At 34.2% G+C, this 144,179-nt stretch overlaps 7 protein-coding genes across 13 annotated transcripts; 3 read left to right on the top strand and 4 right to left on the bottom strand.

Annotated features, from left to right (window-relative positions):
- The first annotated feature begins 8,822 nt into the window (after positions 1-8,822).
- Positions 8,823-10,846, top strand: LOC115713922 (F-box protein At1g67340). The gene is made up of 3 exons (XM_030642401.2): positions 8,823-9,287; positions 9,410-9,572; positions 9,692-10,846. The coding sequence occupies exons 1-3, from the start codon at positions 8,998-9,000 to the stop codon at positions 10,463-10,465; spliced, it is 1,227 nt and encodes a 408-aa protein (XP_030498261.2). The 5' UTR covers positions 8,823-8,997; the 3' UTR covers positions 10,466-10,846.
- A 2,976-nt stretch (positions 10,847-13,822) lies between these two features.
- Positions 13,823-19,893, top strand: LOC115714236 (uncharacterized). Of its 2 annotated transcripts, none has more exons than XM_030642861.2 (3): positions 13,823-13,981; positions 14,250-14,558; positions 19,633-19,893. In XM_030642861.2, exon 2 carries the CDS (start codon positions 14,273-14,275, stop codon positions 14,555-14,557), a length of 285 nt encoding a protein of 94 aa, XP_030498721.1. In that variant the 5' UTR covers positions 13,823-13,981; positions 14,250-14,272; the 3' UTR covers position 14,558; positions 19,633-19,893. The 2 variants fall into 2 exon arrangements, with proteins under 2 accessions (XP_030498721.1, XP_030498722.1); XM_030642862.2 differs by having other exon boundaries at positions 13,918-14,080.
- A 1,168-nt stretch (positions 19,894-21,061) lies between these two features.
- LOC115712781 (REF/SRPP-like protein At1g67360) lies at positions 21,062-22,567 on the bottom strand. Its single transcript, XM_030641141.2, has 3 exons — positions 22,337-22,567; positions 22,025-22,243; positions 21,062-21,658 (listed from the first exon to the last, which is right to left on the bottom strand). The coding sequence occupies exons 1-3, from the start codon at positions 22,352-22,354 to the stop codon at positions 21,203-21,205; spliced, it is 693 nt and encodes a 230-aa protein (XP_030497001.2). The 5' UTR covers positions 22,355-22,567; the 3' UTR covers positions 21,062-21,202.
- A 26,496-nt stretch (positions 22,568-49,063) lies between these two features.
- LOC115712153 (meiosis-specific protein ASY1) lies at positions 49,064-54,663 on the bottom strand. 3 transcript variants are annotated; one of them, XM_061114821.1, is made up of 22 exons: positions 54,438-54,663; positions 54,276-54,332; positions 53,635-53,731; positions 53,475-53,543; positions 53,291-53,383; positions 52,898-53,024; positions 52,734-52,803; positions 52,574-52,615; positions 52,240-52,368; positions 52,017-52,133; positions 51,826-51,865; positions 51,694-51,732; positions 51,461-51,585; positions 51,357-51,369; positions 51,176-51,252; positions 50,983-51,075; positions 50,342-50,486; positions 50,169-50,245; positions 49,980-50,079; positions 49,739-49,900; positions 49,516-49,646; positions 49,064-49,417 (listed from the first exon to the last, which is right to left on the bottom strand). In XM_061114821.1, the coding sequence occupies exons 1-22, from the start codon at positions 54,438-54,440 to the stop codon at positions 49,364-49,366; spliced, it is 1,860 nt and encodes a 619-aa protein (XP_060970804.1). In that variant the 5' UTR covers positions 54,441-54,663; the 3' UTR covers positions 49,064-49,363. The 3 variants fall into 3 exon arrangements, with proteins under 3 accessions (XP_060970804.1, XP_060970805.1, XP_030496256.2); XM_061114822.1 differs by having other exon boundaries at positions 49,980-50,040; XM_030640396.2 differs by having other exon boundaries at positions 49,516-49,650; positions 49,743-49,900; positions 49,980-50,040.
- A 591-nt stretch (positions 54,664-55,254) lies between these two features.
- Positions 55,255-59,097, bottom strand: LOC115714121 (uncharacterized). Of its 4 annotated transcripts, XM_030642672.2 has the most exons (9): positions 58,924-59,079; positions 58,703-58,788; positions 58,241-58,291; positions 57,938-58,155; positions 57,506-57,636; positions 57,296-57,389; positions 56,848-57,123; positions 56,111-56,448; positions 55,255-55,817 (listed from the first exon to the last, which is right to left on the bottom strand). In XM_030642672.2, exons 4-9 carry the CDS (start codon positions 58,089-58,091, stop codon positions 55,602-55,604), a joined length of 1,209 nt encoding a protein of 402 aa, XP_030498532.1. In that variant the 5' UTR covers positions 58,092-58,155; positions 58,241-58,291; positions 58,703-58,788; positions 58,924-59,079; the 3' UTR covers positions 55,255-55,601. The 4 variants fall into 4 exon arrangements, with proteins under 4 accessions (XP_030498532.1, XP_030498533.1, XP_030498535.1 ...); XM_030642673.2 differs by lacking the exon at positions 58,241-58,291 and having other exon boundaries at positions 58,924-59,097; XM_030642675.2 differs by lacking the exon at positions 58,703-58,788.
- Positions 59,098-64,540: 5,443 nt separating this feature from the next.
- On the top strand, positions 64,541-65,701 carry LOC133036778 (uncharacterized mitochondrial protein AtMg00810-like). Its single transcript, XM_061113511.1, has 2 exons — positions 64,541-64,632; positions 65,101-65,701. Exons 1-2 carry the CDS (start codon positions 64,541-64,543, stop codon positions 65,699-65,701), a joined length of 693 nt encoding a protein of 230 aa, XP_060969494.1.
- Positions 65,702-96,307: 30,606 nt separating this feature from the next.
- Positions 96,308-99,340, bottom strand: LOC115712101 (cytochrome P450 78A5). Its single transcript, XM_030640332.2, has 2 exons — positions 98,126-99,340; positions 96,308-97,290 (listed from the first exon to the last, which is right to left on the bottom strand). Exons 1-2 carry the CDS (start codon positions 99,098-99,100, stop codon positions 96,679-96,681), a joined length of 1,587 nt encoding a protein of 528 aa, XP_030496192.2. The 5' UTR covers positions 99,101-99,340; the 3' UTR covers positions 96,308-96,678.
- Positions 99,341-144,179: the final 44,839 nt, after the last annotated feature.

The raw sequence follows: 144,179 nt of genomic DNA, 5'->3' as shown, positions 1-144,179 counted from the left end.
AAATCCTATTAAAGTGAGTAGCAACAATTACAATCAAATTTTCAAGCGTGAGGAACAATTTTTTTAAAATTTTAATTTTGTTTACTTTCACTAAAGTAAATGACTAATTAGATTTATTTTATAAAATATTTTGACAGGAACTTCACAACTATACTAGTGAATGTCTTAACATCATCTCCAATGAGAGATGTGAAAATTATGATATATTTGAATCAATTTTTAATATTGTACTTTAATTTTACAATTATAAAATTTAATACAAAATTTAATATTTAATTAGTAATTTTATTAAAAATATATTAAAAAAATATTAATATAACTAAATATTTTACCTTACACATTTATATCACTTTTTTTATTTATATTTTTATCTATACTATTTAAATAATATATTTATAATAAAAAATAATAAAATATTATATATTATATAATATTTATTTATTTTTATACTTATAAATAAACAAAATATATTATTAAAATAAAAAAAATGTAACTAATTAAAGCCAATCAATTTCTCAACTACATTTAACTAAGTACTATTTATAGGGTAAGTTTTTAAGCTATTTTTTGGCTCATTTATTGAATGTGTTTTTTTGACCATTTTATTTTCTAATTTTTTAATTACAAAATGAAAGTAAAATTTTTATTTTTAAAAATTTTGTTTTTGAAAAACAAAAATAAATTTTATAACCACTTTTGTTTTTTAATTTTAAAAACAGAAAATAAAAATGTGTTCTGTAAAATTTATTTTTATTTTATTTTTTGATTTTATTTAAGTCTGGTCTATATATAAGGTCGAATTCGAGTTCGGGGTCAGAGGTCGGGTTCAGCGCCAGGGCCGTGGGGAGGGATTTGGGTCGAGTCTGGTCGGAATCTAAAATATTAATTAAAAAAAATATATTTAAAAAAATATTGAAAGTGATTTTGTTTTGTTTTTAAAATTTTGAATTTGTATTAAAAAATTAAAAAGTAAAAATATTTTTATAGAACATGTTTTTGAAAAATATTTTCACATTTTTAATTTCAAAAACTATTAAACTGATTAGAAAACTAGTGTTACCAAACGCCACTATGTGAGTGCTCTAATTTGTATCTCCATTAATTTTTTCTTTTAGGGCTCGTTTGGAACCCCGTATTAGGTCGTATTGTATTGCATTGTATTATATTGAATTGGATTATATATCATATGTTTATACAATACTATATTAAACTTTAATTTATACTAAAATATTATATATTAATTAGGTGTCCTTAAAAGTTAATACCACATATAGTTTTATATAAAGATATTGCTTAAAATACAATTCAATATAATACAATACAATACAATACGACCTAATACGGCGTTCCAAACAAGCCCTTAATCATTATAATAGTGTATTTAATCAAAAATAGTTGTAAAGATAAAGTTTTTTGATTAAGAAGATGAAGTAAAGTTGGTTTGAAAGTAATACGATTGTAAGTACGAGCAGAATCACGTTTTTAATTTTCAAACTGTTACAATTCACTTTTTTAATGCCAAAACAGTTCTACACTGAATTTTTTTTATTAGTTAATAATATCAACAAAACATTTATTAGCATAGTTCATTAATAAGAATGGGTGGAATTTATTTATAAATGCATTAATAAAATTCGTTCATTTACAGTATTTTTTTTTAAAAAAAAAATATACAATTTTATTAATAACAATCCTCTAAAATAATAGTCAAACTTAAGGACATTTTTCCCCTTAGAAATACAACCATGATTAGAATAAGAAAAACGAGTCAACTAATCGGCTGCCTAAGTCCCGAATCGTTTGACAAAATAAACTCAGATAAAGTTAGATGAAAAAGATTGCAGCATCAGAGTTTACCTTAAGAACACCTATATTTAGTTTCCTTCACTACTCAGAAGACTCAACCGTAAATTTATCGCAGCAGGTTCATTCAATTCTTTAGCTTGAATACTCAACTATTGTGCAAGATACGTAACTGCACTAGTACTAGCCACAAATAACTTATTGTTCACAACCACATAACAACAATTTGACGGCGATGCACTGAATAACAAAGAAGACGAACCAATAATAAAATAAAATTATATCATAGAGACCAGACTAATAGCAGTAAGTTAAATGAAAGACACTCAAAACTATGTTACAGAAAAAATTAATTACATTAACAAAATCACATATCCGAGCCAAACCACGCTTAAGCCTAAGGAGAACCACTCGTCTGGTCAGAGGAAAAGACAACTGACTAGGAATTTAAGAAGAAAAAACCTAAGAGACAATATAAAATATTTGTTAAATAATTCAACTGTTCGGTAAAAAAAACATTTGTTAATATTTAAAATTTGACTAAAAAAAAATTAAAATTTGCAATCTTCTAATAAATTAAATTAAATAACCTGTTATAAGCTCAAAAACTTATAAACATTTAAATTTATAATCATATAAGGATTCTTAACAGCATGGTTTTATAATATATAATAAAACTAACTAAGATCTGCCAACCCAAATAAAAAGCAGCAAATAACTAATTAAGTAAGCAGTTATTATTATTATTATTATTATTATTATTTGATAGAAAAAGTAAGAAGTTATTATATTTAATATTTTTTGTTTGACAATGGTAACAGTTAACTATTTTTTATTTTCTAAGGAGTTACAATCAACTATTAAAATAAGAGCGACTTAGAGCATTGGGTGAAAACGGTTATGAAAAAGATTAAGGTTAATGTCGATGGTGCAATCTTGGTAAGTAATAGTCGATTTGGAGCGGCAGGGGTGGCCCGGGATCATCAGGGTCGATTCATTGAAGGCTTCACAGTTTATCAGGGTCGATTCATTGAAGGCTTCACAGTTTTGCGAGAGGGGTGTGTGGATTCGGCTATGGCCGAATTGGTAGGGGTTAAGAAGGCTTTGAGTTGGATAAAGAGGAAACAATGGGGATCGGTTGTGGTTGAAACCGATTCTTTGGTTGTTGTTCAGGCAATCCAAAGTGGCGGCTTGTCGTTCTCTTATGGCCGATTTGCCGTTAGTCACAATTAATTTTGTTAAACATTCTGTAAACAAAGCTGCACATTGTCTTGCTCGTAGCTCTTGTTTGTATTCAGATCGTATATTTAGCGAGAATAATAGTCTCGCTGATTTTCTTTCTATTGTAATGGTTGAATCTTCTTATTAATAAAATTACCATTTTTCCTCAAAAACTATTAAAATAAGAGCAGTTTTACCTTTTTTTTTAATATGGTATTTAGAAAGATAATGTATCATTATTATTGCTACTGATACTATGTCCTAATTTGTTGACTCTAAGTTTCGGATTATGGAATTAATATCCAAAAAAATAAATTATATTAATGATTTGTTATATTTCCAACAAGAAGTAAATGTCATAATAATGAATATTGAATTTCTCTCTTTCACCGTAATTTTCATTGATGAATTAAACCAGTCTTCTACTTTTCAAAAAAATAAAATAATAAATAAATAAATAAACCTGCCTTCTATACTTAATTCCATTTTTTTTTCAATGAATACTTAATTCGAACTTGATTTTCTAAAATTTCATTTATTTTTTGGTTGAATTAAGATTTTTTTTAGATTGAGAATAAATTTAATTGGTCGAATTTTCTTGTGTAAGTTTGGGCAAGAATGTTGGTGCAAAGTCAGCAAAGCAATTCAAATCCTTGATAGTATTTTCAGTTTTGGTAAGAACTAATATAATTCCTTATCTAACCCTCTTTTGTACGTGCCATCATAATTTTTTCTTTTTGAACAACACATCATTGACAATCACGATTGTATTTTTTTTTTTTTTTTTGAAGAAAATACTTTATTATATAAATTAATGTAATAAGTCATTTACAATAACAGAATAAATAAATAGTAGAACAATCTCGAACTAATAGCAAGCTCCATCCAATCTTAAAGTATATCTAGTCAAACCATGAGCAATCATATTAGTTGTACGTTTGACATGTACGACATGCACACTAAAGAGAAAGAAAAGAAGACACAAAATATCAACAATCAGATCATTAAAAGTGGAAGTTGCAGTAAAATGACCATATAAGGTATTAGTAACCATAAAGGCATCTGTTTCGACCTGTAAAATTTGTAGTTGCATATGAAGCACCTAATTCAAGCTGTGGAAAATTGCCTTATTCCATATCATGAGAAACAAAATTTCCAACAAGAGGCTTCGAGAGGGGCAGCTACCACCTGACCAATGTTATCACGAATCACAACACCAACTCCTATTATATTTCTCTGAGCATCCAAAGCCACATCAACATTTAGTTTCAGATTCCCCAAATCAGGTTGCTTCCACAAAACAGAGATAGCATGAGAGTTTAGAGGCTCTAGGGCAAAATAAACTGGTGGGTGATACTTGGCTTGAGCAGATCTGTAGTTAGACAAATAATTTTCCGCGAAAGAGGCAAGTTGGCTGGCAATTAGTTCGGTAATTTGTCCATGGACCACACGATTTCGTTCAGTCCACATGTACCAAAGTGTATAAAAAATCAGCTCCATCTCAGCTTTCGAATGCATTGTCGATAGGTAAACAAGATAATCTCCCCTGTTCATAGAAGAAGAAGCATTTCCGTCAAAACATAGTTAAGATAAACGCCACATAGCCCAGACGTATTTACAACCAAAAAGTGCATGTCCATATGTCTTAGAGCAACTTAAAACATATGTTGTCTCTATTATCTCAACTACGTTGTTTCTATTATCTCAACTTAAAACATTGGAGCACATGTCCAAGCCTGTTGACAAATTGAGCAATTGAAATCAGTAATAACCTTTCTTCGAACAAGAGATGTGGCAATTGGAAGAGTATCATGAAGGACTCGCAACGTAAAAATTTTAATTTTTGTTTACCACGAAAAATCTCTACAAAGTTGGCCTGATAATGTCTTGTCAACAAGTTTATGTAGACACTCGCTTTTTTGATGACTCTTGGACGATGCCTCTCGAAGAAGATGGTCAGAGTGCAACTGTCATCTTGTCTAGGACAGTGTCAGAAGATGAGAGTTCTGTTCAAAATGACTCAAAATATTCAGGGAGAATATCTTTGTTTTTAGACCGGGATGATAAAGAAGTTACTTCTACTCAATCTATTCCAGAAAGAGTTAGGGAATCAATAATTTGCCGATGCTTCACGTTCGGTAGTTATACCTTGTTATCTTGCTTTTCTTCTGTTGTACTAACCACTTGCCATTTCTTTTCTATAGATAACATGAGTTTCCTCGCTGCCATGGACACCTGTTTGAAGAGAAAAGTTACTCTACCAAAGGAGATTGAACCTCCAGACAGGGAGGTTGTTTAGGGTATTCTAGCTGTTTCTTCTACTCTTGTGAAGAACAAACTTTAGAAGAGAAGTAAAATTGATAAAGTTGTTCCCCCTGCCCAAGACCCTAACAAGAAGAAGTATAGAGTTGTTGGAGCTAATGAGGGATCTCCCATTGAGATCTCTCCAGATGAAGTTGATAATGGTGTTCCAAACTCTGGTTCAGACCTGGTGGAGCATGGTTCGTGCGTATTGTAGTTTCTTTTCAATGGTGATGCCTTGATTGGATCTAAGGCTAAGAACATTCCATTACAGAAGTTGGTTAGCTCCAAACCTACACATGTATTTGCTCAAAGATGCTTCACTGATCTTCGGGGTAATAATTTTTCTTGTCTTCTCTTGAACTAGCTTTCTTTTATTTATCATCTCACCTAACTTTGTCTTCCTATTTTCAGGCTTGTGTTGGTTATGTTTACACTATGGATAACGAACACAAGATGGTAGTTGAGCTTGTTGAAAAGCTCTCAGCTGTAGAGGAGTGTGCCATTGTTGCAGAAGATTAGGTGGCTGACTTGAACGAAAACATTGGTGCTTTCGAGAAGAGTATGGCTAGCCTTCAAGAGGTAGCTAATTATGTCAAAGCTCGAGAGATTAGCCTTCATAAGGCATGATTTAGTATATGTCAAAGTTCAGGGGACATGATTTAATACATGTCAAAGTTCAGGAAGGCCAAAATCCTAATTAGTCTTATTTAATTGATCAATATTTTTATTTAAATTGTTAATTATGTTTATGAAAATGAATAATGAATGAATTAGAAAATAATTATAAATAATAATTTAAAATATAAATCAAAATATTTAATTAAGTAATTAAATAGATATTACCAAAATTTATATATATTTTATTAATATTATAAAAAAAAATCATGTGAAATAATCATAAAAAATTACAAAATTTTAAAAATAAAATCTAAAAATATTATTAAAATTATTTTTCTAATCTCATAAAGCTTTTACCGGCGTGTTTATAACTTTTATTCGCATGTTTATGCGTTGGCAAAAGTCCAAAAAATATATTTCTCAAGTTTTACAAGCGCATTATATTATTGTCCTGACAAAAAAACTTTCCTGGGGCATTTTTGCACCGGTAAAAAGTACCAAGAAAAATGTGTTTACACTGAACGAAATGCTGACGCAAACGAGAGTTGCACTTGAAAAAACTATTTTTGTTGGTATAGTTTTGTGCTGGAAAAACTATGACATTTTTAACTAGTACAGTTCGTGAAATGCACTAGTGAAACGCCAGTGAAAGGTACTTATATCGGCGTGTTAGCAAATTACTTAGAAAATAAGAATCTAGTTTCTTCCAGTGCCAGAATGCATAAAAATTATTACCAAATATCAATTTTACATCCAAAACAACATATTAATTATATATAAAAGAATTAGACAGTTTTGTTTGGTTTGAATCACCAATGATAATTTTAAAACTATGATTTGAACTAGAGAATCATAAACAGTTTGAATTCACCAAACTATTGACACCATTATTCACTAGTTCTCGTCTCAAATAATTTGATCAAAATTGGTTAAAATTTAAAATCACATATGGCAAACTGTATGAATAACCCTAATTCTCAAGAGGATATAAGAGAAACAAAATAGTCACTTGATTAACTAATTAATAATGAATTATGCATTGTTATTACGCATAGTAGTGCCTATTATGAAATGATGCTAGTGGTAGCTATCATGAGATAATGCTTTGCAAATAACTAGTAAATTTTTATAATAATTATTAAATATAACATATATAGACCCAAAAATTAATTACAGCAAGGGATCGAGTTTTATTTCCCTTTCAAAATTTATAAAGGCACCTAATTTTTTAATAATTTTTATTTGATATAAACATATATTTTTAGTTTATACTATTATTTTGTTTTTTTTTCTTTTCATATTTTTAAAAAATATACTTATCAAATTAAAAACTATTATGACAAAAAAATGATATAAAATTTATAAAAGAAAAATATTATACATCATTTAGAAAATAATTATGAAAACATGATTAAAATAGGTAATAAAGTTAACACGAAATAATGTGAAAAAAAATTAAAAATATATTCAGAGTATTCTTTAAAAATTATTTTAAGTTATTTTTTTTAAATTAAGGTGAACTTATAACTTTATAATGTACAAATAAAACTCTTCTTAAGTCAATAACAACTTGTTAATTATAAAAGGTATTGAGCAATGAAAATGTCTTTAAATTAAGTGGTATTTGGTTAGAAGTAATAAAATAAAAATGAAATCATTCTAATAGAATAATTTTTCTATCATTTTGATAAATTGACTATTATATTTTAAAGTAAAATAAAAAATCATTCAAATATAAGGATCAGAAAAAAATTAATAACTTTTTTTTTTTTCATACATTTAAATTTAATTTAATTTCATTCTCATTTTTATCTCTATTTGGACATTTTCATTTTTTTAAGCAAATCCCGACTAATACTTAATAGTAGTAAGTGAAATGAGAACTCAACTTTAATTTAGAAATTACATATTACAAATCTAATATAACTATAGAATGCCATTACTAAGGTCAGGAATTCAAACCTAACAAAGTAATAACTTCTTAATTTATTTTATCTATTTGTATATAATATATTTTACAAACTTTTCTTTTTCTCTTTTTGATATAAATATTGTCCATACAATTTATGCAAGACATTTTATTTCTTTTTGATATAGTCATACATACTAAAAGCATGTTAACACTAACTGAGCTCAAAGAACTATTTTTACAAATTCAATAATTAAATATTAATTACGCAAAAAAGAAATATTTCATAATAAACACAAGAAAAAAAAAACCGTATAATAGGCAAGTAAAACAAACAAAAGATAACTGAAACAAGTGCTGATTCATATGTTTGACCCAAGTATGGGTTGGTCATGTCTAGAGAGCTCAAAATCCGCTACCTGAGAAGGTTTGTTAGAAGAAAGAGAATTAACCAAATTACTATTTTGCCACTCAAAAATTTTCAAACACGTTCCCTAAATAAGAATTTATTTCTAATTATATTTTTAGGTGAAAAATTCAAATACCGTATTTAAATATTTTGTCTTTTTTTTACTATTTTCTAAATTAATTTTAACCTGGTCATCAGGTACGGTAAATTCCAGTAAAAGTGAAGGAAAATAACGGAAGTTGGTTGTTTTACTTGTAACAAAATTAACCGCTTTTGAAACAAACCCCATGAGAGAGAGTGAAGCTACCCCACCTGTTACCAACAAACATAAATTTAAAGCAAGAGAACGTACCCTCTTTTAGTGCATTGTGTTCAAAAGGATTTTTTTTTATTTACTCTTACAATAATATAAATTAAAATTCACATATATATTTTTTTTATTAAAAAAAAAAAAATCCAAATAGAAACCGTCACGAACCAACAGATCTGGTCAACCCCATTTGACCGTCAATACTATAAGTGGAGGGGTAAATTTGTAAATAACGAAGATTAGTTTCCTTTTTTTTTTATTTATTTATATATTTTAATTTTAATTAATTAATTTCGGCCTAGCTTCGTTTTCTTTTCTTCTCCTCTCTTCTATTATATATATATAAGGATTCGGGTCTCATTTTCGGCCTCTCTTTATCTCTGTGTGTAAAGAGTATTAAGAGAGAAAGAACAAGACACCAGTATGAGAACAAGGAGAGGCCTTTGTTACCCAAGAGTTGGTGGTTGTGGTGGTGGTGGTGGAGGAATGTTTTTGGAGAAGGTTAAAGTAATTAGCAAGAGAAAAGATTTCGTCGGAGAAGAAGGGAATATTATTGATTGTCGGAAAAGAACAAAATTTTCGCCGGAGATTTCTTCTTCCGGTACCGGTCTTGATTTATTCGACTCATTACCTGATGACCTTGTTATATCTATTCTCGCTAAACTTAGCAACACCGCTCGTTGCCCTTCCGATTTTACCAACGTATTGATAACGTATGTATAATTAGTCTTTTGCCATCATTCTTAATTTCCCTTTTTTTTTTTTAAGACTTTTGATTGGTTTTGAATTTTGTTTTAATTTTAACGTTTATAAATGGTTTGATTGCATGGAACAGATGCAAGAGATTAAACGGTTTGGGGCTTCATTCAATGGTGTTATCTAAAGCTTCACCAAAAACTTTCTCAGTTAATGCCAAAAACTGGTCCGAATCGTCTCATCGATTCTTGAAACAGTGTGCGGAAGCTGGGAATGTTGAGGCCTGTTACACTCTGGGCATGGTTAGTTTATATATGTATATATGTATGCATAATTAGTCTTGTATTGAATGCATGAAACATTGAAGAGAATTAATTAATGGCATTAACTCAACCACTTCTTATTCTTCTTTCTCTCTCAGATTCGTTTCTACTGTTTGCAAAACCGAGGAAGCGGAGCCTCGCTCATGGCCAAGGCGGCGATTAGTTCTCACGCGCCAGCACTTTATTCTCTCGCCGTTATCCAGTTCAACGGCAGCGGTGGCTCTAAAAGCGACAAAGACTTACGAGCCGGCGTGGCCCTTTGTGCACGCGCCGCCTTCCTTGGTCACATAGACGCGCTCCGGGAGCTTGGGCACTGCCTCCAGGACGGCTACGGAGTCCGCCAAAATATCACGGAGGGGAGACGTTTTCTCATCCAAGCCAACGCGCGGGAACTCGCGTCCGTTATTTCGTCGGCGGCGGTGTCAGGTATTCCCACTCGCCAGTGGCTTACGTGGAACCCACTCTCCCACCAGCACCAGCACCCTCATCATCCGCAGTTGCGGCACTTTACCGGTTCCGGTTGTCCGTTGCTGAGCGATTTCGGTTGCAACGTTCCGGCGCCGGAGGCTCATCCCGCCAGTCGGTTCATGGCGGAGTGGTTCGCCGCACGTGGGGGCTCACCTGGGAATGGATTAAGGCTTTGTTCGCACGTGGGTTGTGGCCGCCCGGAGACGAGGAGGCACGAATTTCGTCGTTGCTCAGTGTGTGGGGCAGTGAATTATTGCTCACGCGCGTGTCAGGCGCTTGATTGGAAACTCCGCCACAAGGCCGAGTGTGCCCCCGTGGAACGTTGGGTCGACGAAGACGGCGAAATTCCTGACGGTGACGGAGCCGTTAATGGTGGCGACGACATGATGATTGCTGATAGCTAAAACAGTTTTCTTTTTTTTTCATCTCAAGAAGGTCGTGATAACTTTGACTGTAACGGATGTTATACAAGTTAACGGAAATGTTTATCCAAAAAAGTAAAAAAGTAAAAGAAAGTGAGCGTTAGAAGGACTGTTACTGCGAGGGAAACCAGGTTGGCCATTTTAGTGCAAACATATATAGATTTTAAGTTAATCATGGCCGTCGGATTAAACGGAGATTTGTTCCCCCAATTGATGTATAGAGGGGGTTTTCGGTAAAAATGATGGGGGCTATTTTTTTGTTGGGTTTTTTTTTTTCTGGTACTTTTTTTGTACTATAGAGCAACACCAATTGTCAGCCTTAATTACGGTCAAATTAAAATTCTAAATTCTTCTTAATAGAAACTAATCTTTTCCATCTTTAATACAATATTTTTCCTAAAGTTTATGTAAAATGGTCAATACTCATGAAATAATCACAAGAACCTCACAAGTTTTTTGTGGTCTCGTTTTATACACGAATTTGTATTACCTCTATAGATGAGTTTAAGGGTAACACAACACTGGGCCAGGCAAAATATTTTTTTTGATATGGATGTATAACTACGTACCAATATCCAATAAATACCAATAACCATTTATGATTTTTGAAAAGGCTTAACTTTGGGGTAAAGATAAGGCCATTTCTTGTCTTGAATTTTAATGAAGGATGTTCTCATTTCAAGCTGTAATTTAATTTATAGCATTTGATTTTTCTCTCTTTATCTTTTGGTAAAAATAAAAAATGAGATTGAAAAGCAGGAATGCAGGCCAACCTAAGGCTCCAACGGTACTATTTTTTTTGGCTGCATTATTCTGCCATCTTTGCCCAACTTTCTTTTCTGGCTTTTAGGTAGTCAAAAAGAGTCAGAAACATTTAGGTGATTGACCAACAAGTAAAGGAAAAATAAATAAAAGGAAAAGGAAAATGGAGTGAGTAGTGGAATTGAGGGACATACATTTTTGCAGATTGGTGGGATATGGTCGTTTGAGAAATAATTTTTTTTTTTTTAAAAAAAAAATAAAGAAATATACATATTTATTCATAAAGTTTTGTGGGTAGCATAAAGGACCAATTGAGTGGGAAGAAAATAATAGCAAAAATATATCTATGTAGCCTTGAATGCATTTTGTTTTTCAATAAAGAAAGCATTTTTAGTATATATTTATTTATATATATATCAATGTGGGAGTGCACTTATTCTATCTTTTATCATGGTTTTTTCTTTATTTTTTTAGTCTTTAATTTAATTATTTTGGGCTAAAAATAGCTCCAATATTATTTTACTTGGTGCTGGTAGTCATATTATGTGTTAATGAAATTTTAATTTATTGTGATGGTGGTTCAAAGTTGAGACATTGGTAAATCCAACTGTTAATATGGCAAATATGCTCGCTTTTGATTTTTTGTCAATTAATTCAGAGATTTGGCAGATGCTTGCAGAGGCTTATTTTTGACATGTATAATAGACCATAAATTTAAAATAAATTAAAATTTGTAGCTTAGTTGGGATGATGTATTTTATGCATGTTGTCTAAATATGTATAGTGTTTGGGGACCAAAGTTGCTATTATAGATTAGTTATTGAGAGAGTGATAGCCTAATAGGGTTAGGTTAAGAAACGGCATCTACTCTCCTACTTTGCATGTAATTTATAATTAGGCATATTATAGATTTAAGTTCAAAAAATATTAAACTCAACATTTAAGTTTTAATTATTTTTCTTTTTCTTTTGGAAAGGGCTTATTAACATTAATTATAATTTGAAATTAAGAAGTAAAAGATTGTTTTTTATTTTGTTTCAGTTGGAGAGTAGTAATCAAGTAGTGTCTTTTTCTTGGTTTTGTTAATAATAATTGTGTGTGCCGTCCTATAATTCTTAATTTTATACAAAATATATAGAAGTAGAGATTCATGACATAATAAGTTCATTGAGTGGAGACCATTGTTGTTGTAGCCACTCTATTCTCATAGTGATCCTTCTAATTTGGCTACAGTACTAAAAGCTGTTTATTAAGTCTCCAGCTAGAGTAGCAGTCTATGATTTTGTTAATTTCTGAGCTGTTTTTTTTTTTTCCATTGAAAAATAAAAAGTTATAATAAAAAGCTTTTTATTAGAGAAGCTAGTTTTATGAATTCAAATTCACTGTTTAAAAACTTGCATTGCTGACAAACTAATTAGATGGTTAAAGGCCTAAAAAAAAATAGATTGTATAACTATTTAGACTATGTAGTTATTAAAATAATTAATATTTAACAAAATATGATTAATAACTTCTCCTTTACTATGTAATTTAAATATTATATTTTTAAAATATTTATTTATATAAAATATATAATTTATATTATAAAATAATTCTATAATACACTTCAAGGATCATTCCAGTACATTCTCTATCTATTCTAAAATTTATAATGTATCACAATAAATTATTTTTCCTAATTGCAACTGTTTTTATTCGAAGCATAATTATAAATGCTTTTTATTCACATATCTGACTTTAAATCATTTGAATTTAGTTGTATCATTAGTTCATGGGATAATTAATTAATTACATCAATAAATTGGTTTTTTCATCAAGAAATCAATTTTTTCATCAAGAAATCAGATTTTTGGTTATTTTTTTAGCGACAATATTAATTCTGACGACTTTTTCGGCGTCGGTAGCAATTTTGACATCTTTTCCGGCACCGACAGCTACTCTGACGATTTTTTGACGCTAACAACAAACTCTAGTGACGTTTTCGGCATCAGTGACGAAATAAAATTGCCTAAACAAATAAAAACATGAGGGAAATTAAATTCTATACCCTTTTTATATTGTCATCTTTTATTTTTACTCTCTTTTTTAGAGTCTATCATTTTTACTTTTTTTTTTTAAATATTGTACCAATTTTGCCCATGTCACTTCCAAATACTCTCCATGTGACTCTCTTATGTCAGCGTATTTTGGGTACAATACATATAAAAAGAGGTATGTTTCAATTAAATATAAAATTAGAGGTAAATTTGATCAATTGATTAATAAAAGTGGTATTTTTCAACTTACCCCTAAAAACATTAAATATGGGCTTTTAAAAAAATTTAATTGGGATTATTTTACAAATATACAAAAATAACAAAAAAAAATTACAAAAATATGGTTTCATGGAATTTTAAATATCCTTACAATTTTTTTGATTTTATTTTCAGAAAATACAGTCTTGTACTATTGTTAATTTGTTGTTAATTTTTTGTTATATGTATGTTAAAAGTGTCATATTTAAGTAAAAACTTTCAAAATTTGAGTGAGTGTAATTTCATATCCTTTTAGTCTCTCTTTTCTTTAGTTTTCTCCACTAAAGGCCCACCTGATAGAAATTGGGCCTAGAAATGATTTAGAATTTGTAGGGTTGGGCCTATAGTGCTGAAGAGAAACTTCTGGTCTGCTAATCCCCAAATTCCATCTTCCAAAAGGGTTGAAGCTTCTTTCAGAGTTTGCGACCTTAGAGCAAAGAAGGTGGTTCTTCCAGTCACATTCTGTATTCCTATCTAATTCAATTCTAGATTTTTACTTTGACACAAGTGTTGCTGCGGTTGTTTTCTCAATCAGTATAATGTATATAATTTCTTAAATTTTAGTTTTTTCCATCTTTCATACGTGATCTAGGGTTTTTCCTGTTGTGATTCCTTAATGATCTATATGTTTTGGTTATTATACCGAAGATTTTGAGATTGTGTGCATAAATTTGAGTTTTAATTAATAATTGATCAAAATGTTGGCTCAGATTGTTCAATAAGGAGGTGAGGAATGGGGTTCATAATGGAATTTGCTGAGAATTTGGTACTGAAGTTGATGGAGGACCCAAAAGAAAGGGATCGGAAATTCAGGGAACATGTATATGCGGTCAAGGACCGGTGCGGTAAGACCAAGGAGATGTGGAGCTACCCTCTTCGTCCGTACGGGTTTTGGACCTTCGAACGTCACAACGCTCAGCTCCGTTGGGATGCTCAGATTAGCCAGGTTCCTGGTCGTAGGGACCCCTATGATGACGTCCTTCAACAGAGCTACAAAATCGACACCAGGTCCAAATGAGGTCAGTCAGTAGTTCTTTTCTTTATTTACTTTCGTTATTTTATTTTGAGGGTTGGATTTAATTTTTCTTGTTTTGTGATTGTCCTGAAAAGCTTAATAAAATTTTATATATGTCATCTGTAGTTATATTATAGAGTTAGAGTTAGTAATACATATGACTGAATTTTGTTATGGAATTGACAGAGATGTTCTGAGTTTGTTTGCTGGTAACTTGTCCATTAGTTCAGTGATAAAATTGTCTTGTCTTTTGCAAATTGCTATGAATGATAGCTTTACTTTGATGGTAGTCTTTTAGATTGTAATGCACAAATGGTTTTTCAGATTCATTTCTTGCAAAGCATAGAAAACATTGCTTATGTGTCTTTGGGATAATTCTCGTGCTCTACTTATGAATCATCTTTTGGAGATAATTTGGAAATAAAGGAAAGGAGAAGATTAAGTATAATGAATTAGGTAAAGGATTTAAAATACTTTGAAGGAAACTTTGGATATTGTTTCTTGGCAAACAATGTGCAAGGAACATATACTTGAAGTTGATCTTAAACCCTATGAAAGTGTTGTTTAAGTTAATCTGTCCATTTTTGAACCTGCAACCCACTTATGTTATGCTTGCTAGAACTCCCTTATGAATCATGAATCTGAAGTTTGTTTAGGTCTTTTATGAAGAATAGTTAACTAGTTATAGCGTCTATCAAATTGTATATACATTTCTATCTTTTCGCCTCCCATTGTTTGTACATTATTTCAGAGCATCTGTAATGGAGTGCTAAAAGTGTAGTCACTGTGGTGTATATGCATATATTTTAGTCCATCTTCATAGAAATAAATTTTAATGGTGATGTATAAAATGATCCAAACTTAACACATGCTAAAAGTTGTGCTAAATATAATTTAGACTAAATTTTACACTACAATAAAAATTACTTTTTTATTTAGTCTTTTGCCACTTATTAATATAATTAATAACTTTTTACATTTTATTCATATATTTAATAAGGTTTTTATATACTTTCAATAAAAATATAATATTTTTGTTGATTTTTAAAAAAGTAAATTTTGCATTAGAGTTTTTTAGTAAATTTGAATAACATTAACTATGGTAAAACGCCCAATTGGCTTTGGATGTGTCCCTCGGTTAGGTGGATGAAAATGGGTATCAACGGGCAAAATTGTACAGCAGACACAATTTGATTTGAAATATTCTATAAGAGAGTTTTGTTTGCCGTTTGCACTCCAAAAATTTATAAATGCATCCCAAATCAATAAAATAAAGGCTAATTAGTAATTTTTCCCCCGACCTTTGACATGTACCAAAATCATGCCCCGTGAACTTTTTTGGCTGTTAAAATGTTGTGGACATTGTCCCACATAGAATAAATGGTAGAGAATTGAGCCATATATAAGAACATGGGCTACTCCACTCATTGCCAATTGGTTTTGAGATGGAACCCCATGATTCTTAACATGGTATCAGAGCCATATCCCTTGCGGGCAAGCTATCCGATCCGTACCTACACAGATAGTGACCATGTCCACTCTGATACGGTTCAAGATTGATAAGCAAAAAAATAGCCATCATCTTGAGGGGGAATGTTGTGGACATTGTCCCACATAGAATAAATGGTAGAGAATTGTTCTATATATAAGAACATGGGCTACTCCACTCATTGCCAATTGGTTTTGAGATGGAACCCCATGATTCTTAACATAAAAATCTCCTGAACTATTGAGATTGTTAGATTTAAGGATTTTTGTCTAATTTTAGTAAAAAAATTCAAACATAGATGAAAGTTCAGGGGACATGATTTAGTACATATCAAAGTTTGAGGGGCATGATTTGGTAGATATCAAAGTTTAGGGAGCATAGTTTAGTACATAAACAATCACTGAAATAGTAAAATTGAATGAAATTAGACAAAAGTCCTTAAATTTAACAATCTCAATAGTTTTGGGAAATTTTAACGACCAAAAAAGTGCAGGGGCACAATTTGGTACATATCTAAGTTCAGGGGAAAAATTACTAATTAGCCTAAAATAAAATATGTATCTTTAATCATATTACTTTTTTTATTTTCTTTCTTCTAAAAAATATATCTATTAAATAAAAATAAATTATATTTTAAATATTATAACAAAAAAATTAAAATAAAAAATTATGTGAAACTTTATTAGAAAAAATAAAAAAAAAAATTATGATAATAAAATTAAAATAAGTATTGAAATTAACATAAAATATTGGGAAAAAAACAAAAAAATACAAAAAAGGAAAAAAAATTACAAAAATACTTTGGGCCGGCCCATTAAACATTTATACAGTCCACATACAAATATTTACAAAAATACCACATGCACTAAGCCTTCAGCTGTACAGAGCGAACCATGAAGATGAAAATACGCGCTCGTTTCAAAACCGCAAAGCAACCAAAATGAAACCAAAACGAGAAAAATACAACTATTAATTCTGGCAAAATCAACTGGAAAAGAATACCTGCAATGATCTAAACTGAAAATGACGAAAAAAAAAATCAGAAAAACTGTGAAGAAATTGAAATTACACATTTGTTTTCTGTTTTATTCGATCAAAACAACTCCCCCTAATATCGAAATCCAGATTCATGAAATGTAGATCTGTAACAAACAGATCTGGACCTCCCACCAAATTCAAAACAATGTATGATGTGAAATTTTTTTAAAAAACCTCATGAATAATACATCTACGTTATATACAGTTACATTTTGATTTATTTTTTGTTTTGGTTGCCTTATAGTTGCATTATCGTTTTATGATAGTTTGTATATTATGTAAGAATTTAATTTGATGGGGACTAAGAAATAGTAGTTATACATAGTAAGTTTTGTGCAAATAGTTGCATATTAATTTTATAGTGAAATAACATATGCAAGTAGCAAAACTATAATAAAACTACAAAATAACTGTATGCAAGTGCAAATAGTTGCCTTATAGTTGCATTATCGTTTTATGATAGTTTATATATTATGCAAGAATTTAATTTGATGGGGACTAAGAAATAGTAGTTATACATAGTAAGTTTTGTGCAAATAGTTGCATATTAATTTTATAGTGAAATAACATATGCAAGTAGCAAAACTATAATAAAACTACAAAACAACTGTATACAAACTAAAATACAGGAAAAACTCTTTGAACATCAACATCCATGATAAATCTCATTGTTACCCATTGATGATATAAAAATGGACAGGAAACAACTAGATAAAAAACATATTAAAAAAATACATATAGAAGGTGTAAAATTTCAAATATGGGAGAAAACCAAAAAGAAACCGAAAACAAACCTCGGTTCGAACATCAGCACCAACATTATCTTTTTTCCCAGAAACGTTGACAATGAAATCTCTGCACACTATTCTCTAATATTGTTGCACGTGAATGTTGTATATCATCAGTTTTTTCAATAGCAATGCTATATATGTTCATCACTCTTTCAATAGTGATTTTTATTGACTTAATTAGACACACTAACATGCGCGTTTTTAATTTGTACAAATAATATTAGACTGATTTTGAGATATTTCAAAAATAAAATCTTAGAATCGTGGTGCTGTTGGTATTGGTATACCTAATTTCCTAATATCTACTATATATGTTGACAATAATATCATTGTGTACGTCTCAAAAATCTTCACTACGTGTGCATATCATATATGTATATATATAGTTCTCCCTTGATTGATAGAAGTCAATCCTAGACCTAAGCAACAATATATAAGAAACTAGCTTTACAATTAAAAATTAAAAATAAAAAGAAAAGAAGAATTGTTATGGGAAAAAAATTAAAAATTAAAAACTGAAAATAAAATTAAAAATAAAAAATTAAAAACTGAAATAAAATTAAAAATAAAAAAATAAAAACTGAAATAAAATTAAAAATAAAAAGAAAAGAAGAATTGTTATGGAAAAAAAATTAAAAATTAAAAACTGAAAATAAAATTAAAAAAAAAATAAAAACTGAAATAAAATTAAAAATAAAAAATTAAAAACTGAAATAAAATTAAAAATAAAAAGAAAAGAATAAAAAAAGAGAGTGAAATGATGGATTGATTGATAGAAAATGAAAAAAGAGATGGAAGAGAGTAGGATTTGATTGATGATGGATGGAATGATGACTAAGTGGTATTTGTGTAATAAAACCAACTTTGTAAGTAAAAATGTAGACATAAGCGTGTATGAGTAATTGTGTAATAAATTGTGTAAAATAGATTTTTCATGTAAAAATTTCTAAAATATTTTATGAGAAAAAAAATATTAAGACCGATTATTAAGAATTATTTTAAGTTTATTTTTTTAAAAAATATAAGAGTGTAATTATCATTTTGTGAGGTGGAAATAGAATTTCCCTATTCTATATTTTATTTGTTTATATATGTGTTATATATATATATATATTAATTAAAATAAAACATTTTACATAATTAAGAACTTTTCTCTAGTTGATTATAAAGTATGTGTATTTTTTATATTTGCTTTTTATTTTTTTTTTTGATGAAATATATTTGCTTTTTATAGTGTTTGGTTTCCCTCTCTTTATTCTTTACTTTGATTGCTTGAGGTATCAATAACCATACAACAGAACTTATAATTTCACTAGTGATTAAATTTTCTTTTTCCTCTTGCTCCTTGTGAGTTAAAAGAAGATAAATTTACTGTATTTGTCATCAACGTTTACTTCCTTGCTTAGAAAATGAACAATGCATTAGTCAACTGAGTTTATCTTTGCTGGGAAGAAATTACTATTATATTGTGTTTTTAACTAAATTTGATACTTAGATCTTTTGTTTTTCTCAATTTATATATGACCCGCAACATATGTAAGATGATACCACTTTCTCCTTTTAAAAGGAGAACATTTTCCACCAACAAAAATAGTAGGGTGGACATCTCTAATTACTTTCAATGTTTATGGGTTTTTTCTTCTTTCTTTTTTTTCATGATATGTGCATAAAATGTAATAATGTACGTAAATTAGAGGCGAAAATATTTGCTTCTGTTTTTGTAATCCTATCCAATGAACATATCCATGGGATTGTTGCAGATAAATGAGATCTCTATACTGGACGATGGGAAGGGGCATATATATATGGTGTTTTTCTTTGAGGTTTTCATGTCATGTATGGAGCTGTAAGATTTTATTGATTCAATAAGCATTGTGCATTCAGTTCTCACGGAATATTTTCTTCCCGTGTAATGTAATGTTGACAAACAAGTATTTTGAGTTTGCATTCCTTTTCCAAAGTATATGATCTTTCAAAGAAACGATTTCTTGGAATGCAATTGGTTGGTTTCTGCTTTTCTACTTTCGTTTTCAAGTGATTTCTTTTGATCCCTTATCTTCATCCATATACGAGTACTTTTGTTACATAACGTTATTCTTCTCTCCTTGTGTAAAATGTTGTTATTCTTTCCAGTAGCTTAAATTTAAATGAAAGTCATGGACATACTAGTAATGTTTCGCGTTGAAGTTTATTGGAGAACATTATTCCAAAATAAATTAATTGTAAAAGTATTGAGTCATATATAACGGGCTACTCCACTTATCATCAATTAGTTTTGCAATATAAAGTTCATGAGCATGTGAAAACTATTATTTTTGCTTATTTTTTTTTTTTAAAAAAAAAATTGTGATTGGTTAGTTATCTTAAAATGTAAATGTTATAACTTTAAATTTCAATTCAGTTTTAAAACTAATAAAATTGTTTCCTTGTCTCAAAGCAATGGATACCGAATCCTTTATCTAACCCCTTCTTGTATCCCAAGTATTGTATTATCCGGACAAAACCTTTTCTATTACAACAAATTCCCAATTTTTTCGTTAACTTCGAATACTTTTAGAGTGAAATACTAAAATGTCCCATTAAATAATTCCCTACAATGATGCTAAAAATATTATTTTCTGATTTTTTTCCGACAGAAAATATTATTTGTATAAGATGATTTTTCTTGGCTTAATGTATTAGGTGATTTTTTTATCCTTTTGAAAGCGTATTAGGTGAATTATTGATACAACAGTATCCCTCTCCGCCCCTACTCTAACTTTATCTTGAGATTTACGTTCTTACACGTAAAAAAAAAAATGAAATTCTCATGCATAAGATTTCTTATAAGATTGTGAACCTGGCTGTATAATCAATAGTCACTAAGCCAATTTCATTATTTATTGAACAAAAAAAAAAAATCATATGCAACCCCACTATCCTTATTTATTTCCCACTTCATTGTGATTGCCATTAAAAATTCCAAAGCCAGAATAATTCTACTATAATCAAATGAAGATTTCCCTCATGTTTTTAATTTATTAATTAAAACAAACTGTCTATTGCTTAAGTTTATATTTTATCATATAGTTAACTTTCTGCTTTCCCATATGTTGGGGACAATAGATCTTCCGCTTTTATTTTATTTTTCAAGCATCTTTGCCATTTGGGGTCGAGTTGGAATGATTATCAGAACAATTACAAAGAAAATTGTATATCCTACTCTTAACATCCATTCATTCAGAAACAAAAGAGTTTTTAAAGTTCACTTGGCAAATCATTTACAAAAGTTGAAAGAGAAATCATCTGGCATATAATAAACTCACATATTCCTAAAATAAAACACACAGCTCAATCAGAATCAGATGACTCTGAATCTGATTTATGCTCCTTCGGTGGTTCTACTTTCTTTCCTGCCTCACCCTTTTTGAATGCCTTGGTTATCTCATCCACAGGAACCAATGGCAAATATCCAAACACAGCATAACCCTTCTGCGTCAAATCCTTTACAGTATGGTTATACTTCTCCGACCACTGAGCTGCTGTCGGTGCCGCCTTCTCAGCCACCTGGTGAATGGCCGGGTACCTGTTTACTGCCACCCAAAGATTCACTGTCCTATCCATTACAAAATGCTTGTAATCCGTGGCAGCATGGCTCACAGCCGCACGAGGGCCTTCTGTTCGTGCATCGTTCACAAATTTTTGAGTCTTCTCCGCCGCCTTAAGCGTCAAATAATGAGCTTTGTAAACGATCTGCTTAGCCAATGGTGGCGCATGCTTATCAAACTTGTGTGTAGCTTCGTCTACCTGTCATAGTGAATCCACTTCTTAATTTGAGTCACACGCAATGGAAAATAAATGACATCGTATACATATAGATTGAGCAAAGGGAAAACCTAATAAACACCCAATTCACATATATCATAACATTTTCGTTTCAAATAAGCTTAGTAATCAAGATCAAGATCAAGATCTCTCTTTATCTTCCTGTACATGAGCGCCAGAAAACTTTTCTTATTCATGTTTAGATATGCTAAGGCAGGAAACGAAGGTCGAAAAAATAGATCAGACCCAAAGAATCGTTGATAAGATTCTCGGAGCTGAGTAATATCAGATATTGAGTGAAATCATTAATAACAAAAAGTATTTTCTTTTATCGATTCATAATCATACCTTTTTGTCGAGAAAAACAAGGAGATCATCCGGAACGCCCTTGAGTTTGTCATAGACTGGAGTAACGACGGTGGTAACCACACCCTCAACAGTCCCAACCGCAGATCGCAAAGGCCCCGAGTTCTGTTTCGCGTAGTCGTACAAATTCGATACGCACACCAGCGCTTGAATCGCTGCGACCCTTACGAAACCCAGTCGCTTCAGTTCTCCACACTCAGTCTGTCCATGCAATCAAATAAAATATTTAAGATCTAAGCTCACAGAGAAACTAAAACTAAAATCAAATGAAAAATGCAAAATAAATAGACAGACCTTATCGGTGGTGGCCATGGCGTTTGAAAATTTCAGAATCGAATATGAGTTGATTTAGTTTCTGTTTTTAGCTTTTGTTTTGAGCTTGTTCTTTCTCCGAACCTAAAGTATCGAAGCAGTAGTCGGTACAGGGTTGTATTTATAAGGAAGCTGATTTAGATGCAGTGGCATTTTCTCATTGGAATTTTGAGAAGAGAGAGTGGGATGTGATCAACGGTCGATACTGGTTGTTAAATGGGCCCTAGATTACCCTAGAACTAGCATCATTTTGGGCATGGGCCTAGAAGAGTTGTCTAGGCTAAAGTAGAGGCTTCAAAGAAGACACGTGGCGATCTATCACGAATTCGTGGGGCCCATACTTCGAACCTTCTAGCCTTCTTTCTTATTCCTTTTCTCTCTCCCACTGTAAGTAAATTCATATTCATCTTTGTAATTTTCTTTAATTGCCTTTTGTCTTTTCTTTCTTTTATTTTCTTTTTGTGAAAGTAATTTTCTTCTTTATTTTCTTTTTTAATGTAAAAAATTCGGAAATTATCCCTTGAAAAAAAATGGCAATTATCAATTGTTCTTTTTTTTTTTTACTTAATTACCCTAAATTATTATGAGCACCGCACTAAGAAATATACATATTTTATGGTAACTAAGAAATAATAATTTATTATGAGGATTAAATCGACATCCCTTCAACTCTTACCTAATCCTCGGACGATCTAGCTGAGCCAATCTATGGGCGGCCGTGCTACCTATAATTTTATTTGGGAAATTTTGTGATCTTATTTAAATAAGATGAGACTACCTCAATTATTTTTATTTTAATTTCATTCTCCAACTTTCACTTTCATGTCTAAAAAATATATATCGAAATAGTTTTTTATTAACTAATTAAGATTTTGTCCACTAAATTTTAACATATATCAAATAATTTTTTTTGTTTTTTATATCTTTTAAGCCATTCAAAATTCTCCAAAACTATTGAGTTCCTTATTCAAAGATTGTTATCCAATTCTGTTCGATTTTACTAATGCAGAGATTATTCATATACTAAATCGCGCTTCCTAAATTTTAATAGGGTTGAGATGCAAAATGACCCTAAATTTAGTAACTAAGTTAGTAAATGTCCACTTTTTAAAAAAATTAAGAAAATGGTCAAATTTAATAAATTAGCTAATAAAAATTATAAAAATAGATTTATCACATATTTTTTTAAAAAAAATATATATAATAACAAAATTAAGTTACATAATTTTTTTAGTATTGCATATTATTATATTGTAACAAAATTAAATAAATATATTAGATCATTTAAATATATACAGCAGTATTGGATATATTAGTACAGAAAATTAATATACCGTAGTAATAAAATTATATACCACAAAGAAATTATAACAATACTAAATTAATACTCCAAAAATATATATATCATACTAACAAAATTATATATATCACCATTAAAATATGAATACATACCAAAAAATTTATATACAATAAAATAGAAACTAAATATCATATTAAATATAAATAATATATTATAGACAACAAAAATCATATACCATACAATAAAACATATATACCTACAATAAAAAATAAAACAAAATAATATAATATTATTAAAAAAAATTATATATATATCATATTAACAAAATTATATATCACCTTTATGTATACTAAAATAAAAACTAAACATGCATTATCTAAAATAAAATGACATACTATACAGTAAAACTTATATACCATATAACATAAAATATATACCTTACAATAAAAATATATATAATAATAACAACGAATAAAAATAAAAATATATAGGATGGTAATAAAATTATATATCATGTCAACAAAAGTACAATAGAAAATAAAACTTAAATATTATTTAAAAACATTATATACCGTATAACAAAAAATACATATACCATACACCAAAATATATATACAAATAATAATAATAAAAAAAATATAAATTACTAATACATATATATATATATGTATGTATACTATACTAACCAAATTATATACCACAATTAAAATATATATACCATGACCATTGTATATAATAAAATAAAAACTAATTAAATATTATTTAAAATAAATAATCATACAATCAAAAAATATAAAAATAATAATTAAATATATGTAGCATGGCAATAAAATTATATACATAGATTAAATTATTTTTATTATGCTAATAAAATTATATACCACTATTATACATATCATAATAAAAAATAAATATCATCTAAGAATAATAATATACCATACAACAAAATAGAAATATACCGTACAACAAAATCTATATACCAACAACCCAAAACAACTCATAAAAAATTAAAAAAATTGACATAACTTTAAAATAAAAAAGATTTTAACAGAACTAATATAGATATACCATAATGTTTAAATAATTTGCTTCTAATTCTAAAAAAAATAAAAAATAAAAAATAAAAATTGAAATAAGGACATTTACTAACATAGTCTTATGATTTAGGGCCATTTGCTATATTTTTTTGAAAAGATGACATAAACTAACATAGTCCTATAATTTGGGGTCATTTACTATAATTTTCCATTTTAATATCTACCAAACCGTGCTCTCAAAATTTGACATGTACTAAGTTTTGACTCCTAAACTTTCATACATATTGTATTTTAGTTAGTTAAGACATATATTTGTAATAAAATATGATATTTATAAACATGATATTAATTTTAGTGTAATGGTTAAGTTAAATTACATATATAATAGAGACTAAGTGTTCAAATCCCACTAAAATTGTTTTTTTTTATTCTTTTTAAGTTTATTTTTGGGAAATTTACATGGTATACTAACTATTGTCATTTTTTTTTTACAAAAATACTGTCAGGCGGTATTTTTTTTACTTTTTTACTGTATTTTTTTATAAGTTTCATACTGCAGTATACTGTGTTAAGTTTTCACTGGTGTTCTACTAGTGTTTTACTGGTGTTCTACTGTTGTTTTGAGTTGTTCTGCTTTGTGTTTTACTGGTGTTTTATAAAAACACAGTATTTTTGAAAAGATTTTCGTGTGAGAGTATTTTTGTAAAAGTTAACTTAAATTCCAGTATTTTTGTATATTTCCCTTTATTTTTTCCCTTGCCTTATAAAAAAAATTATGCCTCCCTCATTTTTAATCTTGGGCCCGTCATTGCTTGAATCCAAATATCTTAATAGTTTGTGGAGAATTATTAACAGCCTGAAAAGTTCATGGAGACATAATTTAGTACATATCAAAGTTCGCGGGGAGGGAGGGCAAAAATTTTAATTAACCTATTTTTTCATTGCGATATTCATTATAGTTACAATGTTTAACTTGTAAATTTTAAAAAATATTTGAATAGTTAACAATAGAGTTCCTCAAAGGGGCCTTCGAAGTAAGGTGAGGGGAAAGATGGGCTTTCAGAAAACTTACCAATGGCGGGCCTTGGAGAAGGGGCTCGCCAGTCGTTATGAGCATCTTAAGCTAGAACTATCACGGGCTTGAGCCTCCACGGACTATACAGTTCCTAAAAGAACTTGTATTGCAAAAGAAGCCCATGATGATATTTTTATGTGAAACGATAAAGCAAGAGTTGTGTGGTTGAGAAGACAAATTGGGTTTGAGGGTTGCTTTGTTGTTGAGGCTTAAGATAGAAGTGGTGGTATCTTATGGAAAAATAATGATGAGGTAAAAATAAATATCTTTTCTAAAAATTACATGGGGTGTGTGTTTCTCTTAATGGGTATCCTTCGTTTCGTCTTATTTGGGTATATGGCGAACCGAACCGTAGCCTTCGAAGAAAAGCATGGGACTTGCTTTGTGTTAGCCCAATATATGCTTCCAAGAGGAGTGGGGAGGGAATTGAAAATTTAAACTAATTTTAAAAATTTAAAAACCCTAAAGACAATTTATACAAATATTCAAATTTAATGCTATCACATCGATAAACACAAGTATAAACAAATAGCAAACTTGAAATGTAAAGAAGTTAGTGATAGAAATTATAAACTCTCGATTTTTACAAGGTTTGGTAGAACAAAGCCACCTACATCCTTGGTCGTTAAAGCTATGGACCTAGCTTTGAGTTCAACTATCGACCAAGTTAACAGGCTTGACTAACCCCTACAACTGGGGAATTTTTTACCAAGGTTTTCCCCAAACCTCTCACAATAGTTTTCTTCCAAGGACTATCAACCTCACCGGATTATTGAAGTATCAATCTCACCAACCAAGTCTTTTTTCCACTGGTGTCAACTTCACCTCAACTAATAGGTTTCCAAAAGACTATCAACCTATTTGAATTGTTGAAGTGTCAATTGTCTTTGCTCAAGTAAAATTAAACTAAATACATATCGTGAGTACCCATGTACCACTAAGTAAAGAAATAAAAAAAATTAAGAAGTCACAACATATAATCCAGAAGTTTATATGTTACTCAAGAAAGTGAATAGTCAATATGTGACTTCCAAATTCACATACATTTGATTATTAACTGAGAACGATCAAAATTGTTCTTTTATTTATTTTGTAAACGTTTTCATATTAATTAAATATAATTAAAGTTGTAACGGTCCTATCTGATTAGTTATGTTACTCAAAGGATCACCTACTTTTTATATAAAGAGTGTTGGGATTAAACTCACTTAACCTCTCAAGTCAGTATGTCCATCTATTTGCTAATGAGATGAATCTGAAGAAAGCTACTGCAATTATAACAGTTGGCTTTAATACCAACTTAAAGGGGACCCACCAGCAACTATATATAAGGGTTATTTCAGAGGTCTGAGTTGAGAGTTCTGATCTCTAATCTCCAAAGCTCATACTTTAGATTCAGTTGAGAGAGAGAGAGTCCAAGATCATAGTGAGTGAGTGTGGAGGGATGTAAAAGGGAGTATCACTCTTGAAGTGATTTTCCTCAATGTGAGGCATTTCTTTGTAATTACTTACTATGTTGAGTTGTAATCTTGGGCTCATTCTATGGTGTACTACTGACTATTCCTATTCAATAAAGATCCATTATTGAGTTAAGTTTTCTTTGTCTTATTTCAATTAAGTTTAAGTTTTGGTTTTGTGATTGGGTTTATTTTTGATTTATGTTTCTTGAACATTATTATTGTTGTAACAACTGTTTTGAGGGTGAGGATTCACCACAAATGGTATTAGAGCTTAGGGTTTAGAGTTGAAGAATCATATTCAACCAATCAAGATTCATCTTCATCATTTCAAGAATCAAACTCGAACTTTCAAGAACCATATTCAAGCAATCAAGAATTGGTTTAAATGGCTTCAGCAAGGTTTGAGGTAGATAAGTTCAATGGTTCGAATGATTTCAGCCTATGGAGACTCAAAATGAAGGCCTTTCTAGTTCACCAAGGGATTTATGAGGCACTTAATGATGAAGCCATGAAATTAATTGAAGACAATAAGAAGAAACTTGAGATTGAAGCTAAAGCACATAGTGCCATCCTCCTCAGTCTGAGAGAAGTTTCAGATGAAGACAAGGCCTTGGGTCTTTGGAACAAGTTGGCATCGATCTACATGAAGAAATCTCTTGCAAACAAGTTGTATCTTAAGAAGAAGTTGTACACACTTTGAATGGATGAATCAAAAGAATTGAGAAGACATCTAGATGATTATAACAGAATCATTCTTGATCTGAATAATCTTGGGGTGAAAATTGATGATGAAGACCAGGCTATAATCCTGTTAAGTTCACTTCCCAAGATGTATGAGCACTTTGTTGATACGATCTTGTATGGCAAAGAAACTCTGACTATGACAGAGGTTAAAGCTGCATTGAATTCAAAAGAAATTCAGAAGAAGGGAGATGAGAAAGATGAGATCAATGGGGAAGGATTACTCATTGTTAAGGGAAATTTCTCCAAGAGGGAATTCAAGGGAAATCAGAACTCTAATGTTTACAGAGGTAATCATTCAAGATCCTATTCTAGAAACTCCACAGGAGGGCCAAGCTCTAATGGAGCTGCAGGAAAGCATTGTTATTATTGCAAGAAGGAGGGCCACTTTAGATATGAGTGTTTGGCTTTGAAGGCTAAACTGAAGAGGGAAAATCATCACAAGTCTAGGAAGCATGGAGTTGTTGATGTAGCTTATGGCTATGGGTCGTCTGATGCACTTACAATGTCATTTGATGTTCTTGTGATGTCTAGATTAGATTCAGGTGGAGATTGGATTCTAGATTCAGGGTGTTCATTTCATATGACACCAAACAAAGGACTGTTTAGGACTCTTTCAGAGAGTCATGGGGGCTCAGTTCTTCTTGGGAACAACAAAGCGTGTGAGATCAAAGGTGTGGGAACAATCTTGTTAAAGAATCATGATGAAATCATGTTGACCTTGCAACAGGTCAAGTATGTTCCAGATCTCAAAAGAAATCTTCTCTCTATTGGTATGTTTGATAAATTGGGGTATGTTGTCAAAGTTGTGGAAGGTGTAATGAAAATTGCATAAGGCACAGAAACTGTGTTGAGAGGAAGATTGAGTAATAGATTGTATTTCTTGGATGGAAAGACAATATCAGGTTGTGCAGCACCTGTTTTGGACTCAACCAAACACAGTCAAGCAAGGCTATGTCACCTTAGATTGGGGCATTTAAGTCGAAGAGGACTTGAGGAAATGAACAGGCAAGGATTGTTCAAGGAGAAGCTAACAAAACGACTTGAATTCTGTGATGAATGTGTTTTGGGGAAGGCTTGTAGATTGAAGTTCAACAAGGCAGAACACACCACCACAGAAAGGTTAGCTTATGTCCATTCTGACCTTTGGGGGCCATCTAGGATTCTAACCAAAGGTGCGCACACTACTTTATGAGTATTATTGATGATTACAACAGGAAAGTCTGGGTTTATTTATTGAAAAGCAAAGATGAGGCTCTAGGAACCTTTGACACATGGAAGAGGCTACTAGAAAACCAGACTGAGAACAAAATTAAGGTACTAAGAACTGACAATGGTCTTGAGTACTGCTCAAATGAGTTCAAGAGATTGTGTGCCACAATGGGAATCAAGAGACATAGAACTGTGATCAAAACCCCTCAGCAAAATGGTGTTGTTGAGAGGATGAATAGAACTTTGATTGAGAAGGTTAGGTGCATGTTACTAGGAGCTGGTTTGGATAGAACCTTTTGGGGAGAAGCTCTTAAAACTGCATGTTATCTAATCAATAGATCACCATCTGTGCCAAACAACTTCAAGACCCCACAAGAGTTATGGACAAGTAAACCCCCAAATTTAGATCACTTGAAAGTGTTTGGATGTATTGCATTTGTGCATGTTAGACAAGATAAGTTGCAACCTAGAGCATTGAGTTGCATGTTTCTAGGCTACCCTGAAGGGGTTAAGGGATATAGAGTGTGGTGTTTAGAGCCTGGATTCAAGAAGTGCTTGATTAGTAGAGATGCGGTTTTCAAGGAAGATGAAATGGCCATGAAAACCAAGAGCACTTTTAAAGACAGTGAAGCTGGTTTAGATTAGAAAGTCCAGATTGAGGTGGAGCAGGTTGCTCCTACAGCACCAACTAATAATGTTCCAGATGAAACTGAGGCAACTGAAAGGGAAGACAATGAAGATCAGCAGGAACTCAGCAGCTATCAATTAGCTAGAGATAGAGAGAGAAGACAGAGAAAGCCCCTGATCGTTATGGTTATGCTGAATTCATTGTATATGCACTTATGATTGCAGAAGAGGTTGACAGTTCAGAACCCACTAGCTTTGAAGAAGCTATGAGAAGTAAAGATGTTGTAGCATGGCTACAGGCCATCCAAGAAGAGATGCAGTCTCTTAGGAAGAATAGAACCTGGATTTTTGTGAAGAAACCAGAGTTCTACAAGCTGGTAGGATGTAAATGGCTTTTCAAGCATAAAGAAGGTTCAGGGAATGAGCCTACCAGATTCAAGGCAAGGTTAGTTGCCAAAGGGTTCACTCAAAAAGAAGGCATCAATTACAATGAGATTTTCTCCCCAGTGGTGAAGCAAGCTTCAATCACAGCCATGATGGCAAAGGCAGCAAGCATGGACCTAGAGATTGAATAGATGGATATAAGAACGGCTTTCTTGCATGGTGAATTAGAAGAGGAAATCTATATGCAACAGCCCGAGGGCTTTGACAATGGGAATCCAGATGAGGTATGTTTACTTAAGAAGTCTCTTTATGGCCTCAAGCAGGCACCTAGGCAATGGAACTTAAGGTTTGACACTTATATGTTGAATATTGGATACACTAAAAGCAAGTATGACTCACGTGTGTATTTCAATAATCAAACCTATTTGCTACTCTATGTTGATGATATACTGATCTTTAGCAAAGCAAAGTCAGAGTTGTTGGAAATATTTTACCAGGATCTTAGATTTACTAACAAGTATGTTGTTTAACATCCTAAATATGAAGTTCTAAAACGATAATAAATAAACACATATAAAGTATGAGAAACCTTACAGTGGTTGCAGCGGAATATGATGTCTCCTTCCACTCAGATCTCTAACCCTTGTATCCTTTTTGTCGCAGAGTATCACCAAGATCTGAGCCCGAATGTCCTTCTGTTGAATCTGGATTCTTCACGATCTTCCACACTATGATTGAGGTACCACTTGATGTGTGTGGGCACTCACTCTATCACTCAAGGGGTTTGGTTTCAATAGTGGAAGAGAGAAGAGAGGTGGTGGCTAGGTTAATGGTAGAAGGCACTCAGGTTTTTCTCTGAAGGAATAAGATGCATCATGTTTTCTTGAAGCCATCACTACCTATTTATAGTATGCCACCTAGGGTTAGGTTAGAATTATTTGGCATTAAAATAATGAAAAAATAAATGATAAAAGCCTACAATAGTGGCCAGCCATAGCATTGGATATTGGGCCCCACTTTTGCAATTTTGCTGTTTTATCATTTCTACATCTCATTTTCTCAAATACGCCGATTTTCAAATTCAACCATTTAAATGCCAATTTCAACTATTTAATAACTAAAATTAATTATTAAATAATATTGTCATTTAATATATTTATTAATTAGACTAATCAGAGTCTCTTAATTAACAAATGTACCCTAGAAACTCTTTCTTTATAATTTTGCCCGTGCTCAGTGAAAATTCACAAACTAGACATAGTCTAATTTAGAATTATAATTGATTAATCAAAATCAATTAACTGAGTCTTACAAATAGTATTGTCTCAACTAGTATGGGGACCATGGGCCTATATATCCAAGCTTCCAATAAGCAGACCAATAACTTACCAAGTAAATTCACTGACTTATTAATTCTTTGTTGCATCCACGCATAGAACTCAGAGTTGCACTCTCAGCTATATAGAACGCTCTATATGTTCCACCATATACATACGCTATTAATTATCCATTGTTATAATCTTAATTTTATCAATGATCCTCTATAGATGATCTACATTGTATAGGGATTAAATTACTGTTACACCTTTCAATGTATTTTATCCTTAAAACACTTAGCTCCGTATAAATGATATTTTAGCGAAGTGAAATGAGTACTCAACCATTTATCTCTGTTTAGCCAAGCTCGAAGGAAATCATCATTTCACTTTCTATTTGCCAGATAGAAGCTATAGATTCCATATCTATGTTTAGCGCTCCCACTCAATTGCACTACCATGTTCCCAAAATGTATGTATCACCCTGACCCAAAAGTAGGCTTAACTAACAAATCAAAGAACATGTGTAATACTCCTGAGATTGAACCTAACCATATCAGGATTAAGATCATTTGATCTAGGATCAACTAGGTGATATTGAATTGAACAAATATTACGGTAAGTTTAATATATCTAAATCAAAGTTCAACATCGTTCCCCTCCGATGCATACTCCATGCATCCAACCCAAGCTTTACTTTGACCAATGCTCTGGAAAGAACATAGCACTTATCCAAGGTGCAAGTAAACTATGTTGTAGATTGTCATATCAGTTAAACCTTGTGTTCTGATAAATCTAAGAATATGTCTTTAATCACATAATCTTGATTACTTTCCACTGTGCTGACGACACAATAAATAAGAATATAAATGTGAAAAGGGTTTGGATGAATTTATAAATCAAATAGACAAGCAATTGATAACATGAACCAAATAACACACAAATGAGTGAAAAATACTGATGTTTCTTTATTGATATTGAATAATAGAGATTACATTGAAATGGAGTTTTATTTAGGGCATAAAACCCAACAAGAGATTGACAAGCTGAAAAGGAAACTCAGTGATGAGTTTGAGATGAAAGATCTGGGCAAAGCAAAGAGAATTCCTGGGATAGACACAAAGAGACCTGGACCTGGCATGATAGTACTTTCTCAAGCTGCCTACCTGCAGAAAGTATTGAACAAGTTTGACATGGTAAGTGCAAACCTGTTGCAACACAACTTGCTCAACACTTCAAGTTGACTGCATCTCAGTCACCAAAAAAAGATGCAGAAAGAGCCAAGATGAGCAATGTTCCTTATGCAAGTTGTGTTGGGAGTCTCATGTACTCCATGGTGTGTTCAAGACCTGACTTCAGGGCCGGCCCAAGCATTGCGCAGCTTGGGCCATTTCACAAGGCCCCCATTTTTCTGAGGCCCATTTTTTTTTTTTTGAAAAAAAAGGCCTATTTTTTTTTTTTTTGCTTTTTTTCCTATTATTTATACATAAATAATAAAAAAATTAATTGAAAATTTATGAAGCAATTTTTTTTTAAAAAAAAGCTCCTAATAGAATTGTAGTTTTAATGTACATGGTTTTTTTTTTTTTCTAAAGGGCCCAATTTTAAAATTTCGCACAAGGCCCCCAAAATGCTTGGGCCGGCCCTGCCTGACTTAGCTCATGCAATGTGTAACACCCTAAATAATTAGGCACGCTACCCAAGTAACTTATTAAGCCCTAATCCCCTAAACGGGATTACTAATAAAAATGGCACGGAATTTAAACTTTAATAACAATAGGAATGAAAATAAACTTGTAATACTTTAAAATTTATAAACTGAAAGTTACAGATGTTGGGATCCCAAAAACATTTACAAAATATTATTACAAGTCCTTTCCTTTTGGTCGGCCTAAGCGGCAAAATAGAGTTTCAAAAACACAACACTGGTAGACCCCAACCCGCTTGGTCTGATATGGCCCGGACATGTACATTCTTCATCCAGCTCCTGCACTCATGGCTGATCAGCAATAATCTTACCCTTGCCTGCACAGTAGAGCACCCGTGAGCCAAGCCCAGCAAGACAGTATAAAACATCAATAACATGTTTATCATACTATATAAACAATAATGCCAATCTCATATGCTTGCATATCACAGACCTGCATGTTACGCTCACACGCCTATTTATGTCTACGTGGCGTAGACCTACGTGTTGCGCTCACACGTCTAAATACCATAAGGCCTTAGAATAGTTCATCTCGGTTCTGGTTACCGAGTCCAACCTAATTATGTCTTGAACACATAATCCTTAATCTCAATATATATATTACATAATTAATGGTGCCACTGCACTATTTGTCTATTTACTATAGACCTGCGTATTACGCTCACACGCCTATATATGTCTATTTGGCATAGACCTATGTGTTTCTCTCACACGTCTATATATGTCTATATGGCATAGACCTACGTGTTACACTCCAACATCTATTTACAATAAGGACTTAGTAAGGTTTATCTCGGTTATAATTACCGAGTCTAACCTGGTTATGCCTTGCTCGCATAACCCTATTCATATATATTTACGTAATCTATACATTACGTTCTTTCAGTGGTTTATCCTGATAATATATACCAGGTCCAACCAAGTTATGTCTTATACACATAACTCTTGATATATATATACATACATTCCATATACACTATAACATATAAAATCTTAGGATAATAACCCTAACTTGCATACTAAATAGTCTCTCATATAACATATTATTGCATGCTCAAAATAACACTTATAGAGATTAATAACCCTAATTCATGCTTTCACTTGATTAGCAATATTATTGTACATCATCGCTTTCTTACCTTCACATAAATACTAGGTAATAACCCTAGACCGCATTACTATCAAACTCAAGGTACTAATTTACCGAGTCTAACTTAATAATGCCTTGTGCGCATAATTTTTTATTACAATATATTTAGCATGGCATAGCATTTACACATTAATAATTACTAGGGTAATAACCCTAAGCCATTAAACCCCTCACTTTAGGGTAATAACCCTAATCTCGATTTCTAATTTATCACCAATATAATATTCAATATAAGTACCACCGTGCATATCTCTACGTGCAACTACTGTCTTACCTGTTGTCCCGCAAAAGAAGAGATTCCAAATCCCCAGGTGCCGGTAATCCTAGTCACAATATCAGGATTTATACAAAAAGGGTTAACCCCCAATTCCAAATTCCTTAAATATAATCATGGCATCTTAAATATAGATAATCACATAGAGCTCGAAATGAGCTTTCCAACGATATAAAGAACTCCCAAAATGGAGTCCCGAGTCAAAAGTTATGGCCAAAACAAAATTCACCATTTTCCCCGATACAGCCAACCGAAATTCCGGTTGGAACAGCCCTGAACCAACCGGAATTCCGGTTGTCTGGGCAGCAACAACACGAAAAATCTCAATCTTTAAGCCCCCATAACCTACTCAAATTTCCCCAAACACCACCAAACTTTCCAGAGCATCATTATATGACATAATAAACATATTCCACAGCTCAAACACAATAATTTCACTAAGAATCAAAAAGTGTCATTAAAGCTCTAAGCTTGAGTTCCATGAACTCAAGCTTGCTCTACACAACTAAAATCAGAACCTATAAACAGATTCGAACACAAAATCAAGTCTTTAAAATCTCATCCAAAGCATACCAAGAGCAATATCAATTCTTTTGTCAACACAACCATGCATAAAACACATAATTCATCAAACTTCCACAAACATGCATTCAAGAGCATATTCAATCAAAAAAAACATGCTTTCTAAATCTCAAATAACAGAAGAGAAATTCATAGAAAGAAACAACTTAGAAGCTTACGAGAATCCCAAGCTTCTAACACCAAAAATGAACTCCAAAATCCAAGCCAAATTCCCAAAAATCCAATTGAAGAAGATTAACAAAGTGAGAATTTGAAAGAGAAAGAGGGGTGTTCGGTTAGGGCTAGAAAATCAGAAAATGAGTTTTCTATTTTACCAAAAATTCATTTTGTTGCAAAAGTGAGTCAAATGGTCAAAATGACCAAATTGCCCCTGGGGCCTAAATGAAGCATATGCATGAAACAAAAAATGTCATTTCATTCTTATATAAACCCAACATAATTTTTAGATTATAACTAATAAATAAAAATGCTATATATCTCAATTCAAATTGCATTTCAGGCCCAAACCCAATTCGGCCCGAAATACCCGATTGTGACTATACCGCGCCAACCTGTCAGAACACACCTGAAAGGACAACACATGCATACTATATAATAATATAGTTCTATAAGCACGTAAATATATTAATTCTACTATTTTACCCTTCTCGGGTCAAAATTACTAAAATGCCCCTGGCTCACCAACGGGGTCTTAACATAGCATAAATCATATAAATTCTCATATATTAAATTATATAATAATATAATTTCTCAATAATACATAATTATCTAATTAGGGTTTTTCTAATCCATTTCATAATTCTAGGGTATTACAATTACCCCCTCCTTATAGAAATTTTGGCCCGAAATTTACCTGAACAACTCTGGATATTTCTGCTGCATATCCGTCTCGGGTTCCCAAGTTGTCTCTTCTACTTTACTGTTCCTCCACAATACTTTTACCAGGGCAATCGTCTTGTTTCTCAAGACTTTTTCTCTTCTATCAAGTATCTGCACCGGTTTTTCCTCATATGACAAGTCTGGCTGAAGTTACAATGCTTCATAACTCAGAATGTGGGACGAGTTTGAGATATACTTCCGAAGCATTGAAACATGAAACATCATGTACAGCTGCCAGCGCTGGGGGCATAGCCAACCTGTACGCTACTTGCCCTATCCTCTCAAGGATTTCAAAATGTCCAATGAACCTTGGGCTAAGCTTTCCCCTCTTACCAAAGCGTTTAATGCCTTTCATCGGTGATATTTAAAGAAATACCATGTTCCCGACCAGGAAATCTATATCCCGAAGCTTTAGATCAGCATAACTTTTCTGTCTACTCTTAGCCGCGAGCATTCGCGCTCTAATCTTGTCAGCTGCCTCACTTGTTCTCTGAACAGCCTCGGGGCCCAAGAACTTTCTTTCACCCACTTCATCCCAGTAAATAGGTGATCTGCATTTTCTTCCATATAGAAGCTCATAAGGGGCCATCCTGATTGTTGCCTGATAGCTGTTTTTATAAGAGAACTTGATCAAGGGAAGGTATTTTACCCATGATCCTATAAAGTCAAGTACACATGCTCGTAGCATGTCTTCTAAAATCTGAATAGTCCTCTCGGATTGCCCATCCGTCTGAGGATGAAATGCTGTGCTAAACTTTAACTGAGTACCCATAGCTCGATGTAGACTCTCCCAGAATCTCGATGTAAACTTCGGATCTCTATCCGAAACAATGGACTTTGGGACACCATGAAGACGAACAATTTCTCTGACATATAACTCAACATGCTGGTCAATGGAGAAATTCGTCCGAACAGGTAGGAAGTGCGCTGACTTTGTAAACCTGTCCACTATGACCCACACAGAGTCAAATTGTCATGTAATTCTAGGCAAACCTACCACGAAGTCCATAGCAATATCTTCTCATTTCCACTCCGGAATGTTCAATGGCTGCAGCAACCCTGCAGGCCTCTGATGTTCAGCCTTTACTTGCTCACAGGTAAGACATTTAGCAACGTACTTAGCAATGTCATTCTTCATGCCTGGCCACCAGAACATGGCTTTTAGGTCCTGATACATCTTCGTTGATTCTGGATGAACTGAATAAGGAGTTGTATGAGACTCATCCATGATTTCTCTTTTGATACTCTCATCCATATGCATACAAACACGATTTCTGAATCGTAACATTTCTATTTCATCCAATGAAAAATCGCTAGCCTTTCCAGCCGAAACCCTATCTCGGGTTTTCACCAATTCAAGATCTTGCATTTGTACTTCTTTGATTCGCTCTAAAAGAGTGGATTGTAGGGTAATATTGGCTAATTGCCCTACAACCAACTCAATCTTAGCTCGAGTCATCTCATTTGCTAGCTGCTGGGAGATTTGTTTCACACTGTTCAACTGACTCTGACCCTTTCTACTCAAGGCATCAATAACCACGTTGGCTTTACCAGGGTGATAAAGGATCTCACAATCATAATCCTTCACCAACTCTAGCCAACGTCTCTGTCTCATATTCAAGTCCCTCTGGGCAAAAAAGTATTTTAAACTCTTGTGATCAGTGTATATGTCACATTTCTCGCCATATAGGTAATGCTGCCAAATTTTTAGCACAAAAACGACTTCTGCAAATTCTAGATCGTGAGTAGGGTACCTTTGCTCGTACTCCTTTAACTGTCGAGAAGCATAGACTCTTACCTTTCCAGCTTGCATAAGCACACAGCCAAGACCCTGTCTCAAGGCATCACAATAAATCACAAACTTTTCCTTATCTAAAGGAAGAGTTAATACTGGATCGGTAATCAAGTGTTGCTTTAACTCCAGAAAACTTTTCTCACACCGATCAGTCCAAACAAACTTCAGGTTCTTTCGAGTCAGCTCCGTTAAGGGTACCGCAATCTTTGAAAAACCCTCAACGAATCGAAGATAATACCCAGCTAAACCCAGAAAACTTCTAACCTCAGTAGCCAATTTTGGTGATGGCTAATCTCAAACAGCTTAAATTTTGGTCGGATCCACCATGATCCCATTTTTATCCACTATGTGCCCCAAGAAGAAGACACGAGATAACCAGAATTCACACTTTTGAATTTACCATACAACTTATGGTCCCGTAATCGTTGCAAAACCGATCTGAGATGCAACTCATGTTCTTTATTTGATTCAGATTACACCAAGATGTCATTGATAAACACGATCACACATCTATTCAGGTAATCTTGGAACGTCCGATTCATATAATCTATATCAAATATACTACATAGCCTTGGCCCATCATTCACCCTGATGGTGATTCTTGCATTTCGGACATTCAAGATATGACTTGAAAGAGGATCCTGTTAGCCCAAGATATGTTTCCAAGAGGGGGGGTGAATTGGAAATTTAAACTAATTTCGGAAATTTAAAACTTTTAACACAAAATTATGCAATTAGTCAATTAATTAAGTAAAAGCAAGTAGTATGGCCAGCAATATATTAAGACAAATAATTAAACTTGTAAAGTAAAGAGTTTAAGGATTAGAAAATGCAAACTCTCGATTTTTACAAGGTTCGGTAGAGCTATGCCACCTACGTCCTTGGTCTTCAAAGCTATGGACCTAGCTTTGAGTTCCAATATCGAGCCAAGTTAACGGGCTTGACTAACCCTTACAACCGGGAAATTTTCACCAAGGTATTTCCAAACCTCTTACAATAGTTTCGCACCCCCGAGGACTATTAACCTCTTTCTCGGATTGTTGAAGTGCCAATCTCACTATTACCGGGTTGTTTACAATACCGGTGCCAACCTCACCTCAATCACAATATGGAAATGTGGTTGATATACAAGCTAAAATCACTCTAGAAATATGATGATACAATGGAAACCTAGAGTGAAAAGCAAGCACACTTAAGATGAATAAAATCAAATTTTGGCTCAAAGTGTGTGAAAAGTGTTTGTTTGGATTTAAAACTTGGAAGCTCCTTAATCTCACTTAGATAGGTTAGATGTTTGTAATAAATGCTCAACCAACTTATTTTTTGAAAGAAAAATCGAGTTTATATAGTGTTTGAAAGAAAACTAGCCGTTTATAGCCGTTAGCACGTTTCCCGAGGTGAGGTCAGCCGTGAACCGGAAGTCCGAATGGGAACCGGAATTCCAGATTGATTACAACCAGAATTCCGGTTGCCAACCGGAATTCCGGATGACTGACCAGAGGCAAAAGTGCCATTTTTCGGGACTTAAACGCGCATAACTTCTTACTCGATTATCCGATTTCAGAAATTCCAACTTTGTTCTATTAGTTAAACAAAATGTGATTTAGAAATTCAATCAAAAAAAAATTTGAACTATCGTGTGAGAAAACTTGTTGCACAAGTTAGTGAATGGGCCAAAATTCAAATTTGTAAAAACTTAGTGTGCTATGCAAATCACTTTAACAAGACTAAAGTAAATTTATACCATTTGATTTTGAGTAGTCTTGATGTAGATGAGCCTCCTAGCTTGATTTGCATGTTTTTGATCCCATGTTGACTTTTCCCGAGAGTTGACTTTGACTTTGACTTTGACTTTGACTTTGACTTTCGGTTTGACTTTTTGACTTTGGGCTTTTGAAGACCTCTTTTGAATAGGGTCTTGAGTTGTTGATCCCTTGATGAATCTTTTGCTCTTGATATGCTTGTTGAATCCATTTAGTGTTGCTTTCAAAAGTTTGGTAAAAATACCAAAATATTTATTTTCTCTTTTAAATTTGCTACAAAATCAATAAATCATTAGTAACAAATAATAATCAAATATTTGTTAATCATCAAAACAAGGAGATCGAAAAGTTTGAGTTAACAATCTCCCCCTTTTTGATGATATCAAATATTTGATTATTTTGAAAGGGAAAGAAAAATTTAAACAAAGCAAATTGGATTAGCTCCCCCTTAATGTGTGCAAGAAAAAAAATTTACCTTTTAATTTTACCTTGCATGAATTTGTAAACTCCCCCTCAATTTTTACTTATGATAAATAGATTAGATACTAAAAAAAAATTTGAGGTGATGCCAAAAATTAATCAATAGTTGTTCTCCCCCTTTTGATTCATCAAAAAGGGTGGCAAGGAATTCACAAAATATAAAACAAAAGAGAGAAAAAAAATAATAAAAATAAAAACAAAGCAACATTCCAATGCATTAAAAAAAACATACATCCAAAATAACATTCAACACACAAAAAAAAAAAAAAAACAAATAAAAGGACCAACTAACACAAAGTCAAGAGGCATGAAGCCTTTGCACACAACCAAAAAAAATAAAAAGAAACTAAATATGCCAAAAAAAATTATGCAAGAACTAGTTTGGTGGGGGGCCAAAGCGATCCATATATGCCCTCCATTGTGCCATCTCCTCTTGCACATTTGCAAACCAATGAACCATGTCACTCCTCATGGTGTTGATGTCATTGTTAAGGTTGGTGAGTTGTGAGTTGAGATCATTCCTCAAGGTTTGAAATTGATTGTCAACCGAAGTGTGAAGACGAGTAAAAGCTTCCTCAAGGTTGAATTGGGGAAAGTTAGGCATGGGAGGAGCTTGAGGAGGCATCTCTTCTTCTTCTTCTTCTTCTTCACTTTCACTTGCGGGCAAATTAATTTCTTCATCATCACTCTCCAAATCAATTTGCATTCTTTGCCCTCTTTTTGGTGTGAACACCCATTCATTGTTAAGGAATTTGTAACCCATAGCCTTGAAAGTTTTGGATCCTAGAATGTCACTAGAGGTAGGATCATTTTTCTTTTCATGTAGGGTAGGAATTCCTAAGAGAGGAAAAAGATAGCTAAGAAGAAAACCAAAGGAAAGTGCATTAATCATATTAGGCTTGTCCACATCAATTATGAATTTTAAAATAAGATAGCTTAGGTTGATGGGTGTAGTTTTGGCTATGATGAGATGCAAGAGTAATTGATCAATAGAATTTATCTCATCTTGGTGTCCACTTTTAGGAGCAAGATTTGCAACAATGAATTTGTGGAGAATTTTAGCCTCTAAAGTGAGTTGGTGTCTTTTTGGTCTCATAATAAAAGGGCCATCACCACAAATATTCCTAGAACAATCATCAAAGTTAAAAATGGCATCATTTTTGAGAGAAAGTTTGGGTTCAAGTAATATGCCACTATTTGGTGCTCCTAACATGTCATTGAGAGATGCTACATTGAGTTCAAAAGCTACTCCTCTAAGGGTTCCTCTAACACCTAAAGGTTCTAAGGTAGGTTTAATGCAAGCATAAAAACCTTGGACTAGTCTAGGATACAATGGAGTATTAATTTGAATAAAAGATGTCCATCCTAGGGTATCAAAGTGATGACTAAAATCAACATAATCAAGGCTAGGGAGATCACAAATTTTACCTTTGAGAATCTTCCTGGAAGAGAAATCATTGACAAATTTGTTGTGATCCTCATCATTGAAGAATAGAGTGGGCTCTTGCCTTGCTTTTGCCCTTATTTCCCTTTGTTGAATTGCACTAGCCATTCTCTTGTGATCTCTTGAGGAGGGATTAGATGAGGAAGCCATTGAAGAACACACCCTTTTTTTTTTTTTTTGAATTATTGGAAGATGAAAGTGAGGTTTTGAAAGAGAGAATTTGAGAGAAAAGGAAAGAGTGGCTGCTGTATTAGGGTAAAAAATCTGAATGGGGAATGAAAAATTCGGTGGTAGGGTTTTAAAGGGGAAAAATCGCATTGAAAAGACGAAATAGCCCCTATTTTCTGGTCCTGCGCTATCCGGAATTCCGGATGGTACAACCGGAATTCCGGTTGGTGCAGCAGACCAGAAAAAATCCCCTAAAAACGTTCTAAAAAATCCAATTTTAACCCAAATGACCCAAAACCAATTCTAATACCTTTAATATGATAAAACAAAATTGCTCAAACAAGAAAAACTGAAAAATAATGAAAAATGACGATTTACGGTAAGTTTTTCGAAAATTGCCAAGAAAACTAGAACCGTACCGAAAATGAGTTTTATGCAACGAAATTGAAAAATTCTTTTTCCAGCAGTTTTATGAAGTGAAATGTGAGGTGTACAAACTTACGGAATTTGAGCCAAAATTTGATTTTATTCATCTTAAGTGTGCTTGCTTTTCACTCTAGGTTTCCATTATATCATCATATTTCTAGAGTGATTTTAGCTTGTATATCAACCACATTTCCATATTGTGATTGAGGTGAGGTTGGCACCGGTATTGTAAACAACCCGGTAATAGTGAGATTGGCACTTCAACAATCCGAGAAAGAGGTTAATAGTCCTCGGGGGTGCGAAACTATTGTAAGAGGTTTGGAAATACCTTGGTGAAAATTTCCCGGTTGTAAGGGTTAGTCAAGCCCGTTAACTTGGCTCGATATTGGAACTCAAAGCTAGGTCCATAGCTTTGAAGACCAAGGACGTAGGTGGCATAGCTCTACCGAACTTTGTAAAAATCGAGTTTATATAGTGTTTGAAAGAAAACTAGTCGTTTATAGTCGTTAGCACGTTTCCCGAGGTGAGGTCAGCCGTGAACCGGAAGTCTGGATGGGAACTGGAATTTCGGATTGATTACAACCGGAATTCCGGTTGCCAACCGGAATTCTGGATGACTGACCAGAGGCAAAAGTGCCATTTTTCGGGACTTAAACGCGCATAACTTCTTACTCGATTATCCGATTTCAGAAATTCCAACTTTGTTCTCTTAGTTAAACAAAATGTGATTTAGAAATTCAATCAAAAAAAATTTTGAACTATCGTGTGAGAAAACTTGTTGCACAAGTTAGTGAATGGGCCAAAATTCAAATTTGTAAAAACTTAGTGTGCTATGCAAATCACTTTAACAAGACTAAAGTAAATTTATACCATTTGATTTTGAGTAGTCTTGATGTAGATGAGCCTCCTAGCTTGATTTGTATGTTTTTGATCCCATGTTGACTTTTCCCGAGAGTTGACCTTGACTTTGACTTTGACTTTGACTTTCGGGTTGACTTTTTGACTTTGGGCTTTTGAAGACCTCTTTTGAATAGGGTCTTGAGTTGTTGATCCCTTGATGAATCTTTTGCTCTTGATATGCTTGTTGAATCCATTTAGTGTTGCTTTCAAAAGTTTGGTAAAAATACCAAAATATTTATTTTCTCTTTTAAATTTGCTACAAAATCAATAAATCATTAGTAACAAATAATAATCAAATATTTGTTAATCATCAAAACAAGGAGACCGAAAAGTTTGAGTTAACAGATCCGTGATCTTAACGGCCACCTCAATTTCCTCGATGCTTTATATTACCCCCTGATACTCCGAAAGCCTCAGCCTTCCGTTTGTGATCAAGGTTGCCACTGTCGGTCCCCATACTGATGTTACCACTAGCAGGCGGGTTTCGATGCCGTGACGGCATCCTTTTCGGTCTGCTCTTTTACTACATATTGCTCAGCCTCCTCAGCAATCAAGGCTAGCTCTATCACTTTCTTGTACAAAGTGTCATGTGAAGTGGTAACCTTCAAGTCCCGACTGATTGTGGCATTCAGTCCTCTCTTCATCCACTGCTCGGCCTTTAATATGTCAATACCTCTATGAAAAGTCAAAGGTTGCAGCTTCACGAACCGCTCAAATACCGAGTCTCGATGCGACAAAACAAACCCCTGGTTACCCACCACTAGCCAAGGTGCTGGTGGTAACACTTGATCAACAGGGGCAGCCAGTGCCGGTTGCCTTAATCGACGCAACTCTTCTTCTTGACGAAGAATGACACTTCGCATTTCTTGAAACATCTGTTTCCAATCAGCAGGAGGATTAGCATTGCCAACCACTGCATTATTCCCCAAATTCTGCGGAGGTGGGGCCGGTGGATTGGTTTGGTCTACACCAAGCTCTACTAACTTGCCATGTGGTCTGGATGATTAAAGAGGGTCCATTACTAATACCTGTGTAATCCATAACCCACGCGAGTTAAGCACCAATACCACACTTATGCACTTATTGCCCTAAATCCTAACTCATCCATTTACCGCATATACATAAAAACTTAATCATATAACATTTTAAAGCATGGCATCACATAACACATACATATATATTCTAGATGTTTGCATACTGCCTAAAATAGAAAGCGGTAAACAGATGATCACACAAACAGTAAAGTATTTACTCTCAATACTTACTGCACCATGAGTCGAGCTTGTCTCTGACGATGAATGTACATGTTCGGCCGGTCTACAGGAAGTTTAAAAACCTTGGCATTCTGATACCAAATTGTAATGCCCTAAATAATTAGGCACGCTACCCAAGTCACTTATTAAGCCATAATCCCCTAAACGGGATTACTAATAAAAATGGCGCGAAATTTAAACTTTAATAACAATAGGAATGAAAATAAACTTGTAATATTTTAAACTTTATAAACTGAAAGTTACAGATGTTGGGATCCCAAAAATATTTACAAAATATTATTACAAGTCCTTTCCTTTCGGTCGGCCTAAGCGGCAAAACAGAGTTTCAAAAACACAACACTGGCATACCCCAACCCACTTGGTCTGATATGGCCCAGACATGTACATTCTTCATCCAGCTCCTGCACTCATGGCTGATCATCAATAATCTTACCCTTTCCTCAACAGTAGAGCACCCGTGAGCCAAGCCCAGGAAGACTGTATAAAACATCAATAACATGTTTATCATACTATATAAACAATAATGCCAATCTCATATGCATGTATATCACAGACCTGCATGTTACGCTCACACGCCTATTTATGTCTACGTGGCGTAGACCTACGTGTTTTTCTCACACGTCTATATATGTCTATATGGCATAGACCTACGTGTTACGCTCACACGTCTATTTACAATAAGGACTTAGTAAGGTTTATCTCAGTTATAATTACCGAGTCTAACCTGGTTATGCCTTGCTCGCATAACCCTATTCATATATATTTACGTAATCCATACATTACGTTCTTTCAGTGGTTTATCCTAATAATATATACCAGGTCCAACCAAGTTATGTCTTATATACATAACTCATGATATATATACATACATTCCATATATACTATAACATATAAAATCTTAGGATAATAACCCTAACTTGCATACTAAATAGTCTCTCATATAACATATTATTGCATGCTCAAAATAACACTTATAGAGATTAATAACCCTAATTCATGCTTTCACTTGATTAGCAATATTATTGTACATCATCGCTTTCTTAGCTTTACATAAATTCTAGGATAATAATCCTAGACCGCATTACTATCAAACTCAAGGTACTAATTTACCGAGTCTAACTTAATAATGCCTTGTGCGCATAATTCTTTATTACAATATATTTAGCATGGCATAGCATTTACACATTAATAATTACTAGGGTAATAACCCTAGGCCATTAAACCGCTCACTTTAGGGTAATAACCCTAATCTCGGTTTCTAATTTATCACCAATATAATATTAAATATCAGCACCACCGTGCATATCTCTACGTGCAACTACTGTCTTACCTGTTGTCCCGCAAAAGAAGAGATTCCAAATCCCCAAGTGCTCCTGACCAGGTACCGGTAATCCTAGTCACAACACTGGGATTTACACAAAAAGGGTTAACCTCCAATTCCACAATCATTAATTATAATCATGGCATTTCAAACGAGCTTTCCAACGATATAAAGAACTCCCAAAAAGAAGTCCCGAGTCAAAAGTTATGGCCAAAACAAAATTCAGCATTTTCCCCGATACAGCCAATCGAAATTCCGATTGGAACAGCCCTTAACCAACTAGAATTCCGTTTGTCTGGGCAGCAACAACACGAAAAATCTCAATCTTTAAGCCCCCATAACCTACTCAAATCTTCCCAAAACACCACCAAACTTTCCAGAGCATCATTATATGACATAATAAACATATTCCACAACTCAAACACAATAATTTCCCTAAGAATCGAAAAGTGCCATTAAAGCTCCAAGTTTGAGTTCCATGAACTCAAGCTTGCTCTACACAACTAAAATCAAAACTTATAAACAGATTCGAACACAAAATCAAGTCTTTAAAATCTCATCCAAAGCATACCAAGAGCAATATCCATTCTTTTACCAACACAACCATGCATAAAACACATAATTCATCAAACTTCCACAAACATGCATTCAAGAGCATATTCAATCAAAAAAAACATGATTTCTCAATCTCAAATAACATAAGAGAAATTCATAGAAAGAAACAACTTAGAAGCTTACCACAATCCCAAGCTTCTAACACCAAAAATGAACTCCAAAATCCAAGCCAAATTCCCAAAAATCCAATTGAAGAAGATTAACAAAGTGAGAATTTGAAAGAGAGAGAGGGGTGTTCGGTTAGGGCTAGGAAATTAGAAAATGAGTTTTCTATTTTACCAAAAATTCATTTTGTTGCAAAAGTGAGTCAAATGGTCAAAATGACCAAATTGCCCCTAGGGCCTAAATGAAGCATATGCATGAAACAAGGGTAAAAATGTCATTTCATTCACATATAAACCCAACATAATTTTCAAATTATCACTAATAAATAAAAATGTTATATATCTCAATTCAAATTGCATTTCGGGCCCGAACCCAATTCGCCTGAAATACCCGATTGTGACTATACCGAGCCAACCTGTCAGAACACACCTGAAAAGACAACACAGGCATACTATATAATAATATAGTTATATAAGCACGTAAATATATTAATTCTACTATTTTACCCTTCTCGGGTCAAAATTACTAAAATGCCCCTGGCTCACCAACGGGATCTTAACATAGCATAAATCATATAAATTCTTATATATTAAATTATATAATAATATAATTTCTCAATAATACATAATTATCTAATTAGGGTTTTGCTAAGCCATTTCATAATTCTAGGGTATTACACAATGAGTGTGGTAAGTAGGTACATTTCAGACCCAGACCCTAAACATTGGGAAGCACTGAAATGGATAATGAGGTACCTGAAGGGTACTCTAGACACTGGTATTGTGTTCAGTAAGGAGAACCAGTACAAGGAAGAAATCACTGGTTTTGTGGACTCAGATTTTGCAGCAAACCTAGACACTAGAAGGAGCCTAACAAGGTTTGTGTTCACTGCTCTTGGGGGTTACATCAGCTGGAAATCTAACCTACAGAAAGTAGTAGCCTTGTCATCTACAAAAGTTGAATACATGGTTGTTACAGAAGCCATCAATGAGGCTATATGGCTTAAGGGGTTAACAGAGGAGTCAAATTTCAAATCTAAGGATATTACAGTTTATTGTGACAATCAAAGTGCTTTACATCTTACGAAAAATCCAATGTTTCATGAGAGGTCAAAGAACATTGATATCCAGTTACACTCCATAAGGGATATTGTGTCATCCAAGAAGGTGCAAGTGAAGAAAATAAGCACACATGATAACCCTGCAGATATTTTCACTAAAAGTGTAACTAGAGACAAGTTTAGGCACTGTCTAAACTTGTTAAGCATTCAGGACATTTAATGTCCTCACTCATTTCTTTTGGATCAGAGATTAAGTGAGTCTAATCAGGTGGAATTGTTGGGATTAAACTCACTTAACCTCTCAAGTCAGTATGTCCATTTATCTGCTCATCAGATGAATTTGAAGAAAGTTGCTGCAATTTATAACAGGTGGCTTTAATACCAACTTAAAGGGGACCCACCAGCAACTATATACAGGGGTTATTTCAAAGGTCTGAGTTGAGAAATCTGATCTCTAATCTCCAAAGCTCATACTTTAGATTCTGTTGAGAGAGAGAGAGAGAGAGAGAGAGAGAGAGAGAGAGAGAGAGAGAGAGAGAGAGAGAGAGAGAGTCCAAGATCATAGTGAGTGTGTGTGGAGGGATGTAAAAGGGAGTATCACTCTTGAAGTGAGTTCCCTCAATGTGAGGCATTTCTTTGTAATTACTTACTGTGTTGAGTTGTAATCTTGGGCTCATTCTATGGTGTACTACTGACTATTCCTATTCAATGAAGATCCACTATTCATCCATTATTGAGTTAAGTTTTCTTTGTCTTATTTCAATTAAGTTCAAGTTTTGGTTTTGTGATTGGTTTTAGTTTTGATTTGTGTTTCTTGAACATTGTTACTGTTGTAACAACTTGTTTTGAAGGTGAGGATTCACCACAAAGAGGGTTGATTCAATCCGAAATAGAGGATAAGCAAAAATTCTTGAAAAAATGGATTAAGCAAGCCAAGCCCTGGCTTAACCACTATACTTTTCTTCTCTTTTATATTCACGTTGTTTTTTGCACTGGAGTGTTCTAATTTACCTTAAATACTCACAATATTTAGTGTTGTCTATTTTTCTTCAACAACAATGATTGTGTTTAAATATATCATAAATATCCTTAAGTAAAAATCATAACAGTTTAATTTGTATAATTTTTTTACATACAATTTGTATAATTCAAATTAAATTAACATCATAAATTAGGATAATAGAATTCTTGAATTGGGAGTATCTCACATTCATTTCTCATAAAGTAATAACACTCTTGACTCAATTATGCCATCAGAGATCTAGCAGGCACAACCTTTGTCATTTTGCCATTATTATGATTCATGAATCACGGTCCATCAACAAGCCCATCCGCTTCATTTTCTTCTTTCAAATCTTGTATCAGCTAATATTTGTATGTATATATAGATGTGCCCATACTAAATCTACCAAATCAGTATTTTTGTGATTTTGTCAAAGGACGCTGCATCCATCTTCCTACCACTCCTAATTTGTTAATATAATAGGCCACGGTTCCAAATTTAAAGCAAGAAGTCACACCACAACCCAGCAATTAAAGGTTTAGTTTCTTTCTTTACGAATAGAAATCTACTATCTACATGACAATTTGAGGCGCAAATAGCTCTACCAATAAGTAGGGAATCTCCATAATATATATCATATACCAAAAAGATTCTCAAAACACTAAAGCAATCACTGTGAACTAGGCCCACCACAAACTCATTGTTTACCATCCTTTAGACAAAAAAAAGAAGTGAAATGTTATCCATGTAAGCATACAGTCTTACAGCGCAAGCACATGGCTTATTTTTCTTAGCTATATTCAGAAAATAATCCTTTAATCTCCACAAACACAAGTGGAAACCAAGAATGAGAGAGATCAGTGGAGTGAAAGTTCTCACGTACTGTGACCAAGACACCAATATCTTTCTTTTAGACAGCTTGAGATTTCTGGCGTTTCAAGTACTGGAGGATAGGCTCCTTGACCTGGTAATAGCAAATTGAAAAATGTCAGAAGCCAAATATATCTTAACATGACCAAATTTAACCGATCTAATTCTAACTGAGAAAATAATAAGGCATACTGTGCTAGTTTTTCTGGTTCTTTTGTCTTGGCTGGCTCTACTACACAAAATCTCATCGACCTCATTACAGCGATTAATGTTCACATTTGCTCTGTTCTCTTTCCCTGCAGCGAAACTCTCTCGAGAAGCCACTGGCTGCAGCTCCACAATATATATCAAACATTAGTTGTTATAGATAAATTAAAAAGGTGAAAGTTGTTTGGATATTAATGACCCACAGTACTTGCCTCGGCCCTGCTTAGTGGAGTATTTCCAGGCTCCTTTCCCTTTGAAATGGTTTGTTCGCTCCTAGTTGAATCATTTTGATTTGTATCGGATCTCACTTTCATCCTTGTGAGATCTGAACCAATAGAGTGGAGGAGACCGCATGTGGAAATGTCCCTACCTGATAACACAAACACTCGTTACGTACCTATAATTTAAGAAACACTTCTGGGGTGTCCAAAAAGGTTATGATTCGGTACCCATATTATGGCTAGTTAGAAGACTTGACTTGTTTTGTGGTTCATTGTTGGTATCCACATCCTGCCCAACGCAAAAGAATTGACTATTTAGCAATGAAGTCTTGCAAGATAGGAAGACATTCAATCAGAACAAGAACAAGAACAAGAACAAAGCTATAAATATATATAGAAAAACGTATAGTCCATTACCATAGCGTCATTATTTAAGGCTTTCCTGACTTCAGTTAACTTTTTCTCTGTCATGTCAGAATGTATCACACGTTTGCCTAAAAATTCATTAGATAATCAAGTTAGACAAGTTGACCCAATTCTAAATCCTCTTTAGTATTTGAAAGTAAAAGATTTAGCTGAAGAGAATGTACCAAGCCTTCGGTTGCCTTTTGCTTCAACAAAACCATCTTTTGTCATTTTATCAATAATCTTCCGTACAGTAACCGGACTCGCTTCAAGCTTATTTTGAAGTTTTGGAACCGTCACATAGGTCATAGGAAGAGCATGGTACAGAGCCTGAAATAAGGCAATACAGTCAGGATATGACGGTAGACATTGTAGAGGAAGTGAAACTGAAGAAGTCGAAAGATTGATTTTCATTACTAAGAAAAGAGATACAGAGATGATTTTCATTACTAAAAAAAGAATTACAGAGAAGAATATATACATGAACTCAAAAGCACCAGCAAGAACGAGAAACATAATAGTTACAGGTAGCAACTGAGAACTAATAAGAATGACTAACAGAGATATTTAATAACAGATAAACCACACTACTGAACTGAGACCAGACACAAAGGCAGATTATAAACTATCCTGTTCATCTGACCCCAAAAAAAAAGTAGAATAAATAAGTAACTAAATTAGTTTATTTTTGTAAATCATGCCAATTCAATGAGTTTGGTTCGTTTTAAGAACTCATTAGACCCTGTACGTGTACATTGTATGGAGTTTGTTTAAGAATTGACATATCTACAAACTAAAAAAGACGTGACGTGAAATGCAAAATTACCTTCATGTACATCAAATCTTCGCCCTGCGCAGGTTTATCACCAACTTGCCCATCCATTTCTTGTTTGACCAAACTGTATTCAAAGTCAAATTTCTGTTCTCGTTTCGGAAGGGCCAGAACGAGGATCAGCTAGAAAAGAAAAATGTAAAATAGAGCAAATCTTTTGAAATAAAAGAAGTGAAAAATGAACAACCTTCTTCTTGTTGATAGCATAACTGTCACTTCCTGTCTTAGATAGGACACCTTCTTTTACAAGCTTATCCATAATTTCTGAAATTCAAATAAATTCAATGCCATTATTCAATATCCTCCACAGAAGTTTTAAAAGCTGAACGCCTAACAAATTTTTTTAGATGCCTAGATTTTAGGCTTACCTTCAGTCAGAACCTGCGTACAGCAATGCAGAATAATGTTAGCACTATAATTCATATACAAACAAATTCTAAGAAAAAGAGGCTAAAACAGTTCAAATCTTCACCACTGAGATGTCTGGGAAATTTGATAAAACATCAGTAAGTTCAACTGTGTCAAGGTGACGGCAATTGATCCAGTCTTTCACTCGGGACAGTTGTTGTTCATCTTCCATGGGGTCCTGCGTATCATCTGCGGAGGTACAAAGCTAAACAGTCAGCTAAATTTTCCTAGTCGGATTTGTGTCCATTCTGTCGAAGGATGCTACGCAAACTTGAATTTTGTTTGTTGTTCAAATACCTTCATCAACCATGGTATTATCTTGGTCCTGTCGTTTCTCTGTGCAAAGAAATAAGGTTGCATCCAATCATATGTAGAAATCAGAAAGCAGTAACATCCTTAGAAACATGAAATTTTCCATGTAATTCTTACCTGCTGGCACAACCATAAAATTATTTTCTTGTGAATTATCCTGAAAGGAAAACAAAGGCTATGAGCAGATTTTTTTTTTTATTGAACTGTACAAAACGTGAAAAAATAAGTTCTAAACATATTTAAAACGACAGAAGAACAAGTAAACATAAAGACACAAGTGAAAACTGTAGTTGAATAAATTGGTATACCTCATCACTGTCAGAATCGGAATACTCGCCCCTCTGCACAGAATCAGCTCCTAAACTAACTTCTTCATCATGGTTATCTTCATTTTCATCCTCACATGGATCAAGCACACTTTTCACCTAACGATTAAATCGTGAAATCAAATTTTAATCCAACATACGAAGTCAAAGTAACAAATCTGACAGATTTCTATCATTTTCCTAGTACCTATCAAACCAATCATACCTTAAGAGCTAGAACAAAATGCTTGCTGTTTACATTCCCAACCTCCATTTTCAAAGGACTTTTGGTCCATGCATTGTGAGCTTCGCCCTCTGTGCAGCCTCTGAAGAATGGAGGCTCGTAATCGGCTGGCTGCACAGTAAAATTATTGCAAATATTTCAAAAAGATAACGGAAAGAAAAATGGCAATGAAATCTCCGATGCTTCGGATGTATAGGTAAGCAACTGCATTATCAAATCTCTATGAAACACATTCAATTTCAAACAGATACTTTGACAAAGAAAATGAACAGGTTATCCACATTACATTAAACTTCATTACAAGAAGGAAACGTACCGTCACGTCATCGTAGTAAAGTAACTTCATAAGTATGGTTCGCTGAGACAATAGAACCGAATAAATGAGCATCTTAACTATCGACATATCAATACAAGTGAAAACTAAATTAAAATCTAACAATATTATCAGGAAAGAATAAAACACAATTGAGATTTACTTCTTCAGGCATCTTGTCCAGAGTTCTCATGAGTTGAACCAGCGTCCGGACCATTTTACAAGCAGAGCTCCTGACAGTGAAAATCAAATCACAAAATTAGATATTGGAGCCAAACCAGGAACACAATGAGAGATGATCACAAACTAGTATGTTATTTGATTAACCTCATCTGATTGGGAGTAATTTCTTCAGTCGAATTGCATTTGAATGTTCCACCTTGCTTCTTGTTTCCACTCCGGTTGATATTCATCAAGACCTCCTGACTATCAGACCCGGAGTAACTGAAGGAAACTGCGAATTTCCTTAAAAAAATAAGTCTAGAAAGGTGCTTTTAACTAGAATCAACGTCAAATATCACAATTTCTCACAGTTTCCGCCATGATTTGCTATTAAATATACATATACAACCATGTATCGCGAGTTACTTACAAGTACTTTAGCATAATTACTATCTAGTATTATGCGCTAAGGCAGGAATTTCCTCTCAGCTAACCACAACTTGCCACATTATGATCATTCACCAAGAATTCAACAAGAAAATGCTTGAGAACACTTACAAGCATATTCCTCAATCATCGGCCCGTCTACTGCTTCACACACGCAGAACAGCAGCGTCTTCAGGTACTTCTTCTGTACTGCATCATACACACCTGCAAAAGTAAACAGATACATATTCATAGCCATATATTCTAGAAACACAAATGACAATCACACTAAGCATGAAATATCTCCAACTCAAACCTTTTTCCATCCAATCAATAAGTCTCCGAGACTCCGCATCCATAGGCATAAGCTTTTTTATCTTCATATCTATTGACGATTAAAACAAAAGAAAAATCAGCTCCTGAGTCCTGATTCGTAAATGTAATTAAAAGTGAATATCTCATTAAAATTAGTTTACCTAAAGCAGGAACAGACTTATCGTTGAAATACTTTTCCGGGAAAAGACCTCTGATGTAGCTGATATTGAATATAGCAATCCGGAGCAGGTTCCTTGTCTGAAAGAAGATTTGATTTATCAAGCATTTATGTTGCAGGTCTACAAAAGTAAAAGCTATTGAGAATTTACGTTGTTTCTAAATCAAAATTCAAATGATGCATTTAGAGAAGAACTTAATAAACCGAATTAGAAGCTTGATCTACTCTTGATAGATCAATGCTACTACAAGCTTGAAGTATTCAGACGCTCAGAGCAGAACTTAATGAAACGAACTACTCGTAATAGCCTTGATCTACCGATTTAAGATATCTAAAGGTCGGATTATCGCTTAAACTAAATTTCCTTGTAAGATCAAACATGATCTTCAAAAAAAATTGTAGCGGATCATTTTAAAATAAGCAAAATCCATCTCCAAATTCAAAACACATATCATCAGTTCAATATTATCGTGATGATCGTTTGCACGACATACAAATTTGCATGACGCACACTACTAGCGAGAGGATACAGCCAAACACAGCAAATAAAAGTTTATTGCCATTGTTGAGCTAAAACAGCTAAACAAAATACTGAAAGGCAAGGAAAGAGTTAAAGTCGTTCACCAGAAGAAGCGAATCCTGCTCGGTAATTTCTGCTTCCTTAACTTTCTGAGCGACGACCTGAAGAAACAAATTCACACTAATGAGCTATCATCAACGTAATCGGTGTATAAAGAAGACGATTAAGAAGTAGTACGGATCGTTCGACAAGCTTCTTCTACTCACCATTGTTGCAAAAAAACTCAGCGAATTCTAAGAGAGAGAGAGAGAGAGAGAGAGAGAGAGAGAGAGAGAGAGAGAGAGAGAACACTCTGGAACTCGTATGTATTTCAAAAACTTGAATGAAAACTGAAAATGTAGAATATGGCGGGAGGTGAGGAGTTGGGATACTTATATAGTGCTCTGAAATATTAACCGTGGCTACTGCTAAACACTGAGCTTGCTGAAAAAAAGCTTGGATCAAAAGACACGGTTTTCGCGTTTTTGAGGGTATCTTCGTAATTTATGGAAATAATTAGGGGCATTGTAATTTGTATGGACATTAAATCCTTAACAATTAACATGGCGCGCTCTAATTAGTTATATTACATAATTGTTATGTGTAAGGAATTAGAGATTAGTCGATTAATATAATCTTATATTTTGTTAGAAAGTTAATCTAGTTATTATAATTGTCTTAATTGTAATAATAAAATTTTAGGCAGTAAATTTGAATCTCTAGCATTTGGTTAATTTGGTAAATTGCTGGCAGAAGACCTTTAAGTAAATCAGCTTGCTTTTCGAATTATACTAAAACTATATTCATATCATCCAACTGAAATGTCCATGTATCACAGAAAATTTGCTTTTGTTACAATAGATAAGAAAATGGAGTGAAATGAAGATATTAAATTGTATTATTAGTTTTTTCAAGGGGAAGTAGTCAAAGAATTCTCTCCAAATGTATTCTTTAGCCATAAACTCGTGGAAGTATATTCTAATTCAATGGATTATACTACAAAATAATAAAGTAGAATAAATTGGATCTCAAGACATATTATGACTATTGCTAAGGAGAATCGTTATCATTACTATTATCACTTCCGCTTCTTTCATAGGTTACACACGCTTAATCTTCAAACAAATAGGCTACACAAATATAAAAATTACGATGATTTTTATTTCTAAAAAAAGATCAAATATCAAGACGCAAGAGCTTTGCAAGAAAACTGGAAATAACAGCTGCTGGTAGATGATGACACCCCTGATCATATCTTTCATTCACCCTATTTTTTAGTTGAAACAACATAAATTTTAAATGTGGTGTGTTCCCAAGCAGTAAATGTCTAAAATTACAGGGAAACCCAAAACCAATTCTAGACGTAAATCTGGTGTTTTGGGTTGAAGTACTCAACTTTCGAAAGGGTCGACTCTGATTGAGTTGACTGGATACACAGCAGCAGCGATTCTCTCCCTGAGGTTAAATTTCTTCGCAATCAGCGGTCGCACATCATCAACTCCAACTAAGCTTTCCAAAAATGGAAGCAATGAAGGCAACTCTTTATCCAAAGGATCATCGAACCAGCTTTCAATTGGTACCCCATTGTCCACTTGAAATCCAAATGCCTGAAAGAGACATAGTAATCAAACTTTTCTCCCAAGTGAATTCAATCAATCTAAAACAGTTAATAAACTAGGACCGCTGAGAATATCAATGTGAACGCTTGTAAGACAACCATGACAAACAACAACAATAGAAAATGTGACTGTTCCCTAAGAATTCATCCTGAGTTGCTAAACCTATTAGCTTATTATTACTACTAAAATAAATATTAAAAGACCACCAAAACCATCCTTTTAGAAACACAAATAATATCTAATTCCTCTTTATCACAACAAAAACAAGTGTGAGGATGTACCTGGGGAGAGTTGTCGATTATAATGACACGTGACAAATCACGACCAAGAATTGTTAAGTCCTTAAGATAATTACCCTCCACAAAAACACAAGAATCACGATAAACACGATGACGGAATATCTTCCTTCTTGGGTCAAGTACATTTAGAAGCTGCTCTGCATATATACTTTGACTAGCTGTAAATATAATAATCTCAAAAAGACTGGAAACTCTCTCCAAGAAATCTGTCAGATGAGGACGGCATCGAACATAGACTGTGTGCTCCTGGAGGTTAAAATGTACAGGAAATGTGAAGTCTGCTTCATCACAAGGTTCTAGTGTGGAGTGCACCAATGTTTCTGCAAATCAATGTTACTCAGGATCCAGCATAATATATTGACACTTCTCAAGAGTTCTTTTGTATTGGCAAGAAAAGGAAAACTGAATTGCAAACTGGTGTGTGTGTGTGTGTGTGTTTTTTTTTTTTTTTTTGAGGACCAAAAAACTATAGCAGTTGCTATGTAGGTACCCAGGAGGGACTCAAACCTCAGACCTAGTGGAAGCAAACTACATGCCTGACCATTTGGACTACCCATCTTGGATAAATAGTGTGTGTTTATGTGCTATATATACACATAGATATATTGATATCCTAAATTTGATGCAAGAATGCTAATAAGCCAAACATAATCTGTTTTATGACAGAGTTGCACGCAATAAGAATGAATCTTTATTAGCAGATATTAAACTAATCTCACCATCTAAGTCCAAAACAAGAGTAGTAGAAGGGCAACTCCGCGTCTGTTTTGGCAGCAACATGGGCCGAAAAGTTGGAACAACTGATGACAAAGCAGGTAAATTCTTTATGAATAAATAGGGATCAAAGTCATCAAACTCTTCATAGTCTTCATCCTCGACACAAACATCAGTCGACATGGGATCATGACCATGCTCATCCACACATTCTAACTTGGAATTTTTCATTGCAAAATATATAGCTGAAACTTCAGATGAAAGACTTGCTTCCTCAACATCTGCAATATGATTAAAAAAAGAGAAAACAATTAAAAATCAAATAAAAAGTACACCATAGCTACAAGTAATAGTCCAATGAAGAAACAGAGACAATATACAGATAAAACAGAAATTATATATGAGCATATGGTCCCCAATTTTAAAAAAGAAAAGAAAAACAGTTCTAATTACCTCCAGTTGTTTCCCCATCATGTTTAGCTATATGAAAGGTAGGAGAAGAAAATATAGTTTCTAACTCAATATCATCAGTTCCATCACTGCTATCCTGCAACAGACAAAAATAAAATAAAGCAACGCATTGTTATGATTTTACAAACGCCACAGCCAACATACATGTCTATACAAGTAAACCTACAGTGGCATAAAAGGCCAGCCAATTACCTTATGATCCATAAAATCATCATTATTTCCACCCAAACAAGCATCAGAAATCTCATTACGCACCAACTCATACTTGGCCTCCAAATTTGTTTCGGCAACTTGTTCACCATTCTTTTTTAAAAAAGTGGAAACTGAACCAATGCAGACAGAAAACAACAACTATATTAAATATTACGTTGCATTGTTATTATTTTCATTGCTAAGTAAATAGTGTACACATCAAATTTCTAACTTCTATTTGCAAAGTGCATTAAAAGTATTTATTATTGGTGATGATGTTGATATTATATTAGGCGTGTATCATAACATACTGTACATAAAGAGAATTTCTGAGTCCACGTGGTTTAAACTCTGATTTTGACATAAATCAAATATAATGTCAATGGAGGGTACAAACACATGAATTCTTACTGCATGAATTTCAGCACTTACCAGGCGGCTTCCTTGTTGAAGATGTAATCAAGTCAGAAACTTTCTTTTCTGAGTCCTGCTCATTTGCAGATATTTTCTTCTGAGCTCTAGAAACCCTGGATCCAGTTTGGCCTCTACCAACCGCTCTCCCACTACCCTTTTTCTTGGTTTGCATTTTTCACGTTTGGAAGAACACCCTAGTCTTGTGATTGTGAGGTCTACCAAGTGTCAATCGCAGACTTCATTGAACATCAATATCAGTATTTTCCAATATACAAATACCGACATTAAGGAAAAATGAAACAAAACACAAGTAAAACTCACTTAAGAACACTGTACCAGCCACTATTGAGAGAGACTACCGATGTAAGAAAACTAGAATCATCAGCAAGCATAAACAACAATTAGTTAGAGCTGAAAAAACAAACTAAACTCATTATCTCATACTAGCCAATCAAAGCATCACAAGTTCTTCTCAAACTAAGACCCGATAATGCTTCAGAATGGGAAATGCGATCAATTTTCGTTCTCTGAATACTCATTATGCATATTAGTAAAAAATGAGCAACTCCAAATTTACAAATCTAAACCCTAGACAACGGCAACCCTCACCCCCTTCTCCGTTCAGAGCATATTTCTCTATTGTTCTCAAATTGAAACCAAAAGCATCACTCTAAATCCAAAAATATGCAAATTACTAAGCTACACAGATTTTTCCTACCACAAATCAAAAGCGTAATAGCGAAAATCACAAAATCCAATGCAAAGAAAAAAACAATAACTTACTTCCAAGCTCCTCCAGCATAACCCTAAACCAAAGCTTAATAATGAAATCAACAAGAAACAAAGCTTCCAATAGAGCTAAAAATTACCTGAACCAAAAATCGATCACAGTTAGAAAAAAATAATGACGATAACCAAGTCCTACGAATAGTAAATCAGTTCATAGAAGAGAGAAAATCTATAGATTGTTGAGAGTAAAGCTTGAGCAAATGAAAAACTATTACCAGTAGAAGAAAGCAGCCAAGGGCTTTGGCTTTTTGGAAGTTTTTCCCTCCAAACACAGTAAAGAGAGGGAAAACTAGGAGGGATCGAAAATTATATTTGTCTGAAAAATAATTAAGAAAAAATTGTAAAAGAAAAAGAAAATAATCTGTTATCAAATTTTCTCTCTGAAATTTTGAATACTTTTATTTCTAACCGAAGAGCTCAAGTCAAGACCACTAAACATACGCGCTCCACTATGCGCGTGGTAATACTCGCTACTGTTTTTTATACACCAACGGTTTCGATCGGGTTTGTTGTTACAATCATCGATTTGCGAATGAGAAAGTGAACCTTTTCTTTTAGTCCACTTCTTGAATTTCGAAAAAGAAAGTCCTAATAGCTCACTGAGAATTTGGAAAAATTTTAAAATAAGGAAAGAATTTTGGAAGCTTTTATTTGCAAACTGGACCTCTAAGTTTTAAAATTTATGAAAATGACCCTTCTACATCCTGATATTTCAAATTGAGTTGCTAATTCATATTTGTTAATTATAATCCTAATCAACTCAATGCTAAACTTCAAATATTAGAGATGTGAATGAGTGATGAAAGCAACTTTAAGGGAAGAAGAATAAAAATATATGGCGGTAAAAATTTTCATTGAATAAAAAGTATTTTCTTTGTTTGGGTTTGAAAATTTTTAGGAAATTATTTTAAAATTTAGCAAAACAAAAGAAAAATGTGTTGTCTTAATTCAAATAATATGATGTGTGTCATATGCCGTAATAAATTGAATAATTTTTAAAATCAAACTTCAATATATTTGAAGTGGCTATCTAACTGTAATTCTTAGTTTAACTGTACTTTTTTATTTTTGTTAACGTTATCACTAATGCTGTTAACTTATTATTATTATCATACAAAACTAATATTGGGATAGAAATAATATATGGCGATTCAACCCTAAAAGGAAAAGATTCTTTTTTCTTCTCTTAAACAATTTTCAATCCCTGAATGAAATTAAAGACCATTCTCTACCATTCGTGATCCCCATTTCTTGTAATTCTTCTTTCTTCTCAACGATTCGTCGGTGAAGAGATCGACAAACCAAATATGGGTGTTGAGATACGGTACGACATGGAAGGAGGAGAGGATAACGATCCAAGATTGGGTCAATGTGGTGGCTTACGTTAGGGTTAAATGACGCCATTGATTCTACAATTCTACTTTCTCTTCCACCACTAACAATTAAGTTCAATTTTCATTCTGCAATCATCATTTAACCCAACGATTGTGGATGAAGGAAAATCTCCGTCGATTCGGCTTGCAATGATTGTAGCTAGCTTTCTTTTTAAACTGTTTTCTCCACTTTATTTTCTTCTTCTTTTAGGTGCCATCTTTCGTACATAAATTGTTCTTGCAGTTACGAAGTATTAGGACAAGTTGTTAGGAATATGTAAATTCAGTTTGTTGTTAGGTTTGGTTAGCTACCAACTGTCTCTAGTTGGTTAAGTCTGTTAGGTAATTGTTACTCTTGATTGTTATGTATATATATCAAACCTGTAACTAATGCTTAATCAATAATAAAGAGGCTTCTTTCTCTTCTCTTTCTTTCTTTCTCTTTTCTTCTCTTTCTCTCGTTTCTGCGCTCTATTTCAATGGCTAAGAGGTCAAGCACCTCTCACATGGTATCAGAGCCATGGCCGCCATTAATGGCAAACATGGCCACCATTGGTCTTGGAAACTTAAGCTCTCAAGCTACTCAACAAGGAGCTCGAATTTCAGCTCCAAGAAATCGAACCAGAGATCAAGAAGATGCAACTGTCTACTTCAATCACACGATCTCGACTAAGCTCAATGATCACAATTATCTCATGTGGAAACGGCACATCCTTGCTGCCATTCATGGAAATAGATTACAGAGATTCATTCAAGATCTTCTTCCTCCTCCTCCTCAATTTCTCAGTGATGCAGACAAAGCTGCACTAAATTTTTATCCCGAGTTTCTAAACTGGGAAGTTCAGGATCAACTTCTCGTGTCTTGGCTCCTATCTTTAATGTTTGAAAGCTTATTAACTCGAATGGTGGGATCTAATTCAGGGAGACAAACCTGGAAAGTTCTTGAACAACATTATACTCTAAAAGTTTCATCTAAGATCCTCGAGTTCAGAACCAAACTTCAGAAGCTGAAGAAAGGGAAACTGAACCTCAATGACTATCTTCTTAAAGTCAAGCAACATGTCGATCTTTTAGCCTCAGTTGGAGAAGTTTTATCTGATCGAGACCACATTGTTGCTATTTTCAAGGGCTTACCAAGTGAATATGATACTTTTATCATTTCCACAAATACTCGGATTGAAGGCTATACAGTTGGGGAAATTGAAGCCTTACTTCTTGCATCTGAATCTTGAATCGAGAAGGAGGATCAAGAAGTTGAACCTAGTGTGAATATGGCTACTGCAGATCAAGATCCAACTATGGAAGCATTCTTTGCTCAAACTAATCGAAACTACAGATCCCATGCCTATTCCAGAGCTCAGTATTGGCCTAACAACTTCAATTCTCCAAATTTTTCTAACACAAGAGGAAATTTTTGAGGAAGCTCCTCTCGTGGAAGCCACACAAGTACACAGGCCACAACTATGGCATGAGGTCGAGGAGGTCGATTCCCTGCTGCACCCAGTGGTGGACCTATGATTGAATTTTAGGGTTGGCTTAGTTATACATTTAATATAATCCAAAATAATAAATAAATAGGTAAATTTAAGTGGAATGATGGTTTAGCAACATCCTCCTATTGCAGTGGTCATAAGTTTGAACTTAATTTGAACCTTATACTTCATTTGTTTTTTCTAATAAATAAAAAGTAGATACACATAGAAAAAAGGGCAATGGGATTCAAAACATGGTCTCCCATGTAAATTTAAAGCATCTTTAACCAATTATTCTATTTAACTACTATGTATATATGAAAATAAAAATTGTATATTAATATATTTTCAAATCTCAAAGTGGGCTTTAGCCCTCCCTCAACACCCCTAGGTCCGCCTATGGCTGCACCAAACAGAATTCAATGTCAACTCTGTCATAGGCTTGGTCATGTTGTCATTGACTGTTTTTACAGATTTGACAAGAGCTTCACTGGTGTTTTCTCTGCAGCAGATCCATCTCAACCACAGGCCAATATAGCTCACACAACTCAGGATTAAGATGACAATTGGTACCTCGACTCTAGAGCTACAAATCATTGCACTCCCAATGGCCAAAACATAATGACACAAGCTGAGCACGAAAGCCCTGAACAATTGTATGTTGGCAATGGAGCTGCCTTGCCTATCTCCCAAACTGGTAACACATATCTGCATCCCAATACTTGTCAAAAACCTTTAATTCTAAATAACTTACTTCATGTTCTTGAAATCACGAAGAACCTTCTTAGTGTCTCTAAGTTTGCTGCATATAATAATGTTTACTTTATTTTCTATCCTGGTGTCTATAATGTCAAGGATCAGGTGAGAAATTCCATATTGCTGATTGGGAGACATCACAATGGCCTATATACTTTTGACTCTAGCCAAATCCAGTTGTCTACCTCCCCATCCCCATGTACCACATCCAGTTTCACTAAGCAACCATGTGTCAACATAGCCACTGCTTATTCTCAACAGCATTCTAGTTCTTCTGTTTGTGTCAATTGTAATAAATCTTTCAATGAGTATGAGTTGTGGCATAATCGCCTTGGTCACCCTTCTAAAAGGGTTGTTAAAACTGTACTCTCTCATTGTAACATCTCTAATATTAATAAAATGACACATTTTGTTTGCACAACTTGTTGCTTAGGCAAAATCCACAAACTGCCCTTTCTTGAATTCTCTAAAACTAGTTATACAAGACCATTACAACTTGTTCACTCAGACCTATGGGATCCCTCATTTACACCTTCTCATAATGACTACAAATACTACATTCACTTTGTAGATGCCTACTCTAGGTTCACATGGCTCTATTTGCTTAAAAACAAATTTGATGCCATCAAAACCTTTCATATTTTCAAAGTTGAAGTAGAGTTGCAGCTAGGCACTAAAATTAAGATGTTTCAATCTGATTGGGGAGGGGAATATAGGTCTTTCATAGAAACCTTACAAGCTGCTGGTATATTACACACAAAACCATGTCCAACTACCCAAGAACAAAATGACATAGTTGAAAGAAAACAAAGACACATTGTGGAAAATGGTCTCACACTCCTAGCTCAAGCTAATCTACCTTTAAAATATTGGGATGAGGCATTTAGAACAGTTGTATATCTTCACAACAGACTTCCCACACCTGTTCTATCCTTTAAGTCACCTATAGAAGTGTTATTCAATATTACCCCAGATTACTCTAAGCTTAAAGTGTTTGGATGTACGTATTTTCCCAATATTAGGCCTTACAACAAACACAAACTTAAGTTTAGATTCTCTCTTTGTGTGTTCATAGGTTATAGCCTCAATCATAAGGGCTACAAGTGCTTGGATCAATTTAGTAGACTATACATCTCAAGAGATGTCTGCTACATCCAACACAATTCCAACTGTTCATGTTTCCTATACTATTGAGTCATTATTTTCTAATGATATTGATATGTCCCATGCTCACACACATGTTATTGGTGTTTCTGATCCACCTGTGCCTGCAAGTGATGAAGAACATGATTCACAGGGTACCAGATTTGCTCCCTCACCACAATTGTTGGCCCCAATGGTTCCAACAGCTCCACAACTAAGTCCACTTCCAAGGTCATCTCTTGATCTTGAGCCTCCTCAAGAACCTGCAGACAACCAAGGTCAAATTTCTACACATTGTGCTGCTACACCAGCAATTTAGACCCCTGCCATTAGGGGTGAGCATAAAATCCAGAAAACCAAAAAAACTGTTCAAACTGACCTACCGAACACCGTTGGAACCGAAACTGACGAAACTAAAAACTGAAAAAACCGCTAATGGTTAAAACTGCCATTGAACGGTCAATTTTTTTTTGGTAATAAACTGACCAAAAAACTAAAACCGACCATTATACATATATATTAATTTATTAAGTTTTTTTTTTTTTTTTGCATGTATTATAGTTACTAATAATATATAAAAAAATAATATATTATTTTTTTATTAATATTAAAGTTAAAAGAATAAGATAATTAGTTTTTGAACAATTAATTTTGTATGTTTTTAGTTGTAAAATGTAGAATAACGTATTTATAGAATAAATTGGATCATTTTTTTTAAAAAAAAAAGTTCAGTGTGGGCGGTTTAAACCGACCAAACCGAGGTTCAAAACGGTCGGTTTTAAGATAGGTTCTGGATTGGTCGGTCAGTTTTTGGATTGCACCAATCCAGACCAAAAACCAAATTTTAGATTTTTATATAGAAAAAAACCGACCAAACCGACCGATGCTCAGCCCTACCTGCCATGTCTTTTTCTACACCAGCAGCTTAACCTGCCACTGCTCCTATACCTCTCATTTCTGCCACTGCCAACACACACAAAATGCAAACTCGTGCCAAAAGTGGAATCAAAAAGCCAAAAGCCTACATTGTCACTGAGCTTCCTACTACCCTTAAGCAAACCCTACAACAATTACATTGAAACAAAGCAATGGTAGATGAGATTCTAGCCTTGAAAAGAAACAAGACATACACCCTTGTCAAGCTTCCTCCTAGAAGGACTGCTATTGGTTGCAAATGGGTGTATAAGAAAAACAAAAATCCTAATGGGAGTGTCTAAAAGTTCAAAGCAAGGCTTGTTGCCAAAGGATTTCATCAACAACTTGGTTTTGATTACATAGAAACATTCAGTCCTGTTGTTAAACCTATCACCATTAGAGTTGTTCTTACTCTTGCTCTCACCAAAGGATAGACAATTAAGCAACTAGATGTAAATAATGCTTTCTTAAATGGTGATTTACAATAAGAGGTGTATATGCTGCATCCATCTGGCTTTGAAGTCCCTGACTCTCCAGACCTTGTCTGCAAACTACACAAGGCTTTATATGGTCTCAAACAAGCTCCTTGAGCCTGGTTTGAGAAATTACATCACTGCCTTCTGTCATTAGGATTTGCTTCCTCAAAATTAAACCACAGTCTCTTCATAAGACACATACCCCTCTCAGTGACACTCATTTTGGTGTATTTTGATGACATTATCATCATAAGCAGCGATCCCAAACTAATTTCTCATTACACAGTTGCTCTTAATGCTAAATATGCTCTTAAAGATTTGGGAGATCTTCACTTCTTCCTTGGAATTAAAGTTACTTCTACCTCAGGTGGTCTTCACTTGTCTCAAGCCAAATGCATCAGGGACCTTCTTCACAAAGCTAAAATGGATGAAGCCAAGCCTTCCAACACTCCCATGGTCAGTGGTCTCAAATTATCAGCATATGGTAGTTCCCTTGTTGACAATCCCCACATGTACAAGTCCATTGTAAGAGTTTTACAATATTTGGTTATCACCAGGCTTGAGATTTCATTTAGTGTAAACAAAGTTTGTCAGTTAATGGCTAATCCTTTGCAATCTCATTGGCATGTTGTTAAGAGAATCTTAAGATATCTCAGTGGCACTATTGACTATGGCATTCATCTCATAAAATTAGACCACCTTGACCTTACTGCATTCTGCGATGCAGACTGGGCCACAGACCTTGATGACAAATGCTCAAACTCTGGTTTTACGATATTCTTTGGCTGCAATCTCATAGCTTGGCAATGCAATAAGCAACACATAGTGTCCAGGAGCAGCACTGAAGCTGAATTTTAAAGCTTAGCTCAAACTGTCACTGAACTCAGCTGACTGCACTCATTGTTTACTGAGTTGCACATCCACTTGCCTAAACCTCCTACTGTTTGGTGTGACAACTTGAGCATAGTGCTTCTTACTGCCAATCCAGTTCTGCATGCTCGCACAAAGCACATTGAACTGGATCTCTACTTTGTTTGAGAGAAGATTCTTCAGCATTTAGTTCAAGTCAAACATGTCCCAACTATTGACCGAATTGCTGATGGCCTCACCAAACCTATATCCAGTCAACTATTCTCCTCCTTTAGGCAGAAACTTACAATTGGTGATCCCTCTAATTATAAGTTTGAGGGGTCGTATTAGGATAGTTTGTTAGGAGTCTGTTAATTCAGTTTGTTCTTAGGTTTGGTTAGCTGCCAACTGTCTCTAGTTGGTTAAGTCGGTTAGGTGTTTGTTACTCTTAATTGTTATGTATATATATCAAACATGTAGCTAATTCTTAATCAATAATAAAGAGGCTTCTTTCTCTCCTCTTTCTTTCTTTCTCTTTTCTTCTCTTTCTCTCTTTTTTGTGCTCTATTTCAATGGCTAAGAGGTCAAGCACCTCTCACATGAAATTATTGGATTTTTATTATTTTTGTTGTTTTTTTAAGAGTTTGGTTTTGGGTTTTTATTTTCTCTTTTATTTAGGGGAACAAACTGTGGATGTGGAGAAATTGAAGGCACTTGATCTGGCCATAACTCGGTCTAAGAAGCATCCAAGCAAGCTACAAAAGTCAAATTCGATGGTTGCATGGGGGAAGCTTCTTTTCCAGTTCTCTTTGGTAGATTTTGGCCTTTGTTTTGTATGATTGCTTTTGATTTGTTTCTATTTCTAATCTAGCTCATCTGCATAGTATGTTCAAAATGAAATTTTTTACTATCTAATTAAGTGAAAGGAGGATTCCTATTTTCTCAATTAATTACTAGAGGAAAATTACCCATTGCCTAACAATTTCCAGGGGAATCATACGGTGATTTCAGTGATTTTTCTTCCATGGTATCCATATGCAAACTTTGGTGTAGGCCTCAAATAATGTCAAAATGTCATTGACTATATCAAGAAAATGCAACCTTAAATTCTGTGATAAAATTTGCTACTTGTAAAACTTTTATTGCAATTTTGAATCTGAAATATGATAGGAAAGACTATGATTTTGTGAAATCTAATCTCTCAGCCGAAGGCTTTGATGTAGTTGATGATATAATTTTTTTTTTATGTATAGGTTTGTGCTACTTAATTTGTACATTTTTTAACTAGAACAAAGTATATTGTTATAATGTTTGCTTCAACATGAATATTTCCAGGATGAGAGGTTATCTTATTGCAATACATGTCAACTAAAGTACCAATATTGTAGACGAGAGGCAGAGGAGGTTAGTGTTGGGGTTTATGCCCTAAATAAAACTCATTTCAATATAATCAGATTTACTTATTAATATAGATCAGAAATAACATTTAATGTTGCATGGTTCACATGATTTATTTCATGATTATATGTACATAATGTATAAATTCATCTGAAACCCTTTTCACATACTTGATCCTGTTTATTGTGCCGTCAACACATTGGAAAGTAAACATGACTATGTGAATAAAGTTTCCTAGATTTATCAGACATAGGGTTTTACTGATATGATAATCTACAACAGAGTTTACTTGCATTTGGAGAAGTGCTATGTTCTTTCTAGAGCATTGGTTAAAGTAAAGCTCAGGTTGGATGCATGGAGTATGCATCGGAAGGGACCGATATTGAACTTTGACTTAGATTTATTAAACTTACCGTAATATCTATTCAAGTCAATATCGCCTAGTTGATCCTAGATCAAATGATCTTAATCCTGATATGATTAGGCTCAATGTAACGCCCTAATGCTAAGGCACGCTACAGTGCTTTTTTCAATTATTGTGCAATCTTTGCTAATCAAAGAAGTTTCTTGAAAAACGTGTCAAATTAAAACTTTTATATTAATTATTAAACTTTATAATATAATAAACTATTTACATATTTCGGGATCCCGTTCTCAAACTTTGTAAAATTAACTTTTCAAAATATACATTTATTACAGGTCGCACAGCGACTACCAAAGTACAAATCCCCAGATGTCCCGAGACCGAACACTCCAGGTCGCGCTGCTTTGACATGTACAATCTCACCCGAGCTCAGGTTCACTCCTGTTCAGCCTTCGCCTTTCCTTGACCTACACATGATAGTAGAAACTGTGAGTCGACAGACTCAGTAAGAAATGCATATAACATATCACATAAATTCCGACCTGTAAATAGGCGCCCATACACCTATTTGCAGAGCTTAACAGATGAGTATGAACGTTCTAACTAGGATACGACCATGTACCATGTACCACATGCACTCAGTATACCATCGTACTAGTGTAGGTAGGGTATGGACCGCACCTTGAGTACCGTTAAGTGTTGTACCACAGACACCTCGTACCTTTCCGTACAAATGCTGGTAACACCATGATGTACTTCCAAACATCATACACCTTACCAATGCACTCTGTACCACAACTGTACAAGTGTTGGTAGTGTATGAATCACAACAAATAAGCATGTATATATATTAACACATACATACATTCGAATATTCATATCACACATTATACACAGTTCTTACCTGTTTTCCGAATTCAAGTATGCTGGCCAACCTGAACGGAAATCACGTGCTAGATGGATGCCCTAATCACAGTAATAGTAATATAGATGAGTGACTCGCTAAATCACTTTCCGGGACTTAAAACTTGAAACTAAAAGTTTCCCTATCGATAAACCTCATGACAATACCCTAAATATCCCAAAATTGGCCAAAACTAGGGTTCTGGAAAATCCCCCAACAGGCAGACCGATTCCCAACCGGCATCCCGGTTCTGGGTCACCAACCGGTCGACCGGTTGGTACAGGCCACCCAGAACCGGAATTCCGGTTCTACTGCTGGGAACCAAAAATCATCCCCCTTGATTCAATTCAATCCCAAACTTTACCAAACTCTCCAGTATACCTATACAATGCATGAACATCCATTTCCAACCAACAAATCACAGAACAAACCAATAATTCAATTTATGCCATTAAAGCTCAAAGCTTGAGTTTCAAAACTCAAGCTTGCTTAAAACCAACACCAAGCATCAAAGTTAACTACTAGAACCCTTAATCAACCAATATTGAGCATAAAAATCTAACCCTAACCATTTTTAAACTTAACAGCCACCATAAATCAAAATCATGCTTGAAACCAAAATAAACTCAACTAAAAACTCATAACTCAAAAGATAAAGGTTTCTAGGGTTTACCTCACTTACTACAACCTTGAATCCTTGATAATTTCCAGAGAAATGGAAGAAAAAATGATGCCCTTGCCTTGGATTTGCCTCAGCCGAAAGAGAGGAAGAGAAAAAGAGAGTTCTAGGTTGACTTTTTCTTTTATTTTCTATTTCAAATGAAAAGGAATTAATTGATTAATTCCTTGCTGAGTTGATTAAACTACTAGGTGTCACAACCCTAGGCTGCCACCTACTCCCCCTTGGCAAATTACTAAAATGCCCTTACTCATAAAACTAGGGTATTTTCAAGACTAGGGGTAAAATGGTCAAACTCCATATCCCCGCTCAACCCCGATATTTTATTTCTTCTAAAATATTTCCCACTAAGAAATAAGGTTCTAAACTTACCCATGTGATCAATCTATCATCCATCGCATTTTCCGTTGTCGCCGAGCAAAATTACAAAAATTGCATATTTCACATATTAATCAAACAATACCCCTAGAGTTTAATAAAATCTCCGAAATTGAGAAATTACAACTCTAATATTTATTCTTAAAATATTGGGGTCCAAAATAATTAAATTCATAAATAATAATAAAATAATAAAAATTAGTGCTAATTGCCTTTACTAATCCAAATTATTAGAGCGGTCATTACACTCAATCTCAAGAGGCTATTCGTGTTCTTTGATTTGTTAGTTAAGCCTACTTTTAGGTCAGGGTGATACGTACATTTTGGGAACACGGTAGTGCAATTGAGTGGGAGCGCTAGCATAAACATGGAATCTATAGCTTCTATCTGGCGAATATTAAGCAAAGGATGATCTCCTTCGAGCTTGACCAAACGAACATAAATGGTGGAGTACTCATTTCACATAAGCTGAAATATCATTTATACGGGGTCAAGTGTTTTAAGGAATCAATACATTGTAGGGTGTAACGGTAATTTAATCCCTTTACAGTGTAGATCATTCATATAGAGGATCATTGATCACATTAGGATTATAACAATGGATAACTAATGATGTGTCTATATGGTGGAACATATAGAGCATTCTATATACTGAGAGTGCAATTCTAAGTTCTATGCGTGGATTCAACGAAGAATTAATAAGTTAGTGAATTTTAGTGCTAAATTCTTGATCTACTTATTGGAAGCTCGGTTATATAGACCCATGGTCCCCCCACTAGTTGAGATAATATTGCTTGTAAGACTCATGTAATTGGTTTTGATTAATCAATTATAATTCTCAAATAAGACTATGTCTATTTGTGAATTTTTCACTAAGTAAGGGCGAAATTGTAAAGAAAGAGTTTATAGGGGCATATTTGTTAATTATGATACTTTGTATGGTTCAATTAATAAATATGATAAATGACAATATTATTTAATAATTATTTATAGTTATTAAATAGTTAGAATTGGCATTTAAATGGTTGAATTAGAAAATTGGCGTTTTTGAGAAAATCAGATGCAGAAAAGATAAAACTGCAAAATTGCAAAAAGTGAGGCCCAAATCCACTAGTATAGGGCTGGCCACTTTTGTAGGAAATTTAAACTGATATTTTCATTATTTTAATGCCAAATAATTCAAACCTAACCCTAGTGGAATGCTATAAATAGATAGTGAAGGCTTCAGGAAATTTACACTTAAATTTTCTACTTTTTCATTCAGAAAAAAAAAAATTGAGCCTTCTCTCTCCCTATCTTTGACTGAACCCACTCTCTCTCTCTTCCTCATTGAGATTTCGAAATTCTTAGTGTAAGAGTAGTGCCCACACACAGCAAGTGATACCTCAATCATAGTGAGGAAGATCGTGAAGAAAGACTTTCAGCAAGAAGGAGTTTCAACATCAAAGATTCAGAGAAAGAGATCCAGGTTCAGATATTGATACTGCTCTGCTACATAAAGGAATCAAGGGCTAGATATCTGAACGGAAGGAGTCATATTATTCCGCTGCACCCAATGTAAGGTTTACTAAACTTTATATGTGTTTGTTTCATCGTTTTAGAAAGTTCATATTTAGGGTGTTAATCAACATACTTGTGAGTAGATCTAAGATCCTGGTAAAATAAATTCCAACAGTTAGATGCTACCCAATCTTGAATAGTAAGCTCCACAACCTTTTGTGAATGAAATACATTATATTATATTTGATTGAAAAACCAATTTGGTAGATTCGACCCAAAAATCCCAAGGAGATTTGTTAGTACTACACTAATCTTTGAAACCTAAGTAGTTGACTCTATTTCTACCAACATTTTCCAACTAGATTCCTTGTCGTGATTTCCTATCTCCTTCATCATCACATTTACACCATGACCTATCCTACAACATCAATAAAAAATCTAAAGATGAAATTAATTTCAACAATAAATAATTTTATATTGGTGACTGTTAAATTCCTATACTAGTCAAGATAAACTGCTTGTAAGACTCAATTAATTGATTTGAATTTATCAGTTATAATTCTAGAGTTAGACTTTGTCTAGTTTATGAATTTGCACTAAGTTATGACTTGATTGTGAAGAAATAGAATTTTAGGGTTTATTTGTTAATTAAAAGACTTTATGGAGTCTAATTAATATAATATAAATGAAAATTTTATTTGATTATTATTTTAATTATTAAGTAAATAGTTTTGGCATTTATAGGATTGAAAGTGCAAAAAAATGGTATTTGTGAAAAATAGATAAATGATTGAGAAAAAGTAGCAAAAATCTAACTAGTGATGGATCCTTATAGGACCGGCCACTAGAGCCTATTTTTGCTCTATTTTTATCATTTTTTATTCTAAATAATTCAATCCTAACCCTAGTAGAATTAATATAAAAAGAAGAGTAAGGTCTCACTATCCAAACTAATGCTTCAACAGCTTTAAACCTAGTTTTCATTCTATCTGACAACTAGTATTTTGAGACTTCTTCTTCTTCTTCTTTTCTCTCTTCTAATTCGAAATTCTTAGTCTTCTTCACTATCAAATTCGAGCCTTAGTGATTGAGTGCATGCCCACCCATAGCAAGCTAGTCCTCAATCATAGTGTGTAAGACTGTGAAGAATCCAAATAACAGAAGGAGTGTCGGGCTCAGATCTTGGTAATACTCTGCTACTGAAAGGGTACAAGGGTTAGAGATCTGAGCAGAAGGAGTCATTTAATTCTGCTGCAACCGATGTAAGGTTCTTATACCTTTTATGTGTTTATTTTATATCGTTTTAGAAGTTCATGTTTAGGATGTTTAAAAACATACTTATTAGTAAATCTAGGTCCTGGTAAAATATATTCCAACAGCTCTCATCCCATCCAACTGAACTATTCACTTCAACCTACCAAACCTAGTTTTCATTCTCTGACAACTAGTAGATGAGAGACACCTTCTATAGAGATTTCAAGCCTCCTTAATTGTTCTTCACCTATTTGGCCTTAGTGATAGAGTACCATGCCCATACATAGCAAGTGAAGTACTCAATTATAGTGCGAAAGATGGTGGTAATCAATCCGAAGGAGAGAAGGAGATCTAGGCTCAGATCTTGTTATTACTCTGCGATAGAAAGGAACAAGGGTAGAGATCTGAGTGGAAGGAGATATATTATTCTGCTGCAATCAATGTAAGGTTTTCTAAACTCTGATGTGTTTAATTTCATAGCAATAGAATTCATAGTTAAGATGTTAATCAACATACTTGTTAGTAAATCTAGATCCCGGTAAAATATATCCCAACATGACTAACTAGCATTTGTCACACTGCAGGATCCGAGTAGGAATGTGGAGAAGATGTCCGACCAGGTATGGACATGTCTGTCGAGCTACATATGGAAGATGGCAACATCGAAGAATAATCTCGATGTGTCCAGACGCAAAGACAATCCCTATAATCGTGGGGTGGAGTTAGAGAAAAATGACAACATAATTTAATTTCCTATTTCTTGAATTGTAATTATGGAATTAATATTGTTTCCTATTTTATTCATTAAACAAAAGGGAAACCATCCCTCATGTAATAAGTTCCTATAAATAGTGACCTAGCCTCACTATGAAAGGGATCGAGAGAATTGTTGCTAAAATATATTCTAGAGAGAAAAGAGTGATCTAAGAGAGAAACATACTCATAGATCATTTGTAAGAGCTTTCAAGAGGAAGAACACTTTGTTCCTTCTCTCAAGTCAATACAATACAAGGGGAGTAGGGTATTACCACACTTACGGGGTCAAACCTCTTTAAAATCTGGTGTTCACTTTACTTTAATGTTTTTGCTTTCTCTTAATTACATTACTTAATCACTTTATTCTTGACTCACTGTCGTTGGCTAGAAGCGAGATCAACAATCATAATTAACTAATTAATTATTATTAAGCTGCTAATAATCTGCTAATTTTCATACTTAATCAATCGACCCTTAAAAATATTAAATAAAGAAATATATAATTTATTATCACTAAATATATTTTAGTTGCTACAAATTTTATCATAGTAAATAATTAACAAAATTTTGATTAAAAGTATTTTAATAAAAACTCGTAACTAAATATAATTGTTTACCCACAAGTAATTAATTCTTTTATTGTAGCTAGAGTATCCTTTCGTAGAAGATAATTGTTGAATTATTTTTATTAAGAAAATTTACACAATACACTTTAAAAATAGACTTTATTTTTACATTTTTATGGACCTTTATTTTATTTACATTTTTGCGGATTTTTTTTACACATTTTCACTTGTTTTTTTTTTCCAGAAAAAATAATACTATAAGATCTTTGGCGCAAGAAGAAGGAGTTAATTTGTATCATCTTGACTTGCATGTGAATTTTTTTATTTTTTTAAGAATACTGAGTCGGGCTCTTCTCTTACCCGTATCGAATAGAACCCTGTAGCAGCAATGCTAAAACAACATTGTTCTGAAATAATAGAAAAATAACACTTCGTATTGTTGTTAAAAAAATCACGTTGCTTTCCCATAGTAACAATGTCAAAACAATAGTTTTTCGAAAACAACACTCAGTATTTTTGTAAAAATTTAATAAAATCCTTAAAAATATATAAAAAAAAATAGTACATCCGTGAAAATGTAAAATTTTTGCCATTTTTATAAATGAAATAATCCATTTTTAATAACCGAACATGTAAGCTTACAAATTAAGAAAATTTATTTGAGCAAATATTTTAAAATTGGCTAAATAAGTGATTTAAATTTACAAAAATACTAAATTTTGAGCAAAAGTTTATAATTTTACTATCACACGAAATGTTTTACAAAAATATTATTTTTTTATAAAATTACCGTGAAACAACAAAAACAGAATAATTAAAACAACATTGGAATATAAAAAAAAAAACAACAATAGAACAACAGTGAAAACTTAACACTAGTAAAAAAGTAAAAAAGTTAGAAAGTAAAAACCTCCTAATTAAATGAATAAAATAAAAGTCTTATTTCTATTGACTTTGTAATGTCTAATACCCAATAGTAAACCTAATTAGGGTTTATGGGACTCTAATTAGTTTTCTATATAAAGAACTTTAGGGTTTTGTGAATGTCAATAGTCTCGTGATCCGTAAAGGGAAATACCAGATAAGTTGTGCATCCCACATCGCTAGGAAAAAGTCAAGTGTGATGATCTCGAGACTGTGTAGGTATGAGACTACACATGTGAAGAGGACTTAAATGGATTGATAGGTAACTAGCTATATTAATAAGGTGCATTTTATTTTCTAGTATCATTAAGAACTCTAAAGTCAAGCGTGCTTGACTTGGGGTAATCATGAGATGGGTGATCTCTTGGGAAGTTACCCCAGGGAGCGTGCGAGTGAGGACAAAGCACTCTGGAAACACTCGTGTTAGTTTGTAGGGTTAGTTATCATTCCAGGAAGTAGCCAAAGTGATGTACGTATGTATAAGAGCCACAAGTCCGTGGCAAAAGGCACAATAGAAGCTTGAAACGGGGCTTTACAAGTTCGGTCCCCAAGGTTAATCTTTAAATCCTCTTCTCCTCTATTCCCATCAATTGAGTGAGAACTCATAAAGAGTTGATTAGTCTATGAAAGACCATATCCCCATAATATGATCTCATATCGAAAAATCATGGAATCACATATTTTCTTTTCATTAATACATAAAGTAATTTTAAAGATCTAACGTGAGTTTAAGATCCATGTATGTTTTAAATCTAACTCTAACAAAAATAACCTATGTTATGATTAAAAAATATAATATTTCATTACTTTATTTTATGAAATCCCTCACTTCAATTTGAGGTTTGACATACCTCAAATGAGACAAAGAAAGAGTAAATGTAGCTCCAAGTTTATTGACTTCCTACAACCGGTTTTATGACCGAATAGTACACATATTGATGTGAGAAAAAATATATTTTAATTGGCTTTTTTTTTTAAATAAAAAATAACTTTTAGGGATACTTTTGTAATTTAGTTTTATTGGTGATATGTATTTACAACGAAGGGATTTGTATTTGAGATAGTAAGAAGTGTATAAATATTTTTAGTGGGTTTTATGAAAATATAATACCAATTTGTCCTAGAGCAAACTGAACCACAAAGATAAATGATTGATATATCTTTAACCAGGCAAGAGCTTCAACCCCTTGTGAAGTGGAAATCCAAATGAATGGATCCTCCACTGAGTCAGTGTGATTGACTTCGAAATCCATAGGCATCTGAGCTTTCTTGCCATGACATTATATAGTGTGGCTTTGTTCGCATCTTGGAGCTTCTTGCAAGATATGAAACCCCTGTTGGAGGGTTTTGAGTTGGAACATATGGAAATCTCAATAAAAATTGGGGTTTGATTTAAGTTAAAACAACCAAAATAAATTACAGTCAAATGTAGTCACACGTACAAAATTAGCACCCTATAATACTAATTTCAATACACAATCACTGATTGGATGAAACTATTCATCAATCTAGATCAACTCTACACCGATTTCTCTACAAGCAAGCAAATCTCATTTCCACTACCTGCAATCCACCAGACACAGACCATTGTTGCCAAAATATTCTCTAAATATCTTCAAGAAAGGGAACTTTACCAAGTAGACAGAATAAAAGAAAAAAGAAATTAATTTACCTAGAAAAATAAAATAGAGAAGGACGCAATAAAATAATGAGCCAATTATCAGTATTATTTTTAATGTACCCTTACATTCTGCATTGAGAGATGACAACCATTGGATACCAAAAATAGGAACTCTCCTTAAATGCAACGATTGAGAATATGTTGAAGTTTGTAATCCCTCGTAATCAGCTGAGGGATTACATAATTCGCCTTGAAATATTTAAAATATTATCTTCTATATTCTTTTACAGTCTCAAAATTAGAGTTAGATGTATCTCTCAATTTCAAATATTTGTCATGACAAATTAGTTCTTTACAAACTAGAAATGTGATTTAAAAAAAAAAAGAAACTTACAAAAATACTAGAATTTAGTATAACTTTTACAAAAATACTGTCACACGGAATTTTTTTCAAAAATATTGTATTTTTATAAAACAAAACAGAACAATTAAAAATAACAGTGCAACAACTACAACTGTAGAACAACAGTGAAAATTTAACACAGTACACTGTATAAAACTTACACAGTATTTTTTTAAAAAAAATTCTACCTCACAGTATAAAAGTAAAAAAGTTAAAACTTTCAATATGTGCTGTAATTATAAAAAAAAAAAATACAAACGAACAAACTGAAAATGTCTAATTATTGTAGTGATTGCTTCCCTAGCAACAACTTTAGTGTCAATTTTGCCACTAACAACCCTCCCAAAAAATTGTTATTTAAATTAATATGTAAAAGTAAAAGTTAAATAATATATATATATAATAGTTAGGGTATTTCTACAATGCACCTTTTAAAAGGCATATACGGATGCACTTTTTATCTGTTTTAGCATCCAGAAAATTATATAATTTTTTTTTCATATTCGTGTAAGTTATAGTTATTTAAAATATTTTATAAAATTTTAAGAAATTAATTTAGAATAATTCACAATATAGAAAGTAGTGTTCAAATAGTCTAATTCACACGCGTATAAAATAAAATAGTTATGAGTGCAACACAATGTTTAAACTCTATTTTTGGCGTATTTAATTTTTTTAAATTTTTCAAAATTTTACAGAATATCTTAAATAATATAATATATATGACCACGAGAAAATTTTTAATTAAAAATTATTTTGAATACCCAAATAAATAGAAAATATTGGTACATGGCATTTAATAAGTTGCTTTGTAAAATTTTCCTCATAATTATTAGCAATTTACCTTCTCAAATTAATTGTTTTAACAAGTTGTCCCCTATTTTACTCTCCCCTGTTACTGATTTTAGGTAACATACTAACATATGTAATATAGAAAGAGAATATATTTTTTATTTTATTTTCCCTCCGAATTATGACCGCAAACATTTCGCATGGGTCGTATTTTGTTCATATTTGCTTGTATGTATGTAGCTATATATGAGAGAAACAGAGTGCGAGAAAAAAGCTTTGAAGCTTGTGTTATTATTATTCTGTGTTTTTGGAATTACAGGTAGAGCAATATATAGATGTTATATGAGCTGAGTTAGAGGAATAATTAACTTAGCTTAGTCTATGAACATCCTAACTAACCGAGAGCCTTATATGGCTTAACTGTATTGTAACTAACACATGAAACTAAGTGTAATATCCTAATAATTCACAAAATTTATTGTTTGATTGTTATTTATGTATGTATATTTTTTATGGGTAAATGGCGGCAAAACCCCTAATACTTTCGTTTTGGTTTCACTAAACCCCCACAACCCAAATTTCTGTGGGTAATTCCCCAAAACCACTATTTTGTTAGCAATTTACCTTTTCCGTCCAAATTTAGCTGTTAAGTGCCAGGTTAGCTTGTCCACGTGCACACAATATACACGTGGCACAATTTTATTGGTCCACGTAAATAATTATATTAAAAAAATTAAAAAATTAAAAATAAAATTAATTTAAAATTAAAAAAAAAATCTAAATAAAAAATAAATAATTTTCTTTCTTTCTTTTTTTTTTCTTTTTTCCTTTCTTTTTCTTTTTCTTTCTTTTTTTTTCTTTTCTTTCTTTTTTTTTTGGCTGAAATGATTCCCTCTCTCTCTCTCTCTCTCTCTCTCTCTCTCTCTCTCTCTCTCTCTCTCTCTCGTTCTATCACTCTCTCTCGATCTCGTCTCTCTTTCTCTCTTGGTTGGGTTTTCAATCTAGGGTTTTCAAAATCCTTGGGCGGCCTCTCCACCCTCACTGAACCCCAACCCCAAAACCCATCTGCTCCTCTCCAAACCCATTTGATCCGACGGAGAAAACCAGTCGAGACGAAGGTTGATCCATATCCAGACGAAGGTCGAGACGATTCCACCACCACCGAAGAAGAACCGTCCACCAAACTTACGTTCCCTTGGTCTTTCACCACCAGAGCCGGTGAAGTTCCACCCAAGAACCCTCCCTGCTGCGGCGAGTTCGGTCCGAGTTGTTGGTGCTGCAACTCAATCTCAGTGGAGAACAAGACCGAGTCAGAATTTCTAGGTATTTTCTATTCAAAACTTTGTATATGGGTATTGTATCAATTTTTGGGTATTTTATCAATTTTGTATATGGATATGGGTATTGTATTAATTTCTAGGTATTTTGTATTCAAAATTTTGTTCTATTAATGTCTGGGTATTGTATCAATTTCAGTGAGGGTGGAGAGGCCACCCAAGGGTTTTGAAAACCCTAGATTGAAAACCCAACCAAGAGAGAAAGAGAGACAAGATCGAGAGAGAGAGTGATAGAACGAGCGTGATAGAGAGAGAGAGAGAGAGAGAGAGAGAGAGAGAGAGAGAGAGAGAGAGAGAGAGAGAGAGAGAGAGAGAGAGAGAGAGAGAGAGAATCGTTTCGGCCAAAAAAAAAAGAAAAAAAAAGGAAAAAAAGAAAGAAAAAGAAAAAGAAAGGAAAAAAGAAAATTATTTATTTTTTATTTATAATTTTTTTTAATTTTAAATTAATTTTACTGTTTATTTTTTAATTTTTTAATATAATTATTTACGTGGACCAATAAAATTGTGCCACGTGTATATTGTGTGCACGTGGACAAGCTAACCTGGCACTTAACAGCTAAATTTGGACAGAAAGGGTAAATTGCTAACAGAATAGTGGTTTTGGGGAATTACCCACAGAAATTTGGGTTGTGGGGGTTTAGTGAAACCAAAACGAAAGTATTAGGGGTTTTGCCGCCATTTACCCTTTTTTTATTTGAACTCTTGAAATTATCGTGCAACATCAGAAAATTTATGGTAAAAAACCCTATGAAAATTATACCGTTTGTTAATACTTTTATTTTTAAATTGTTAATCACAAAATGAAAGTAAATTTTTTGTTTTTAAAAATTTTATTTTTGAAAAACAAAAATGCTTTCTATAACCACTTTTGTTTTTCAATTTTAAAAACAGAAAATAAAAGTATATTTTGTAAAGTTCATTTTCATTTTTATTTTTTGATTTTATTTAAGTCGGATCTAGGTCAGAGATTGGATTCGGGTTCGGGTTAGAAGTCGAGTTCAGCGCCAGGGCCGTGGGGAGGGGATTTGGGTCCGAATCTAGTCGGAGTCCAAAATATTGATTAAGAAAAAAAAAATATGTTTAACAAAATATTGAAAGTGATTCTTTTTTGTTTTTAAAATTTTGATTTTTTATTAAACAATTGAAAAGTGAAAACAGTTTTATAGAACATATTTTTGAAAAATATTTTTACTTTTTTATTTTTAAAAACAAAAAACTAACTAAAAAAGTGTTACCAAACGCCATCATAATTCAGTTAGATTTTTCTTTTCTTAAGAGAAAGAGTGAGAGTACTTTGAAATAAATAATGACTAAGGAATAATTAAACTATAAAAGACTTGGAATTTCTGATAAGATTATTTCAAAATCGTTTTCCAAATAGATGTGGAGAAGGCAAAACCAAAAAAAAAAAAACAAATATTCTAAGTCATTATTAATTATAATAAAAAAAGTCATTCACTCAAAAATAAAATATATTCTTTTAGAAAAAGAAAAAAAACACCAATTTACAAGATCAAGCTGGATGGAGCTTTATTTCTTTAAAAAAAAAAGATAAAAATACCTTTATGTCCTTTTCTCCATGTCTAAAGCTGTCCACGTACGTGCTTACAAGTTCACAAAAAAGAAAGAGATCTCCAAATTCGTTTAATGTATGGTCTTTCTCTAATGGAACTTTAATTAATATTACTTATAAAAATTTCATAATGCACCCCATCAAATAAAAATATGGATGCATTTCTATTTACTCTAGCATTTAGAATAATTTTTTTTTATAGTTGTCTATGTTGTAATTATTTTGGACATTTTATAAAATTTTAAAAAAATTAAAATAATTTAATACACCAAAAAAAAATCAAACATTATATTTCACACGTATATAAAATAAAAGAGTTTGTAACAGATTGTTTAAATTTGTTTTAAATTTTTTTAAATCTTTTAAAATTTTACAGAATGTCTTAAATAAATACAATATTAATGACTATAAAAATTTGAATTTAAAACTTTTCTAAGATGTTTGGAAAGTAATGCATGGGTAAAGTATTTTAAAGAGCGAATTGTAGAAGTGGCCTAATACTTATTATCTTAATCCCAAAGACATTCTATTTCATTAATTTTTCTTTTTTGGTGATGGTCATTGTTCTCGTACGGATTGAATATTGATGACGAAAGGCAATGAAATATTTAAGTCCCGTTTGGTTGGAGGTAATGAAATGGAATTGAATGGAAAGAAAATAATTTTTATTTTATTTATTTGTTTGGTTGCATTTTAAAGTATTGGAACGAATTATAATGGAATGTTCTTTCCACCATTTTAGTGGAATGACTATTCTATTTTTTTTTTTTAAAAAAAGGAAAAACTATTCCAATGTAACAAGAAAAAAAATTTAATGATTTTTTTTATTATTTTTTTTATATATACATTTTAAATTTTATTCTATTTCTATTCCTATTCTGATTCTTATGTTTACATTCCTCCCAACCAAACGTCGCCAATTCGTAAACTATTATTAAAATTAAAATTAGGAAATGAAGAACTTGATTAAATAAGGGAGAAAAGAATGGGAGAACTTCTCCCACCAATTTTGTAAGGAATGCCATTAAGGGTAATAAATTTTAATTATTTTAATTTTATTTTTTAATATTAAATATATAATGACAATTTTATCCTTAAAAATATATTTTACAAAATAACTACCATATAATATAGTTTAATTTAAAAGGGCAATTTAATCAATTTAAGCATTCCGATTACCTTTCTTAATAAAGTAAACAAGATAAATTACAACTATTCTATTTCCAAAAAAAATTTAGTAAACAACATTTTACAAATATTGATTTCGATTATTTTTTATTTATTCCGTTGCATTTTTCCATTAATTTATTTCGATTTTGAATACTGTATATTAAACGTGCCATAAATGTATGCAATTAGCTTATCATCACAGTGACTACATAATTACAAGGCATGGTGTTAAATCTTTTACATAGAGAATTATATTTATTTTAGACCCTAATTTGAATTTTTTTTTTTTCAAAAATAAATAAATAATCTTAACCCTAAAAAAATTATATTTAAATTTTAAACTAATATTTTGATTAATCTTATGTTCAACCAAATAATTTAATTTAATATATGATAATTTAAATAAATATTCGTATATACACATGTACAACTAAATATAATTATAATATTCATTTTCTTAGGAAAATAATTTCATTAAAGCCTCAAATTTTATTTGTTTTAATATTCTAATTAATTAAATTATTTTAAATTTTTTATGCCAAATGCCTAGTAGAAATATTGTTATAAGAAGCTAATGACACGTTTACTATAACAAAAGCGAATGTTTACTATACTTTATAGAAGCCATGACCCCAGTATATATGTATATATACAGGCCGGTCCTATGTTAATTTGGCTATTGAGATTTGAACCCTCAACCTTTTAGTTGTTATGCTAATCAAATTACCACTAGGCTATAACACATATTTAGCATTAAAAGTATTATAATTTATTTTATTACTAACTATACTTTTTTTTTTTTCGAAATGGGGCCCTGAGCGGTGGGGGGCCTAAGGCGGCCGCCTCCTTTGTCTCACCTCAGGGCTGGCCCTGTATATATATCTTTATATATAATGACTATCTAATTATTTTTATTAGTTTAACAAAAATATACTTTAAAAATAAAAAAAATATTCCGTTAAATTTAACAAATGTTGTAGTACTATTTGCTTTATAAATATATAAATATCAATATTATTTTATTTATTAAGTTTTTTTTTTTTCAATTTGTCTTTACGATATGAATTATATAAAACGAATATTTGAATTCGATTTCATTATATATAGTTTGGAGTTCTTATCTTACTCTTTAATAAATTTATTATTTAATTTTAATTAATTCAAATAATATTTTTTGTTTCAAATTTAGTTAGAACAAATTTTTCTTTGAGTTGATATTATTAAAACAAATATAGTCAAAAGTTAGAGATTTTTTAGGTGGATTAGTTTGTGATGACCCAAATAATAATAGGTATAAAGTGATGTTAGTATTTTATCATATATAGTAGTCTTAATATACTTCGTCATGTATATTGTGTTGTGACCATTAATTTTTAAGTTATGTATTTGTTATCTTTATAGTTAATGACTACATGTACGAAATAAAAAATTAACTCATTACTTTTAATATATTTTACTAATATTTTGTATTTAATTTTATTTTTCGTAAAACATATTTTAATTTAATTTTCTTTTTCAAATTGCTATTATATATTTTTATATTTCATAGCCTTTTATATTGAACATCATTCTCTATAAAAAAATATTATTATTTAATTAAATTATATATTATATTATTTATTATAATATTTTAAAAAAAAATTATAACTTAATATAAAACTAAACATTCGTGTTTTGTACGTAATATTAATCTAGTATATGTATGTTAGGTCCGCCCCATGTTGTTGGGCTTGAACTAATAAGGGCTAAATCCCATTTTGATTGAAACAATTAGAAGAAAAAAAAAGAAGTTCATGGTGTATCGTGGGCAGAAAGAGAAATAAAGAAAAAGAGAGAGAAAGAAGAGAAAAAAAGTTAGAGAGAGAAAGAAGTTTTGTTACTTTGTATTGAAGATCAAGTGGTTGATTCTCATCTATTTTAGCTTATATTTTAGGCAGTGTATTCTTGCAAGGTGCTCTTCAAATCTACCAATTCCGATTTGGCGATTGTCCTCTCTAAGGTGCTCTTCTACAATACCCACTTGGTGAGACAAACTTTTTATTTGTGTAGCTATCTTTTTGAGATGATGATGATGATTGTATTAGTGATCCAAGATTGTTTAATCTTGATGTTGTTGCGAGCCTCTAGTTTTACTAGAAAAGAACTTTCTAATCCCATTATTAAACTTTGGTGATAGTGGATGATTTGAGCGGACTACGGTCCCGTGGTTTTTCTTTCGCATTGGGTTTCTACTAAAAATTTTGGTGTCTCACTTATATGCTTGAGTTGTGTATTTTATATTGCTTGTGGTACTTTGATTGATATCTGATATTGTTTATTGTGGTGTTTGATAAGTATCCTATTTTGACATACAAAGAGAGAAAATATTGTGATTAATTGCAATAGGTTTTCCCAATAAGTGGTATCAGAGCCAAGGTTGATTGGTGTTGAATTATTGTGTATTGAAAAGTGGATGAATCGAATGAAATAATGAAATTGAACTTATCAAATTATTCTGCTTGGAAGCAATTGATGGAAGATTTGCTCTATTGTAAAAATTTGTACAAACGTACTTAAGGTAATGAGAAGCTGTCTAAGTTAGATGATGAGGAATAGAAAGTTCAACATAAAAATTCCATTGCCTATATTAGACGATGGATGAATATAACTTTTCATGAGCATATCTCTAATGAAACAAGAGTTGATGTCGTTTGGAAAAGCTAGAAAATCTTTTTGCGAAGAGAACGACTAGCAATAAAATTTCTATACTTAGAAGACTTGTAAATTTAAAGTACAATGGTGGTGGTAGTATGGTTGAGCATACAAGTCAATTTTAGAGTCTTGCAAACCAGTTAGTTTCCATGAAGATGAATATAGATGGTGAGATGTAAGCATCATTACTCATCAGTTCTTTACCAAAAAGTTGGGACACGTTGGTGATAGCAGTTTCTAATTCCATGCCAGAAGGGAATTTGACTATGGATTTGGTCAAAGATAGTTTGCTTAATGAAGATGCCAGAAGAAAAGCACATGGTGAAATTTCTTCTTCTTCTGAGGCTCTTGTTACTGAAAAGCATGACAGACGGGGACAAAGTCAGGCTAAAAATTAGCATGGTTCTAGAAGAAGATCCAAGTCTTGAAAAGATATCAAGTGTTATCATTGTAACAAGTCATGTTACTTAATAAGGAATTGTAGAATATTAAAAAGAGAGCAGAATCAAGGAAAGAAAAATGAGAAAGAGACTAATACAGTTTCCACTAAAGGTGATGTTTTCATTGTATAAGATGATTGGTGTGTTAGTCTTGCAACCCAAGATTGTAGTTGGGTGATTTATTTTGGCATTTCATTCCATGTTATTGCTCGTAGTGATTTCTTTACTTCTTACACTACTGGTGATTTTGGCAATGTCAGAATAGGAAATAATAATACATCAAAGATTGTGGGTATTAGAGATATTTGCTTGAAAACTAGTGTTGGTAGCAAATTAATTCTCAAAGATGTTAGGCATGTTCCAAACATTCGCATTAACTTGATATCTACCGGAAGACTTCTGATCAGGGATAGTGAGCAAAAAAAAAGCCGCTTATGATCGAGTTGTCCAAGATGGTGAGCAAATAAAATAGCTACCATTTTGAGGGGAGATGTTAAAGAGTCCCACATTGCTATCGTGTGGAAAGATAATAGAATATATAAGATGCATGGGCTATTCCTCCCATTGCCAATTGATTTTGAGATGAAATCCTATTCACCTTATCCCAAATTCTAACATTTTTTAGCCGATGCAACAACCGTAGCCATATAATGTAAAAATAAAATATATTTGTTAATTAGATAGAAAAATTAAGATAAAAATTTAAATTTTCCTAATAATACTTTTAATGAGTAATACCATTAAAAGTACACTCATATATATTAAATTTCTATATCTATACAATATGGTTTAATTCATAGTTTTACAATTAATTATGTTTTGAGGCCAATAATTTTGAAAATATATTATAAATTTTTCTATCAAATTTGAGAAAAATATAATTCCTATGTTTTTGCGATCTATAGATGTAGAAGTCAAATAATTGAAAATTTCTCTACAATTAAGGGAAAAAAAAATTCAAACCTTCAAACATAGGATCAAAATAATGGTATAGGTTATGAATATCTAATTGGGTGTACCAATTTACCATATTTATCTTTTCAATTTTTTCTCTTTTCCATATATCTACATCTAATCTAAGAAATATCACTTTGGGTTCGAACTTAATTACATTTTAACAATTTAATTAAAAAATATTTAAATAAATCCTAAAAAGCAAAATCTTCTCTTTTCCCAACTTTGGAAAAAGAAATTGTTAATTGTTAAGGCGGCTTCCAAGTCATTACAACATTCTAGGTTTGTGCAATTTCGTTGCAAAAACATTATTGGACTATGATGTTTTTTTGTACCAATCATGTACTGTATTATTATATAAGATACTTTAAGGCATGCCCCTAAAGTTTAGGCTTTTTTAGATCCAAAGCTCTCGGTATTGCTTTTTATAATTCCCTCTCCTCTTGCACCATCTAATTAAATATTTTAATGACACTTTTTTATTTTTTTTTATTAAAAGAAATTTGCTCACATAAGCAACTCTTTCAATTAATTACCATGTTAATGTTATAATGCTCCACATTAGTGTAGTTTGATTGAATAGGGTCCCACCAAATAAAGCATTACTTCAAATATAAATGCCTAGGATGTGTCACAGTACCATTTATATCCTTTTATAATTTTTGTTAGCAAGAAAGTATACTCCTTTTTACAGCAAATATTCAATTTATGCTAAGTGTCAGTTTTCTGAATGCTCGTTTTTTTTATTGTAAAAGGAATCGAACTTTATATGCATATTTATATATTTACATATATAGTGTCGCTACTTTAGTGGAGTTCAGTAGGTTAAAAAGAAAAAGAGAGAGTACATAATCAATCTAGTACATAATCTTTAATTTTGAATGCTTTATTATCAGATTTTGTGTAGTTTCTATCTGTATATTTGAAGGGTATATACTATCAGTGTGTATAATATTCTCATAGCATTAGAAGCCAAAGGAGGCTAGGCAATCAAAATTTATATATATACAATTTTCTTTTAGAAATGTCTATATAAGATGTTCTCCACTAATTCTTTAATTTCCAAAAGTTGTGTCAGTGTAAATATATATTTATAGAGTTAAATTAAATTCTAACTAGTATCATCAAAATTTAAAAATTCTTCTAAAAGGACAAGTCAAAATACAAGTTAAAATAGTAGTTTATGTGCGAAAAGAGCCACTTGTCATCGAGGCATGCAAGATTGGTGAATAAAAAAAATTAGTCATTATCTTGAAAAGAATGTTAAAGAATCACACATTCATAATATCTAGAAATTAAATATCATATATAAAATGGATGAACTACTCCTCTTATTGTGAATTAATTTTGAAATAAATCTCTATGCATCTTACAATTCTCACATATATATATGTATTCAATGTGAATAAGGTATCTCTTTCACTCAATAATTAGGAGTTCAATAAGTTAATCACTATTTAAAAGAACAATTCTATTACTCTAGTGTAGTGATAAAATTTTTAAGGGGTTTTTTCATAAATATTAGATTTTAAGGTATGTTTTATATTTATATAGTCACACAATAAATTTTACAAAAATACTGCCCTGATATTTTTTTTTTCCTTTTATATTGTACACATCGTAAATCACATACGACACCTCCATCTTTCATAACCACGGACAGAATCACCACATCAACATGAGAACACCAAGAAAATAACTATTAATTTCGGCAAGATGGAACAAAAACAATGAAATCGACACAAATAAACACCCAAAAACTTCATCAAGATCAGAATTCAATGAATAAAAAAGGCTAGACACTTAAACCCACATAATTCTTTTAAATAAAAAATTAAAAATAATTGCCCAAACATAGATCTTGAATTCAATAATAAAAACAATCTGTATTTTATGAAATTGTATTTATTTACGTGCGTGATTGAAGTAAATGCAAATTAATATACATCATTCCCGAGAAAAAAAAGTCGATTAGTAAATTGCGTTGAATTTTAAAATTTCTAACGTTGTTCTAGAGTCATTCTTGATTAATTACCTACATTATATTGGAAATTAGGGATATAGATAAAAATTAGGCACCCAAATGATAGCTGGACCACCGAAACAAAAAGAATAAACGTCGATGGTTTTCTTACTGTTGTTTTACTATTGTTGTCTTTGTGTTAAAATATTGAATTGTTGAAATACTATCAAAATATTGCAGGTTATGGAATCTATACTAGTTCTCTTGATGAGCAATGAGCGATGGGAAGAAGGAAAAAATTATGTCAATTATGAGGCTAGTGGAGAATTGATACCAAAAGATTGCAAGTATGAACAGCAGGTTCAAATTCTACTCTCTTCACTGGCGTGCGACCCCACAAAAATAACCATGCTAATCTAGTACCAAGCAAAAGATGGAATACCACCGATTAAAATATTCAATGATCCGGGCCTTTTATTTTACTTGCAACTGAAGATCAAAGAAACTGATTTTACCATATGTCCATTATGCGTCAACACAAAGAACAACAACACAACAATCGCTGCAATACCAATGTTCATATCAAAAACAACACAATATCAACAAAATGTGGAAATGCTTGAGAACAACGCGCCAATAACCTAATCATATACATTGGAAGAAGGAGAAACTAAAACAGAAGAAGGTAACAAAAACCAATTCGACATAGTTGACTATGAAAATCTCATTGATGAAGAAATGATAGAAAAAATTAAAAACAACAATAAAAAAATAGATTAGAATGTTGACATCAACAACACAAAGTTCATAATAGATAAATTCCACCCTGAAGTTGAAAAAGAACATGCATATAAAGATAATGAAACACTCAAGAGAGTACTGAGCTACTATGCAATCAAAAATAACTTCCAATTCAAGGTTTGGAGGTCGTGCTCTTAAGAATATTGTTTGAAGTGTGTTTTTGAAAGCTATAATTGGTCTCTACAAGCATCAATAAATGGGCCAACAAATACTTTCATAATCAAGAGTTTCTAAAAAATCCATACCTGCCTAATAAATGTTAGATATGAAGACTGAAGGCAAGCAACAACAAAATTCATAGGAGAATGCATCAAACACATGATTCTGGACATAGAGACAAAAACAACACCACTAGATAAGAAACGAGAATTGAAACACAGGTACGGAATCAAGATGAACTACATGAAAGCTTGGAGAAGTAAAGAGCATGCTACAAATGACCTAGGAGGAAATGCTAAGGAATCATACAGCCTGATACTAAGTTTCTTGCACATGGTGCAAAAAAGCAACCCTAGATCAATTGTGGATTTGAAAATAGTAGAAGATAACATTGTGCTGTTTGTTTTTATAGCTTTGGATGCTTCGATAAAAGGGCAGGAAACATGCAGGTCAACAATAGTGGTCGACGGTACATTCCTGAAAGCAACTTACGGAGGAACATTGTTGTCTTCATGCACACAAGATGCATTAGGTCACATATTTCTACTTGCATTCTATGTTGTTGATTCCAAAAATGATAAATCTTGGGAATGATTTTTCAAAAATTAAAAAGAAGCATATGGCGTGAGAGAAAAATAGTGTCTAATTTCAGATAGAAACGAGAGCGTGATCAAAGTAGCAAGAGAAATATTCACAAAAATCACACGCGCATACAGTGGATATCACCTAGTAAACAACCTTAAAAAAACTTTAAAACACATGCTGCTAAGTACAACCTACCATTCTTTGGAGCAGTGAAAGCATACACAAAAAGACAATTTGAGTACCACATGACAGAACTAGATGGCTTGGACAAACGCATAAGACCGTACTTGAAAAAAGTCAATTATGAGAAATGGTCAAGGATTCATAGTAAAAATTAGAGATATTCCACCATGACCTCAAACATAGTAGAATCACTAAACTTGGAAAATTTAATAGTAAGGGAGCTTCCAATTACAACACTAATGGAATGCTTGAGAGCATTAGTGCAACAATGGACATATAGTAATAGGACAAAAGCACAAAACACATTTACTACATTGGCACCACCTAGAGAACAGATGATACTGGAAAGCTAAACATACTCATTGAACCTGGAGGTGAGATCTAGATTATGCAGTTTAAATTGTTAAACCAAAATCATTCTGGGGCTATTAAGGTTTTTCTAGCATTTTTGTAGGGGTGTCCCACTATTGTTCTCTATGTATAATAAATGTTGGTTTCAAATAACACAGGTAAAATCAACCACTCATTATTTGTTTCAGGTAATCATAATGAAAAAATTATGGACAATAGACCTCAAAGAGCGAACATGCACGTGCAACAGTTTCTAAATCGATAAAATGCCATGTGGACATGTTGTGGCTGTGTTGAAGGAGATAAACATGGACCCATACAAGTATTGCTCAGATTACTACACAAAGAAAAATTGGCTAGCAATTTATGAAGGAACAATGTACCCAATAGGAAACCAAAGTGAGTGGGATGTACCACAAAATGTGAAAAACGTAATAGTCTTCCCTCTAGTTGAAAAGGTGAAATCTAGAAGACAAGAAAAAAGAAGGATGGAAGCTGGCTGGGAATAGAAACAACATAACAAGAGCAGCAAATGTGAGAAGCTAGGGCACAACAAGAGAACATGCAGTAGAAGACATCAAAAATAAAGAGAACAAAAACAACTTAAGAACAACAGTGGAAAAATTGAACATACATTTAGGCATAAGATACTAAAGAAAGAATTTTCATACAAGTTTTATTATTTTTCTATTACTATTATAAGGGATGTCAATGTAACACCCTACTAGATTAGATGTGTTATTGTGATTCAAATACTAAATGTGCAATTCGTTGCTAATCAACAGATTTATTAAAAATTGTGTTTAATTAAAATTTTCATAATTAACCTTTAACTTTAATTAAATAAACTTTACATTATTCGAAATTTTGTCTTTTAAAAGTTACAACTGTACTATAAAATATTTATTTACAGAAGCTGTCGTTTAGAGACTAACAAAATATAGCCTGCTGCCTTGAAGATCGAATACTCCAGGTCTAACTGCCCTGATATTTACAATCTTCATTAGCTCGAACTCACTATTGTTCAGCCTTAGCCTTGCCCTTACCTACACATGTAAACAATAACAGTGAGTCGACAGACTCAGTAAGAAAAGTATAATCATAACATAACATAAACCAGATTATAACTAGGCGCCCATACACCCAAATATAACAATATCCCGCATCCCACACTTACTGAGTCTAGAACGTTCGTACGACAATACTATTAACCATAATATCAGCATATACTCGATACTCTATTCGTACCGATGTGATAGCGTCAATCAGTACTCATGCCAAACATACATTCGTTGGTATCCAGTGTAGCTCTATGTGCACTGATATCGCTATATCAATATGTTATCTAATAGGCATTCATAAACATGCACGCTAAATATATAATCATAAATGCATATAATTATACTAATCTTACATTGATTCTAAATTTAAGTGTGCCGGTCAACTTGAGTGAAAACTATTGCTTGACGATTTATAGGCCCCTAAGTCACAACATTCATAAAAATTGATAAGTGATATGCCAAATCACTTTTTGGGAACTTAAAATCAAAACTAGAAGTATTCCTATCAATGGATAGCGTGACAATACCCTAAATATCGTCAAAACACAAAAAGCTAGGGTTCCAATACTGTTAGAACCGGTAAACTGGATTGCCAAAATGGAAAACTGGTTCTTAGGGTTCGGCCTGGGGAAACGGTTAACTAGTTTTACAGGGCTACCTAAATCAATTAACTGGTTCCTTGTAGAAAACCCTAAAATTAACACCATGAACTCAAATTTATCCCAAATCCAACCAAACTCTCCAGACCACCTAATTAAACAATATCAAACATACTTCAAGCAACAAAATAAGTATAAACCTCTGAATCCAAATCTGCCATTAAAGAACAAAGTTTGAGGTTAAAAGCTCAAACTTTGATCTTTCTCCAAATTAACAACAAAACCAGCTCAGAATCAACTTAAATAATCATAAAAAATCATCAAAAAAACACCTTAAAACAAAGCCACCTTGTACAAAAATAAATCCTATGTGGCCATGCAAGCTACAGTTTTCTGTTGCCTGTGGACTCGGTGGATGCCCTGACCCTATGCACACATGGGCGTCTAAAGACCATACAAACGATTTTTTTTGACCAAGTTTGGCTTTGTTTTGTTTTCTTTTCTTGTTTTCTTGAGTTTAAATTTTTGTTTTCATCAAAACAAATCCTATGTGGCCATGCAAGCCACGGTTTTCTGTTGCCTGTGGACTCGGTGTTGGGTTTTATGCCTTAAATAAAACTCTGTTTCAATGTAATCCAGATTATTCAATATCAATAAAATAACAGAAGTATTTTTCATTCATTTATGAATGTTTTGGTTCGCCTTATCAATTGTTTATCTATTTGATTTATAAATTCATTCAAACCTTTTCACACACTTGATCATGTTTATTGTGTTGTCAACACAGTGGAAACTAAACATGATTATGTGATTAAAGATTCCTAGATTTATCAGAACACTAGGGTTTTACTGATATGACAATCTACAACAGAGTTTACTTGCATTTGGTGAAATGCTATGTTCTTTCCAGAGCATTGGTTAAAGTAAAGCTTGGGTTGAATGCATGGAGTATGCATTGGAATGGACCGATATTGATTTTGATATAGATTTATTAAATTTACCGTAATATCTATTCAATTCAATATCACTTAGTTAATCCTAGATCAAATGATCTTAATCCTGATATGATTAGGTTCAGTCTCAAGAGTATTATTCGTGTTCTTTGATTTGTTAGTTAAGCTTACTTTTGGGTCAGGGTGATACGTACATTTTGGGAACACGGTAGTGCAATTGAGTGGGAGCGCTAACATAAATATGGAATCTATAGCTTCTATCTGGCGAATAGAAAGTAAAGGATGATTTCCTTCGAGCTTAACCAAACGAAAATAAATGGTGGAGTACTCATTTCACTTAGCTGAAATATCATTTATATAGGGTTAAGTGTTTTAAGGATAAAATACATTGTAGCGTCTTGCGGTAATTTGATCCATTTACAGTGTAAATCATCTATATAGAGGATCATTGATCAAATTAAGATTATAACAATGGATAATTAATGACGTGTCTATATGGTGGAACATATAGAGCGTTCTATATAGCTGAGAGTGCAATTCTAAGTTCTATGCGTGGATTCAACGAAGAATTAATAAGTCAGTGAATTCAAGATGTAAATTCTTGATCTGCTTATTGGAAGCTTGGATATAAAGACCCATGGTCCCCACACTAGTTGAGACAATATTACTTGTAAGACTCATTTAATTGGTTTTAATTAATCAATTATAATTCTCAAGTTAGACTATGTCTATTTGTGAATTTATCACTTATTAAGGGCAAAACAGTAAATAGAGAGTTTATAGGATATATTTATTAATTAGGAAACTTTGATTAGTTTAATTAATAAATAAAATAAATGACAATATATTATTTGATAATTAATTATAATTATTAAATAATTAGATTTGACATTTATGTGGTTGAATGAGAAAATTGGCAATTTTAGAGAATGGGAAACTAGAAATGATAAAATAGGAAAGTTGCAAAAGTGAAAGGCTTGTTTCCACATTGCTATGGCCGGCCACTTTACTTGCCTTTTTGTCATTTATTTTTTCAATTTTAATGTCAAGTAATTCAATCCTAACCCTATGTGGTATTCTATAAATAGAAGGTAAAGGCTCCAAGATTCACACACACATAACTGCATTCTTTTCTTACACACAAACACTCCTGAGCCGCCACTCTCTCTCTCTCTCTCTCTCTCTCTCTCTCTCTCTCTCTCTCTCTCTCTCTCTCTCTCTCTCTCTCTCTCTCTCTTTCTTCTCTGTTTTTTGAAATCCCTCTAAGTGATAGAGTAGTGCCCACACACATCAAGTAATACCTCAATCATAGTGAGGAAGAAATTTGTCATGCGGGGGTCGAGTCAACAAAGAAGGACATTCAGGCTCAGATCTTGATTATACTCTGCGACAGAAAGGAATCAAGGGTTAGAGATCTGAGTGGGAGGAGACATATTATTCCGCTGCACCCAATGTAAGGTTTCTCATAATTTATATGCGTTTAATTAATTTCGTTTTAAAAGTACATATTTAGGTTGTTAATCAATATACTTGTGAGTAGATCTAAGATCCTGGTAAAATAATTCCAACACTCGGTCGATGCCACGACCCTATGCACGCATGGGCACTTGTGGACCATGCTAAAGATTTTTTTAACATAGTTTTGCTTTGCTTTGTTTTGTTTTCTTGTTTTCTTGAGTTTAACTTTTGGTTTTCATCCATACAAAGCCAATGTGGCCATGCAAGCCACAGTTTTCCGTTGCTTGTGGACTTGGTCGATGCCACGGATCTAACTTTTCTTGGTGAGATCAAAGGATGTAGTCTTGGTCATTCATCCATCTCAAGAATTCTCGTCTGTACTGAGCGAATACATCCCAATTAGCAGCACATGGTTCTTCAGTTAGGCTGGCTTGGTAGATGGCCTCTCTTAGTCTAGCCAACTCGAGATCTTCTCCCAAGTCCACATGAGGCTCACCGATTCCTGGTCTTGTCTCTCCAGCATAGTACTAGAGACGAGATCTGGTTGTTATTCATGGGGGCTGTTCACTAAGGGTCCTTCCTTCAGTGGGAGGCACTAGTGGAGGGTCCTCTTTTGGAGGCAAGGGTCTGCTGTTCACATCCACCAGGATGTTCATGTCACTCTCGCTAGCTATAGTGACTAGATTCGAGGTGCCTGCCGTGGTGGCAGGATTGGCCACATTTGCGGTGTTCATGGGAATTCCAGTAGCGGCTGGAACATGGACATCAAGATCTGCAGTCAGAGGGTCTTGAGGAAGACCCAATGATACAGATGGAGCAATTAGAGTTCTCCTCGTGTTAACCATGATGTTTGATCAGTTATGATATCAACTCGCTCTCAATGAAAGCACCAAACTGTTGACCTTAGAAATTGACCAACCAACAACAAGGTCATATTAAACTGATGCTTGCCACGTGTTACAAACTCGAAATTAAATGAACACGAGGATTTTTATAGAGGTTCGACCCCCTTAATTAGCGGGTAATGACCTACTCCCCATTTAATTGTATTGATACAAAGAGATAACACTATTCGGATCATTATGGGTGGGATTTGATATGGCTATCTATGGTTACAAAGTAGGAATCAAAGATGGCTAATCTCAAGTGTTGAGAGATGCTATAGTAGATGCGAGAGAGAGAGAGAGAGAGAGAGAGAGAGAGAGAGAGAGAGAGAGAGAGAGAGAGAGAGAGAGAGAGAGAGAGAGAGAGAGAGAGAGAGAGAGTGAGAGTGGAGTGGAGTGAGTTATCAAACTTAGTTATCAGTTAATGACTTAGAATGAGACTTAGGGTTTTCAGGGTTGAGTTAAGGCTCTTTATATAGGAGAGTTTAAATCATAATTAATAAATAAATAAGTAGTATTTACATATTAAATTGATTAAATACAAAAAACTAAAATATAGGTCTTTTTCATCTACTTTATTGGGCTGTTAAGGCCCAATTTGCGGTCCAACTAGTAGTCCACGTGTAAGTTTGTGCACCAGAATCCTGCAAGGTCCAATCCTGGCCAGCGAGGCACCTGCAGGAAGCAGGCTGGAGCCTTGTGCTGTCCAAAAGTTGGCCGGCCAGCCCCTTAAGGTGGCTAGTCTGCCACTTGTCATCTTATTTGAGTGTCAGGTACCCCGTTGGCTAGAGTGCTAACTTGAACTCCTTGTTGGTTAGTTGTACTGCCATGTGGCGCTAACATTGACCACGTAAGTATGTCACGTCATCTGGGCCAAAATCAGGATAACAACACCAATATAACGAGATTAGATTAGTTGCTTGGCAGTGGCAACTGTTTACTCTCCGGATGGAACAACCTTCGGCTTCAATCTTTATGCATTTACACTTGGTGTTACAATAGTGATAATCACCAACACCTATGAATTCACTAAAGATTGAGTTCTATAGCTTTATTTTTGTACAGAGAGAATTTAGAAGAGGAGGAGAAAGAATTCTAAATTGTGTCTCTGACTATAGAAGATGTTGGTATTTATAAGGTAATGTCTAAGAGTGTTGGAGAGATAGTAATGTTCTCAACTAACTTAACTGCCAAAATTGAAGCTTAAACAAACTAACTGGTTTTGACTGAATACTAACCAGACATAACTAACTTCAACAAACACCACAAATAGGATTAAGATGGGCTTAAAGTATCTTATTCTCAAACATTAAAATTTTATTATCTTTCTTATTAGGGTATCTCTCTTAATATTTGTCGTATTTTATGTTGCGACTCATAAATTAGCTAAACATATCCTTAAAATAGATAATGAGTTTTCTTAAACGAATGATATTCCTTTTAATAGTACTTTCTTCTCTTCTAAGGTGATCATAGCTAGAGATTGTGATGGTATCATGATTGAAGCCCGTACTTTTATTACTCTCGGAAGTGCCTCCCCTGAAGTGGCTGAAGTTATTGGTATCAAAGAAGTTTTGAGTTGGCTCAAGACTAAGACTTGGCCTTCGGTGATTGTTGAGACAGATTGCCTTGTTGCTGTTCAAGCAATACATAGCTCGGTGTGCCTCCCTTCTTACTTCGGATTTCTGGTTTCAGATTGTAAGAATTTGCTTGATGAATTATCTAATGTCTCTTTGATTTTTGTTAAACGCACTGCTAATAAGGCCGCGCATTTCCTTGCTCGGAGCTCTTGTTACTCGTCAGTACGTATCTTTGATGTAACCAACTCACCTTCTGAGTTGACGAACATTGTAATGGCTGATTCTATTTAATAAAATTGCCATATTTCCATTAAAAAAAAAAAAAAGGTGATCATGTAAAAAAAAAAATCAAAATTAACATATATTAATTAACATACATATATAGAATTTATTTACAGTTCTATTTTCATAATATTATACAAGAAAGATATAGGCTGAGGTGAGTCCCTGGCCTTAACAATCTAACTTAGTTAATCACTCGCCACACTCAAATTATTATTACAGGAAAACAAACTAAATATATTTTTTTGATACAATTATAAAGATCTTTCATGACCTTTAGTACGTATAGTTACGTTTTCCTTTACATATTAAAGCATATTTATAATTATAATTAATATATGGACCATACAGCAAACGATAATTAATAATAATAATAATAATAATAATAGGTACTATATATATAGCTTATTAATTAATAATTCATTATGGGCATGCATTGTTCAAACGAGGAGCCACGTGACACGTCACTGGGTTCTTCATCTCCATGGACAGCCTCAGGCACTCGGAGAGGTCCACAGGCTGAGCCGGGAGCCACTTGTACTGGTGTAGAAGCCTAGCTAGCCAGAGGTGCACAGTGGCCAGGCCCAGGGCCTTGCCTGGGCAAACTCTTCGGCCCGATCCAAATGGGGCTAACCTAAGATCAGAGCCCATTATGGTCACATCTTCTTCCATGAATCTCTCGGGCCTGAAAGCCCATGGATCCTCCCAAATGGATGGGTCGTGAGTTATGGCCCACATGTTAACCATTGCGGTTGTTCCAGCTGGTATGAAGTGCTTGTCTATATGGACATCGTGGACCGCCAGACGGGCCCATGAGAGTAATGGGCCTGGTGGGTGGAGTCGGAGGACTTCCTTGACAATAGCTTGGAGATATGGAAGGTTTGGAATGTCAGTTTCTCGCACGTGCCTGTTGTTGCCCACGCACGTGTCAATCTCATGCTGTACTTTTTCTTGCATGTCTTGGTGCAAAACCATCCTGGCCATTATCCATTCCAAAAGTATGGCAACCGTATCTGTGCCTCGAAATATCATTTCCTGAATATAAAAATAGTTATGATTAGAAATATATTAGTATTCCTAGTATTAGTGTATAAATAGAATAATTGAGAGGCCACCAATGCTTAAAGTTCAATGGAATAAGGAATGTTTTGTATGGATTGAGAACGTGGAGAGCACAAATAAAAATGAAAAGCATTTATGATTCTCAAGCTTGAATATATGGACCATAGAGTGACATCATATTCCTGTACATGATACCATATTATAATTTATTATAGAGTAACATTATTTTCAAAGTGGATAAATAAGTTCAACTATAAGATTTGTCTGGCACCCAATTTTTTTTTTGGGATAAAGTTATATTTCAATAATAACAATGTATTGTGTGAGGGTACATAGGAGAGTTAAGATTTGGGGTATGGTGTGGAGATTATTGGTTTGCTGTGACTATCCTTGTCTTCTCAAAAGATTGACTAATGAGTCAAATGGTTTTTTGGGCTGTAAGTGTTATAAAAAAACAAGTTGTTTGAAAGTAAAATACCCGTAAAGGACAAAATCATAAAGCCTTATTAAGGATAACAAAGCTGCAAAAGAAAACACTACCTATCAACTTCAAAAGAAACACTACAACTTTTATCTCTCAAAAGCAGAAAAGGGGAGTTCCTTCTTTACATACCAAAAAAGTCTTTTTCTCTTTTTTGTTTGGGTGTATCTAATGAGATGTCTTGTCATATCATAGGCTAACTCTTTCTTTTGGGATTTGATCATGGACTTTACTTTGAGTTAAATTAAACTTTAAAATTTTATAATTTAGTCACACGTGTGTGGGTTGTGTTTCGTAGTTTGATGAGGTAAAAAAAAGAGTGCTTACCCATAGTATAGCCACCATGTCCGAATCACTTAATTGGTCCTCATTTGGCAAAGCTAGCAAAGCACTAAGAAAATCATTATCATCAGGTTCAGATTCAGTAGTACCAAATGATATTTTCCTTTCTTTTACTATTTGACTCACGATATCATTGACCTTAGCCGCTAATATGTTGCACTTTCTTTTGACCCCAAAAAAGTCCAAAAATTTTAGAGGAAAATAATCCTCCAAATTAAATTTGGAAATTAATTCATATCCTTCGTTGACCATATCCCCTAAACGTTGACCAGCTTGATTTTCTAAACCCAAACGACTCCCAAAAACACTCTCCAACACATTAGTAAGAGAACCCTTTTGTAAAATACCTCTAAGACCCACCACCACACCTCTCTCATCCATTTCTTGCCCCACGCGCGCCAACATTTCGTCAGCCACGCGCTGGCGGAGCCCCTCCAGAGTGGCAATACGCCTTGGGGAGAACATATGAACGGCTGCGACTCTCCTAAGGTGGCGCCAATAGGTTCCGGCTGGAGCGAAACCTATGGCTCGCTCGAACATCAGCAAGCGAGCCGAGTCCTTGATCGGACGGTCAGTAAAGGACGATCCACCCAAGATTTCCTTGGCGGTTTCCGGGTGGCTACTGATGATGACTGGCGTAAAGCCGAGGCTCAGCGCCATGACGCGTTTCGCGTCGAAAGAAGCGGCCAAGTTGGCCAGTTTGCGATGAGCCAGTGGGCCCATTTCGGGTATAGTCCCTAAGATGGGCCAGCCCATTGGGCCTTGGAGTTTTGAGAAACGGTGGTTTGACTTTGACCAAGCCAAACCTCCGGGGACTAGCCACCGGTTGAGAAAGGAGTATACGAAGGAGAATAGTATTGAGAGAAATAGAGTGAAAGGCCATGGTGTTTGGTACAAAATGAAGCCAAAGGAAAAGAGTGTTAAGAGAGTGATTATTTTAGCTTGAAGAAATGGTTTCATTATCACAAGCTTGAAGTTAACTGGGGTTTTGTATTTTTTTTTTTTTTAAAGAAAAAGAAGAAGAAAATGCTATTGGGATTGTTCAGACATGGACATCTGTCGTGAAGAATCGCATGGAGTAGTGATTAGTATATATAGGGCTTAACCATATATGTAGGGTTAGTTTTGTTAACTATGGTTAGTTAGTACAAATACACACGTAAGCCCTTGTGTTATTGTATTGTGGTTCTTAAATTAATATGATCATTTTGAGGTAAATTGATATGGTAATGGCCTAATGGGATTTGGGGTTGAGCACGTGGCGAGTTTGCTAACAAAGGTTTTGCACACGTACGCCCTCGTGTTGTGTTTCAATGTTTGCTTTTTTCTAGAATAAGATCAATATTATAGATCATACTATATATATAAACATACATAAAATATGTTTGTGGATGATAAGTTGTTAGTGTTGTGATTACTATAATGCAATATGTAATATTCTTGTGATTATTAATTTATTTTCATAGTGTTGAACGATGGGGGCAAGCTTGTCCATTTCCCTCTAAAAGGGAAAAAAAGCTATAAATCCACGAGTTTTTTTTTGTAAGGAACAATTATATATAATTTTTGACACATAATCAAAAAAATTTATATGATATACTAACTTTTGTTATTTTTTTATAAAAATATTGTCATGTGGTATTTTTACTTTTTTACTGTATTTTTTATAAGTTTCATATTAAAGTATACTGTGTTAAGTTTTCACTAGTGTTTTATAGTTGTTCTACTATTGTTTTGAGTTGTTATGTTCTGTGTTCTACTGGTATTGTATAAAAACATAATATTTTTGAAAATATTTTCGTGTGACAGTATTTTTATAAAAATTAACTTAAATTCTAATATTTTTATAAGTTTCTTTAAAAAAAAAATTGATTCTTTCAAAAGGAAAAAAAAAAATACAAAATTGATATTATCAAAAAAAAAAAAAAAGAGAGAAAATGATATAAAACATATTGTTATCATTTACACTTGTGAAAGAAAAAATTGAGTAAGGCTAATTTCTTTTCTCCTTTAAATGAAAGTAAGGCTAATTTCGTAATAATTGTACTTTCTGTGGATAGATAGGCTCCACATATATATATAAGAAAATTTTATAATATGCAGCTTTTAAACGAGATGTACGGAAAAAATTTTGTATGGTGATATACTTATAGTTATTTAAAATATATATTTTCTAAAATTTTAAGAATTTTTTTGAAAAAAAAATACGCTGAAAATAGGATTCAAATAATGTATTGCATGCGTGACTGTTTTATTTTATATGCATATGAAATAAATTATTCTAACCCTGCAATCTATATTGTAAATTATTTTTAATTTTTTAAAATTTTATGTAATATCTTAAATAACTCCAACATACACGAATAAAAAAATAGATTATAAAGTTCTTTTAAATATGGAAATAGATAAAAAGATGCACTAGTATATTCATTTTAAGAAAATATATTGTAGAACTCATATATATAATATTTTAAATTAGCGTACCACCTTTACTTATATTGTAGGAATATTATTTATTATCTAAATTACGAAAAATTATATTCTAATTTTCTAATTTTTGATAGGACATTATATATAATGGTAATAATATACTATGATGTAAACAAAGTTTAAATTTTTTTATAGTTGCGTACATTATAATTATTTAAGATATTTTATAAAATTTGGAATAATGTACGATATAAAAATCAGTGTTTAAATAATCCATTTCACATACGTATAAAATAAAAGAGTCACGCGTACAACAAAGTGTTTAAATCTTATTTTTAGTATGTTAAATTTCTCCAAAGGTATCAAAATTTTACACGATATCTTAACTATAACGTACACACAACACGACTATGAAAAAAAATTAGACTAAAAAATTCTCTCAAATACCAAAATAAATAAAGAGTGCATCAGTGTAAAAAATTTCAAAAAGAAAAATAAGCTCACAGATAAGTGCTTGTTTGATTCTTATTTTTGTCATTATAATTATTTAAAATTAATTATTTGAAAACAAGTAAAATATAGATTATAATTATTATAACGTACAATATAAAATCGAGACATATACCGAAAATAAAAAGTATTTCTACTTAAGAACATATTAATTTTTATATGTAACTGTGAGAGCAATAATATCTATAAAGATCTCAAAAGGAATTTATCGTATCTAATTAGTGGTCAAGTCATCACATTCACAAGTACTCGTGTATAATCTAATTTGAATTGTATGGGTTCTTATTCAGCAACAAATAAAAAATAAACATAAAAAACATATGGGACTTTGTACGTATTACGCGTAGCATAATTTACAGTTAATTACTCTACATATATAATATGTATAAATATATTCACACTCAGATGGCTATTCACAATATTATGGATAAATTAATATTGTTTATAAAAATATGGCATAGAAATAATGTCATAAAATGTGACATATTTTTTTAAAAACAATTAAAATATGGGAATTTTATAAAATACAAAATAAGAAAATTATAACAAATGATCTTAAATCATAGCATTATATAAGTAAATACTTTTTACCATATAAAAAAAATCAATAATTTTTTTTTTGTATTTTTTTTTAAAATTAGGAGTGAATTACTTAAAGAACATGGTATATTTATATATTTTGAATATTAATTAACTTAGTATTATTATAAATTCTTTATGGTATATAATTTTATTATTACGATATATTAATTCTCAGTAATACAATATATCAAAGTAATACAATATATCAAATTGTATATATTTAATTATCTAATATATTTATTCGTTTTTGTTATAATATATTGATATTTTATAGTAAAAAAATTATATAACTTAATTTAATTATTATTTTTTTTGAATAAATTAATGTAAAGTAAATGTATTTTTTTTATAATTTTTATTAGTTAATTTATTATATTTGACCATTTTATTAATTTTTAAAAAAATAAACATTTACTAATTAATTTAGTTTTTAAATTTAAGCTCATTTTGCATCTCAACCCTACAAAATATGATTACCATAGAGTATATATTTACACCATATACTAACTTTTATTCAAAGTTTACAACAAAATAATTTTTACATTTATGCTTTCTCTATATTTTTTGTTTTTGTTTTTTTTTTTACTTTTTACTCTTTTTTATTTATTAAAGCTTCTATAAAGTTTTTTTTCTTTCTTATATCACTTTTATATTTTTTTTGGAAAATTCTATAATGCACTCTCTGATGTACTGATACATCTCTATCCGTTTTAGTATCTGAAATAATTTTTAGTCAAATTTTTCTCATGATCATGTATATTATAATTATTTAAAACATTCTGTAAAATTTTAAGAAATTCAAAAAATTTTAACACGCAGAATACTAGGTTCAAAAAGTATGTTGCACGCGTGGCTATTTTATTTTATACACGTCTAAAATAGACTGTTTGAATCTTATTTTATAAATTGTAAATTATTTCGAATTTCTTAAAATTTTGTAGGATATCTTAAATAACTATAATATACATGAATATGAAAAAAAAATTAGACTAAATTTTTTTTTTCTAGATGCCGAAATAAATAGAGGGTGCATTAGTACATCCCTTTTAAAAAAGTGCATTGTAGAATCACCTTTTTTTATTGTTTTTTTAGCTGACTTCTTCTTTTCTTTCTTTTCTTATGTATCCTCTCTACTATTTTTTTTTTTATCTTTACATATAAAATATATATAATAAATGTAAATTTTTATATATTTTTTTTTTCTAACAAGTTTTCACTCGCTCACAAAATTTTATTTTATTTTTTAACACTTAAACCATTTCATTCTATTTTTATTTAATTAATTACATTTTATAAAAAAAAAAATCTTAATTAATTTTTTTAACCTTTACGAAAATATGATTCTTTTACTTTAATATTTTTTTTAACACTCTTTTTCTATCTTAGAAAAAAATTAAGAGCACTCTTCTTATATCTTTCTCTCTTTTACACAATTTATAAAAGCGGTTTTTTTTTGACATTTTGTAATTTATTCGGAGTTGATTTATGAATAATTTTCATATTTTAATAAGATTGATATCTTTTTCTATTGATTTATAGCTATTTTTTTTTTATTGTTTTAGAGTTATTTTTATGTTGTTGGTTATGTGTTTTATAGTTTTTTTTTTTTTGTTATTTTTATGTATTTTTCTTTTGTACAGTTGTTGTTGAATTAATTAGTTTATGTGCATTTTTTATGGTATATATTTTTAGTTTTTTCTATACAATTTTTTTGTTATATATATGTGCATTTAATTTGTTATTTTTACATTATTTTTATGTTATTTTTTTAGTTATTTTTAAGTAGTTTTCAGAATATATTTTTGTTCAACAATTATTTTTTATTCATGTGTATTTTTATATAATGTATATTTTTAGTTTTTCTTGAGAATTTTTTTTTTGTTGTATGTATGTGTTGCTGTGTTGTTTAGATAAATTTATTTAGTTTATTTTTTTGACACATTTTATTAAAATACAATGATAAGATTTTTTTTATTTTTTTAATTAAAATAATGTGCAGTAGTAGATATTGACATATTAATTATATATTACCCATTATATTCTATATCCTATTTTGAAATAATAAGATTTTATTAATTATACTATTAATGTAATTATTTATTTGTTCTAAAAAAATAAATTATCATTTTAGCTGACACTAACTTAAAAAAGAAAAGAGAAAAAAAAGTTGAAAGTTAAAAAAGAAAGAAAAAGAAAGAGTAAGACCATTCTATTTCAGTAAAAGGCCTACGCCCAAATTCTATAGCTTTGAGTCCGCAATCCCGATCATGATTTTCCTACCCCCAAAGGAAAGGAAATTATGGAAAAACTCCATGAAAGAAAGATTAATGATTCATATAATTCACTTCATGGTAAATGTCCCCAATAAATTCAACGAGTAACTAATAATTCTGTTATACAACAAAAAGTAGCTATCATCCTTTTTTCAGAAGAATTATATAGTCCTATGATTTCATCGACTAACAAGATTATGAATTGAATTGCAATTGCAATTGAAACGATCGAAAAGGATATATGAAGTAATATATGCTCGAAAGTTGAAAATATCACAAAAAAAAATTCTCAATTATAGGATAATTATAGAAATCGGGAATTGAATTCAGTATAGGATTTCTTTTTATACTTTTTAGAAAATGTCATGCCGCTACTCGGACAGGTGCTATTCCGAATAAAGTTGTAATAGAAAAGAGTGAGCTTATATATAGATAGCTATAGTTATATATGCTTTTTTGACTTACACATTATTTATACATTTCATATCTTTTACGAATTCGACTAAAAAAATGTGAAAAAATGTTTCTCTTCTCTGTAAATTATTTTTTGAACAATTGAAGAACACGTTAAGTGCTAAAAAAAGAAATTCTATGTTGTTTCTGATTATTATGTGTTTATCTTATTAGTTCATTGAAAAGATCAAATCTTGAATACATTTTTGGTATTCAATTGAAATTTAGAATACAGAATATCATAATAATGGTAGAAATTGAATCACTTTTTGTTTTGATTGATATTCAATACAAAACTCCCGAAAGTCTAAGTGGAATTTATCAGCCCTTTTCTGTTTATATCTGTTGCAAATCTGACTTGAGAATAAAATTAACTTTATTCCTCCGTTTATTGCTCCATCTATTTATATATATGGAGTTAAGTAAAATTTCATGTGATTCAGTAATAAACAGAATAGAAATTCTATCATTGCTATATCGATCTATCTTATTTGATGAAGAATGAGAAAATAATGGGATTTTTTTTCTAGAAATATAAATGAGAAATACAAAAATACTTGGGGATAGAAATGGGATAATATCTACAATACCCGGATTTAATCAGGTACAATTTAAAAGATTTTGTAGGTTAATTGATCAGGGCTTAACAGAAGAACTTTATAAGTTTCCAAAATGGAAGATGCAGACCAAGAAATTGAATTCCAATTATTTGTGGAAACATATGTCGACGTCGATTCATCAGTTTTAATTTCACATCTCTAATTCAAAACTGAACGTGAAACTTTGATTTCATTCGGCTCCTTTATGGAATATGAATAAATTTTCAATCAAATATATCTAAACTGGCTAACAATCTCACCGGTGAAGTTATAGCTCTCAAACAAGCGATGAGGGGCGAGGTTGACCGAATGGATCGAAGGTAGTATATTATTTAACGTTTGTTTCCACCTGCATGCCTAATCGCTAGGGCCCATCCTAATACATTCCTTCTAAATGTATCTTTCTCATTCCCCACTATCCTTGCTTGGCTAGCTTGCTTCGAAAGCTGTCATGTAAGAAAGCAAAGAGGATTGTAACTCTTTCTTTCCACTTCTGACATCCGCTCTGAAACAAGCTTGGTGTATGGCGCATCGCAATCAACAATACCGGGAAGGGTAAAACAAATTAAGGAATCCAAAATATTAAAAAATTAGATCTATGTCCAATGGATCACACCTACCAAGAAAAAATATTTTGTTTTGGTTCTACCCGTAATCATATATGAAATAGCGGATGGTATAAATTTAAAAAAACTTTTTTCACAAGACTTGTTGCAGGAAAAGGATAATCTAGAACTTAGAGTTGTAAATTATATTCTTTATAGAAATGACAAATCCATTTTGGGAATTTCACACTTAAGTATTAAGTATAATTATATGTGAAGGATAAAATATCTTTATAACAGGATAAAATCTTAATATAATAACAAATATACCAATAAATAACAGGTACAAATATTAAATCGAGATACCCATTCTATGACAACTATCAGCAACTTATCTGCTATTTTTGTTCCTTTAGTGGGCTTAGTATTTCTGGCAATTGCAATAGTTTCTTTATCTCTTCATGTTAAAAAAAAAAAACAAGATTTTTTAGATATTACTTGGTTAAATTTCTTCTATTTTTTTTTTCTAGACTTCAGCAATAGCAAAAATATCTATTTAGTCAAATATGGGATAACATGTAGCTTACTATCTTAATTTTTAGAATTCAAAATAAATTCGAAAAAGAATAAAAGCGGATTAACTCGCGTGAAACTAAGAACTTGCATTTTCAGGCTAAAAATTTAATTAATAATAGTATGAGAAAGAAAATGGACTGGGCAACAATATCATACAAAAAATCTCAATATTGTACAACAATTATAAATTCAAAATACTTAAATAAAATATTTAAGTAAAAAAATTTGTATTACTTACTATTACTATATTGATTACAACGAAATTTTTAATAATTCGATTTCAAGTTAGCAACTTCTATTTTTTTCGTTCCTTTTTCTTTTTCGCTTCGGATTGGAAAATAAAAAAATAGAAAAGTTGAATCAATCAAAAACCCAAAGGAGGTTCATGGTTAGGGGTAAAGATGTCCGAGTAATAATTATTTTGGAATATACCAGTTGTGTTCGAAACCGCGTGAATAAGGAATCAATAGACATTTCCCGATATATTACTTAAATTGACATAATACGCCTAGTCGATTAGAATTGTGAAAATTTTGTCCTTTTCAAATTAAGAAATAGATTTTTTTTTATTTAAATAAATATATGATCCGTTAGATATGATATAATTATTGTTATATATTTTTGTTAGTTGCTACTTCGACAATAAGGCTATGTTTGGTGGGAGGGAGGGAGAGTAGGATGGATAGAGAGGTTAGAGAGGATGGGGAGTAGGATGGATGAAGAGGATTGTTAATCTCCTTTCTATTGTTTGGTATTAGGTGTGAGGTGGGAAGGATAGAGAAAAAATTGATTAGTAAAATTACAAAATTGTCTTTTTGAAAATAAAATTTTATTATTTTTTAAGGGTAGTTATTGTATTTTGTAAAAGGTTAATTATGATTTTTGCCTTCTGAATTTTGACATGTTCCAAATCATGCCCTCTGGACTTTTAAGATCGTTAAAAATGCCCCCTGAACTATTGAAATTGTTGGATTTAAGGACTTTTGTCAAATTTCATTCAATTTACTATTTCAAAAATTATTTATGTACTAAATCATGCTCTCTAATTTCGATATCTACTAAATCATGCCCCTCGAACTTTGACATGTACTATATTATGCCCTCTGAACTTTCATCCATGTTAGACTTTTTTACTAAAATTGGAAAAAAGTCCTTAAATCCAACAATCTCAATAGTTCAGGGTACATTTTTAACGACCTTAAAAGTTCAGGGGGCATGATTTGGTATATGTCTACAATCCTTCCAAATTTGGAGAGATTAAATTTTGAAAGTTTGGAGGGAGAATGTCTCCCTCTATCTCTCCTCTCCCTCCTTCTCTCCCTCTTGCCAAATAAGTGATTTAGTCTCCCCTTCCATCACTCTCCCTCGACCCCTCTCCATCCACCCATCTCCCCCTCCTACCAAACATAGTGCAAAACAAAAATTAATGCTAAAGATGAATTTTTTTAAAAAAATTACAGGGTCGAATTTTGTGTCAATTTTCCTCAAACATAGCTTCTAGCATCGGTTATGTAGCGACGTAAATTTTGTGTCGGTGCACAATCGACGCTAATTTTGCATTGGTACACAACTGACACCAGTTTTGCGTCGGTGCACAACTAACGCTAATTACTTTAAAAAAATTACAAAATTGGGTTTCGACCCATTTTAAAAAACCCTACTAATACATAACCTAACATAACAAACACCCTCATTTCCTCTCACTCTCTCTCTCTCTCTCAGTTTTATCTCTCTCTCTCTCTCTCTATATATATATATATCTATATTGGACCGCCAACGATGAAGCCCAAACAACGAAGGTTGCTGCTTGCACCACAGGCTCGGACAGACTCCATGCAACCACCCCCATAACGATAATCTATATCTCTCTCTTTTTCCCCTTTTGATCTCTCTCTCACTCTCTCTATTTATTTCTCTCTTTCGATCTCTCTCTTTCTTTCCCTCTTTCGATCTCTCTCTTTTTCATTTGATGTTGGCTTTTTTTAGGGTTGTGGTGGTGCGATGGCCATGGGTGGGTGCGATGGTGGTGGTGCGGTGTTGGCGGTGCAGTGGTGGTGGTGCGGTGGTTCAGATTTATTTTTATTTTTTAAAAAATTCTTTTGCTTTGGTTCATAACCAAAGTAAAAAAACCAGTCAGCGTCAGTGCACTATTATTTGCTTCAGTTATGAATCAAAGCAAAAACTTTTTTTTTTTATTTAACATTTTGTGTCGGTTCTAAACTAAAGCAAAAAATATGACTATTTGCATCTACAATTAATAACACGTCGGTTACAGTCTGTGTAGTGGCAAACTCGGAATTTAAAGTGAGGGGGTGTATTTATTTATTTATTTTTTTTTTTTGTAAAGGAGGGGGCAAAAATAAACTTAAAAAGAAAAACTACAGTGTTGTTACTAGGATTTGAACCTTCTATTATGCCTATAAATATTATCTTTTATTATAAATATATGTTGTAATTAACTAAAATACATATACTTTTTTTTCTGATTTTTTTTTTTATGGAGCAACTGCCCCCTCTCGCTACAATATGGGTCCGCCCCTATGAATGGTTAATAATCCTCATTTAAATGTTAGTTTAAATTTTATTCTTTTAAATATTAATTCTTTAATAGTTTTTTTTTTGGGCAGAAAGAAGCTGCAAGAAGAGAAGAACAAGAGGAACAAGCAGCAGAGAAGGGAGAGAACAATCCCCTCTAAACTTCTTTTCTCAGCCTAAGAGCTTCTTTTGCAAGACCGTGGGCGTCTATGTTCAGTTGACGAGGAAGAAAATGCAAAGAAGCTTCAGGGAAGTTGGAGAAGAGCCGACGAATCTGAGATACCAGACCAGAAAGAGCAGAGTGATCATGCCAATCACTGAACTTTGGAGACCAAATTCTTTAATAGTTGTTATTGGTGGTAGTTGTTGTAATCTTTTTTTACCGTTTGTAAATAGTATTATCCATATAGTGGCAATTACTAATATATGAGAGCATATTTAGACAGATATTTGTTCATAAAGTTATTCTAAACAGTACCTTTACATTCGTGAGCTGGTAGTGGTGATGATATTTTCGGGCCAAAAAAGGACTCTTTCTTTTCCGTACGACAAGCATTAATTTTCTATTCTCCATGTTATTTATTGTTATTATTAATAAATATATATTTTTTTTATGTAACTTTATTTTTTATGTAAAACATTTTGAAGGCTCTTTTTCTGAATTCACATATGGTATTGCCAGGTGTTTGTGTATGAAAAGAAAAATCTTAAGATGCCTATCCACGATATCGTAGCTGGACTCAACGTAAAACTAATAATATTTTGCCCTAATAAAACTTTCATACTTTATCTCTTTCTCAGCTCATCGCATCATACTCGTGTCAAATACTGGTGCCATTTCATATCTCTTTTTTATTGATCTTCTCTAATGAATCAATCAACCACAGAAAATGACACTTTCTCTCATTCTTCTCACTATTAATTTTTATATAATGTCACTTTTAATATTGATTTTATGATTTATATCATTTTTATATATAATGTGCTTGCAAAACTAGTGATGTAGATCTCTAACAACGAATCATGAAATAAATTAGTGTGTTTTACTATTATTAAACCATATTAAAAGTTTCCATAAAAAAAAAACCATATTTGAAGTGATGTAGATCTTTTGTTACAATATTATGGTAAGATTTATTACTTAAAAGTTTAAGTAGCATTCATGTTTTTTAGACATGGGCCTATCTAAAACTGGATTAAAATTAAATGGGCCTAATCTTTTAACTCGTATTACTTAAAAATTTGTAATTTCCAGAATTCCATTAATCAAGTTGGAGTTTTTTCTTCTTAAATTTCACAGCAAAAGAATTTATGCTACTTTAGAGTATAGACACTGTATAAAATTTCTTCTGAACAAGTGTTATATATAATTAAATACCAATGACGAACTTATTAAATGATCTTAGATCGTTTATTTTGGCAAGATTCATTAATAACACTAAAGAAAATAAATCGTCATTAGATTAGATTCTTAGCCTCATACCCACGAACAAAATAATTAAAGGTACACATATATTATTTATTATTATAAAGCAGAACATACCAATCTAACATTATATGCAAAAATTTATAATAATAATAATTAAAAGGACAATCAATATATCAAAACGATCACTAGATTTCATTTTTCATCGTCATTTTCAGTAGACCCCTATAGCTAGAGCAGTACTGAAAGAACAATTTCAAGTGTTTGTAGATTAGTGGTACCATCTTCCATCTTAATTATTTCATTTTAAAATTAATGTAAGTGGAAGATTAAAAGAGAAAAAGGGAGTATATCATTCTCTTAATTCGCCAAAAGAAAATTAAAAGCAAACATGCAACTACACTATTTCAATTGGTATCCAATCCAACATGTTGGGACCATATAAGAAGAAGAAAAAAAGCTGTGTATCATGTTAAATGACCAATAATATTCCTTAAAAAATTTAGAAATAGGATAACACTGACACGTGGAAGCTTCTTCAACGGCAAATTCTCTTAATTATTAATTTATTTGTATTAATTATCAAATATATTTGTCATTGGGTTTTTGGGTTATGTGAGAAAATATTAAAGTAATTAAGTTAATAAAAACCAATACAAGTTTTTGAATATGGTATGGGGAATGATAGCTATTGGAGGGGCAACCAAATAATGAGCCAATCAGATTGAAGAATACTGATTTATAAACAAATCTTCCGACAAAGACCACCAATTAGGTGTCACAACCAACAGAAATTAATAGATGAGGATTTCTTACTACATAATGCTGCAAAAGGAGTTCTTCTTTCAACAATAATTAATCAATTAATTAATTAAATTTCTTTCTTATTCTTGGCCTAGATCCTTATTGAGGGAATCCTCCAATTTTAGATGGAAAAAACACAGCAAATAAGCCAACCAAAGTGGAATGCTTTTATATTTTATTCATATATAGTTTATCATTATCATAGTACTACTTACTTCCCCCATATCCACACATAAACCACTGTGCTAATGTTAAGAACATAAATTAATTAATGGGTCGTTGTCTTTCCCCCATTGAGATTTTGGATTTCTTTCCACTAATAGAAAGGTGTCCAACACAAATTTGACAAGTTACCCACTAATTCATGCTAATAAGAGTAAGTGGAGGGCCTTGTTCGTACAGATTATTCTTGGCCCTTGAAAAATGAAGAGTATTCCTATTATCATCTCTTTATTAGTTTTTAGACAATTTGAAGCTCAAAAAAAAAAAAAAAAAAAAGACCAACTTAGAATCTTTCAAAATGATCAAATAGATGTGAAAAACTAATTGAAATTACATAATTTTCTCACTTTATTTATTATCTTCTTAATTTTCTCACTTTTCTAATTTTTATTCTATTTTAAATTCTCTCATTTTCTATTTTTTTTTATTCTACTCATAAGGATATTTTTGGACTATAAATTGTTAGTTTCCTCTTATTTAGATTGTTATTTCTTAGTATTCTTAATGTTTTTAGTTCATTGTATGAGTTTTTCAAGTTTGAAGAGTAAATTAGATTTTATGAAGAAAACAGAATGGATTTGATGTTTATATCATTAGGTGATGTTTGGAGGATCAAAGGACTCGTTAAAATGATGTTTTGATTGAGTTTTGAAAGGTGTTGATGTCCCAAAAGTTGAGAGTTGGCACTGCAACAAAGATCAAAGTTTCGTTGCAACGAACGAGGAAGAAAAATAAGTAAAGTTGAAATTATGTATTTTAATATTACTAATTTATTATTTAATTAATCAATTAATTAAATGCGAATAATAAATATGGTACCGAACTAGTTTTTCTATAGCTACTGTTGACCGAGATTTTCGGCAACTACTAAAATATGATTGTAATATTGAGTTGTAAGAAAGCGAGAGAAGGATTTTTACGTGGTTGGGGCGTTAATGAGCCTTAGTCCACGAGTCTTTGTTATTAATGGATGTATTTAATACAGATTCCACACTTGAGGGAATGTCACCCTTATAAATACAGAGAATGTTCTTGGTGAGTATTTACTCTTCTTGCTCATATGCAGCCCAAGATTCTCGATCCTATTTAATGAGCTTTGAGGGGGTATTTATAGTGTTTTGGTGGGGTAATCGCTAGAATTGTTCTTACAAACGTATCTGTAAGTATCCATAAAGTTGGGTATTCCCAATGAATATACCATGAGTAATGCATGGTCAAATCCCTAGGTGCTGTAGGGTTTTTATGAGGAATGTCCTTTTTGCCTTGCGATTGATGTGACCCTTCGCAGAGTAGCCGTCGCTAAACTTAAATGATCATTACTGTGGCGCTGCTATTTGGAGGTTGTGCCGTCAGACTTTATTGCGTGTTGCAGTCCCAACACGCTTCCTCCCATGCAGCATTAAATGCGACTTGATTGCTCAGGAGAAGCCTGACACCTCACGGAGAGGTTTTATGCTATGCGAGCTTCCAGGAGCACCTTGCACTCCGGGTGCCTCCTCCGGGACCTATGCCCAGGGTGCTTCCTTGTGGCATACAAAGACTTAGCAAATATTTACAAGTTATCTGATCCACGTGTCCCTGTTCGATTGGTCCACGTATATTGGGTGAAATCAGGGGCAACATTTACCCCCCAAGCCTTGTTTACTTGGAAAATAAACCAAGGCTTGCTTAGGTGCCTCCGGTTGACTCCTCGGTTCCCTGGCTCAAGCTCAGAGCGCGTGGGGGCGTATTTAATGATAACATTTAATGCAGCGATTCTCTTTTTGCAGAGGTGTCTCCAGCCGACTCCTCGGTTTCCCGGCACGAGCTTGGGGCGCGTGAGGGTGCATCTAATGATGGCATTAAATGCAGCGATTCGCTTTTTGCAGCGGGTCGATTCGTTTCATGCCCATTGATTGATGCAGCGCATTAATGGTGTCAGACGGATACTCAAACGTTTCCACCGCCTTTATGGCAACTCAATCTGACCTGTTGATCTTTGGGTATTTGAATCGTGCGTTTCCCCCACCGTTCGATTGGTAGGTGGTGACGCCTGTTCCTCATGTATTTTTGCCTATAAAAGCCACCATCTTTCCTTCATTTCGGTTACTTTCCATTCCTTTCCATTTTTGCTCGAATTTCCCAGAGAGAAAATTCTTCAAAAACAGCACGAACCTTCTGAACACTTTGCCATTTTTTTCCCAGTTTTTTTATTGCTTGCAGTTATCAGTCCTTCTCGTCTTTACTCGACTAAAATCAAGACCCCCAGTTCAACACTTCACTGTAAGTTTCTTGCATCCTTTGGTAATGACATGCTTTTACTTGCTTCGTTTGTTATTTCTGGGTTCGTATTTTGAGATTCCTGGGCATGCAAGTGTTTAGGTTCTTCATGTATTCTGTTTTGTGTTTACTGCTTTATTTGTAGTATCGCCATTATTATGCCTCTGTTATTATCGTGCATTTTGAAGAAAACCATATGTTCTTCGTTCAACGGTTGCTTAGGGCATAGAATGGGTTTTTTTTTTCTTTCTGTTCCCCTTGCTGTGTAAAACCACCTTCTGCGATTCTACTGCACCCGACACTTGTTTAGGGAATCTTTCTAGGATTTCCCATGTGACACGTGTCCGGAGGGGGCCTCTTTCCAGCGGTTAGGGGACCCCCATTCCCTTTTTCTTGACTTAGGGTTTGGTATGGGACCTAACTGCTGGAATTTTCTCTTTCTTTTTTGTTTTTCACAGAATAGAAAATGTCTGCCTCTGGCTCGAAGTCCTCGAAGAAGAGCGGGAAACGCATGGCCACTCTGGAGGAGGTTTCCCTGGGACCCGTTGCCCAGGAGGGGTATAAGTCCCGAGCAACCGGGTGGGAAACGGCTGAGCTTCACTCCACCTTAACCTGTCCCCATCAACTGGAGAATATTGTGGACGTTGCTGGGATCAAACCTTCCACTTCGGGGACCTATCACCGGCCACCTCCCGACTCGGAGACGCCTAACCACAATTACGGCGGCTTCGGAGCCTGGAGCCAGACGCACCTGATGGCCGGTGCCATGCTCCCACTTCAGGACTATTTTGTTAATTTCCTTGTTTTTGTCGGCCTTGCGCCATACCAACTCATTCCTCAAGCTTATCGCCTGCTTTCAGGCTTATTTATTTTTTATGCCGCCCGCGGATGGGGATCTCCCCGCCCGGCGGAAATTTTGTATTTTTATGAATTTGTATCCGTCCCCAAGAAAGGGGACAAACTTAAGGACGGTTTCTATGGGTTCCGGATCCATCCTGCTAACGAAGGGGTGGTTCCGTATAATAGGCAGACTCACGTCAAGGAGTATCGCCATCGCTTTTTCTTTTCCTCCGGGTTCAGGGCAGTGGATCACCCGGAGCTCCTTACTGAGTGGGTGAGGATCCCACCCTATCAGCGGACGGCCCCTACACAGACCTTCCTCCGGAGGGCCCAAGCCTTTGCCTCCTACGACCGCGCCGATCTCGATGTCGGGGGTTTGGTCACCACGGAAAACTGTAGGAAGGCCAAACTTATCCTTCCGCATCAATCCGTTGAGGACTCTAACCTCTCACGGGTCATCTGTCCCAATGTAAGGGCGCCGGTCGCGGAGAAGACCTTCCGGGACGAGATTATCGCCACGGCAGAGAAAAAATTCCAAGACTATCTCTACCGAAAGGCCCAGGAGAAGGCATACTCTCAGGCCCAGGCTGCCTCTGGGAGGGGACTTCGCGTGGGGAGCCCGGTGGTGCGAAGGAGCCAGGCGATCGCCGGGAAGTCCGAGGCTAAATTTTTTGACAAGATTCTTCAAGAAGAGATTGGGGATCGTCCTGCCGGGAGGCCCCTCCGCATTGAGGATTCTTCGGAGAGAAAAACCCCTAGGCCACAGCCTTCGGTCCCAGAGCCAAATTCAGGGGCTCCTGGTGCTAGCACCTCCGGTGCCGGCGGTAAGTCTCCTTTGATAATTCGTTATATTCCTTCCGTTGGCGAATACGCCAGTCATAGGCCTGTAGGGTTTGACGAGCGTCTTCATAGGTTTAGGATGCCATCGACCCGATGGGGGGATCATTTGAAGGAATTTTACTTTTCAAACTTAGGAGATTTTCTAGGTCGGTCCCGGATGGGCTCTGGCCCTCCGGAACCTATTCCCTTAGGTCCTTCAGCTTACATTACGTCCAGCTGGTTCCGGTCTTCGGACAGCTACCTCGAAGATGATGCTGCCAGCATTAAAGTTCAGGACTTTGCTAGGGCCGAATTAGGAAGTCCGGGTAGGAGTAGCTTATTTGCTGTATCTTGTATAAGTGGTTTCCCACGGATATCTAACACTTGCTTATTTTTGCGAAACAGGTGTCTCCATGGATGCCATCTTGGAACAGCTTGCCGGAGTTCACACTCCCGTGGCTCCTCCGGCCTTTACCTCTTCCCCCATAGCCCCTTCCCTGAAGGTCTCTTCTAGCGCTCCCCCTGACACTATTGATTTAGTGGACGACGAGGAGGTGCTTCCGGGAGAAGGCCAAGGAAAGCAGTGGGGCTTCTCTGAGGAAGTCGCCGAGGGTGCGGGAGAGCTCCGAGCCCTTCCGGAGGAGGCTGAAGAAGGCAAAGAGGAGCCTGAGGTGGCTCTGATTCGTAAGCGCAAGGGCAAGATGATTGCCCAGGACGAGCCCAAGAAGCCTCGGAGAGCCGACACTCCCGCCCATGGTCTCGACGGCGGGGTTTCTCCCATGGAAGAAAATCCTGCTCCTCCCAACATCGTGCTAACTCCGGTCCCGGGGGATGAGGTGAGGCAAGAGCTTCGGATAGCCAAGCATAACTATGCCATGGACGAGTATTCCCGGGGGTATGCCGAGGTGGAAGCCCTTAGGAGGGTTTTGCGGGTTGAGGTAGAGGCGAGTATCAACAACCCGGAGTACCAGGATCCGTGGGACCTTAACTTGGACCCCCTATCGGACTGGTTCCGTCACTTTCTTGGGCCCACCTTGGCTCCCTTTGCCGCGGAGATGACCGGCGAGTTCGCTTCTCAGCTTACCCGATGCGCGCCTAAGCGGTTCGCCACTTGTGCCTCCCTGAACTCCATCTTCCAGGTCCAGGACCTCAGCCATTCCCTCACCGTGGTAAGTACTTTGCAATTTTGCTTTTCCCTTTATTTTTCTTCTTGGGAATTTTTTTCTTACACTTGTGTTATTGTTCAGCTTGCTGCTGAGGCTGGCCGCCTCTCCAAGAACATCATAAACCATGGCTTCGTTCTGTCTGACTTTGGGGACATGAACGACGTCAGGAAGGTTCTTCAGGACCTTACTGCAAAGAGGCAAATCTACCAAGAGGCTGTTGAGCGCCAGGAGGCGGCTGCCAAGGCCAAAGAGGAGGAGGCCAAACGGAGGGAGGCTCAGGCGGAAGCCATGATCCGGGACGAGGCTCAGCGGAGGGACAGGTTGGAGGCCCAACACCAGGAGGAGCTGAGGGCACAAAGCGAGGCTGCTGATAAGGCCAGGCGGGAACTCCGGGAGGCCAGGGAGGCTTTGGACGAGATGGTTGCCAAGGTGAGATCCTTAGAGGAAACTCACCAGGTGAACATAGAGTCCAAAGCCGCTCTAGCTGCGGAGCTGAAGGAGCTCAGGGACTTCAAGGAGCAATCCATCAAGAAGGCAAAAAGAGCCGAGCTCCTTTCTCCTGTTTCCTGCGCCCGGTGTCCGAAGCGCTTCGATGATGGGGTCTACATGGCTTGGTCCACCAACGACCAAAATATCAAGCTTACTTTTTATCCCAAACCCGAGGAAATGATTGCCAAATTCCGGGAAAAGAAGAAGAAGCTTGATGCCATGGTAGAGGCACGTATCGGACCTCGCCTTCCTCCGCGCATTGACTGAGCTGCTGTATGATTGACCCAGTGTTGGAAATTATTTTACCAGGATCTAGATTTACTAACAAGTATGTTGGATTAACAACCTAATATGAATTCTAAAACAATGAAAATAAACACATATAAAGTTAGAAAAACCTTACAGTGGGTGCAGCGGAATAATATGACTCCTTCCGTTCAGATCTCTAGCCCTTGATTCCTTTCTGTAGTAGAGCATCACCAAGATCTGAACCTGGATCTTCTTTTCTCCTTCTTTGATGCAGAAATTCCATAGTCTTCCATACTATGATTGAGATACCACTTGATGTGTGTGGGCACTACTCATCTCACAAGGATTTCGAAAATTCTCTCTCTTTTCTCTCTTAATTTCGTGGCTGATCATACATATGATGATGATGCAAGAGAAGAGAGCAAGGTTCCTTTATATAGGGAAAAGGGAGAGCACAACTTTCCAAATAAAACAGTTTCCTTAATTACTGTGTAATTGATTAACTGCCTTATTTAGTGTGATCCACCACTTTCCTATCATAGCTAGGCTTTGATTAGCAATTACATGGAAATTAAAAAATAAAATAATAATTGGGAAACACAAAGGGAGTGCTTCGGCCGTAGAGGGAATATGGGCCTCACTTGGATTTTGCAGTTTCCTCAATTTTATTTCAATTTCTCCAAAAATGCCATTTTTCCAATTCTAATCATTTAAATGCCAAAACTAATTATTTAATAACTAAAATAGATTATTAAATAATATTGTCATTTAAAATAATTATTAATTAGACATACAAAGTCTCTTAATTAATAATTAAACCTAGAAACCCTTTTCTTTACGATTTCATCCTTAAACTGTGAGAATTCATAAAGTAGACATAGTCTAACTTTTAGAATTATAATTGATTAATTAAAATCAATTAACTGAGTCTTACAAGCAGTATGGCCTCAACTAGTATGGGGACCATGGGTCTATATAACCGAGCTTCCAATAAGTCGAACCGAATTTACCAAGTAAATTCCCTAACTTAATTCCTCATTGAATCCACACTTAGAACTTGGAATTGCACTCTCAGTCATATAGAAACGTTCTATATGTTCCACGATATAGACACGTCATCAGTTATCCATTGTTATAACCCTAATGTGATCAATGATCCTCTATATAGATGATTTACAATCGTACGAGATTAAATTACCGTAACACCCTACAATGTATTTTATCCTTAAAACACTTAACCCTGTATAAATGATATTTCACCTAAGTGAAATGAGATCTCCACCATTTATCTTCGTTTGGTTAAGCTCGAAGGAAATCATCCTTTACTTCTATTTGCCAAATAGAAGCCATAGATTCCATATTTATGTTAGCGCTCCCCCACTCAATTGTATTACCGTGTTCCCAAAATGTACGTATCACCCTGATACAAAACTGGGCTTAACTAACAAATCAAAGAACACGAGTAACACTCTTGAAATTGAGCCTAACCATATCAGGATTTCGATCATGTGATCTAGGATCAACTTATGATATTGAATTGAATAGATGTTTACGGTAAGTTTCAAAATCTAATTCAAAGTTCAATATCGGTCCATTCCAATGTATACTCCATACATCCGATACTGGTAAACTTTGCCAATGTCCTGGAAAGGACATAACACTTTTCCAAGGTGTAAGAATACCTATCGCTGATTATACCATGTCAGTCTAAATCCAGTGTTCTGACAAATCAGGGAATCAACTTTTGAACATATAATAAAGATTATATTCCACTGTGCTGACAACACTATAATCTTTAACCAACTCATATGTTCTGGACTTAAAAAGAATTCATACATTATATACACATATAATCATGAAATAAATCATGTGAACCATGCAACATAAAAATGTTATTTCTGATCTTTATTAATAAGTAAATCTGATTATATGAAATGAGTTTTATTTAGGGCATAAAACCCAACAAACTCCCACTTGCACTAATATAAAACAAAAAGTGCATTTCAAATAATCATTAACACCTTGATATACCAATCAAGTGTAATAGTAGTAAACTCCTCGTAATGGGATCTGACAGGTTGAACTAAACACAACCTCTTCTCCACCATTACTCTTCCTTAATCACAAAATCCTTGATAATGTGAAATTCCTCTCTATATGTCTACTCTTTTGGGATACTGGATTCTATACTTTTGGGCAACTACTCTTTCGTTATACAGGAAGTAACCCTAGTAGTTAAGGCAAGTTGGAACACTGCCACAAATGTATAGAACTTTCCTTAGACTGAAGAAGTATCTTTCCTGCAACTTTTAACATTCAGTCTCTTTCTGGTAGACCAAGAGATTTCAGATAGGTTTTTACACTTCTCCAAAATCGCTACTCCACCCCCAAAGTAATCACCATCTCATCAGCAGACTTTCTAGCACAAAGGCAAGTCTTGAAATCTGATGTGGTGTAGTCTAAGAGTTTTAAACAAACACTCTTATTGACTAACATATAGTTCCTCTTCTTAATCTTAAGATTTACTTGATTGTCTTCCAATGTTCCTCTCCTGGATTAATCTGATATCTACTCATTACTCCCACTCAACAGCAGGTGTCTGGTCTAAGGCATACAAAAGCATATCTTAGACCTCTCACTGTTGATTTAAGAAATTCTTCCATGGCTTTATCTTCTCTGGAATAGTTGAGACTTTTCCTTAGATAAATAAAATCTATGCTTTTGAAGTTGTGAAGCTTCTATAGATTGCCATTGGAAAGAAAATGCTCCAGCATCTTACTAAAGTAAGTTGCTTGCATTAGAGTAAGTAATTACCAGGTTTACCACAAGCCATAGGTTTAGATAAACTCAAACCTACAATACTAGTAACAGGAAGTTTTGTTAAGTCCATTGAATAGACTTATGAACGAAATTTCCTTTCATGTCCTTGTAATAGAAAACTTAAGGTTACTCCATGTGAATGGATCAAACTATAGTTCTCTTGGCTTTCTTCTTAGTTTCTTATCTTGACAATCCATTACTTGTTTAAACTCACAATGGATTTTAATCACTAGTGTCTTCCAAGTTATAAGAAGGTGAGTTCCTAGAAACTCTCCCACTACAACAAGGTACCGTGAACTATGTCAAAGAAAACTAAATGGTATAGACCTCTTCAGTTGTGTTAAGACAACAGAGGCAGTGGGATCATCTTGTAAAATAAGATGATAGAACACTTATGGAATCAAGAAAAAATATCTCCTTTATTTGCTACTTTATTTTCAGACTTAGTCATTTTCTTAGAAAATCAGTATTTGTTTAAACAAACACTTTCTGATCTAATGACTATGGGATGCTCCACCCCTAATCACTTAAAATAGCTAACAAACATGCAAACCAGGGTTAACAGTTCTAGCTTTTCTTAAGATTTCGATTAGATCATCCATGAATCTAGTAATGATTTACATTAAGTATACAACCATTGCATCATTCTGAAATTTCCATATAAGGATTTAGGCAACGACTAGTAACTAATCATCAATATGCAACTCGAATTTCTGGGGAGGTAAGTTTGGATATAATTCAAAATCAAATTAATGATCTTTGAACTGCATATCTACTAACTTTTTCTCCACCCCTATCAGTTCGCAAGATCTTTAACCACTTACCTTCACCATTGCTAGAAATTCATGAAATTTTTCAAACATTTCAAATTTCTTTCGCATAAGGTAAAATCTAGAGTGATCGTTTTACGAATACAACGAAAACTCATATCCACCCCCTGAATGTACATCCATCTGTGAATGAGATGAAATTACTTTCAGTGGATATAGGCATATTAACTCTTTGCAGAGAATGATCTTGTCAAAACCACTATGACCAAGATACAAATGCCATAGATTTATAAAATATGTGGTTGTATCTTTTGATGACTTACTTTAGTTACATCAAAGAGTTCTTAGAATAGTGCAAGTGGATTCTGGTCACAGAATACTAAACTCATACAGTTTAAATCCATTGAAAGAAAATGGTTATGAAACACTTGTGAAAGTGTAACTGTATAATTAGTCATTCTTTCTTGGACCACCACTACTAATCTAACTCTATGATTTGCCTATACAAGTAGGAGATATCTAAGATTGAGGATATATATCATTTAGGGATAGAATTCCGGGAATATAATCATATGCGTCATCTAATTTCTTAAGAGAAAATAAGACTTTATATGATTTATAGACCATTCATCCAATGATATGTCATTAAGCTAATTCGAAATGAATAAGCTAAGAGGAATTAGGATGATTTCGTTTTAAATAAGAATCCAACGATGCTCCGATTAGCGAGAGTCAAAGTAATCTTATTTATACAATCTTCTTGTTTCATATTGTAAGACACTAGTCTAAGGTTTCATCAATTGATGAATAGCTAGACCTTGCGTATACAATATTTATCTTTCGAGATCTAACACTATTATGTTAGTCTAATGGTGAAAATCCATTAGGGATTTATCTCATTAGAAAAACAAATCAAGTTAGACCAACAATGAAGATTCGAAATTAAACTACAATTTAATAACAGAAAATAACATGGTTCAATACAAATTCATACACAATTCAGAAATTATGAAGCACATAGCAAGTAGGAATGACAAGTGAAAATACTAAAACATACAATCCTAAATAATTTCCAAGGTTTTCAACAAACTGATATCAGTGTCCCGTTTAGGCGAGAGTCAAAGCTACCATTCATTGAACAGAGTTGTCAGCTCATCTAAAATGTCAAACATTCTAGCAACCTTTTATTCGATCAAGATGTGAATCCGCGTTGTCCCGTTTAGGCGAGAGTCAAGGCTATTCTATCTTATGAGCTTCCACCATTGTTTCATATTCTTGCAAGTCTTATACAGTCGCCACCATTAGGGTGATCATAAACTATATAAAAAACTTACAAGATTACTTATCTTTCGAGATTAAACGGTGCTAACTTGCTAATGAACGTTCCTCCATTAGGGAGGATTACTCACTAAAACAATAGCTATGTAAAACCAACAATGGAGATCGAATATCCTTATAATAAAGCTCATTATTTAATGAAGGGTTGTATTTTCTTCTAATATTTATTTTAATCCATTTATTTTAAATATATATTTATTTAATTAAAATTTCCAATTTAGAATGAAAAATTCTAAATATAAATTTTAATTTAATATTTATAAATTATACTTAGATAGATAAATAATGTGAATTATTTCCATCTTAGTAATAATTTCCATAAATATTTAGAAAATTATTCAATTTAAGTTGTTTCAAAATTAATTTAAATTAATTTACAACTCAAATTTAATTTTCTATAAATATATATTGCATTTCGAAAATGCTTTAAAATAAAATAAAAATAAATCCTGGAAAATTACCTTAATTTTATGTTGGCCCAAAATTAATAAAAATTAATTTTCAACAAAAAAATATAATTTTCCTATTTAATTAAATATCCAAGAAAAATTTCAAATATTTAAGTATCATGATTAAAAAATCAACTTAAATATAAATTTTCTATTTAATTAAATACACTTAGAAAAATACTTCAAGCAAAACAGATAATATCTATCTAGACTTTCATAGACTAATTAATCCAATTTCTAATTATAATATATTTTAGTTCATTTATTTTAATTAACCATCAAATGAAAAAGTCACTGATTTAAGTTGGTCCAAAATTAAATAAATAATTTTCAACTTTAATCTATTTTTCAAATAAAATTCGAAATTTCTACATTAAAGAAATGTAATTTCGAAATTTTGGGAAATGATTAATAAAATAAAATAAAATATATTCTGAAAATTATTCAAACTTAAGTTATTCTGAAATAAAATTCCAAACTTAAAATAATTTTCAACTTTAATTAAATAACATGAAAATAACAATATTAAAGTATCATGATGAAAATCAACTTAGATATTGAATTTTCAATTTAATTAAATGTATTAAATTCAAGAAATAAATAATTAAGTAAAGAGGAAACTTAATTATTAATTCTAGTTTAATACTAGGAAAATATTCTAAACTTAGATTGTACCAAAATTAATTATGAGACAATTAATTTCACAATCAATGATATTTTCCTATTTAATATTAGAAATAATAACTAGTACTAGAAATAACTATCTAGAATATATCATTGACTAAGTGTTTTTCTAAAAATTAACTTTAAAATATTACATGAAAAATAAATTTCATATATTTTAAAAGTTAATTATGTTGCTAATTCAATTTTAATTAGGTTAGACTAATATAATTAACCTAATACAATTATTTAAATAAGGCAAATGGGCCTTCACAATTGGGGTAGTTCATGTGAGGGGGAGCTGGGTTCAGTATGTCGTACCCACTTCTATGGCCCCCAACTCTCACACAAGGCCCAAAAGAGAGGAATTTAACCTTAAAATAAACAATTGTTATTCATTGAATAAGCCCAAATCTAATTGGGCCTAAATAAATTTCCTTATGTCAAAATTTATTTTAGCAACCTAGTCCATTTACTTAGTAAAAACTTAAATGGGCTTCCTGTATGCATCTAAGCCCAAAAGCAAACATATAGGCTCACACAGGTCAAATGATTTGGATGGACCCTATCATGTTACTAGGTTTACACAGATGAAAGAAGTACAAAATTTACCTGTTACAAATTATTTATAAGATCTATCGTCAATTGGACTATGATTAAAATCAGATCATTGGATCATGATCTGTCAACAAGTTAATCATAGCAATTTAGATCAGATAAATAATAGGTTTGTTAAAAAGTTTTGAATAAACAATATAAACAAACAAACATTGTCCATGTAACAGATGTGAATCAAGATATTAATATAATTAAATTATTATTCTTAAACTAACCAAATAAAGGAAACTAATTTTAAAATATCTAGGTTTATTTGAATCAAATTAAATATCTAATAAGATCAATAATTTAAAAGGAAAGAATCTTCAATATCACTTTCAGATCTTATAATTTAATAAAATAACCCAATTTTAAAATAGATTTGGTTAGATAATTATTATTTTAGGAATAAAATAATAAATGAATAATAATTACCATAATTATATGTCAAAATATCTCAAATTAAGCAATATTCAAATCTCTACAAAAATATCTATGTTATTTAAATATTTAAGATATGATTTATAAATTTCTAATAAGGAAAAAATGATATATATATATAGAAAAATATCATTTTTAAACTTATAATTTATAAATAATTAAATATTTAACAAAATAACAAATTTTTGAATTTGAAAAATATTATGGTAAGTATATCTATAAAAATATCTATGTTAATTTCAAATTTATTAATTATTTAATTTACCATATAAGATAATTTTAATATAATATTTTAAATAAAAAGACAAAGCTATCTTTTAATTTAAAATATCTTAAATATCAAAATATCCAATCTTATAATTAAATAACAAATAAATATTAAAGAAGTTAACAAATTTTTAAAACTGACCATAATAGGAAATATTTAAAAATTGGAAACAATCCAAAATAGAAATATTTAAAATTGGAAAGAATTCCAAATTGAAAATATTTAAAATTGAAAACATTTCAATTTAGAAATATTTAAAACTGGAAAAATGAATTTTGGGAAACAATCCCTTGGAAAAATTGGATTTTTGGGAAAAAAATCCTAAAAATCGCAATTTTGGGAAAGTGGCTGCATGCAGCAGCCCAGGAGGCTGCCAGCAGCCTCACACGCGCGCGGATGGGGTGCTCACGCCGAGGAAGCTCGGCGCCTGCAGGGTGCCTGACCGAGAAAACTCGGTCAGCTGCAGGGTGATCGACCGAGGGACGCGCGCGGATGGGAGTCAGATCCGAGTGCCTGGTGCTCACGATTGAGCACCCTTGCATACCCGAAATCCCGATTTTTCAAAATTCATAACTTTCTCAATTTTTATCGGAATCGAGTTCCGTAAAAAACAAAATTGCTTAATTTTTCACAAGGAATCCAAATAAAATATTTTCAAAAATTGAAAAAATATATTTCATGGAAAAATTTCGTACAACATTTACATTCATCACATAAGCACATAAACCAACATGAAACCATCCAAATCAACACAGAAACATGCAATCATCGTTTTAATTCATATTACATGAAAGTAAATCATTACCATGGCTCTGGTGCCAGTTGTTGGAAATTATTTTACCAGGATCTAGATTTACTAACAAGTATGTTGGATTAACAACCTAATATGAATTCTAAAACAATGAAAATAAACACATATAAAGTTAGAAAAACCTTACAGTGGGTGCAGCGGAATAATATGACTCCTTCCGTTCAGATCTCTAGCCCTTGATTCCTTTCTGTAGCAGAGCATCACCAAGATCTGAACCTGGATCTTCTTTTCTCCTTCTTTGATGCAGAAATTCCATAGTCTTCCATACTATGATTGAGATACCACTTGATGTGTGTGGGCACTACTCATCTCACAAGGATTTCGAAAATTCTCTCTCTTTTCTCTCTTAATTTCGTGGCTGATCATACATATGATGATGATGCAAGGGAAGAGAGCAAGGTTCCTTTATATAGGGAAAAGGGAGAGCACAACTTTCCAAATAAAACAGTTTCCTTAATTACTGTGTAATTGATTAACTGCCTTATTTAGTGTGATCCACCACTTTCCTATCATAGCTAGGCTTTGATTAGCAATTACATGGCAATTAAAAAATAAAATAATAATTGGGAAACACAAAGGGAGTGCTTCGGCCATAGAGGGAATATGGGCCTCACTTGGATTTTGCAGTTTCCTCAATTTTATTTCAATTTCTCTAAAAATGCTATTTTTCCAATTCTAATCATTTAAATGCAAAAACTAATTATTTAATAACTAAAATAGATTATTAAATAATATTGTCATTTAAAATAATTATTAATTAGACATACAAAGTCTCTTAATTAATAATTAAACCTAGAAACCCTTTTCTTTACGATTTCATCCTTAAACTGTGAGAATTCATAAAGTAGACATAGTCTAACTTTTAGAATTATAATTGATTAATTAAAATCAATTAACTGAGTCTTACAAGAAGTATGGCCTCAACTAGTATGGGGACCATGGGTCTATATCACCGAGCTTCCAATAAGTCGAACCAAATTTACCAAGTAAATTCCCTAACTTATTAGTTCCTCATTGAATCCACACTTAGAACTTGGAATTGCACTCTCAGTCATATAGAAACGTTCTATATGTTCCACGATATAGACACGTCATCAGTTATCCATTGTTATAACCCTAATGTGATCAATGATCCTTTATATAGATGATTTACACTGTACAGGATTAAATTACCGTAACACCCTACAATGTATTTTATCCTTAAAACACTTAACCCTGTATAAATGATATTTCACCTAAGTGAAATGAGATCTCCACCATTTATCTTCGTTTGGTTAAGCTCGAAGGAAATCATCCTTTACTTCTATTTGCCAAATAGAAGCTATAGATTCCATATTTATGTTAGCGCTCCCCCACTCAATTGTATTACCGTGTTCCCAAAATGTACGTATCACCCTGATACAAAACTGGGCTTAACTAACAAATCAAAGAACACGAGTAACACTCTTGAAATTGAGCCTAACCATATCAAGATTTCGATCATGTGATCTAGGATCAACTTATGATATTGAATTGAATAGATGTTTACGGTAAGTTTCAAAATCTAATTCAAAGTTCAATATCGGTCCATTCCAATGTATACTCCATACATCCGATACTGGTAAACTTTGCCAATGTCCTGGAAAGGACATAACACTTTTCCAAGGTGTAAGAATACCTATCGCTGATTATACCATGTCAGTCTAAATCCAGTGTTCTGACAAATCAGGGAATCAACTTTTGAACATATAATAAAGATTATATTCCACTGTGCTGACAACAATATAATCTTTAAGCAACTCATATGTTCTGGACTTAAAAAGAATTCATACATTATATACACATATAATCATGAAATAAATCATGTGAACCATGCAACATAAAAATGTTATTTCTGATCTTTATTAATAAGTAAATCTGATTATATGAAATGAGTTTTATTTAGGGCATAAAACCCAACAAACTCCCACTTGCACTAATATAAAACAAAAAGTGCATTTCAAATAATCATTAACACCTTGATATACCAATCAAGTGTAATAGTAGTAAACTCCTCGTAATGGGATCTGACAGGTTGAATTAAACACAACCTCTTCTCCACCATTACTCTTCCTTAATCACAAAATCCTTGATAATGTGAAATTCCTCTCTATATGTCTACTCTTTTGGGATACTGGATTCTATACTTTTGGGCAACTACTCTTTCGTTATACAGGAAGTAACCCTAGTAGTTAAGGCAAGTTGGAACACTGCCACAAATGTATAGAACTTTCCTTAGACTGAAGAAGTATCTTTCCTGCAACTTTTAACATTCAGTCTCTTTCTGGTAGACCAAGAGATTTCAGATAGGTTTTTACACTTCTCCAAAATCGCTACTCCACCCCCAAAGTAATCACCATCTCATCAGCAGACTTTCTAGCACAAAGGCAAGTCTTGAAATCTGATGCGGTGTAGTCTAAGAATTTTAAACAAACACTCTTATTGACTAACATATAGTTCCTCTTCTTAATCTTAAGATTTACTTGATTGTCTTCCAATGTTCCTCTCCTGGATTAATCTGATATCTACTCATTACTCCCACTCAACAGCAGGTGTCTGGTCTAAGGCATACAAAAGCATATCTTAGACCTCTCACTGTTGATTTAAGAAATTCTTCCATGGCTTTATCTTCTCTGGAATAGTTGAGACTTTTCCTTAGATAAATAAAATCTATGCTTTTGAAGTTGTGAAGCTTCTATAGATTGCCATTGGAAAGAAAATGCTCCAGCATCTTACTAAAGTAAGTTGCTTGCATTAGAGTAAGTAATTACCAGGTTTACCACAAGCCATAGGTTTAGATAAACTCAAACCTACAATACTAGGAACAGGAAGTTTTGTTAAGTCCATTGAATAGACTTATGAACGAAATTTCCTTTCATGTCCTTGTAATAGAAAACTTAAGGTTACTCCATGTGAATGGATCAAACTATAGTTCTCTTGGAGGGGCTAGGGACTGGTCATCAGGGTGATCTCATTTGGAGGGGCTCTCGGTATGTTCGCGTACCTTTGGCACGAGTCACACTTTTTGACATAGTCTATACAATCTTTTTTCATTGTTGGCCAGAAGTACCCTTGTCTCAATATTTTCTTTGAGAGGCTGGGTCCTCCCGTATGATCTCCACAGAACCCTTCGTGGACCTCCAGCATGATTTGTCTAGCTTCAGGGTCCGATACACACCTTAAATAAGGCATGCTGAGTCCTCTCCGGTAGAGAATTTGGTCCATCATTACATAACGATGAGCCTGATATTGAATCTTTCGAGACAGTGCCCTCTCTTGGGGCAACTCACCTGTTGTTATGTATTTTATGATGGGGACCATCCAGCTGGGTTCTTGCCCAACCGTTAGTGTGGTCTCTTTTATTCTGATGCTTGGTTCTGCCAAGCGTTCCACTGGTACTACCCCCAGCTCTTCGATTTCGCTGTCCGAGGCTAACTTAGCCAGACAGTCTGCATGAGCGTTCTTTTCTCGGGGGATTCTTTCTATTTTGTAGTCCGCGAACTCGTGGAGCAGTTCTCAGACTATTGTTACGTACGCGGCCATCCGCTCGCCGCGAGTTTGGTATTCTCCGGATACCTGGTTTACGACCAGTTGGGAGTCACTGTAGACTTCCACTCTTTTGGCTCCTACAGCTCTTGCCAATTTCAGCCCTGCTATTAGGGCTTCATATTCGGCCTCATTGTTTGAAGCTGTGAAGTCAAATCGGAGGGCCGCCTGGAGTCGCAGTCCAGTTGGCGATATCATAGCCACCCCGGCTCCTGAACCGTTCTCATTAGAAGCTCCGTCTACAAATACCCTCCAGGTGGGGATTGGTGGTACCGGTGTATTTGCTGTTGCCTTGGCTTCGTTGCATTCAGTAATGAAGTCTGCCAAGGCTTGGCCTTTTATAGAAATCCGGGGGACGTAGTGCAAGTCGAATTGACTTAGCTCCATCGCCCACTTGAGGAGTCTTCCGGACGCTTCAGGCTTTTGGAGAACTTGCCGGAGCGGATGGTTGGTCAGAATCTTGATCGAATGGGCTTGGAAGTATGGCCTTAACTTCCTTGACGCCATCAGGAGGCAAAATACTAGTTTTTCAATGACTGGGTACCTTGTCTCGGCTCCTATCATGCGCTTACTGACATAGTACACGGGGTGCTGAGTTTTCTCTTCCTCCCGGACCAGGGCAGCGCTGACCGCGTGCTCGGAGACGGCCAAGTAAAGAAACAAGTCTTCTCCAAGGACGGGTTTCGATAGGATAGGAGGCTTGGCCATGTGATCTTTTAGCCTTTTGAATGCCTCCTCGCACTCGTCCGACCATTCGAACTTTTGGCATTTCTTTAGTACGTTGAAGAAGGGTATGCACTTGTCCGTGGACCATGAGATAAAACGGCTCAATGCAGCTACCTTTCCGGTTAAGCTTTGCACATCTTTATGCTTTTTGGGGGATGGCATATTCAGGAGAACCTGGATTTTTTCCGGGTTTGCTTCAATCCCCCTTTGGCTGACTATGAAACCCAGGAACTTTCCTGATTTGACCCCGAAGGTGCACTTCTTTGGGTTGAGTTTCATACCGTATCTCCGGACAACTTCAAAGCATTCTTCTAAGTCGCTTGCATGGCTGTTGCGTGCTTTAGATTTGACGAGCATGTCGTCTACGTACACCTCCATGTTTCGTCCCAAGAGGCCTTTAAACATCCGGTTAACCATTCTTTGATAGGTAGCCCCGGCGTTTTTCAGTCCGAAAGGCATGACTAGGTAGCAGTATACCCCCTTATCGGTCCTGAAGCTAGTGCACTCCTGGTGTGCCGTATGCATTTTTATTTGATTGTACCCAGCATAGGCATCCATGAAAGATAACAGTTTAAATCCGGAAGTGGCGTCTACCATTTGGTCGATCCTGGGCAGCGGGAAGCAGTCCTTTGGACAAGCTTTGTTTAGATCAGTGAAGTCTATACAAACTCGCCAAGTCCCGTTCGGCTTGGGCACCAGGACCGGATTGGCCAGCCATTCCGGATAGTACACGTCGCGGATCATGCCGTTGGTCAAAAGTTTGTCCACCTCTTTCTCTAGAGCTTCGGCTTTCACCGAGTCGAGCGGGCGTCTCTTTTGCTGTACAGGAGGCATGTCCGGGTTGATATTGAGTACATGGGTGATGACATGAGGGCTTATGCCGGTCATGTCTTCTTGGCGCCATGCAAAGATGTCGATGGCGCCCTTCAGTGTTTTTATTATTTTGTCCTTTTCCTCCGGGTCCAGGTTCTTCCCTATCCGGAGTACTTTGGTGGAGTCGACGTCGCACACTGGTATTTCTTTGACGTCCTCCATTGGTTCCACGATCCTTTCGGATCCCACACGAGGATCCAACTCATCCTCTTCAGCCATCTCTGGCTCAGCGGACTCCCGGACCATAAGTACGGGCAGGTGGGTGGCAACATTATAACATTGCCTTGCTTCCCCCTGATTCCCCCTCACAGTCCCGACTCCGGCCTCCTGGGTAGGGAATTTTAGGCACAGATGTCGGATCGAAGTGATTGCACCAAAGTCCACTAGGGCCGGTCGGCCGAGGATCGCGTTGTAGGCTGTCAGACAGTCTACCACCACGAAGGTGCAATATTTAAATGTGCTTTGGGGAGTATCCGGGCACAGAGTAACCGGGAGCCTTACTTTTCCCATTGGGATAAGCGTTGTCCCGTTAAACCCTGTGAGCTGGGACCCACTAGGCGAGAGGTCACGGTCGGTCAAGCCTATCGCGGTGAAGGCTTCTTTGGAGAGCAGGTTCACGGAACTCCCATTGTCAATTAAGACTCTGGCCACCACTTTATTCGCGATGGGGGTCTCTATGAACAACGGGTCATGATGAGGGAAGCGCACCGTCTTGGTGTCTTCTTCCGTGAACGTGATGGGTTGGTCCATCAGCCGAGGCCTTTGAGCTGGGAGTTGAGTAACTTCCCATATCTCATTGTGTTTCGCGTCCTCGGCGTATCGTTTTTGCTCCTTGCGAGTGTTCCCTCCGATATGGGGACCTCCGGAGATCATGGCTACCCGCCCATTAGGCCGGGGCGGCAGTCCGGGAATATGCTGGGCGTCACCTGCGGGAGCAGCCGGAGCCAATACTCCTGCTGTACCCCCTGGTGTTCCCGGAGGCATACCCCCAGCCACCTGACCCGGATTAAGGTGGGGCAGCCTATTCTTGATCCACTCATAGAGGTGGCCCAATCGGATTAGATTTTCGATCTCGTCCTTGAGATTCTTACATTCATTGGTGCTATGACCAATGTCGTTGTGGTACTTGCATCTTTTGCTCGGATCTCTCCGGGAGCTGTCTTTGTACAACGGCTGTGGTCTCCGGTAGTGCGTATTTTGCCTAGTGGCGAAGTACACACGTTCCTGAGAGTCCGATAGCTCCGTGTATTGAGTATATTGGGGGGTGTACCCCTTTTTCTGGCACTTCTCTCCCGTTCGAGTGCTGCCTTTGGAGGACCTTTTACTCCTCGACCCCTGGGAAGGGCCTGTTAAGCTAGCAGTCGGGGCAGCATGTGAAGGAGCTTGCCCATTCACCCTGGACGGGTTGCCAAAATGAGAAGATGCTGGCGCCAAAGCTTGGCCCTGGCTATACCCGGGGGTAGCAGAGAATTGTATGCCACTCACTTGTGGAGTTGCGGTCGGGGCAGTACCTGGGGGTGATACTCCGGACATGTACCTTGTTATCCCGGTGGGATAATAGCCTCCATAGGCCACGATTTGGGCTTCTTCGAGGTTGATATATTTTTGGACTCTTTTCTAGAAGTCTTGGAGGCTAGCATCCCCTTCTTGTTGCAACTCATTCCAGAAGGGAGTCCCAGTACGGATTCCTGCTTGGAGAAGTGCAAGCTGTTGTCCGTCATCAACCTTCTTGGTCTTCGAGGCTTCCTCTCGGAACCTCTTGATGTAATTCTTCAAGGTCTCAGTGGGCAGTTGCTTGATATTAGTCAAGGCACTGACCTCCAAGTTGACCTTTCTTGCGGCGACAAACTATCTCCGAAAGTTGGTCTGGAGCTTGTTCCAACAGCCCACGGATCCTGGTTCCAGCTTTTTGAACCATTCCTCCGCGGACCCACTTAGAGTGAGTGGGAAGCACAGACATTTGGCGTCATTGCTGACCCTCATGACCGTCATGACACGGTTGAACCGTGACAGGTGGTCGCTGGGATCGGAGTTCCCGGTATATGCCGCCATTTCGCGCATCTTGAAGTTTTTAGGGAGCTCCGCCTCCAAGATGTGCTTGGCACACGGCTCCCGATCCTCGCTGTCTTAATCGGAGTCGTCTCCCTTCTGCCTCTGATAGACTCGAGCAATGTCTTTTCGGAGTATGGCAAGTTCCGCCATAATTCCCTCATTTAACGTACCTGAGGAAACTGCGGGCCCGTATCTTTTTTGGTCAAGGCGATCCCGGAGGTCACCTTGATTCCCATTGATTTGATTTCTCATATCAATGGGAGGACATCTCTGTCCTCTTCTCCCTCTACCCCCTGGTTCCTGGTGCACAGAAACGCTTTTTCGGTCCCCTCGATCCTGAGGGCCAAGACTCCCTTTTTGGGGCTTGCCCCTCTGCGGACCTTTCCCTTTAGGGAAATCTGAGTGGACCTTTCGCGGATCCTGCACCTTTTTCTTTCGCCCAGGGGTAGAAGTAGGGTTTTTTGTTTGATTCCCCTCAGCAGGATATCTTATAGGGCTAGGTTTCCTAGATTTCTGCTGCTGGGAGTTAGGCGAAGATGTCGCTGGCTCCTTGTTGAGTCCAGCGGTCATTGCCTTGGGGTGCACGTGGATGCCAGCTGCTTCCATGGCTTTCTGCATGGCTAGCATCACTTCCTGCATTTTCTGGTTCTGCGCTTTCTGAGCTTCGATCTCGGCTTCGTGATCGATAGCTTTTTGTCTGAGAAGCACCAGTTCTGAGTAACTTCATTCGTCATAGGCATACTCGTCGAGGTTTCCCTCGTAGTCCTCATCGGGGACTATTTCTTCTTCCTTGGACTCCTCTGCTGCTCTCGAGGCTACATCTTCCTCGTTTGGGTCTTGAGCATCTTCTAAAGGGCGAGGCTGACGTGTACTTCTTGTCTCCACCATATTTGTGAAGTCAAATGCTTGTTGTGTAGCAGCTTTCTTCAGCTCTCAATGAAAGCACCAAAATGTTGACCGAGATTTTTGGCAACTACTAAAATATGATTGTAATATTGAGCTGTAAGAAAGCGAGAGAAGGATTTTTACGTGGTTGGGGCGTTAATGAGCCTTAGTCCACGAGTCTTTGTTATTAATGGATGTATTTAATACAGATTCCACACTTGAGGGAATGTCACCCTTATAAATACAGAGAATGTTCTTGGTGAGTATTTACTCTTCTTGCTCATATGCAGCCCAAGATTCTCGATCCTATTTAATGAGCTTTGAGGGGGTATTTATAGTGTTTTGGTGGGGTAATCCCTAGAATTGTTCTTACAAACATATCTGTAAGTATCCATAAAGTTGGGTATTCCCAATGAATATACCATGAGTAATGCATGGTCAAATCCCTAGGTGCTGTAGGGTTTTTATGAGGAATGTCCTTTTTGCCTTGCGATTGATGTGACCCTTCGCAGAGTAGCCGTCGCTAGACTTAAATGATCATTACTGTGGCGCTGATGTTTGGAGGTTGTGCCGTCAGACTTTATTGCGTGTTGCAGTCCCAACACGCTTCCTCCCATGCAGCATTAAATGCGACTTGATTGCTCAGGAGAAGCCTGACACCTCACGGAGAGGTTTTATGCTATGCGAGCTTCCGGGAGCACCTTGCACTCCGGGTGCCTCCTCCGGGACCTATGCCCAGGGTGCTTCCTTGTGGCATACAAAGACTTAGCAAATATTTACAAGTTATCTGATCCACGTGTCCCTGTTCGATTGGTCCACGTATATTGGGTGAAATCAGGGGCAACAGCTACAGAACACGACTCTGTAACTGTAGAATAAAAAACCAGCAAAAAATAAAAGTGGGGGAAATAAAAAATACACAAAGTTTTTATACATGGTATCAACAATCCTTGCAGATTGTTACTAGTCCATGGAGACAAGCCCAAAGATAAGATTCATTAGATAGATCTCAAGAATACAAAGTAATTAACTTGTGCATAAATTGACTCCCTCTTATTATATGTCGCAAGCTTGGTGTATTCTACCTTCTCAAATGAATCTTGCTGAAACTTCAAGTGCTTAAACTCCCTTCAATCTGCTTGAGGAGTGCTTGCTTTCTCCTGAGACAAGATTTGAAATATTTTCTCCTGAAAGCTTGAAAAGCCTTCTCCTGAAGGTTTGCACTTTGTTCTTCTTTTTTGTTAACTTGATTACAGACTCAAGACAATACAAAACACATAAATACAGAGGAAGAGACAAACATTCTCTCCTCTACACAACAAAGGGATATAGTCAAGGATTTAGACAAAATGTTCATTACCCTTCGCAAATATCAGATGAAGTTGAATCCACTGAAGTGTGTATTTGGCGTGTCCTCTAGAAAGTTCCTGGGATTCTTGGTCAACGAGAGGGGCATAGAAGTAATCCCCAAAAAAATAAAAGCATTAATAAACATGGAGTCTCCAAAGAATAGGAGGGAGGTGAAGTGCCCAACCGAGAGAGTAACCGCTCTAAATAGGTTTATTTAAGGTCCACTAACAAATGTCTCCCATTCTTCGACACCCTCAAAGGAAATAAGAAATTTATTTAGGATAAGGATTGCAAGAGGACCTTCACAAGCTTGAAGGAGCATCTAGGAAACTCGCCTTTGTTAGCTAAACTAGAAAAGGGTGAGAAGTTGTACATATATCTGACAGTCTCTGAACATGCCCTAAGTGCTGCCCTTGTAAGAGGGGATGGAAAGTAGCAACAACATGTGTACTACATCAGTATGAGTTTTGTGGATGATGAGATGTTACTAAGAGATTGAGAAGTTGACTTACACTCTCATTGTGGCGTCACAAAAGTTAGAGCCATACTTTCATGTACACCCAATTGTGGTGTTGACCAACCACCCTTTGAGGCAAGTGTTGCACAAACCCAAAACCTCATGATGCCTACTCAAATGGTCGATAGAGCTAAGTCAATTTGACATATTTTATACCGCAAGAGTGTTGATCAACAGGTAGATGATGGCAGATTTCATGGCAAAGCTCACCTATCGTCTAGACGGGGAAGACCAAGAGTGAGAAGTCGACAAAGAGTTATAAGAGAATGGAGAAGGAGAGTTCATTTGGAAGTTGCATGTGGACGGAGCCTCAAATGACAATGGAGCAGGGGCTGAGGTTGTAATGACATTACAACCCCTGGAGGAACCAAAATGCATTGCGCAATAAGGTTCGGCTTCAAGGCCTCCAACAATGAGGCTGAGTATGAAGCAATGTTAGCTGGATTGAGACTCACTAAGGAATTAAAGGTCACGTGGCTGCAGATTTTCAACGACTCACAGTTGGTGGTTTTGAAGTGAGGGGAGAATACCAAGCAAAGGGACCAAGGATGGTGGCATACTTGGCCAAGGTTAGGAGTTACTTGGAGCAGCTGCAACACTTCACAATTGAACAAAACCTAAGGGAGAGCAACGTCAGAATCGACGCCCTAGCTAGGCTTGTGTCAACTTGGGAGGTTGATGTCCTAGAGTCTGTACCAGTGGAGTTCTTAGCCTAATCAACTATTGAGTGTGATCTAGTGTTACAAGTGGAAGAGGAAGAACCCTTTTGGATGACGTCGTACATTGAGTACATCCAAGAAGGAAAGTTGCCCATGGATAAGAAGGAGGCTCAAAGAATCTAGTATAAGACCTCTAGGGATGTCTTGATGGATAGAGTTCTGTACAAAAGAGGTTACTCCGCCATGCTCCTACATTGTATGAAAGAAAGTGAAGTGCAACAAGTGTTATATGAGATACATGAAGGAGAATGCAGAAACCATATAGTGGGTTATTCGATGTCAGGGAATGTGTTCAAGCAGGGAGACTACTGGCCTAGCTTTGAGAAAGATGAGGTGGTGTTCACAAAAAAATGTGATAAATGTCAAAGGCATGCTAGCTACAGCAGGCGCCCTTCGACCGAACTCACGAGCATGACCAGCCCGCGGCCTTTCACCATATGAGGAATTGACTTGATTAGGGCCTTATCGATGGGTAGAGCCGGGGCAAAATATGCGGTGGTGGCAATAGACTATTACACCAAATGGGTAGAGGTTGAGGCATTAGTTAGCATCATTGCTAAACAAGTGGTGTCCTTCATCAATAAATTCCTAATGTGTAGATTTGGAGTGCCTTACAAGATAATCACTAACAACGGGACCCAATTTAAAGGAGATTTGTTGAATTCTTACTGCACTGAGAGAGGCATTGAGAGGGGATTCTCGAAGGTGGTGCACCCACAGGCTAACGGGTTGAGGCAGCAAACAAGATAATCAAGAAGAACCTCAAAACAAAGTTGGAGAAACGTAAAGGTAGATGGGTGGATGAACTGCCAAATGTACTCTGGGCATATAGGAATACGCCTTGTTCCACCACGGGCGAAACTCCTTTCTCCTTGGCATACGGGTGTGAAGTTGTACTTCTCATTGAGTTGAAGCTCAGCTCATTTTGTGTGAAGAATTTCAATGAGGAGGCCAATGAAAAAGTAATGGCAGAAAACCTAGATCTCTTGGAGGAAAGGAGGGATGCAACCAAGATGAGATTAACAGCATATCAATTAAGGATGACATGATACTATAATTCGAGAGTCTGTATGCATGCCTTCAAGACCTGAGACTTGGTGCTAAGGAAGGTCCTCCTAAATACTAGGGATCAAGGAGCAGGTGTAATATCCCAATAAGTCTAATGGTAAGTAATTATGATTTATAATTATATTATGGGTTAAGCAGGTAATAAGTGGGATTATGATCCTACTAATCTAGTTCAACATAAATTTTAAATTTTCTATAAGTGAGTAAATAAGCATAATTTATAAATTACGGAGATTTATATAGCATGTGTGAATGTAATATGAGTTATATGTAGAATAAAAATATTTTCAGGTTTGGCGACCATGGAGACTCGATCGGGGGCCAAAAATATCATAATGAGTTTAATTATTAGTTTTGATGGGAATATTGTGATACGTTGATAGTGTAAGTATTGGGGGTAATTAGGAGTATGTAAATTTAACTTAGCACCCTAGAAGTATAAATTTTTTATTGGCTAAGAAATAATAAAATAGTTATTATTAATAAAGTTTTATTATTATTATTGTCCTTATTTTCTTTATTCTAAAAGAGTCTGATTATATATATTTATAAATTTTATGAGTTGATGAACCTAAAATGAAAAGAAGTAACCCTCACATCTTTTCACCTTTTTCTCTCGAGCAAAACCAAATCACCACACACCATTCTTTTTTAATTTTTCTTCTTCCCAAACTCAGCTTCTCAAGCTCTTGATAGCCAAGGTGTGATCATAGTGGGAAGGGAGTAAGCTCAAGGTAGTGTTTCTAATTTTTCTCCCTTCGTTTTCATGAAAAGTTTAGCATTTTGGAAGTGGAATTTTGGTTATGTGGCTGCAGTGAGTTGGGTAAGGTTTTGGCTGAGTTTTTGGGTGTAATAAGAAGTGTTTTGAATGCTCTTTTGATTGCCTTATTGTAGTTTTGAGGTAGGAACTAAGTTTGAGCTTTTAAAGCTCAAAGCTTGAGCTTTAATGACACTTTTCATTTAAGGACATGGTTTTAATTTTTGTTACGTTAGGATTGTTATATGAATGATATATATGTGTCTTGTGAAGTTTGGAATGATTTTGTTAGGTTTGGAGCTAGTTTGGAGGGTTTAAAGTTGAGGAAAATCCTGTTCTTGGCTATTCAGAACTAGAATTCCGGATGTACCAACCGGAATTCTGTTTGGTCAGTTTTTAGAAAAGTCAAATTTCATATTTTTGCCATAACTTTTCACTCGGGTGTCTATTTTGGACGTTTTATCTACCATTTCGAAGCTTACAATGAGCTCTACCATAAAGTGTATATTTTAGAGCCTAAATATAAGTTTTATTTTAGTGTATTTGAACTACAGGATTTGGTAGGAATCCCAAAGCTATCTTTTGCAACTGTTAAGCCGTGTTTTGAGATAAACACTTATTAGTTTATTATTGTTATGACATAGGGCCCGAGATCATCGATCGTACTCTAAGTAGGTCGGCCAATTTACCTAAACCAAAACTTAAGGTAAGAAAAGTATATTGTACTGCATAGTACATTGTATTGTAATGCAATTAATATTGTTATATAATGATAAGATTGACTGGTTAAGCAATGATAATGTGATGATACTATAGATATAATATATGAGCTCACCTGATTAGGTGATGCGATATACCTGGCGGCATACTAGGCGTAGGTACAAGCATCAGTGACATATGATGAGTGTAGGTACGGGCTCACCTGATTAGGTGATGCGATTTTCCTAGCAACGTATCGGGTGTAGGTATGGGCGTCAGTGACATATGATGAGTACCGAGCATAGGTACGGGCTCACCGGATAAGGTGATGTGATTCTCCTAACGACGTGCAGATACAGCGTCAGTGATATGAAAATTGCTAGGTTATGGTATAGAATAAAACTGTTGTTGGGTTTTCTCCTGGCAACGTGTAGATACGGCGTCAGTGATATGAAAATTGCTAGGTTATGGTATAGAATGAATCTGTTGTAGGGTTTCCTCCTAGTGACGTGTAGATACGGGCGTCAGTGACATATGATAAGTACTGGACCTAGGTACAGGCTCATCTGATTAGACGATGCGATATATTAGTGTCAGGTTGTGGCATGGGCTCACATGATTAGGTGATATAATTATGTTCCGGGCGTAGGTACGGGCTCGTTTGATTAGGCAATGCGTTATATTGGTGCCAGGTTGTGGCGCGGGCTCACCTAATTAGGTGATGTAATTATATGATATATGGGTGCAGGTTTTTGGCACAGGCTCACCTGATTAGGTGATGTAGTTATGCGATATATGGGTGCCAAGCTATGGTACGAGCTTGCCTGATTAGGCAATGTAATACAGGATTATCAAATCAAAGCATTACCTTATGAGGCAACATATATAATATATATTATTAAATGAATATGATTTCTATTATTGGTATAATAGTTTTGTATTACTAAATATTTGTATAGTGATTTAGATTTCATCTTATGAACAATGTTTAATGGTTTGATTCTGATTGTGCATAAATGATAATATTCAAATAATAAACTATATGATTATTATTATTGTTTTTCTTGCTGAGTCCTTGTGACTCACAGGTGCTATGTGGTGCAGGTAAGGACAAGGAAAAGTTAGAGCTACCATGAGGTGACTACCTTCTCCAACAATGTACATATTGATCCCACTAACTTGTGTGCCGAGTTGCCAGAAGTTGTTTTGGACTGGCTGTATCTGCTGTGTTTTGAATTGTGTTTTGAATTGTTGTTGTCTATAGTCTTTTGGGTAAATCTTTTAATAACAGGGATTCCCAGAACATCTTTTTACTACTGTTATAATGTCTATTTTCAGTCTTTTATTTTAGTGAAGTCTTTAATATTCTCACAATTTTTTATAATTAATTAATATATTAGTATTAATCTAGTTTATAAAATCAGACACGTGGTATTTTTATGGAATATGGCGTTACAGAAGGAGTTTTGGGGGCCAATTGGGAAGTTCCCTATCAGTCTGCCAAAGTCATCCCGCTCGAGACGTACAAGTTGGCCGGCATGGATGACACGGTGATATCGAGGGCATGGAACGCAGTACACTTGAAGAAATACTATTGTTGAAAAGGCAAGTCTAATGTATTTTTTTTAGCCATTTGGGTTATGGAATCAAGGAGATAGCCTATAAGGCAATCCCACTAGATCAAGTTTTTTCTTATTTTTCCATCTTGGTGTCCTAATGTAATGAAACAAAGGGTCACTCAGATGGCCTCTAAATTGTACTCTTGAATACAAGAATATTACATTGGGATTAGTCAATCACACCTTGTTCTAGAACGGCAAAGCAATATCCCTCCACTTTCATTAAATAACAACGACAACAATGAAGTAGGAAGGTATGCACATAAAAAAATGTGTGTCACGTAAGTCCAAGGGTGTGGGACCATGGGTAACACTACGTACTTGGAAAGACGAGGAGGAGAGGCAAAAAATTTAATTCGGCAAGGATTAGTTACCCTTGCTTGACGAAAGAAATACATCTTTCCTCGCAAAAGTTATCGAGCCTAAAGAGCTCCTGAAAGATGCTCATGGCATAATGTTGAAACAAGAGGAACGCCTCTCAAACGTAAGCAAACACTTATAAATTAAGAAGGGATGCAGTCAAGTACAATAAGCCCCCTTCCATCCTAGTAAGAGGATGAGACTGCTCAAAAAGCCATACTCCCTCAAATGGATGCCTGCTTACCCAAAGCGGGGAAAGTCACTTGGCCAAAAAGTGACCCTAGAGTCACTCGGCCAACCTCAGTTACAAAAGAAGATTAGCCAAAGAGCAACCCTCAGAGTCATTTAGCCAATGTCAAGAAATAATGTCTTTCAACCACGCAGAGCTTGAAGTCACTTCTTAAAAAAAGAAAGAGGATCTGTCGAGGTGAAGTGAATCCTCCATTGCACCAATATATTGGCACAAAGTAAGATTCAAGCAAGGGAAGCCATGAACGCAAAGAGAAAACCTTCTCAAAGAAAACTAGGAGGGCCTCACGCATCGGCCAGGCAAATCCATCAACTCACTCAGTCGACAAGAACACTTGAAAGAATTCTTGTAAACTGGGGGCAAGTGTTAACCCTAAAAATTAGCTTCGCTAATCTTCAAGATTATTTGTCTAAGGGCAAAGAGATGAGCGAGAGCACACTCAGTCAGCCTACTCACCCGATGCATATTTCTTGAAGACTATATTTTTGGATGTCAAGATACGTCCACACAATTCCAAGACTAACCACGTAAACCCTACAAGGATTCATGTGTGCATGCCTTAGTGGGAGACCCACGTGGAGGCTCTAATGAAAACCGAGCTTGGAGTGTGTGTGTGTAGTGCAGATGAGTGGGGGGCTCGCATGCGAGCCCATAGGGGGCTCGCATGTGAGCCGTGTGTATGGGGGAGTGGTGAGATGTGTGTCTGTATGCGAGTGTGTGGGGTACTGGTGAGACCTCTGTGTGTGAGTGTGTATGGGAGCTCGCATGCAAGTCGTGTGTGTGTGTAGTGTAAAGTGTAGTATGCGTGTGTGTGGGGGGGCTCACATGTGAGTCGTGTGTGTCTAATGGGGGGCATGTTGTGTGTGTATTGAGTGTTGAGGGCTCGCATGTGAGCCCATGGGAGGTCTCGCATACGAGCCATTGTGTGTGTTGTGTAAGTATGTTTCGAGGATTATAAATATAAGGTGAGAGGTGAACGCACATCGACAAGGTGTGCAAGGAGAAAGCGCACAACCATGCCTTTTGAGAATTTTGAAAGCAAGGAGGTACGAGTAGCGGCGACAACAGACCTATGAGGTTTGAGGACCCAACCAAGGGTGTGTTGCAACCACTTTATTGCAACCTATAATCGGGGACCGCTCCCCTGCAACCAAAGACCACATGCCTGCAACCGAGGATCACTTTCGTGCAGTCAGGGACCACCTGACACCAAATAAGGGTACGAGGTGCCAAACCACCTCCAGAACCTGCGACATGCAACGTCAAAGTGGCGTTTTGTTCCTATGGGACCTCTTTGTACACTAGGTCATTAGAGCCTATAAATACTCCCATCTTAAATATGAGAGGGGGTTGGAAAATATCTTGGTGTAACTTAGGCTTTGAATGCAATAGAGAGAAAATAACTTTCAGACATCTTTTCATCTTCATCTTCATCTTTATCATCATTTAATTTTTGGGTTACTTTGTATTTTTTGGCCACTAGATTAGTTGACAAGTTCTCACCGTTAACAATACTGTATTATTTTCTATCTTGCTGGGCCTTGGCTCACGAGTGCTCTATTATGCAAGCAAACATAAAGCAGTGTCAGGTCAGCTGTTTGTGATTATTTTACAAAAATTGAGGGAGGAATCTAAATAATCCTAGGTGAAAATGTAATTATAACGAGAAAGACTATGTTTGTCATAGTACTAGAGTAGGAACCAGTAATATATGGAGTCATTTGAAAAATCAATGTAAGAAATATACATCTAGGGTATCTGATAAGAAACAAAAGTTATTGAATTTTCAAAATAGTAATGAGGGTGGTGGAAATTTGTTGGTAGTGGCCTTTAATAAGGAGAATTGTCGAAATACTCTAGCAATGATGGTAGTGTTAGATGAACATGCATTTAAAGTTGTAGAAGGTGAAGGCTTTAAACATCTCATGAAAGTGGTGCAATCTAGATTTGTTCTTCCTAGCAGAATGACAATTACTAGATATATATATACCTACTTTATTTAGATTTAGATGAAAACGTAAAACTAAAAGAGGAGTTGATCAAGGTGAGTCAAAGAGTGTGTTTAACAATTGATTGTTGGACATCCATCCAACAAATTCCTTACATGTGTCTAACAACACACTACATTGACAGTGATTAATGTTTGAAAAAATGAATTATAAGTTTTTGTCAAATTCTAAACCATAAAAGAGATACCATTGGTAAGACGATTGAATCGTGTTTGTTAGTTGGGAAAAAGAGAAGGTTTTTGCGGTGACTGTGAACAATGCATTAGCCAATAATGTAGCTGTTAGTTTTGTTAAGAGGAGAGTCAATGCATGAAAATAGTCTGTTCTTGATGGTGATTTTATGCATTTAGATATTCTGCTCACATAGTGAATTTTATTGTGAAGGAGGGCCTAAAAGATTTGCATGATTCAATTGTTGTTATTCGTAATGTTGTGAGGTACATTCGCTCATCTCCTGCACGATTGGAAAAAATCAAAGCTTGTGCTGAGAGAAAAAAGATTGATTGCAAAGGGTGTTTAGTTTTAGATGTGCCTACAAGGTGGAACTCAACTTTTATGATGCTAGATGTTGCTATTATCTTTGAGATGAGAATGCATTTTCAAGGTGTGAGGAGGAAGATGATATATTCTTGAGTTACTTCAATGAAAATGAAAGTGGGAAGAAGATAGTTAGACCGCCTACTAGTACTGATTGGGAGAGTGTTAAGATATTCATCAAGTTTATACGCTCTTCTTATGAAGTCACACTAAAGTTTAGTGATACCTTACTTGTTACATCAAACACTTTTTATCATGAAATTTATGAAATTCACACTCAATTGTCTTATTTGGCCTCAAGTGATGAACATTTGTTGTCTGTTATGGCAATCAGTATGAAAAGAAAGTATAACAAATATTAGGGGAATATAAAAATATCAATGTTATGTCGTTTGTTGCTGTCGTACTTGATCCTAGGTATAAGATGAAGTATCTTAAATATTATTTTGAGAGTGTTTATAATACTGAAATTGTTGCAAAGATTGTGCTCAAGGTGGAGCAAACCCTTCAACATTTGTATACTTGCTATAGTATGGAGAATAAATCTAAGATTAATGTTGAGAAAGACAATGGTAGTGTATCACCACCAAAGAGTCAGATCAAGCAAATTCAAGAAAGAAATTATTATCTCTATATTTGCAACAAGAAGTGATGAAGTGTTTGACTGAGAAGGTGAATGATATTGAGAGGTATTTGAGAGATGAGATCGTTAATCCAATGACTTCTTCATTTGATGTCCTTACTTGGTGGAAGGATAATGCTAGGAGGTATAATATTTTGTCATTGATTGCAAGAGATGTCCTTATTATTTTATTTTTACTGTGGCCTCTGAATCTGCTTTTAGTACTAGTGGTCGTTTTTTAGATTCATTTAGAAGTTCTTTGGTCCAAAACCGGTAGAGGCACTAGTTTGCACTCAAAATTAGTTAAAGGTATCACGTGAAGGCATTCAAGTTGAGAAATACTTGGATGACACTCAAGCTTATGACTTTCTTGAACAATGTAAATATATTACTCTACTTTTTAATTTATTTTCAATTATATTTTAATAAGTTTTTTTTTAGATAATTCAAATAAAGGAAACACAACATAAAGGAGATGCAGAAAATTAGAACTCTGAT

This window comes from Cannabis sativa, chromosome 4, assembly GCF_029168945.1.
Source record: "Cannabis sativa cultivar Pink pepper isolate KNU-18-1 chromosome 4, ASM2916894v1, whole genome shotgun sequence".
Lineage (NCBI taxonomy): Eukaryota > Viridiplantae > Streptophyta > Magnoliopsida > Rosales > Cannabaceae > Cannabis > Cannabis sativa.
Note: the sequence above shows the minus strand (reverse complement) of the source record. Positions and strands in the feature narration are given on the sequence as shown.

Coding starts and splice junctions, on each gene's coding strand:
- LOC115713922 (XM_030642401.2), top strand. CDS start 8,998: ATGAGAACAAGGAGAGGCCTTTGTTACCCAAGAGTTGGTGGTTGTGGT. Junction 9,288..9,409: donor TTTACCAACGTATTGATAAC/GTATGTATAATT, acceptor TGCATGGAACAG/ATGCAAGAGATTAAACGGTT. Junction 9,573..9,691: donor CCTGTTACACTCTGGGCATG/GTTAGTTTATAT, acceptor TTTCTCTCTCAG/ATTCGTTTCTACTGTTTGCA.
- LOC115714236 (XM_030642861.2), top strand. CDS start 14,273: ATGGGGTTCATAATGGAATTTGCTGAGAATTTGGTACTGAAGTTGATG.
- LOC115712781 (XM_030641141.2), bottom strand. Junction 21,659..22,024: donor TTGTTTTTCTCGACAAAAAG/GTATGATTATGA, acceptor TCACTATGACAG/GTAGACGAAGCTACACACAA.
- LOC115712153 (XM_061114821.1), bottom strand. Junction 52,616..52,733: donor TGGACAAGATGCCTGAAGAA/GTAAATCTCAAT, acceptor CTATTGTCTCAG/CGAACCATACTTATGAAGTT. Junction 51,076..51,175: donor ATGCTATCAACAAGAAGAAG/GTTGTTCATTTT, acceptor AAACGAGAACAG/AAATTTGACTTTGAATACAG.
- LOC115714121 (XM_030642673.2), bottom strand. CDS start 58,091: ATGCAAACCAAGAAAAAGGGTAGTGGGAGAGCGGTTGGTAGAGGCCAA. Junction 57,390..57,505: donor ATGATTTTATGGATCATAAG/GTAATTGGCTGG, acceptor TGTCTGTTGCAG/GATAGCAGTGATGGAACTGA. Junction 55,818..56,110: donor TAATCGACAACTCTCCCCAG/GTACATCCTCAC, acceptor TGTCTCTTTCAG/GCATTTGGATTTCAAGTGGA.
- LOC133036778 (XM_061113511.1), top strand. CDS start 64,541: ATGGTAGATGAGATTCTAGCCTTGAAAAGAAACAAGACATACACCCTT. Junction 64,633..65,100: donor GCTATTGGTTGCAAATGGGT/GTATAAGAAAAA, acceptor CATCATAAGCAG/CGATCCCAAACTAATTTCTC.
- LOC115712101 (XM_030640332.2), bottom strand. CDS start 99,100: ATGAAACCATTTCTTCAAGCTAAAATAATCACTCTCTTAACACTCTTT. Junction 97,291..98,125: donor ACATGGTGGCTATACTATGG/GTAAGCACTCTT, acceptor TTTTATATTCAG/GAAATGATATTTCGAGGCAC.